At 44.9% G+C, this 121896-nt stretch overlaps 1 protein-coding gene, 2 long non-coding RNA genes and 2 pseudogenes across 8 annotated transcripts; all 5 read right to left on the bottom strand.

Annotated features, from left to right (window-relative positions):
• Positions 1–4969: 4969 nt before the first annotated feature.
• On the bottom strand, positions 4970–24138 carry LOC309823617. Its single transcript, XR_014296844.1, has 5 exons — positions 23780–24138; positions 8988–9115; positions 7203–7309; positions 6100–6175; positions 4970–5115 (listed from the first exon to the last, which is right to left on the bottom strand). It is a non-coding gene; the product is annotated as an uncharacterized lncRNA (long non-coding RNA).
• Positions 24139–30849: 6711 nt separating this feature from the next.
• LOC309824187 (serine/arginine-rich splicing factor 3-like) lies at positions 30850–32240 on the bottom strand (annotated as a pseudogene). The gene is made up of 2 exons: positions 32192–32240; positions 30850–31666 (listed from the first exon to the last, which is right to left on the bottom strand). The product of its transcript is annotated as a serine/arginine-rich splicing factor 3-like (transcript).
• A 2028-nt stretch (positions 32241–34268) lies between these two features.
• Positions 34269–76662, bottom strand: LOC309823620. Of its 4 annotated transcripts, XR_014296845.1 has the most exons (13): positions 76307–76662; positions 61542–61669; positions 59757–59863; positions 58656–58731; positions 57540–57670; positions 54428–54551; positions 44769–45087; positions 41980–42070; positions 40744–41001; positions 37924–38123; positions 37428–37560; positions 36269–36999; positions 34269–35581 (listed from the first exon to the last, which is right to left on the bottom strand). It is a non-coding gene; the product is annotated as an uncharacterized lncRNA (long non-coding RNA). The 4 variants fall into 4 exon arrangements; XR_014296846.1 differs by lacking the exon at positions 40744–41001; XR_014296847.1 differs by lacking the exon at positions 44769–45087.
• Positions 76663–83470: 6808 nt separating this feature from the next.
• LOC309824186 (serine/arginine-rich splicing factor 3-like) lies at positions 83471–87758 on the bottom strand (annotated as a pseudogene). The gene is made up of 2 exons: positions 87686–87758; positions 83471–84287 (listed from the first exon to the last, which is right to left on the bottom strand). The product of its transcript is annotated as a serine/arginine-rich splicing factor 3-like (transcript).
• Positions 87759–88134: 376 nt separating this feature from the next.
• LOC309824185 (uncharacterized protein) lies at positions 88135–115104 on the bottom strand (the record flags this gene model as incomplete). Its single annotated transcript, XM_082656913.1, has 13 exons — positions 114992–115104; positions 113206–113312; positions 112104–112179; positions 110988–111118; positions 107875–107998; positions 97370–97688; positions 93345–94671; positions 91141–91869; positions 90525–90724; positions 90024–90156; positions 89043–89595; positions 88865–88948; positions 88135–88177 (listed from the first exon to the last, which is right to left on the bottom strand). The coding sequence occupies exons 11-13, from the start codon at positions 89405–89407 to the stop codon at positions 88135–88137; spliced, it is 492 nt and encodes a 163-aa protein (XP_082513039.1). The 5' UTR covers positions 89408–89595; positions 90024–90156; positions 90525–90724; positions 91141–91869; positions 93345–94671; positions 97370–97688; positions 107875–107998; positions 110988–111118; positions 112104–112179; positions 113206–113312; positions 114992–115104.
• Positions 115105–121896: the final 6792 nt, after the last annotated feature.

Genomic DNA, 121896 nt, shown 5'->3' with positions numbered 1-121896 from the left:
ACTTCTTTGCCCTTTCACACTACCCTCTAGTCACACCAGAGGCTGCCCCTCCAGAGCACAAGTTCAAGCCCTGTGCCTTCTGTACCTGTCCCCAATACCTGGGCTGTCCTTTCCTCATTCCGGCAAAATCCTCTTCCCCCAAGCCCAGCTCAAACGCTGTCTCCTCAGTCAGGCCTTCCTCACTTTCTCCTCTATGTTCCTGCTGCACTTGATTCTTTTATCATAATTAACCCACTTATACTCACTACATGTTTCTCTTCCTAGATAACTGTAAGTTGCTACTGAACAAAGACTTCTACTCACCTCTGTATCCCCGTGCCCTAACAACAAACCTATAAGGCTCTCGGTGTTTACCGAAACAATTTATTTTCTGAGTCTCTACCAATCCTAGGGAGTGCATAGTATAGTCTCCTCCTCATTATCAGTGAGTCTGGCACCTGTGGGAGGGCCTTACAGCAGAGGAGAGTCACCAATGGATCATAACTAAGGTCCTGAGACTGCAATGGCAGACAGCATGGTGAAGTTAGCCCACTGCATGCAGAAGACCCACAGAGGAGTCAGCATATGCAATGGACTACACTTGGTATAACATGCGAACAATCAAGGTTTACAAACGTGTTCTCATGCACTTGTAAGGATCTTCTAGCCCACGCGGAACAGACAGAACACACACAAAGGAGCCTGGAGGAAGTGAGTAGGCCGGCAGCTGCGCCCTAACATCTTAAGAGGGAACATTTCTGTGACTACAGTTTAAACAAATCAGATAATTTGCCTCCTTTCTAGACACCCTGGTTATCACAGGACAGGCCAAGCCTCTCAAGTTTTAAAGCTAAAGTACACGGAAGATCTGTGAAGAGGGCTTAAGATATTTAAGAGCTAGTACCTGCATTAAGCAACCAGGTTATAGAATGAAAATTTATCTTGAAATGCCCGTCTCTCCCTCTCTCTCTCGCCTCCTATCCCCTATCTTCCCACCTCCATCTCTATTCCTTCTCCCCTACTCCCTGTTTTATGTATATACGTGCATCATTTTATATATACACGGAATATTTACTGTCTGTTACGTTTATTTAATAAAGTGCACACTCCTCAGGCTAAATTTAGAAAGAGGACAAAATGAACACTTTCGCATGGGCGTCAGTGGTGTTCCAAAGACAAAAGATTCCTCAGCCTTAAAACATGGCAAACACCACGTTCCTTCTGATAGTTAGATGCTAGAAAAAGGCAAGTGGATCCTTAAAATTCACACGCTATTAAGACCTACTATCAACAGAGTAGATCTTAAAGCAGAAACAAGAAAACACCAGCCTTTTAAGTTCTTCCTGTCTGAAGATAAGAATAAGAGGTGGCAGTGTTCTTCCTCACTTGCACCGAAGTGTAAAAGCGGCAAAAATATCTTCAACACATATATGATGAGGAAGCCGCTCTTCTGGTCCACTCTGTTTTGTTTTGCTTCTAGGGATTTGTCTCACTCGAAACCTTTGCTTTTTGTTTTCTCTTTTATGTACACTAAGAACCCGAGAGTCTTAACCTTTTCTTCCACCTCTCAACCAATAAATAGGACACAAGAACATTTTTATGTTTTTATGTATTTTCCATTCAAATTTTTAAAAAAGAGATAAGTAAGCTAGCTCAGTTCATATTTCTCACAAAAATCACTTTCCAAACTAAACTAAATTGTTTGTGACCATAAACAGGAAAAAACACCGTACTCTATTAGCACCATCTGACATTTCCACCTTAATGTTACCAAACACAACTTGACACTAATGTCAGAACTATTAAAAATGTTAAAAACCCCCAAGCCCACTCAAAATGCATACCAAAGTTCAGGTAAAGGAAAAACAAAAACAAAAACAAAAGCAACTCACCGTTATCTTTATGTTCTTTCAGAAACCCATTAACAACACACTGGAATTTAAAACTAGCGTCGTCATCTGACACCTGATGCCCAATTGTACAACTTTTTCAATAAGGAATAGTTTCTGGTAAGTCCTATAAGGCAAAACCATGAAAATATGTATTATTTCCTTTGTAGGGAAAGAATAAAAAATTAATTAGAGAAGGCAGACTATAAACCAGGAGAGTACATTAAACTTTGTATGTCAGTCATTCTGATGAGAGCCATTTTTTCCAAAGCTGCTTTAACCAGTAATTATCACTTGATTTTCATTAAAACTGCAGAACGGACAGTTACCAGGCATGCAAAAAGGAAAAGCAAATCTATGTGAATGAATGCACATGTAACTCAAAATGATATAAAGAGTTCTACCTACACTTATGTTCTATCTTACATTTCAAGGGCCATAAAGCGGCTGTGATTTAAGGAGAGTAGTAGAACAGAGTCAGAAGAACTTGGATTCGAATTAGGAAATAGAGGCAATTTCAGGCATTGTTGAGAACTGGTATTCTTGAGGTGGGAGAAAGTAGACTATCAATAGAAGACAGAAAAGGATAAGTGAAAATTCTCTAGTTCTGAATTTAAATGGAAAGTAGCAGCAGGAACCTATGACATATTTTAAAAATATTAAAAACAAACATACATATTTCCTAGCTCTGACCACTGAAAAAGTCTAGAAACAACTGATGTCATGTCAAAAGGACTCAGGAGTCACCGAGAAGCTCCAAATGGCCAAAGACAGGGCCTCAGTTAGAATAATAACTGTAACGGAGTCCACGGTGATAGGAATAAATAAAATTTTACAAAACTGCTCACCACTGGAGGATATTTGTGAATCAACTCATTATTCTGAAAACTGTTAAATAAAAGAAGAGAATCATGCCTCTACAACTGGGCAACCAAACAGTTGATGAGGGGAATCTTCTCCTCGTACAAATATACCCAGCTAATAAGTGAAAAAAAGAACAACAGAATTCACCATTCTTTGAAGCCTCAACTGAATTAATGGATGTAGCTATGAATCATCAGTGACTGCTAATACCACAGAAAGACACAATTATATATGTCTCCATGGAAGAACACATCATCACCTATGAAACTGTCTCGCCAAAACAAAACATGCAAGCTTCATTCGGATCAACTACCAATTTACAGGAAATAAAAGGACTGAAGAATATGTTACCAACACATGGAATGTAATCATCGACATCTAGATGGGAAAGATTACCTGGTTTCTTTAAAAACAAAATTCAAGGAGGAAAAAAAAGTGAGAGAGACATGGAGGGAGAACCTATAGATTAAACAAGACTTCAGAGACCTAACAATCCACGGCAAAGTGTGGACCTTATTGGGATCTAATTCAAAATTCTTATAAACCATTTTTTATGACGTTTAGGAGACAACTGCAAATTTGAGCACTCCCTGGGTATTTAATATTAAAAAATGATATTAAGGAATAAAAGTCTTATATTTTAAATGCACGTACCAAAAACGTACAGGTGTAATTACATGCTGTCTCGGAGCTGCTTCAAGATAATATGGAATGGGGTGAAACAGGTGGGGGTACAGATAAAACATGACAGCCATCAGTTGGTAAATAAGAAAGCTGGATGAGTTCATGGGTATACAAGGAACACTCACAGTATTTTTATACTTTTGTATATGCTTAAAATTTGTGATAATTGTTTAAAAACAAGACGACCCTGTAGAAAACAGTTTGGCACTTTCTCAAAGGTTAAGTGTAGAGCTACCGTATGATCCAACAACTCTGCTACTACCTACGCTGCACATCTAACAGAACTGAAAGCAGGGATTTGAACAAATATCTGTACACCAATGATCATAGCAGCATGATTCACAATACCTACAAGGTGGAAAACAACCAAGTGTCAATCAACCGTTGAATAACAAACTATGGTCTATATACACACAATGCGATTTTCTAAGCCAAAAAAGAAACGGCATTTCGTTACGTGCTATAACATGGATAAACCTTGAAAACATGATGTTTAGTGCAATAAGCCAGACACAGAAGGACAAATACTGCAGATTCCACTTACACGAGGTACCTAGAATAGGCCAATTCACAGAGACAGAAAATAGAATAGAGGTTACCAAGGGTTGGTGGGAGGGAAAATGGGGTTGTTACTGTTTGATGGTTACAGAGTTTTTGTCGAGGATGATGAAAAAGTTTTGGTTATAGACAGCGGTGATGGTTACACAACACTGTAACTGTACTTAATGCCACTGAACTGCATATTTATAAATGGTTAAAATAAATATGATTTCTCTATATTTTACCACAATAAAAAAAAGGAATAACAGAGCTGAAATTTCAATTCTTCCTTTTCCGAGAGTCAGTTTCATCGTCTGTAAAATTAGTAATTGTAGTTGTCTATCCTCTGAGCTTAGTGCAGGGTAAGCACTCAGTAGGAGATAGCAGTACTACTTCCACTTCAAGAGCAAAGGATTGCTGTGAAGATTAACTAAGTCAATGGATATGAAAGAACTTTCTAAATGGCAAACTGCTCTACAAATATTAAAAGACATTAGGTGTTACTGTCTCCCAAGGCCATGGAACAGGTCAGAAGAAGGATAATTCTTTTGCACTGGAATGTCCTACATGGGCCAAGAGAATCTATGGGTTTCTGTACTATATCAGAAGGCATTAGGAAAAGGAAGCATAAAACTTAGAGAACAATTGTCTTTTACAGTGATGCTTAAACACGCTCAAGCAACTGCTTAAAGTAAGTGCTAAAGACATAATGGACATACCTTTCCTTTTAGGATACTGCTGTAACTACTAAAAGTTTACTTCATTTTCAAAATATAGAACATGGAAGCTTATAGAATTTCTTAAGCATATCTAGAGACTACTGCCAAATACTATAGTTCAATTCATATCTTTAATCTCATTTTGAAACAGCAATTACAAATGTGTATTTAAGGAAACCACTAGCTTCCCTTTTTGAACCCACGAGAGAAGGCCAGGATTCACCTTAGCATAAGATGATAATTACTGAACTACCATGAATTATTACAGTATCAGAAAGAAGGTCATTTTCAATTACGGCTTCCATTTACCTCTGGCTTGTAATAGCGGCGAGTATTTGTTAAGTCAATAATCAGCCCAAGTTCTTCATTCTGTCCTTGGATTTTGTTAAGAGATCCAAGGGGGAGAAACGTTCTTCTGGAGCAAGATTCTTTTCAAAACTCTGTCAGAAAGAATAAAATAAGGAAGAACATATGTTTAAAATCCTTTACTACATTATCCATTTATTCAAACCCTGTGATGCTAACGTATGAGATTCAAAGTAAAGTTTCCTCCTCTGGAGTTTACAAGCGATATTACAATCCTTTCTTCCAGAGAGATTAGACGGAAGAAAATAAGCTCACTTCTATAGAGTTATTTCTGTGTTTGTTTATTTCATGTTGGTCTCCTAACCTGACTCTAAACTCCCAGAAGGCAGGGACCACATCCATTTTGCCTACCACTGTATTGCCAGCTCCAAGCAGAGTGCCTGAAAATAAGACACAGAAATAAATACTTCTTGAATATCTACATATAGGAAGGATGGCTTTCACTGCTAAATATTCTTTCATGTATTTGGCTTATACATGTACCCTGTTCCATTGATCTCTTTGGTTATTCAAGTGTCAGCAACACACACTTTTTTTAAAATTAGTAGACTCGTTTTAGAGCAGTTTGAGATTCACAGCAAAACTGAGCAAAATGTACACAGTTCCCACTTACACCCTCTCTCCTTCACCCCACACAGCCTTCCCCATTATCAACATGCCATACCAGTGTGCTTCATTTGTTAGAATTCATGAACCAACACTGACACATCATTACCAATCAAAGTCCATAGTTTATTGCATTCATGGTACAAGTAACTGACTATTTCTTTATTTCTAGTATAGTCATCCCCAAACATTTACATACTGAGATACATATTACTTTCTTATAAATTACTTTATTCTTTATTTATAGTTAGGGCATTGCATTTTTTTTTTGTTTTTTAATTAAGTACAAAAGTTGGTTGTATTTGTCTATGAATCCCATTTCTGGATAGTAAAAGAGGTATTAAAAAGTATTTGCTATAAAAAGGGAAAATGGAGTACGACAGGGTTGAGAGCCAGGGCTCTATATGGTGAATTCAGATTTCTGGAAGAATACGGTATTAACTTTTGCTCACCTTTTTTAAAGGAACTTTGAAAGCAGTGAAACGAGTCCCAGGCATCCGCTGTTCAACTGGGAGATAGTCTTTCCACCTGTTAATATATTTTTTGTTAGGCAAATTGTATGTTAGGCTGTTTCCCTGCATAGGATGAATGCGCCTTGAAAATGGAAATCATATCCCTCTACATCGGCTCCCAGGTGGTCCCAGCGTCCCGACCCCGACCCCGGCCGCGACACACTTTCCACAAACTGACACACACGGAGCCCGCGCGAGGGCCGGGTCGCGCGGGCCTCCCCGCCGGGTCGCCTGGAGGCCGGTCCCCCGCAAGCCGAGCGCACGAAAGGGCGCCCCAAAGGCGCCGGCCCAAGGCGCCCGCTGCGCTTTCCCTTCGGAAGGTGGGCTGCGGGGCCCAAGCGTAAACCCTGACACAAGGAACACGCGCACCACACCGCCACGGGGGACGAGAGGCCGGGCGCCCACCTAGCCGGACACGCTGCATTTCTGGAATCACCGGACGCCTGTGTACATTTCCGTCTGGCCTGTCATTTTCCAAAGGCCACTCAAGATCAGGGGACAGAACGCCTCCTCTCCAAGTGTCCTGCCAGCCCACCCACTCAAGATCAGAGGGACAAAATGCCTAACTAAAACAAAACAAAACAGAAACACAATAAAACTGGAGAGAGGGAGGAAAGGGTGACCTGAAAAAAAACAACAACAAAAAAAAAACTAAGCACGTTGACAGCGCTAAGAATAAACTACCAGGAAAAAGAAACCCTACATGTCAGATCCTAAAGTACAGAAGGGCAAGCCCGCCGACATTCCAGGCCCGGGGGGACCGGGGTCCCCAGCCCTGCAGAGCCAACCGCAGACCGGCTCGGGCGCCCCGCAGAAGCGCGGGGTCCCCGCGGCCGAGTCTGTGCCCCCCGGCCGGCGCCGGCTCCCCTCTGCCCACCCTGCGCGCGGGGGCTGGAAACTGCCGCGGAGAACCACGGCGGGGCGGGAAGGGGGGCTCCAAAGAGGGTCTGGCGACTCGAGTCGCTCCGTTTCTCAGTGGGCTCAGCGCGCGCCGTTGGGGAAGAGGAGCTGGGTTCCGGGAGGAGGGGACGGGCGGCACTTACGTAGACCGGCAGCGGCCACGGGCAGACGGCGGGCTCGGTCCCCAAGAGCGACTCCAGCCTCAGCTCCAGCTTCTCCCCCATGTCTTCGCGCGCGGCCCATATAGCAACTTTGAATTTTAATAATAAATACATATATGTATCAAACATTAATAAAAGAATAAAATGATCCAATATGAGTACATTTGCTCTTGTTTTGCAATTAGTTCCAGGATTCTATTTTAGATTACTACTTCATATCTGCGAGAGTTGGGTGTGTGTTTGTGTGTTTGGTTTTGTGGAAGCTGCATTGTGCTAAATTTTACATTTCTTTCTTGAATTAAATGGCTTTTGTTATCCCTTGGGAATACAGCAACAGCAGATTACTGAAGACAGCGACAGCAAGATGACTACCTACCAGTGGAAAAGTGTAAGTAGCAATTGTAGCCGCTAGTGATTCTGAAATTGCCTTAACTTTGTCCTTATAAAAGTGCTCCAAGAATTACACAAATCCACAGATTTGCTATCCATATTCAAGTCATTTATGTAGACAAAGAATGTAGCCAGCCTTATCGGTAACACAGGATGTTATAGCCATCAAGCCATCAGCCACTGAAGCCACACCCAAAGCCGCACCCTGAGGGGATTCAGGATGGAGAAAACAGGATACTGGCCCTAGATAATTAAAGTGAACATCAAGGGACTGATTTCCAGGAGACCAGATTCTTGCATCTCACCATATATAGAAAAGTGCTACATTTATTAACTTAAGATGTCTAGTTTCTTTAATTAACAGTAATCTTTTGATGTTCCAACTACCTGGTTTTTTTTTTGGAAGAACCTCTAAATACCCTGCGCCCTCCCTTACCTCTTCACAGCTATCTGAGAGGCTGTCTCCTGATTTCAGTCCTCAGTATGTCCTCCACATAAAACATAATTCTCAATTTCTAGGTTGTGCATTGAAGTCAACACACGAAAATACAAGGATAAAACACATTTTCTACCATATTAAATTTTTTCGTTCATTAATTCATCCCTAAGTCATTCAACACGCATCTTCTTATTGAATACTGATGAGGGGTCAAATGCTATGCTAAACACTCAGTATATAACTGCAAACGAGATGGATAGGCCCTGATTTTGATGTCACTACTATCTTTTGTCCTGCCATATAATGGGACAGCTTCATTATTCCCTTTACCCTAAGTTTTTATCACAAATTGCTAATGAAAATAAAGCTGTTAGTGGAGTTTCAACATGCATAGGTCAATGAGAACACAGAACTCCCCTTTCGCATGCCCCATTCTCCTCCTTCTAACTCCCTATGTGAACTCACTTTGTGCCAAGACCAAGAAGCTGTGCCCCAATAAGAACCAAGCTGATTTCCTCACACTGACTGGGGCTATTGCTCACTTAGAAGACTTGATGCTTAATTTTGATAAGCAACTAGAAGACCATGGAGACAACCTATAAAAATGATTTGTCTTGGGAGAAAATACTAAAGTGGGTTAATGTGCTGTTCCACATGTCTAACCTCCTGGGATTCAACCACAGGCACCAAGATCACCAAGTGTACTTGGCAACAATGAGCTAAAAATTAAAAAAAAAAGCATCATACTGTTATTGTATTCATTTTCCCCCAAGGCACTCTCTGATAAGCACCACAACCTCTAAGGGAATTGAGAACAGCTTCCTTGTGGGGTAGGTTATATAATATATATGCATCTTTTTCCAAGCAGTTAAATCATATCCAGCTATCAGCACACCTTACTTAAGGTGGTCGTAATGTATGAGATTAAATGTTCCTACCTGATTGGAAACCTTCTTGTCCTCAATTCATTGGCTGTACTGGATTTGTTTTTCTTGGGTCAGACCTTCAGACTTCTACCAGAAATCGTTCCTTTGGGGAAACCAGGCCTTCCCAGAAACTCAGGAAACTGAAATGGAGACAGCAAGAGAGAAGGAAATTATTTGGACATATAGACCTCAATTGTTTGGTTTTAAGTAAACGTCCAAGCAAACATCTTCTAAATGGTATAATAACTTTAGGGAAATTCACGGTTTATAAGTTTGTGTACTCATGAACTGAACATATTACGATAAGAGTACAGGTTGCATTTTGTGTCTTCAACTCAAGCAAAGGCTTCAAAAAAGGCCCAGTTATCCTTTGTTCATTAAGACACAAAGAGAGGGCAAAAAGGGCAAGTTTCAAAGTCTTTTTCTTTACAATTTACTTCCTTTCTTCAGTCTTCAACAAGATCTTCAGGAAATTAACTTTACTAAAGTTAATTATTCATAAAATAAACATAGGAACCTGCAGAAGACTATTTCACACAGACGTGTAATGTACAATATCCATTGCATACATGCACCATGAGCTTGTCTTTTCTAGCACTGGCATACACAAAACTCTGTGTGTGTGTGTGTGTGTGTGTGTGTGTGTGTGTGTGTGTGTGTGCGCGCGCGCGCACATGTGTGTCTTTTTTTGTGATGGAGCCATAGGGAGAAAATAAATCTATTGGCTGCAATTCAGTGATGTAGAAAGATTTAAGGGTAAAGGAGAAGGTTACATCAAGTGAAACAATAAAGTCATGAGGTTGTGGTTCCATAATAATAACAACAGCAGTCTTCTGTAACCAAGGGAGCAGGCTCCTCAAATTATAGTCACACCTGTTAGACCATCTGCCCATACATTTCACACCATCATTAATGGAAAACAAATGGCACTGTCTCTCCTTCCCTTTATCCATTGGCCGTCCTCATATAAACTCTTTTTCTCTTCAAGGTCATGCTCTTTCCTATCTGTTTAAAAATATTAGGATTTAGGAGGAGTGATACATAATGTGCCGTGCCTTGGTACTTGTACCAGTGACGGCTGTGTAAGCAGCACTGGGTTGTTAGGAGGCTATCAATTGAATTCCCCTAGAAGCAGAACTTGAGGCAATAATTTGAGTGCAAACTGCTCATCTGGGAGGTGCTTTCAGAAAACTCAGAAGTGGAGTGGGAATTGAGAATGGAGGCATGGAAGGCAGCCAACAGAGGTGCATTACCGAATAAAAATTACTCCTGCAGGGAACTGCTGCCAGTACTTCAGGGGAGTTCTGTGAAACTCTACAGAACATGTCTCAGAGTTATCCCAAGAATCGGTGAGAAACTTGAAGTACCTATCTTCCAGTCCCCTCTGTCCTTGGTTGAAAGCTACACCCAGATACATTAACTCCTGTACACTTCTGGCCTGCCCTAAGGTGGATAATTGCAGGTGGCAGCATGATTCTATCAGCATATACTGGAAGGATGAGTGCTGGGGAGATATGAGTGGAGCATCAAAACCATCTAATACAGTCGGGGCAGGAGATATCAGTTATTGGCTAGAAAGTCCAAATGGATAACCTTAAATTCCTGGGTTTATGGTTTTACTTTGAGGTATTTAAGCATGATGTATGAGTAAAAATTTCCTCTGTTAAATCAAGTTTAAGGTCCTCAATCCCTAATCTTCTGGAAAACGGTGGTATCTTTTAACAGATTTTGGAAAGGTAACATGATTAAGATTTCAAATTGACCATTCATTCATTCACTCATTCAACAAACATTTATTGAACACCTAAAGTATGTCACGGGTTAAACTAGGCACCAGTGTTACTGTTACTAAAATCATTAGAGTGCCACCTAGAATTCAATGTACTGTGACACTCAAATAAGAAAATCCATAGTTACCGTACAAGATATTACAGAGTGCTACAGGAAGACACGGTAAGACCTTAATTCACGCTGTGGACAGTAGTATATGGGCGATATCAGTAGGGCTTCCTGTAGAAGGCAATTGAAATGGATATGTAACATGAAGGAAGGGTGAAGTTTTGAGGAAAAGAGAAGATAAATTCACGGTTGCCAGAAAATGAATGGTTAAGGATCAGTCCAGAAAGGAGTTCCATTCATAATCAGTATAAGAAATGCTCACTGGGGCTTCCCTGGTGGCGCAGTGGTTGAGAGTCCACCTGCCGATGCAGGGGACACGAGTTCGTGTCCCGGTCCGGGAAGATCCCACATGCTGCGCAGAGGCTAGGCCCCGTGACCCATGGACACTGAGCCTGCGTGTCCGGAGCCTGTGCTCCGCAACGGGAGAGGCCACAACAGTGAGAGGCCCGTGTACCGCAAAAAAAAAAAAAAAAAAAAAAAAGAGAGAAATGCTCACTGGAGTGCAGGAAAAGAAGACAATGGAGAGTGTGGTAGAAGCCAGATCATGCATGGTCCATGTATGTATAGTAAGTGCTATGGTCTAGTCTTTGTGTTCCCCTCCAAATTCATACATTGAAATCTTAATTTCCGTAGCTGATAGTATTAGTAGGTGGGGCCTTTGGGAAATGATTATGGTATTAGTGCTCTTATAAAAGAGACCCCACAGAGCTCCCTAAGCTCTTCTGCCATGTGAGGATACAATGAGAAGTCTGTGATTCAGAAGAGGGCCCTCATCTGACCATACTGGCACCCTATTCTTGAACTTGCAGCCTCCGGAACCGTGAGAAAAAAAAATTCCTGTTGTTTAGGAGCCACCCAAGCTGCAGGATAATCTTACAGCAGCCCAAAAGGACAAAGAGAGTTTGGATGGGAGCTTTTACTCCAAGAAAGATGGGAATCCGTTGAAGGGTTTTACCTGGTAACTTAGAAGAGAGAAAAGTTTCATAACACAGTCAGGTGTTTTTATAAGAAAAATTTGCTTCTTTTTCAGAAAGATCACTCTGGAAATACTGTGACTAGATTTTTGGAGAAGTGTGATGGCAGACCCGGATATAGAAAGATGAGTTAGTAGTCCATTAATATAAGTCAAACAAGAAAGTGGATATAAAAAGTGTGAATTTGTGGCTGAGAGTTCTTTTCTTTTACTACTTGAAAAATGTTATGTCAATGCTTCTGACTCCATAATTTTAGACACGAAATATGCTGTCATTGGAACTGGTTTCTCAATAAGTGATGCATCGTTTCTGCCTGTCCACTTTCGAGATTTGTTTTGTCTCTACTTTTCAGAAGTTTAATTACGACGCGTCTTGACAAGGATACCTTTGTGGTTTTCCTCTTTGGATTTGCTCAGATTCTTGAATGTGTGCTTATGTCTTCTAAAAAATTGGGAACGTTTTAGTCATTATTTCTTTGAATACTTTGTCAGTCCTACGTGCTCTCTTTTTTCATTCTGGAACTTTGATGATATGAATGTTAGTGCTTTTGTTACTGTTTACAGGTTCTTGAGATCCTGTTCTTTCTCCCATCTCTACCCCTCAGCCTATTTTTCTCTGTACATTTGGTACACTGTATTGATCTCTTCGAAGTTCATGATTCTATGCTTTGTAATCTCCAGTCTACTCTTGAGCAAAGTTTTTTGATTGTTGTATTTTTCAGTTCTACTGTTCTCATTTGTTTTTATTTTTATAACTTCTAGTTCTTTGTTTACATTTTCTATTTTTCCCATTTCCGTCAAGGAACACATAATTGCTAACTGAAGCATTTATGTGACAGCTTATTTAAAATCCCTGTCTGATAATTTCAATAGATGTTTTATCTCAGTGCTGGTGTAGGTTTATTGTCTTTTCTCATTTATTCTGTGATTTCCTGGCTCTTGGTGCCATGAGTATTTTTCAATTGGATTCTAAACATTGTGAGTTATTACATGACTCTGTATCCCACTTAATTTTATTATTACTTTTTAGAAGGAAGTCATCCTATTGGAGGTGTAGTATGAGGACTGGGGGGTTACGTACAGATTTCCATTGGGCCCTACTGTCAATACCCCAGCAAAAGTGGGCACTTACATTCTCTCACTGCAGACAGATCAAGTAGAAGTTCAGCTATCCTATTGGCCCTTCTGACACCTTCCCCCCAAAAGTGGGAACATTAATATCATTGTGTTGCCTTTTAGTAGGAGTGGAAGTTCATCTCCCCAGTAGATTTCTTGACACCAGTGGAGGGGAGAAGTGAAGTGTTTGCTGTCCTTCCTCCCACTTCATTCCTTCTTGTTGATGCCGGGTGTGGGTAGAGGGTCAGCTACCTGCTGGCCCCACTGACACCAGGGTAAGAGGAAGAGAACTGCCAACTAGCCCTGCTTGTGCCATCTCATTCTGTCTTACTGCCTCAGGACGGTTATGAGGATTCAGCACCCCATTGGGTCTCACTGGCACCATGTGTTGGGGGTTAGTGGGGTGCCTACTCCCTCCAACCTGTAACATCCTATTCTTATTGATGTCAGGGAGAGACGGAGGCTAGGTCCCACCATTGGACCCCACGACTGTGTGAGGGCAGCCCAGTGTTAACTAGCCTGTCAGGCACCACCTTTGAAAGTCTCTTTGCTAATGCAAAGGGGTGGAGGCTCAGCTCACCACTGCACCATACTGAAACAGCCCTGGTGGCGAATCAGAGCGCTGCCTCTTCTGGAGGGCAGGAGTGGGGTGGTGTGGAAGATCAAATCCTAGCTTGGCCCAACTGAAACCACAGGACATAGGGGACGGGTGCAATATTCCACTGGCACTTGGCTCGAGTAGTGTGTATATTATTGCCCAAATGCTTTTCTCTCTTTGGCAACCCCTTTCCTCACACCTTGGCTAGGGGGAACGGGGGTTTTGTGTTTTCTTTTTTGAAGCTTTTTCGTCTGTTGTTCTGTTGGTGGTTATTGATTGGGGGTTCCTGTATACCCTCTCCAGGATGTATGGGAAGCAACAGGAAACACAGGGGACTCATCACCATGTTATTCCTCAAGTCCCAAAGTCCTTAGTTAAGTCTGCCTTCTCATTTCCACCTTTCAGTGTCTTCCTATGTTTGTCTGTTGTTATGTTCAGGGTTTTAGTTTTAAGTGGAAGAACCTGGGAGAAATGGGCTACTTCATCTTCTTGGAAGCAGAGGTCTGGAGGCCTATGGATGTTACAAAGTGCTGCTGACTGTAAATTAAAATTTGATGATATACACCTTGCCCTTTCAGAATTATTCTGCTAGATGATGTGGCTTCCCAAAGTAGCTACAATTTGATTTCCATACTTCTAAAAGTCAAGTGTTTTGCTGGAGTTGAAATTTAAAGATAAGCAAGAGATGAGGCTAAGATGGTCTATGTGGTAACAGATTAAAGTTGGAAACATCAATATACATTCATGTTTAGCTTAATATTGCTTCATATTACCTTAATACACATGGTTATGTAGAGAGATACTTATAGATGTGTGCATATACATGGGTAATGTACACACATGTTATCTCTTTGCTCTGTCAGCTGAGAAGATCTAGAAGCAATGACATCCGGGCAGCAATCAGCACACCCCACACCCAGATCCTGCTGTCTAATACTGTGCTCCACTAAAAAGACCTGGTTATCCTTGAAGAAGTAGCTGATTCTAGGACTGAGGCAGTAAATATACAAGATTTATATACAAGACCATCTTATAGTGTCAGAAAGTAAGGAAGTTCCAAAAAAATATATAGGATGGGGATACCTCAGAGTGGCACACGAGCCACTGAACTGAAAAGAGTTCACAAGGGTCAGGACTAGAGCAATTTGAGGAACAAAGTAACTAACGTAGAATTAGATTATAACCCAAAGTATAAAATAAAAATCCATGAGTTCTTCTGATATAAATAAATGATTGGATATGTAAATAAATGCGGGAGAATAGATAAATCTCCAGTGCAAAAGAATTCCAAATAGTTTATGTAGTACTCCATCTTAAGCATAACTCTCCATTCCTTAGTTGTGGGCTGAGCATATTGACTTCCTTCCAAAAAGTACAATATGGAGAAGGGAAAACAGTAATTTTACAATGGAGAAACCTGAAAAACACTACCTCAGCCTGGTGATCAAGGTCGACCTCAGCATTCATAATGCATATTGATACTTTGTACACTTGATGTGATCTGACAAAATAACCCTTCTACTCTTGTGGTCTTCCTCCCCAAAACACATAATCCCAATATTATCATGAAAAATGCATCAAACAAATTCTAGTAGTGGGCATCCTACGCAAACCTAACTACTCAAAATTGCCAAGGTCATGCAAGGAAAATCTGAGAAGCTATCAAACCCAAGAGGAGCCTAAGGAAACATGGCAACTAAATATAATGTGATGTTTTGGATGAAATCCTGGAATAGAAAAAGGACATTAGGTAAAAACTAAGGAACTGGACTAATGTATGGACTATAGTAAACAATAATGTATCAATATTTGTTCATTGATTGTAACAATGGAACATACTAATATAAATTGATCATCAGAGAGGGAAATGGGTATAGTGTATATGGAAACACTTTATACTATCTTCTCAATTTTTCTGTAAAATTAAAACACTTCTAAAACATAAAGTCTATAAAAACGTTGTGTTTTCTTGTTTTATGATTATGTGCTTGTATTTCCTAATAAATATGCAAATTTGCTTTGCCTTCCTTGATACTGATATTAAAGAAAATACTAAGTAACTCTGAAAGAATTTCTAACTCCAATTTAACAAGCAATAATTCTTGGTATTAACTTTTTAGGAGAACCCACTGAATAAATCAAAGCAAATTGTCTTTAAAGGCTGAATTTCTTTTCAGTGTTTCATCTTTTATATGATTAATGCATACCACAAGCATGGTTCTGTTTCAAAGGGCAGAAAACATTGATTGTAGGCCATGTCTAAAATACAGTGAAATATTAATGGATGATGCTATAACAACTTTAATGTATTTTATGTTTTCAAAATGATGAATTGTTATTTCAGTCAATAAAGTATTCACTTGTATACATTTCTTACCCACCTTTCCCCAGAACACCCACAAGGAAATGATACTATCATCTGATATTAGGTTCATCAATTTAAATGGGAATTTTTGGTAGCTGTGGTTGCCAACGGTACTGGAACGTGTGATACTTTTACAAATCCTCTCCATGGCAAAATCTGATCTTCACAAGGTAAATCACAGTAGGTGCCTAAAGCCAAATGACAGAGAGTTTTGTAGCTAGATTACCAAGCATTTTACTTAGAGGCACAATAGAATGCAGAAAAGGCCATTTCTCCGTCTTTTTCTGCTCAAAGGTCACTCACCATCTCAGAAGTTTTCCATAAATTTAGACTATATAATGTCACTTAATGTGAATGTAGCTCAACATTCTGTTTTAGTACAGCTAATCTCACATTATTTTATTGGTCCTAAATATGTAAATCATCAGCAAATTTTTGTACTTAACTTTTTTTTTTTGATGTGGACCACTTTTTAAAGTCTTTATTGAATTTGTTACAATACTGCTTCTGTTTTATGTTCTGGTTTTTTGGCTGCGAGGCATGTGGGACCATAGCTCCCCGACTAGGGATTGAACCCACACCCCCTGCATTGGAAGGCGAAGTCTTAACCACTGGACCGCCAGGGAAGTCCCTGTACTTAACTTCTAAAAATAATTAAAATAAGCTATTCAACACATTTTTCCTAAAAAAAAAAAAAAAAAAGCAATTCTTCTTAGGCTGGCCCTGGGCACATACATGACTTTGCCATTTTTTCCATGGATTATTTTCTTATCTGTTCTACTGTGTCACATTTGTTCTACCTTCTCAAAAAGAAGCATTTAAAACTTCATCTACGCGTTCAAGCATTCATACATTTATTAAATAAATCTACTGAACACCTACATACGGCACAGAAAAAGAGGCAGAAAACTAATCTGGGTTGCACAGAAAGTAATGAACTCAGTTAAAATTTTTGGTGAAAACAGGTGTTACTCAATCTACTGGAAATTACATTTCATTATGGGGACTCACAGACTCAAGGAAAACCAAGACCGAAATAATAATAAAGTAATAAAAGCACTAGCCATTTACTGAGTGCCTGCTTTTACCTGACTCTGAAACTCTAAAATCATTACGGATGTTTTGAGGATTGTCTGATATAATTATAATTTCTATTTTACAGATGAAAACAACAAGGTTCAGAGACATTAGGTTACTTGCCTAAAGTGAAGTGGCCCAGAAACTACAGAACTGGAAATTGAACCTTAGATTTCATAATGCCAAAATCTGTGCTTTTAATCACCAAGTGTGTGTGTGTGTGTGTGTGTGTGTGTGTGTGTGTGTGTGTGTGTGTGTGTGTGTGTGTGTGTGTGTGTGTGAGAGAGAGAGAAAGAAAGAGAGAGAGAGAGACAGAGAGAGACAGAGAGAGACAGAGAGAGAATGTGTTTAATAGAGAACTTCCGAGAAATGGCAAGAAAACTGCCAGGTATCCATAAAAGAATAAATTAGGAGCTTCTTACTATACAAGTAATTGTTAATCTTATGGCTGAACTAAGGATCTCTCACTTTTGAACTAAGAAATCAAAAGCTTCCAGAAGTTGAGTCTAAATTTTACACTTACATAAGATACTTCATACAGAATGCTAAAGTATACTAACTAAAGAGCTCTGAAAATACTGGAAGCATTCATACTAGTATGATTTCATAATGTGGATAATAGAGGATTTAAGAAATTGGCAGATGCAACTGCAGACTCATTTGTTATCATTTCTGTGAAGGGCAAGATAAATCAATAAAATGAGAAAAATGAAAAAAGAATGGCTAGCAATTTTAGGTAGTTTGCTTCATCTCCATACTAGGAAAGACTAAGCAAAAAAAAAAAAAATTCTCGAAATTTTATTTTGAAAGCACCTACAAGTGTATATGGTCTTTTTATACCAAATAACTTGGAATTATGAACTGTCAAATAAGTCTAATCTTCTCTGATGATAAAATTGCTGACTTTATTTGAAACTATGAAATGAAAAATGAGGTAAGAGTCAGAAATTCTTAAGAAAAGGAGTAGACAAAACAAAATTATAAGAGTTATGTTAAAAAATATTTTGAAACAAACATAAAATCCCCATTACTGGTACAGAGCTTTTAAAACTTTATTTTGGTTTTAAGTTTTAATAAATATTGATATGTTTACATAATTACTGTCACAAGGAAGACACAATTTTAGGTCAGCTTTCTTCATTCTTTCTTTAGTAAGCATTATTTTATTTTGCTCCATCATCGTGTAATTATAATATAGTAACTGTGTCACTTTCTACTAAGTGGATATAATTTCCTAAACTGTTTTCCTATTGTTAACAATTAAAGGTGTTTCCAATTTTTTGTTATTACAAATGACATGACAATGAGCATCTTTATATAATAATTTTCTGGATTATAAATTATTTATCGGCATAAGCTTCCAGAATTAGAGTTAACGTGTAAAAAGCTATTAACATTTTTATCTTGCTAGACATTGCCAAATTACTTGTCAAAAGACGGAACCAAATTATATTGCAAAAATCTCTGCCAACAGAAAACATTATACACAATTTTTGATTTTGCTAAATTAATAAGTTGGAAACCTATGTTCCATTTCTTTGAATTCTTTGATAACAGAGTGCTGCTGGAGGCTGGGAGGGCAGCCATGTCCATGAAGGCTCCCCAGAGTTGGAGCGGGGAAGTGGAAAACGGTAAACAAAAATACTAATTGTATTTTCCCTCGATTGTTATCTCTCATTCTTTTCTGCCTCTGTGTAACTTATATCCAGGTAGCCGGAGAAAACTCATGTGGCAGGGCAAATTGGTATTCCAATAAATTAATAATCACCAACTCCAAATGGATTTTCGAGACTGGAAATATTGCTCTGACTTACAGTAAGTTCTTTCTAATTCTCCTTAAGGACTATTTTCTTAGAAGCTTTCCCTACCCTCCTCAAATTTTCCTCCATCCTCTCTACTTCCTTCACTCTGAGCTGGTGAGGCGCTTCCTAACTCATTAGGAACACAGAAGTCAGTAAATAGTCCACTGCCAAATCCGTTAATTCATTAGCATTTGCATTGATCTTTGTATTCCCTTTCACTACAGGAGTTCAAGTTCAAAGGCCACGTGCACTACAGATAGCATTTCATTTTCTCTCATCTTCTCAGGTACTTCACAGCACTGCATTTTCTACAACCCATTCTACTCCTTATGCATGATTCTTGCCAAAATTCAACCTCATTCTAGACTAGTAACTCCAACTTAAAATGTTGAAAACTACGTGTAACACGAAAGCCTCCCTCCTCCTCTAATCCCTGCATACCTTCTTTAGCCAATTCATGTCTGAACTTTTCAAAATTGTTATCATCATATATTGTTTCCATTTCCTCACGTCCCACTTACTCTATAATTTACATCCACCTGACTTCTCTCACCGTAATCTCTCTGCCCACTGTCCTGAAATTTTACTTATGAAGGTCACCAGCGATCTCCATGTCAGTATAGCCAATGAATAGTTTTTGTCCTATTTCTAGGCTCTTTCCTTCTTTAAAAAAGAAAAAGAAATACAAAAACTATTTTTCTCCTCCTCTATGTTTTCACAGTCTCATCATCTTCTCTCCTGGTATATTTTACTGGCTTTCTGTGTTTAATCTGATTTCTAATATTCTATGAGTTTCCTTTATCTTCAGTGGAATAAACCACTATATGAAGGATTATTCTCAACAGTTAGTTCTCATAATAACAGTACTAGTAGCAGCAGTCAATACTTCTATAATGCTTATCATGTGCCAGACACTATTCTAAGACACTGTTTAAATACATATAGACACACACACACACACACACATATGTAAAGTTCTCCTCCTCATAGGCGTATGAAATAAGCCGATTATTATACCCATGTTACAAATGAGAAAACTGAGGCAATGAGAGGCCAAGGTCACATGGTCAGTACTTGGTGAAGCCCCGCCTGAGTTAACGCTGGAACTTTAGAGTAGACAAGTTAAATAATGTCTCACAGATTGGCCTTAAAAGTGAGCAACATTTAATCAATGACTTGTGAAAGTATCAGAAAAAAAGGGAACATTTTAAATTGAATGGGATCTACTAAGTCACGTATCAGTAACTAAGAATGACTCTTATTGAATGAAATTATTTTTCATTATTCTTTTGAAAGAAGAATATTCTTGTGTTAGTGTTTCACAGTTTTTTTTTATTCACGTATTTATTCTTTATTAGACACACATTTCCTACACACCTATGTGCCAGTGTGTGCTGCAAGCCTTGGAAGATTCAGTGGTGAGCAAAAAATTACAAAGTCCCTGCTCTTAAGCAAATGTCCAGTGGTGGAGGAAGACAGAGTAAACATGTAAATAAATGTTGTACGGTGACAGAAATACGACTGGACAAAGGGATGGAGACGCACTGAGGAGGCAGGTCTCTTTGGTCAAGATAGCAGTGGTGGCGTTTGAACCGAGACCTTAACGATAAGAGGGAAATTGGTCTGGGTACATGGATTAGCCAATCTAAAGCTGGGAGAGCAAGAAGTAGAGCTTGTTGCATCTGAGGGACTGAAAAAGACAACTGTGCCTCGAACCCCATGAAGGTCAGGGAAAGATGTAGTAAGTGACCAGAGCACATGGTCTCTGTGAGCCTGGCTAAGTAGTTGAAAATTTAATCTCTTTACAATAGATAGCCTTTAGAGGTTAGAAGCAGTGCAATAATAGCGTCTGATTTGTGCTTTTTAAAAGACTACTTTGACTGTTGAGCGTCCTACAAAAGCAAAATACTTGTGTCTCTATGAAGCGCAGATAGTAAATTTTAAAAAGCCCAATGAGCTCATAAGCAGTTGGTTTACTAACTGTAATCATTTATCTTAACTAGACTTCATTAATATAAGCTTGGTGACCTTGGGGTCCTGGGACATATTAGATCTGGGCAACCCAACTATTTTCAAATAGTGTGATTTGAAAAATTCTTGAAATTGTTGGGGTTCAGGAAGATTATTTTATTGCTGGGGCTGGATGGGAAGTTTAGAATAAGAAAAGAAAGTATGATGGCTGGCTTCCATCTATTCTCCCTTTCTCTGGGAGAAATGATGGTGGGGTGACTACTTTGCTGTTGACCCAATGCTTAAATTTCAGAGCTGGTTCAATCCAGTAAATATGTGCTGAACAACTATTATATGTTAGGCACCTAGCTGGAACTGGGAATATAAAGAGAATAATTAATAATAAAAGCAGGTACTACTAACAAGAGACAGGCACTGTGCTAATGCTTAACATGCACCATCTCAAGTTACATTAATTTACACACTAACCATATGAGGTAGATGCATTTATTATACCATTTTCCGGGTGAGAAATCTAATCCCTTTAAGGGGCTTAAGTTACTTCTCCAAGGTTACACAGCTAGTTAGGGGCATAGGCAGTATTTGGACTCAGGTCTGGTATCAGCACCAATTCTCTTAGCCATTATGCTCTCTAAGGACCTTACTTGAGAAGTTCAGGATTATACATATAGGGGTACAACCAACCCTAAGACCATCTGGCAAAACTGGCTGCTTGAGAAGTCCTGGATTTATGTAAGATGCTCTTGGAATGCAGAAGATCGTGAAGGAGGGTCCCCAAAACACACTCTCTATACTAAGGGGCGACAGAAGAGAGAAAGAATTAGCCTACAGCAGCATGATATTGAGGACCAAGAAACAGTGTTTCTCTCTTTTGTGAACAGTTATTAAATTATTTCTACTTCAGAATATCAGAAAGGAATCACAGGACTATGGACAGTTTGCTGAGCCACCCTATCTATCTTAGCGTGAATCCTGGCAGGTGTAGAGCTCATAGTATGACCCTGGCACCTAAGTGTAGTTAAGTAAGCTTTCATTTTTCTTCAGCCTTAAAGCAAAGCAGCTTTCTGATAGGTATAATTTAGGAAAGTCTTCCAAGAAAATAGTTAAAGTCCACTTTAAATATCTCAAGAGAAAAGCAATTTTGCAAAAGATCAATCAACAAAAGCAAGGCCAAACACACCAATTATTTCGTGAGACTTGTATTGTTATGTCATTGCTCATGTTGTTTCTTTATGCATTTAACTGGAAGAAGGCTTTTAATGTTCAACAATTCTCAAAGAGATAAAGACCCACACTGATGTGTCAGAAAGAGCTTTGCCCTGGAATTAGATCAGTTTAGGTTTGGCTGCTTACTAGAATTAGGTAACATTCTTAATCTTTCTGAGCCTGTTTCCTATCTGCAAATAGGGATAACACTATCTATTACAGAGGGATGTGGTTAAATTAAATGACACATGTCAGTGAAATATATCCTTCCAGACTGAGAACATACCTAGTAAATGTTAAGTGATCTGCAAATATTCTGCTTTCTTGAAATGGATGAAACCTGTTATCATGATTTTAACCAATGGTCTAAATATCAAGACAATATTTAGTTAAAAGTTATATTTGTTCTTTCACTGTCCATCTGCATTTTAACATATTCTCCTTGATAAATTGTGTCAATATTAGTAACATTTGTCATTTCAGCTATTACTGTTCATATGTTTAAAATATTTCAATGTGATATAAGTCATTACGCAAAGGGATGCCTAGCTGGCTTTGTCAAAGATTTATTTTAAGTAAAAATGAAAGACTCATTTTCACCAAGTTTTATTGAACAGTGTATTCATTAACTGTATGAACTTTCTGGCCAACCCAATACAGGAGCCAAGACATGGAAACAACCTCAGTGTTCTTTTGTGGATGAATGGATGAAGAAAATGGGATGCATACAACCTACTATTATTCAGCCGTGATAAAGAAGGAAATCTGCCTATTTGTGACCACATGGGTGGATTTGGGGGGCATTATGCTAAATGAAATGTCAGACAGAGAAAGATAAATACTTTATGATCTCATATGTGAAATCTAAAATACTGAACTCATGATAGAATGGAATGACGGTTGCCAGAGCTGGGGGTTGGAGGTGAGGAAAATGAGGGAAGACGATCAAAAGGTAGAAACTTCTAGTTATAAGACAAGGGAGTAATGGTGATGTAATGTACAGCTCGGTCGCTACAGTTAACAATACCGTATTTTATGTTTGAAAGTTGCTAAGAGAGTACATCTTGAAAGTTCTCATCACAAAGATAACATTTGTAATTATGTGAATTAAGGTTAACTAAACTTATTGTGGTAATCATTTCACACACTATATATATATCAATCATCACATTGTACACCTTGGACAGATACAATATTATATATCAATTAAGTTAAATTTCCGTCTGGCCTGTCATTTTCCAAAGGCCACTCAAGATCAGGGGACAGAACGCCTCCTCTCCAAGTGTCCTGCCAGCCCACACACTCAAGATCAGAGGGACAAAATGCCTAACTAAAACAAAACAAAACAGAAACACAATAAAACTGGAGAGAGGGAGGAAAGGGTGCCCTGAAAAAAAAAAAAAAAACTAAGCACGTTGACAGCGCTACGAATAAACTACCAGGAAAAAGAAACCCTACATGTCAGATCCTAAAGTACAGAAGGGCAAGCCCGCCGGCAGTCCAGGCCCGGGGGGACCGGGGTCCCCAGCCCTGCAGAGCCAACCACAGACCGGCTCGGGCGCCCCGCAGAAGCGCGGGGTCCCCGCGGCCGAGTCGACGCCCCCGGCCGGCGCCGGCTCCCCTCTGCCCACTCTGCGCGCGGGGGCTGGAAACTGCCGCGGAGAACCACGGCGGGGCGGGAAGGGGGGCTCCAAAGAGGGTCTGGCGACTCGAGTCGCTCCGTTTCTCGGTGGGCTCAGCGCGCGCCGTGGGGGAAGAGGGGCGCGGGTCCGGGAGGAGGGGACGGGCGGCACTTACGTAGACCGGCAGCGGCCACGGGTAGACGGCGGGCTCGGTCCCCAAGAGCGACTCCAGCCTCAGCTCCAGCTTCTCCCCCATGTCTTCGCGCGCGGTCCCCGCACCGCGCTAGTCTGGCGCTTGGGGGAGGGGCGCGGCGCCGCCGGCGGGGGCGGGGCAGACGGGCAGGCGGGCGGCTGAAGGGACGGGGCCTGGCCTGGGCCTCAGCTGCCGCCGCCGCGCTCCCGTCCGGGCCCCGGCTCCCTCTTTGTGGTCACAGGCCCGGGGCCCCCAGCGCTGCTGCGAACTCGGGCCGGCGTGAGGCGAGCACAGTGAGCCGGGGGCCGGACTGAAACACTCACGGCCCGCGCGGCCCGCCTCCTGGACTCGCACGCTCCCACGCACGCACGCTCCCACGCACGCACGCTCCTACGCACGCACGCACGCACGCACGTCATCGGCTGCCCCTGGCCACACCCACCGGCCCGAAGTGGGGACCCGGCCAAACCTCTCAGGGCCAGTGGTGGCGGGTTCGACTCCTGACCTCGACATACCGTGACACACACACACACACACACACACACACACACACACACTGATAAGACTATAATTCCTATTAAATATGACAGCTGGAATCCCGGCTTCTGTTCACAAAAATGCCGTGTATTTAGCCTATGCTAGGCACCAGACCGCGGACGCTCAGTACTGGCAAAAAAGGAAATGCCCTGCCCTCATAGCACTGCCATTTTAATTGGAATAGTAGTGACAATGGTCAAGGGAGAAAATAAAGTGTCATCATCGCCACGGGGATGGTTAATCTCATGTGCGCACTGCGTGGGGCCCCGGCAACCACAAACATTATTCCAGATGTGGCCAGGAAGGTATTCTTCAGAAGAGATTAACACTGAAATTGGTCCACTTTGCGTAAAGGAGATTGTCAATGCCGCGGCGTGGGTGGGCCTCGTCCATCAGTTGAAGGACTGGAGAGAAAAATGAGGTGCCCTAGGAAGAGGGAAGTGTTCCTCCAATGGACTTGGCACATCAGCTCTTCCCTGTGTCTCCAGCCCAGAGTCCTGCCCTGACTTGCCTGCCTCACGGTCACAAGAGTCAACTCCTTAAAACGAAACTATATATGTAAAAATATTGAATATATACAAGCCTATTAATTTGTATATGTGTGTATAGATATGATATATATATGTATACACATATGTTTATATGTGCATGCGTTTGTAGTCTATGTGTAAGTACTATATACAGTATACATACAAGCCTATATATTTGTGTGTATATATTGTATACATGTATGTATGTGTATATATACAGTATACATATTATGAAGGTGAACATGCTGTATATATACACACACCCATGTATTGATATATGGGTGTGTATGTGTACAGTATATGTACACTGTATGTATGTATGTATACAGTGTATATTGATATATAGGTGTGTATGTATGTTGTATACCTGTATGTGTATAGGTATTATATGTATATATGTATGTACTCTATATACACACTTGCGTGTGTACTTATATGTGTATGTACATGCACATATTTACATATAGGTGTGTGTGTATACATTGTATATATGTATGTGTATGTATCCTATATATGATATGTGTATGTATATATACGACGAATTTATAGAAGCAGTACATATATTTTTATTCTACATGCTTTTATATGTAGGTGTATATGTGTGTCTATATGTATGTACGTGTATGTATTGCATATATTATATGTGTATGTATGTATACTGTATATATACACACCTAAATATCTTTGTATGTGTGTATATATGTATGATATAGACGAACCTAGGTGTGTATATTGCATATCTTATACGAATGTGTACATACTGTATATATATATACAAACTATGCATTTCATATGTGTGTATGTATAGTGTATATGTATGTGTCTATTGTATATATTATGTGTATATGTGTGTAGACATACTGTATATATACAAACTATGCATTATATATATGTGTGTATATATGTATTTGCGTATTGCATATACTATATGTGTATATGTCTGTATGCGTACTGCATATATACACAGCTGTATATTTTTGTATGCGTGTACATGTGTACGTGTGTGTGTATATACACACAGAGGCTATGGATTCTGTTTGTCTGGAGAACCCTCACCGATACGGACACTTATGACAATTGAGCACCTGCTCTTTGCCAGCCAGGGAGCCAAACGCTTGTCCTTTCTGTGTCTCCCTTAAGTGTCACAAGTCCCGGGAGGGAAGGTGATGCCGCTCCTACCAGTTGAGGTGCCTCAGGGTCAGAGAGGTGCACAGGGCGGGGGGCTGGAGCCTGGTGGAGCCCAGGTGGAGTTCTAGCAGCAGTACAGCCTAGCAGTCCCACTTCCCCGGGTGCCTCTCACAAAGACGCCGAGGGAGAGACGGGGTCTGAAGGAGGGGATGAGGAAGTTTCCGTGGGTCTGCAAGCCCAGACCAAGGCTGACTCGTCAAGGGTGTTAGAGGTCAGGACTCTGGTTACCTTGGAGATGGGGTTACACAGAGCCATTCCCATTCTGAAAAAGTATCCATTCTGCTCTTGTTTGTATGTTTACTCCCCTCCCCCAAATCTTTTAAAAACAGATTATCTTGGTTGCTGGGAGCACACAAGGGGAAGTTGTGTGTGAGGGGGTGTGATCCAGGGGACAGGGAGGATAAGCCCCCCACTCGTAGGGCCAGGAGTGGCTCAGCTTTGTGAGCTAAGGATGGCCCGCGAGGTCCCAGAGAGAAGGGTCCCTGCTCCGTCCCTGCTCCGTGCACCCCATTCCCAGCCTGAGAAGTCCGGAGCCCACCCCCCTCCCCCCACACACACACACCAGGGAGGAGAGCCAGTCACCCTGGCTCCCAGGCTCCGGCTCCAAGGCTCCCGGCACTAGGAGCTATTTTCAGCTTTCATGCCCTAGGACACGGCCAGAGCTAGTGTCTCCGGAAACTCTCTGTCTGTCTCTCGCCCGCCCGCCATCCCTCCCTCCCTCCTCCGCCTCTTCCCCTCCCGCTCCAGCTGTCCTGCCCTCCACCCTGCATTTCTACACAGGATGGCTCACAGACAGCTGCTCCCCGTGCCCACCCGCCACCATTCGATGGATGTCAAAGCAAGCCCTGGGGACTTCCCTGGAGGTCCAGCGATTAAGACTCTGAGCTTCCACTGCAAGGGGTGCGGGTTCGATCCCTGGTCAGGGAAATAAGATCCCACATGCCGCCCGGCACGGCCAAAGAAATAAATGAATAAAAAATAAAGTTATAGTGATGAAACAGCCCTAGTGGTGCAAGGATGGGACGTATAGCTCTATGGTAGAGAATAAAGGTCCAGAAACAGATAGATGAGAACTTGATATGACAGAAAGTGGGGAAATTAAGGAGTTTTCAATAAATGGCATTAGGAAAATTGCATATCCATGTGGGAAAAAGTAAATTAGAAAAAAAAGAAAAAAAGCAAGCCCTGGTCAGGTGTGACCTTGGGCCCAGGGCCATTGGCACACGTTGTCGTGTGGGATGTTCTTCCTTAGACTCCTCCCTCCCTCCTGTGTCACTGTCACTTCCTCCAGAACCTTCCTGGACTCCCCTACACAAGCCCGGGGTGTGCCCTCACCCGCCCACCCTGGATCACCGGAATTCCAATCCCGGCCCACCCTTCCCCGCCAGGTAAAGAACTGGGCCTGGTCAATAAGACCGTAGAGGTCCTCGGCCATTGCTATTGCAGTTGCAATTGTTACTGTGTTTACACAGGGTGACCAACACCCGCCCCCAGTTTGCCCAGGACCGCTCAGGTTTGAGCGCTGGAACTGTGGGGAAACCCTCATTTCCGGGGAACCCCAGAAGGCTGGTCAGCCTATTTAGGATGGATCTTTCACTTGATATCCCAACCCCCGAGAGCCAGAAAGGGAATCTCCCCCCTCCTTCCATGGTAACCTTCATTCATTCATCCACTCATCCCTTTATTCAACTCCTTTATTCAGCAAGTATTTAGGAAGCATCTACTACATAGCAGACACTCTTCTAGGTGCTGGGGACAGTAAACTGAGAAGGTGTGATTTTTTACACGGGGATGATGTCTCGGAGACCACTGCAGGGCATGGGAGGTGGGAGAGGGAAGGGGCAGTTCTAAATGCAGGCTCAGACGGGACCGGGGCAGACCTTGCCCTAAGCCAGGCTGGTTGCTTCAACACAGCTGCTTCAACACAGCTCCTCACCCAGGGCCATCCTGCTTCTGCCTCACCCAGTTCTTCGGTGATGTCTGGGGAAAATCTGTGGTTGTCACAACTGGGGGGGAAGGGGCCCCTGGAATCAAATGGGTGGGGACAGGGATGCTGCTGAACCCCACACAATGCCCAGGAGGGGCCCCCAGCAGAGAATGACCCGCCCCAAATAACCCCAGTGCCATGGGGGAGACCCTGCACTAATATTATTCAGACCCGCTGGTGCCCCTAGATTCCTGCACAGGCTGGGACTCTAACCGGGTCACCTCTGTATCCCGAGGTGACCTAGAGTGGGGCAGCCAGGAGGGCTGAGTATCAGGGATGAAATGACAAATCTCCGTGCCCACTCTCCCCGCCGCACCCCAGGGTCGATGGCCTCTATCTCCTCCCTGTGCAGGTAGCTTTTCCCTGAGCCATTTCTTCTTGTCAAGGTCCCTGTCGCAGGTTGTGTTCCCCGAAGATGACGTTGAGAGCAAGCAGTGGAGTGCAGGTGGTTGATGTGAGACGTGCAGAGAACAGATACAGCTGCCATAGGGTCCCGCAATTCCACTCCTGGGCATAGATCTGGAGAAAACTCTAATTCAAAAATATACATACACCCCTGGGATTTCCCTGGTGGTCTAGTGGTTAAGACTCTGTGCTTCCGGTGCAGGGAGCATGGGTTCCATCTCTGGCCAGGGAACTAAGATCCCACATACTGTGTGACAAAAAAAATAAAGAAAGAGAGAAAGAAAGAAAAAGAAAGAAAGAAAAGAAAGAAAGAAAAGATACATGCACCCCAATGTTCATTGCATCACTATTTATAATAGGCAAGATGTGGAAGCTACCTAAATGTCCACTGATGGATGAATGGATAAAGAAGATGTGGTACATATATACAATGGAATATATTCAGCCATAAAAAGAATGAAATAATGCTATTTGCAGCAACGTCGTGGATGGACCTAGAGATCATCATACTAAGTGAAGTAAGTCAGCAGGGAAAGACACATATATGATCTCTCTTATATGTGAAATCCAAAATACGACACAAATGAACTTGTCTACGAAACAAAAACAGACTCACAGACATAGAGAACAGACTTGTGGTTGCCAAGGGGGAGAAAGAGGGAGGGAGGGTTGGATTGGGAGTTTGGGGTTAGCAGAGGCAAACTATTAAATATAGGATGGATAAGCTACAAGGTCCTACTGTCTAGCACAGGGAACTATATTCAATATCCTGTGATAAGCCATAATGGAAAAGAAAAAGAGTTTTATTTATAGGTTTCATCCCTAACTGAGCTGGCCCATCCCCTCCCATGGTTCTAAGTGCAGCCCGAGGCTGCAGACTTCCCACCGTGGTCTTCAGCTCCAGAGCAAGCCACCTGCAAACCAGCCACATCTTCCCAGGGGCTGGCAACTCTCCTTTGCTACTGATTCCAAGACACATCCAGATAGCACAAATGTGACCATGAAAACAAACTCAGGCATGTTCAAATCAGGGAAATAACATTCTTATCTCTGTTTAGTAGTTGCTTAATTTTAGAATAGCTTAGAGTTACAAAAAAGTTGCAAACATCTGTACAGAGTGTACAGAGTGCTGTGGACCCCCGACCCAGTACCCCTATTTCCAACACGTTAGTACTTTAGTACGTTAGTACGACATGCTTATCCAACTAAGGAACCGAGATGGATACGTTATTATTAACTAAAGTCCACACTTTACTAGAATTTCCCTAGCTTTCCCCTAACATCCTTTTTCTGTCCCAGTCTCCTCTGGGCTGTGACATTTCTCAGACATCCCTGGGTTTTAATACCTTGAAAGTTTTGAGGAGGACTGGTCAGGTATTTTGTCCCTCAATTTGTTTGTCTGTTGGTTTTCTGATGTTTTTCTTATGGTTGGGCTGGAGTTACGGGGTTTGGGGCGGAAGATCCAGACACAGATAAAAATGTCATTCTCCTCAGGTCACATCATCAAGGATACACACCATCAAGGATACACACATCAAGGATACACCCCATCAACGGGACTTGTGACAAACAATTTTACCCTTGATCACCTGGCCGGTATCGTCTTTTTTTTTTTTTTTGCTGCGTTGGGTCTTCATTGCTGCACACGGGCTTTCTCTAGTTGCGGCGAGCAGGGGCTCCTCTTTGTTGCGGGCACGTGCTTCTCATTACAGTGGCTTCTTTTGTTTCGGAGCACGGGCTCTAGCTGTGCGGGCTTCTGTAGTTGTGGCATGGGGGCTCAGTAGTTGTGGCTCCCAGGATCTAGAGCACAGGCTCAATAGTTGTGGCCCATGAGCTTAGTTGATCTGCGGCACAGGGGATCTTCCCGGACCAGGGCTCGGACCCGTGTCCCCTGCATTGGCAGGTGGATCCTTTTTTTTTTCTTTGTTCCTTTTGGAACCAAAACTTTAATCCCAAGGAGTCTCACAAAACATATTACGAATGACAGCATGAAAAAAAATTGCACAGTAACTCAAAGTTCAGCTCTACAATATACTCTTCATCTGGCAAGACATTGGTATCTTGATCATCTCAACTTCCAAAAAACATTACAAAGAGCTATGTATTCATGTACGGCAATCACAGAGGGGACTTATGACCTAACTCAAAGGGAAACTAACTTCCTTGAAACTTCTTAGATTCTAAACTCACTGGACAACCTCTTGTCCAGTGTGAAGACTAGTGGAATTCTTAAACCTCTAATCTAGGGTAAGGGTGCGGCTTTCATTTCTACCTGCTGGCTTGCGTTCACAGCACCTTTTAAAGACTGCTTGCTTAACTACAGCTGCATACCATATCCCAGCTACAGAAAGTCTTTTCAATGTTTGCCAGTGTTGCTTCCATAATAATAAACATCACACTTTAGGTGGGCAGGAGTTAGAGTTTTATTCTCAGTCTAGGCAAGACCAAAAATTCAAAGCAAATTCAATTTTGCTTAAGAGAACATTGTAAAGAAACAATTCTGCATATTACATGCCTCATATGACCCATTTCAAACCATAGAGAATGACACCTTTATGTGTCACTGTCCCAAGAGACAAACAAATGTGAACAGCTAAAACATTTAAAAAGTGCATCAAGCTTCGGAAGTCTCAAACGAAACTTGAATTTTCTGTACATACTCCTGTCAAATGAAGTTATTTCCTGTGCACCACTCCTCTTGCAAAGTGGTCTGCTATTTCCTTTCATTTGACCTGGATCGGCTAGGAGACCTAGAGAAAGATCGGGACGGCTTGCGATTTCTCTCCTGGGACAGTGATCTCTCTCTTCTCCTATATCTACTAAAGGGACCTGCTCTGGCTGCGGGAGAAGCTTCTCCGTCTTGGACATCTGTGGTGAGGGGGAGGACTCCTCCTCCGATAATCATCTCGAGGGCGACAACCCCAAGAAGGAGGCGGCCACGATCTCGACTTCTCCTTTCCCCATTGGACAGGTCCACTCTTACTCGGCAGCCACAGAGTGTTCTCCCGTCTAGTTCTCAGACAGCATCCGCTGCATCTCGGGGATCTTCATTTTCAACAAGAGCGAAGCCGGGAGGGTTTTTAGCAACCCACACACTTTGGAGTGGTCCATAATATCCTAAAGCTCGTTCAAATTCACTCTTGTTACCACTGTTTCCAAGATTCCTTACATAAACGTTACAGTCCAATGGACAGGAATCCCGATGCAAGACCCTCCTGGCTCCTGGGTTTCATGGGCCACAGGGTGATCCCGGGCCTCTAGAATCTCGCAGCTGAATTGGCTCGCACAAGCTGTCCTGTGGGGATGCTTTTCCCCCTATGTGTCCAGCCCGGGGCCCTGCTGTCTAGGCCCGACCTCCAGGGTGACAGGGTGAACCCCAGGTCCCTGGAGCAAACACTCAGAGCCCTGGTGACCAGACTCAGGGGGCTGGGGCGGCAGCTGGACATGTGTGGCCACCCTGATGGTGTTTCGCCCCATCTGCAGTTCCAGTTCCAGCTGAGAAAGAGCCTCGCTGTGTTATTTTCTCCTGGTTGTGTAAGGATCCCCGGTGTCATTTGACAGAAATGTACATGGTGTGTTCTTTCTCTCTTTTCTGCCTGCTTCCTCTCGTCCCTCTCCCCCTCCCTCTCTCCCTCTCCCTCTGTCCCCCTCTCTCTCTCTCTTCCCTCTCCCTCTTTCCTCTGCGTCACTCTCTTTCCCTCTCTCCCTCCCCCCTCCCTCTCCCCCCTCCCCGTCCCTCTCCCCGACCCTCTCCCAACTCCCTCTCCACCTCCGTCTCCCCCTCGCTCTCCCACATCCCTCTCCCTCTCCCCTCCCCCTCCCTCTACCTCCTCTGTCTCCCCCGTCTCTCTCCCGCCTCCCCCCTCCCTCTTCCCGCCTCCCCCGTCCCTCTTCCCTGTCCCTCTCTCCCTTCCTCTCTCCCTGTCCCTGTTTCCCTGTTCCGCACGCCCTCCCTCTACCCCTTTCCCTCTCCCTGTCCCTCCACCTCCTTCCCTCTCTGGAGAGGGAAGGAGGTGGAGGGACAGGGAGAGAGAGCAGGAGGGGGGGAGAGAGAGAGAGAGGGAGGAGAGGGAGAGAGGGATAGAGGGAAGGAGCGAAAGACGTCTCTCCCTCCCTCTATCCCTCCCTCCCTTTATCCCTCTCTCCCTCCCTCCCTCTATCCCTCTCTCCCTCCCTCTCCCTCTCTCCCTCTCCCTCCCTCTATCCCTCTCCCTCCCTCCTTCTCCTCCCTCTCCCTCTCCCTCCAACTCTCCCGCTCCCTCCATCTCTCCATCTCCCTCACTCCCTCCCAGAGACGGAGAGATGGAAAGGCAGAGACAAGGGAGAGGGAGAGAGGGAGAGGGAGAGATGGAGGGAGAGGGAGGGAGAGGAAGAGAGGGAGAGAGATATGGAGAGGAGAGGGAGAGAGGGGGGGGAGAGGGAGAGGGAAAGAGGTCTCCTCCTCCCTCCCTCTCCCTCTGTCCTCTTTCTCTCCCTCTCCCTCCCTCTCTCCCTGTCCCTGTTTCCCTGTTCCGCTCTCCCTCTCCCTCTTTCCCTCTCCCTCTCCCTCCACCTCCTTCCCTCTCCATAGACGGAAGAAGGTGGAGGGAGAGGGAAAGGGAAAGAGGGAGAGGGAGAGCACAAGAGGGAGGGAGGAGAGGGAGGGAGAGGGGGGAAAGGGAGAGAGGGATAGAGGGAGGGAGCGAAGATGTCTCTCCCTCTCTCCCTCCCTCTCTCCTTCTCCTCCCTCTCCCTCTTCCACCAACTCTCCCTCTCCCTCCATGTCTCCATCTCCCTCACTCCTTCCCACATAGGGAGAGATGGAGGGAGAGGCAGAGATAAGGGAGAGGGAGAGAGGGAGAGGGAGAGATGGAGGGAGAGGGAGAGAGGATGAGAGAGAGAGGGACGGGCGGGGGAGAGAGAGAGAGAGAGAGAGAGAGAGAGAGAGAGAGAGAGAGAGAGAGAGAGAGAGAGAGAGAGAGGAGACCGGGAGAGGGAATATGGTCTCTTCTTCCCTCCCTCTCCCTCTCTCCTCCGACTCTCCCTCTCTCACCCTCCCTCCGTCTCCCCCTCTCCTTCCCTCGCCCTTTCCCTTCCTCTCTCCCTCTTCCTCCCTCTGTCACTCCCTCTCCCTCCATCTCTCCCTCACCCTCACTCCCTCTCAGGGAGGGAGAGATGGAGGGAGAGGCAGAGACAAGGGAGAGGGAGAGAGGGAGAGGGAGACCAGAACAGGGAAACAGGGACAGGGAGAGAGAGAGGGAGAGGGAGAGAGGGAGAGAAGGAGGAGAGAGGGAGAGGGAGGGAGGAAGAGACCTCTTTCTCTCTCCCTCTCTCCCTCTCCCTCTCCCTCCCTCTACCTCTTCCTCCCTCTCCCTCTCCCTCCATCTCTCCCTCTCCCTCTCTCCCTCTGCCTTATCTCTGCCTCTCTGGGAGGGAGTGAGGGAGATGGAGAGACGGAGGGAGAAGGAGAGTTGGAGCGAGAGGGAGAGGGAGGAGAAGGAGGGAGGGAGAGGGAGAGAGGTAGGGAGAGACATCTTTTGCTCCCTCCATCACTCTCTCCCACTCCCCCCTCTCCCTCTCCCCCCTCTCTCTCCCTCTCCCCCCTCCCTCTCCATCTCTCTCTCCCTCTCCCCCTCCCTCTCCATCTCTCTCCCTCTCCCCCCTCCCTCTCCATCTCTCTCTCCCTCTCCCCCCTCCCTCTCCATCTCTCTCTCCCTTTCCCCCCTCCCTCTCCATCTCTCTCTCCCTCTCCCTCCACCTCCTTCCCTCTCCAGAGACGGAAGGAGGTGGAGGGAGAGGGAGAGGGAAAGAGGTAGAGCCAGAGCGTGCGGAACAGGGAAGCAGGGACAGGAAGAGAGGAAGGGAGAGAGGGAGAAGGGGAGAGGGAGAGGGAAAGGGGGAGAGGGAGAGGGGGAGGGAAAGAGGGAGAGAGAGAGAGGGACAGGGAGAGAGGGAGGGAGAGAGGCAGGGGGAGAGATGGAGGGAGAGGGAGAGGCAGCGAGGTAGAGGGAGAGAGGGAGAAAGGGAGAGAGAGAGGGAGAGCGGTAGAAGTGCTGAGGAGGGGGGCTCCCTCCCCCTCCCACTCCCATCCTCTCCCTACTGCTTTCTCTTTTCTCTGCTTCAACAAACACCAGGCGCCTTTTAGATCAGCCCTGAAGTCAACGTTGATGCTTGGACAGCCTGACCTCCCCGCTGACTTCCAGCCCAGGACCACCGCTGGGAGATGAAGTCTGCGGGGCCCTGGGCGCAGGCTGCACAGACACCTCCCCTGATGCCCAATCTCTCCCCGTTTACGAGGCAGCCGACACTCCCCTCCCTGACTCCCCAAGATCTGGGGCCTTTTTAGTATGTGTCGATAATGCCATTGAGCTACTATCTAACTCTTCCACGAGGACCCATCTCCCAAAATGCAGTGGTTTTCAGCCTTGGCTGCACTAGAGAACCCCCAGGGAAGGGAGAGACGTCTCTCCCTCCCTCTCTCTTTCTCTCCCTCTGTACTTCTGTCTACCTCTCTCCCTCTCCCTCTCCCTCTGGGGTGATGCCCGATGAGCTCAGAATCGCAGATGGCCCCCCCATCCCCTCTCTGTGGCTTGCATGGGGGATGCACCTTCTCACCGTGGCCCGGGCATGGCCTTGACAGTCAGACATCGGGTCCTGCGTGGACACTTGTGTTTGTTCCATAGCGCAGGTGGCTGCAGTCTGTGCTTCTGTAGATGGGGGCTGTGCGTGAGCCCTTCATCTTCCCCGCAGACACCACTGGTGCTCGCTCGGCCTCGCGGGTGATGCGGGGGGCACGGGGGACAGTCTTGTGTCCCCACCTTCTTGGGCTACAGACAGGCCACGCTGGTCCCGTGGTGACTGGGGGCTCCCAGGAGAACCCCACTGCAGACCGGAGAGGTGGCCCCAGAGAAGGTGGCGTACGCCTGGGGCCGGGCCTCATCAGTGAGCCACGGGCCACCTGCAGCAACAGCTGTCTCACCGTCCAGGGGCTGGGTGTTCGGGCGCCGTGGGGTTGAGCCACTGTCTGCACGGCAGCCGTGTTTGTCTTGTTGAGCCCGGGGAGGCCCCTTGGTGGCTCCTGGAAAGACTGGCCACATTTCTTCCTGCCCTTGGCCTTAGAGCCCATCACGTTCATGCCGTTTCTGGTTCCAAAAGGACCTGTGTTAATAAAGACCATGTGTTAGGACAGCACCAAAGTGTCTAGAAATCCGGGCCAGGAGGAGGAGGGAGGGGGATTGGCTGTGCCCGCCAGTGGCCTGGGAGCCCTGCCCGCCTGCAGAGACCTGGCCCGGGGCCCGCGGGGAGGCCGTGGCCCTCGGTCCCCAGCGCCTTCCGTCTCTGGGTTCCAGGAGAACTGCGTGATCCTCAGGGAGCTGGTGAGGCTGCAGGCCCTGAAGTCCCGCCTGCTGGGGTTCCGCACGCATGCCGACTCCGTGCTGGAGATGAACATGGACAAGACCAGCCAGGTGGTGGCCACTGTCCTAGGTAACACCGCCTCCCCCTGAGTCCCAGTGGGGACGGGGTCAGGCGGACCTTGACCGGAGACCCCACTGTGTCAGCCCTTGGGGGTCACCTTCCCAGACCCTTCATTCTGCCTCGAGGGGCGCGGGGTCGGGGGTGGCTGGGGGGCCGCCCCAGGGACGTAGCCGCGCCTCTCCCCTCCGCCCGCAGGTGAGCTGGCCCAGAAGCTGAAGCCCCTCGGGGAGCAGGAGCGGCCGTGATCCTGGAGCTAAAGAAGGCTGAGTGCCAGAGGCGGGGCCTGCACTTTGAGGGCCCCATCAACGCCTGGGACCTGCGCTACTACATGAACCGGGGGAGGAGACGCGCTACCACGTGAACCAGTACCTGCTCAATGAGGCTTTCCCCATGCAGGCGCTCACACGCGGGCTGCTGGGCATCTCCCAGGAGCTGCTGGGGCTGACCTTCGACCTGGAGGAGGGCACCAGCATGTGTCATGAAGACGTGAGGCTCTAAACGGTCTGGGACGCGGCCTCGGGCAAGGTCATCCATCGGCAAGTTCTACCTGATCTCTATCCTCGGTGCGTGTGTGGGGGAACCTGTCGGCCGTGGGCCGGGGCTCCTCTGTGGAAGCGGGGCCCCATCCACGTCCCTCCGCAGGGTGGGGAAGTCCGGGCACGCGGCCTGCTTCGGCCTGCAGCCGGGCTGCCTACAGCACGATGGGAGCTGCCAGATCGCCATCGCGGCCATGGTGGCCAACTTCACCAAGCCTACGCCCAACCTGCCCTCCCTGCTGCAGCATGATGAGCGGGAGACCAACTTCCACGACGTCAGGCACGCGATGCACCAGCTCCGCTCCCAGGCGCAGGGCTGCAGGCAGGGGGCGGGGAGGGCCCGGGCGTGCGTGGTCCTCAGGCAGGCCCTCGCCATGGGATTCTTCCACTGACATCACCCCGCACGTGGTGACGCCCTCGGTGTCAGCTTCCATCATCAGACCCCAGGCACTGGGCGCATAAATAACGGAAATGGATGTCCTCGAGGCTCTAGAGGCTGGAAGACCCAGATCAAGGAGTCAGGGCTGGTTCCCTGCATGTTAAATACATGCACTCAAGAGTTGCCTTGGAAAAAGACAAAAGAAAAGAAAGGAATGTTGCCTGCAAGTCTGCTGACAGCCGGTGATGAGAACCAGAGGGAAGGCTCTGGGGCCGGGGGCGCAGTGCCCTGTGAGCTCGGGGGCTGCTGCCAGTCTCCGTGGAGGCTCAGCAAGTCCCCGTGACTTCCCCACGTGGGGGGCGCCAGCTGAGCGTCTGGGCCCAGGACCCACTGCTCGTTCAGTCTTCCTGTGGTCAGCCCTTCATCCTGAGCGCGATGCTCTCACAGGCTGCACCGGGGCATGTGGGGACAGTTTACTGAGCTGTACAGACGTCACTACTGCTTTGGACCATTTCCGTCACCCCGAAAATGTCCCTCACGCCCTTAGCTATCACTCCGTCCCCTCGCCAGCCCCTGACAACCAGGAACCCACTCGCTGACTCTGTGGATCTACCTGCTCTGGACGTTTCTCCTCAGTGGGGTCACGCCCTGTGTGTCCTTCTGTGTATGACTTCTCTCGCTGAGCATCGTGTTCTCGGGGTGTATCGACGCGGCAGCGAGCGTCAGGGCTTCACCGCGTTGCGTGGCTGAGGGACGTAAAGACGACAAGAGAAAAGAAAAGAACGTTGCATGCAAGTCTGGTGACAGCCGGTGACGAGAACCAGAGGGAAGGCTCTGGGGCCGGGGGCGCCGTGCCCTGGGAGGCCCTGGCGCTGCTGCCAGTCTTGGTGGGGCACGGGCAGCACCGTCCCTCAGGAGCTGCTGGACAAGCTCATCAAGTCCCGGGAGGCCAACCCAGATGCGGCCGGACCGAGGGAAGGGAAGGGGGCTTCCGGTCTGCCCGGCTGGAAAGCGCGGCCTGGACACGGTGCCAGCCCCCCGTCTCCTTCCTCCCGCCCCCCAGGCCTCTTCCCAGCCATGCCAGGTAGCCAAGCGCGCACCGGGCTCACCTCAGCGGTCGGTTGGCGGCTACTGCCCAGGTCAAGAGGATCGTCTGGTGGTGTGTGAATGGGGACCGACTGACGGGCTCCGGCCGAGGCCCGCTGACCTCTGGCCTCTTCCTGCCACGGTTCCTTGGCTGGTCCCTCCAGCTGTGGCCCGCGGAGTCCGAGGGTGGGGTGGGAGGCTCTGCACATGCTTTCTAGAGAGCCTGGAAGAGGCAGGAGAGGGCTTCATACCCCGAACAGAAGGCATCGACGAGGTCTGCCCGTGCGTGTCGGTGCGGACACGCGGTTCACTCCCTCGTGAGCGCTTTAACCAGCGATCTCCCCGTGGTGGAGCGCGAGCCCCGACTCATCTCTCGCAGCCTCGGCAGCTGACCTTGTAAGAGGCTTAGGAGTGAACCCTCGTGAGCTTCAGCAGAAAGTCGGCAAAGATTTATTTGTGTCCCTCCACTGAACTGCCAGCAAGGTCCCCGTTTTCTACAAGTGTTGGGCCAATACTCTCTCTAGTGGCAGGGGACTCAGACAAGGCTGCTTTGGGGCCCCCACCCCCGTTCTGGGGCAGGGGCACTGAGCGGCCAGGGAGCCGGGCAGGAGCCCCTCCGCGTGTGTCCCAGTGACCCACCTGCCTGCGACCTTCGGCCGCCTGGCAGGAAGCTACGACGCCCAGTCCTGTGGCCAGTCATTCCTGCAAGAAACACTGGAACCAGTTTCTGCCAACCCGCCAAAGAAAAACGACTTCAAAGGCAACGTGGTGTCACAGGAAGGGCTTGTTTCTGTGTTTCTTTGTTTTTAGTTCATTAGGCCTCACTTAAAATTCTGATTCCACAATGCACTTGCTTTGGGATCTTGAACAACACTCATAACCTCTGCAAGTTTCAGTAGAGTAAGTTTATGTGATTACCTTCATCTGTAATATCCCTGTGTTGCAATCTTAATTAATTCAGATTAATTCATCTTAATCTTAATCTCAAGTTCAGATCAAAGACTCGTTCCTCTGTGACTTCTCCTCTGAACTGATTCAAAAGCCTCCTCTCCCGTCCTCATTTGGCTTCGCTTCTCTTCTGGAATCTCATAAGAACTTCTATGACCTCTCTGGTTTTTTGTTGTTGCTGTTGTCTGTTGGTTTGGGTTTTAATTGAAATATAGTTGATTTTCAATGTCGTGTCCGTTTCAGGTGTACAGCACAGTGATTCCGTTTTCAGATTCTTTTCCCTTATAAGTTATTACAAAATATTGAGTACAGTTCCCTGTGCCATAGAGGAGATCCTTGTTGTATCAACTCTATGCCTTCTTTGAATGACCGTAGCACTTTGTTGTCTGTATCATTTTTATGTCTGTTGTGGCTTTGTGACTGAAAATGAAAATTTTCTATTTGTTCATGTCCTGGCCCTTCCTTAGAAATGTGTTCATTTACCTATTTCATATTTATTGACTACATCTTAGACACCGTGTTAGCTGCTTGTTCTAGATGTTAGTAAAACATAGACCTTCCTGCTCAAAGGGTCACAGTATTTGTGGGAAAACAAACAAACGAACAACTTACGTCTCAAATAGCTTTGTACTTCCCAAAGAGAGCACACCTCGTAGGTACAATAAATGTATGTATTATACATAAATGTATAAATAGTTAATGGCATTAAAAACTTGAGATAACTGCTTTTCTATTCTGAGGAAATGATGATAATATTTCACCAGGAGCTCAACACCACTCTGAGAATGAGGGCTTAATCCCCGACCTGGCTCACTGCATCGCTTTCTTATATGAAAATAGACAAGTCTGTACATGCTCTCTACAAAAAGGCTTATCTGGCATGAATTTCAGATAGCAAGAAGAAAAATTCAAGAGGTTCAGAGAAGCATCCAGAAGCTCAGGTGATTGTCTGGCACTAATACAACTTGCTTGACAGGAAAAGAGAGCTGTAAATCTCACAAAATTAGATGATCTTCTAAGAATTTCAAAACCGCCTGCTAGTAATTAGAAATCCTAGAAGAACCGCTTCTTTTAAAGCATACTGATAATATGCTTTACAGCTTAATATTCAGAAGCCTATGTTTTGGCTAAGTGAGCTTCAGGAATGAAGGAAACTTGTGGTTCAGTTCCATCTACTCTGGAACCTCTGGTCAAAACACCTACTTCTGTGCTCAGCCATCTTATCATCTGTAAAATGGAGGCAACTCTAAGAAAACATAGTTACAGAGATGTTGCACAGTTTCCTGTGTCACTGTCTTCATTTGTTTCAGAAAACCAATAACGTCTAAGCTACTACTGCAAAGAGTGCAGTGTTACTTGGGGTCATCTAGTGCAGCTCTGTCAAAGTAAAGAAAAGCAAAGGGGCCTAGAATAACTATAATTTTCCCAAGAGGACACTATTATTTTATGGCAAATCTGAGTCAGGAACCCTGATCTCTTTGATGCCATTCCATTGTTCTCTCGTTGGGTTCTCAGCAACCCAGAGAAAGAAAGAGAAATAAAACTCCTATGTGCTGTGTCACTGGTACAGGACGTGGCAAGATTGGAATTGGAGAACTACATATTAACAGGTATTTGGGGAATTCTTCAAACTAATTAAGATATATACCAGGTACATAAAAAACAGTTATGTTTTCCCAAGATGATTCTGTGGAATGAACAGAACTGGTAACTGAAGGTGCCTGTGTGCTGCAGTTCCAAACAGGACGGGTGAATGCTTGTTTTCTGGCACCTTTAAGACTCCACCCCAATATACACATTAAAATAAAATTAACATTTCAACTGGGTCATATTTAATTCTGCATGCTCTTGTAAGTCAGCAAAATAGTCCATATATCATTTAAGTTGTCACTCACTTTCTTTTCTTTTCTTTTCTTTTTTTTGCGGTACACGGGCCTCTCACTGCTGTGGCCTCTCCCGTTGCGGAGCACAGGCTCCGGACGCGCAGGCTCAGCGGCCATGGCTCACGGGCCTAGCCGCTCCGCGGCATGTGGGATCTTCCCGGACCGGGGCACGAACCCGTATCCCCTGCATCGGCAGGCGGACTCTCAACCACTGAGCCACCGGGGAAGCCCGTCACTCACTTTTTAACTTGAGTTTTAATTTCTGAAAGTCTTTCCAAACACAAAACAGAGGTGGGAAAATGGTATATGGGAAGCTGCAGAGATGAAATAAGCTTACTGCATTCGGCATAAAGATGAATACCCAAACAACTTCTGCATAGCTGGAAGTGTCCAAATCTACTATCTTCGTTTTGTAGTCAAGGCTTCCGGAAAAATATGCTAACCGATTCCTAATTACCCAAATGCCCCATATCTGTTTCAGTAAGTATCATTATATATTATGGAAATTTTTCTCAGTGACAGAGAAAGACATCCTGGCCGAGCATCCCCCTGCCCATGACACACAGATGATGGGTCTCAAGCTACCTTGAAGGCGTTGGAGCCCACTTTATCCATTACTAATATTAATGGAGGACAAAACTTCATATTCTGTTTGCTCTGTGTTTGTTAAATCACTTCTTCCCCTCATTAAGAGGGATGACACATAATTGAGTCTGTAGTGTGTGTATCACTGGAAACTGAACACATTTTTGTTGGTTTTATTAACGTCATAGGTTTCTAGGGGGGGTCTACTAAATAACTAAGGCTAGTTTCACAGTTACAAATAAATTACGATGTAATTTTGAATAACGTAAGCTCATCGTAAAGGAAGGATACTGAGAGTTGCTACTACCCCTTCCTTGAGGGGCTCTTGTAAAGCACTAAATCAAGTAACAGAGGTTTATATGCATGCATATATTTTCAATGATATTTGAACACACTTGAAAAGAACTCTACGGAATGCATTATAAAACCTCGATGCTGTGTGTCCCTAGTTCCCGGCTCTCTCGTTCAAACTATTTAAATGAACAAAATGTTATCTATTAGGATAGCTATCAGAGTACTCCAAATACTACTTCTTGCAGTACCCTGGCCCAACCATTTGCCTTCCTCTTCCCATTAGTCCTTAATTCAGAAACCCCAGAGATTTGTTCAGTAATTTATGAACATATTTCTTCATTCAGCCAAGAAAACTGATGGATCCCTTACCAAATTTCAGGCACCCTTCTTCAGGATGTTTTCTAGGCATGTTCAGGAAACACAGCAGTGATTAACACAGATGAATATAGCCTCTCTCGAGCTGAGGGGAGAGACAAAAGTAAAGAAGCAAATATAAAATCATAAGTGTAAATACGTAAATAAAAATTGAATAAATGGGTAGAATAACTAGTATATCAGGTAAGTGCTGGAGAAAAACAGCAAGCAGGGAAGGCGGATGGAGATTGTTAGCTGGTAGGAGGAGGCTGCGATCGGAAACTAAGTGATCACTGAGGGCTTTCTGGGGAAGATAAAATTTACGAGGGAACCTAAGGTTGTGAGAGGGAGCAAGGTGCATATCTGGGAAGTGAATAGTACAAGCAGAGGGAACAGTCAGATGGAAAGGCAATGAGGCAAGAGTGGGCTTGGAGTATCCAAGGAGCAGAAAGGATGTCAGTGTGTGGAAAACAGAGGGCGCAAAGTGGAGAGGAGAAGGAAACAGTCAGAGAGGAAACAGAGGCCCAGATTTCTAGGGCTGTGGAGGCACTTTGAGGACTTTGCTTTTCCTGTGAAGAAGCCATTGAAGAGACTTGAGTGACATGATCTGACTTATGTTTTAACAGGATCTCTCTGGATGCCATGTTGATTAGAGACTGCAGGAGAATAAGGACAAGCCCCAGAAGACCAATAGTTGATTCAAATGTCAAGAAACATGTATGCCTTCACCCTTCAACTTCACAAATGATGCCATTTCCATTGAGCTATTGAAAAATATCATCTGGCTTTCAAAACAATAAACCAGAAGGCATTTTCTCACATAAGCAAGGTCACAAACAACTGTCAGCTAAAGGTGAAATAGCAACAAATCAAATAATAACAAAAACATTTTTTATAGATTTTAAAACCTTACAAAGCATTTTCTTGTCCATTATCTAAGTTAATCCTCAAATCAACGCCATGAGATAGTTATTATTTTCCCATTAGAAGTGACCGCATATTAAATCCTTAGTGATTGCTCAAGAAAAGCTGAAATCTTGAGTGTACATCTATTAATGCCAAGGTTGGGTTTTTTACCCATGGGAACATTGGATGCTAAAATCCACAGGGATTTTCAGCTCAAGATGGCAGACTAGGAAATATATTTACTTTCTGGTCCTCCTGAAACCATGTTTAAATAAAACTGCAGAAATACCAAAATTAATCAACCAATAAAAGCCAAGACATTGTGGAAGTCATCAACCACAGAAAGATTTCAACACATTTCGAGAAGGCAAACAATGAAATGGAGGGGCCATGAATAAAATAAGGAAGAAAAGACTACCCTAAGTAGGGTCTGCACAAAGCCAGGCAGCTTTTGCTGAGCCCTGGTTATAGTAAAGGACAGAGGAAAGAAGAGGGGCTGAAAACAAGGAGACAAAAGTCATTTTAGGAAAAAACGTTCACTTAATGAGCTCCAGGGAACACTCAGCCTGCTGCCATACTCACTCATGGATTACAGTGGATTGTTGGTAAGCAAGACAAGAAAACAGGGAACCAACAAACAAAAATCAAGACACGGTTTCTTACTGAGCTCTTCTCAAATGAGATCAAGAAATTATGGTTCAATGCCATAGCTGTAAATCATTTCTGCTCCTGGAGAGGTTAGAAAGGGCTTATAATAGTTACCCTTTTTCTTCAGACAGGATTTAGGTCTGAGCAAAAGCTTTTGTGTCCTCCAACCTCAAAGTTTATTGGGGATGGAAGTCCAAATTTGCTTTGACATACCATAAAAAGAATCTCACGAGCAGAGGGTCAAACTACTTTTGGAATATATGAATTATGCCCAGTGTGATTTTAAATAGATTTTAAACAAAAATATATAAATTTTCACTGATCTATATGATTCTGGGTTCTGAAACTTCTACATGTTACATGCCTGATATATAACACACAATGTCAGTCCCAGGAGAGAGAAGACACTCCAATGAAGCAAGCCAAAGAAACAAGATTCGAACAAGGTAAAGTGATGTGTAGACCAAGACCAGGATTTTTCAGTTCTTTCCTGTCATGCTGTAGCTTCCAGCTCCTGAATGACAACACATGTTTCCCTTGTCCTAGACACACAAGAGTATGTCTCCTCTATGGGGCCTAAGAAGCTCTAGAGTTACATATGTGTAGTAAAGAGTGGACCCAGCCGGCATACTCACAATGACCAAATTGTGTTGATCGTACTTTATTTTAAACCAATACATCGCTCCATGCTGAAGTTGCAATCAATGATATATTTGCTTTCTAGACATGAATGAGATGCCTTACTGGATATACTCCAGGAAGGCCAGAGAAACTGGCTTCTAATCCATACAGAATAATTCATTGATGAATTCCTTTCAGGAGAGCCCCTGATTTATCTAGAATATAAGCCTTACATACCTGGATCCTTCAAACTAGACCAAAGGGACAAATCTAGGCTGCAAGCCTCAATCAGAAATGTGGGATGGTGCTATGCTGACAACTGGTGGTCCCTGACCTATCTTCTGAGATTAGAACCCAGTGTGGTGGATGACCAATTCACGCGTTGAACAAAAGAACACCTCCTACAGGGCAGTGTATGTGTTCATTACAGGTATGGCACTTAGGGCTAAAAGTAACACATGAAGCATATATGATAAGGAGGCACCAGAGTCCAGAGCACGAGCTCTGGAATCACACAGGCTTGCTTCGAATCCCGGCTAAGCCACTACCATCTGTATACCCTGAAGAACAGTCGAAGGTTTAAATGTTCTTTTACCAAATTTCGAAAAACAAGCGAAGAAAGAACCTACCTGCCAGGAAGGGACATCGTGGGGTGCAGCATCCAGTCGCATCAGGGCTCTGCATCCCCTGCTCAGAAACCTTCACCGCCTGGCTCATGGTGATGCTGGCAGCTCAGCAGCCCTGGAGAAGGCGCTCCTGTCTCCAGGGCTCGCGGACAAGCTGGGGAGGTCCACGGAGGTGGCGGGCCACAGCCTGGCAAACTCTGGGTGCCTCCTCCACTCAGCTCTGGGCAGGCTCTCGCCTCTGGGCCCCGTTGCGGGGAAGGGCTGGCCGATACATAGCCAGGGCTGAGGGGTCTGCAGAGCCGGTGCCCAGGCAGGGTGAGCCCTGGAGGAGAAGACTTCCACAGTCCCCAACAGTCTCCGCATGGTGGCCCATCCGGTGCCAAATACCTGCCACCCACAGCGACAAGTCCCAGCCGCTAGAAAGCCCACAAGGGGTCGGGCTCTTTGCCCTCGGGCCGGGTTTCTCCAGGGCCTGGGCTTGTGTGGGGCCCCCATACCACCCCCTGACCCGCCCTTGCTCTGTGACACGTACAGTGCAATGTCAACACCCAGGCTGAGCCGGCCAGTGTTCAGTGCGTGCTAGACCTTGAGAAGACTTAGCAGCTAGGGAGAAGCTCTCCCACTTTCACTCGCTTTTCTCAGATCAGGCAGGCAGCCCATCTCACCCCAAAGCTATGGACACCACACCTCCTTCCCAGGCTATCGTTTTCCGTTCTGCCCCTGTTGTCCCTTTCCATTCTGCCCCCCTTTTCCCCAGCACCCCATTTACGGCTTCGGGTGTCATCGGTGCTGCAGCAGGCAGCACCTCTGACCCCGAAGCTATGGACACCACACCTCCTCCCCAGGCTATCGTTTTCCGTTCTGCCCCTGTTGTCCCTTTCCATTCTGCCCCCCTTTTCCCCAGCACCCCATTTACGGCTTCGGGTGTCATCGGTGCTGCAGCAGGCAGCACCTCTGACCCCGAAGCTATGGACACCACACCTTCCCAGGCTATTGTTTTCCGTTCTGCCCCTGTTGTCCCTTTCCATTCTGCCCCCCTTTACCCCAGCACCCCATTTACGGCTTCGGGTGTCATCGGTGCTGCAGCAGGCAGCACCTCTGACCCCGAAGCTATGGACACCACACCTCCTTCCCAGGCTATCGTTTTCCGTTCTGCCCCTGTTGTCCCTTTCCATTCTGCCCCTCATTTCCCCAGCACCCTATTTACGGCTTCGGGTGTCATCGGTGCTGCAGCAGGCAGCACCTCTGACCCCGAAGCTATGGACACCACACCTCCTTCCCAGGCTATCGTTTTCCGTTCTGCGCCTGTTGTCCCTTTCCATTCTGCCCCCCTTTTCCCCAGCACCCCATTTACGGCTTCGGGTGTCATCGGTGCTGCACCAGGCAGCACCTCTGACCCCGAAGCTATGGACACCACACCTCCTTCCCAGGCTATCGTTTTCCGTTCTGCCCCTGTTGTCCCTTTCCATTCTGCCCCCCTTTTCCCCAGCACCCCATTTACGGCTTCGGGTGTCATCGGTGCTGCAGCAGGCAGCACCTCTGACCCCGAAGCTATGGACAGCACACCTCCTTCCCAGGCTATCGTTTTCCGTTCTGCCCCTGTTGTCCCTTTCCATTCTGCCCCCCATTTCCCCAGCACCCCATTTACGGCTTCGGGTGTCATCGGTGCTGCAGCAGGCAGCACCTCTGACCCCGAAGCTATGGACACCACACCTCCTTCCCAGGCTATCGTTTTCCGTTCTGCGCCTGTTGTCCCTTTCCATTCTGCCCCCCTTTTCCCCAGCACCCCATTTACGGCTTCGGGTGTCATCGGTGCTGCAGCAGGCAGCACCTCTGACCCCGAAGCTATGGACACCACACCTCCTCCCTAGGCTATCTTTCTCCGTTCTTCCCCTCTTTTCCCTTTCTATTCTGCCCCTGTTTTCCCCAGCCCCCCCCCATTTACGGCTTAGGCCGGCATCGGTGCTTCAGCAGGCAGCAGCTCTGACACCAAAGCTATGGACACCACACCTCCTTCCCAGCGCTGTCATTTTCCAGTCTGCCCTGTCTCCACGTAGAACCGCTACCTATTTCACACGGCTGTTCCTAGTTCTGGGAACACACCACTCACTGGTAGCAATGCCTCAGCCCATGCCTCGACTCATTTACCTGCAACGCTGGCCAACAGATAGACCAACACTTCAAAGTTATGACAGAAAGTTGAGTAAGTTATACGCTTGGAATTGCATTTATTATTATTAACAAGCACAACTGTAGTGCTTAGACTATAACAAGTAATCTTCTAAGTGCTTAGCAAATATTAACTCACTTAATCCTCATAATGGCAACCCTATAGGTAGGTAATGTTCATAATATTCACCTTTTTGGGGGGAAACTGAGGCCCAGAGGGGTTGAATAGCTTGTCTAATGCCACACAGTAAGTAGCGGGCAGAAACCCAGGATGAAAACCAGACCGTCGAGACTTTCATCACTTTGCTGTGTCACCTTAATAGATGTTGTGGTTAGGGAAGGGACTAAACTGACAAGACTCTGAACTTGAGAAGGGAGAAATTAGAAAGTGACTGATCCTAGAAACTAGAGAGGATTTCAGCTCAGAAATTTCTGGTGATGAGACCCGGAAGAACAAGAACATGGTTGGATTATTAACTTGGGGTAGTATCTGAATCCATTGAGAAATGGTTTTGTCTTGTTTTTTTTTTTTAACTTAGAAAGGCCAGTTGGATGAAGATTAATGAAAAAAAAAAGTAGAAAGGAAAAGAGGAAGGTGCCTGAAGTGAGACATAACCTCTTCCCTGTAAGTACTACGGGTGGGTGTCCTGTGGGAAAGGATGGAGCTCTCTCTACAGGTTTGTCACCAGGATGAACAAGGAGGAACATGGCAACCATTGTACTGGTTTTGATGATTCCTCAAAAACCAAGGCTTTAGTTTCCAAGAACTACCCACAGTAGCACACCTACCGTGTGTCAGACATGCCACCAAGTGTGTTTCCAGTCACACATTTTAATTGGAGAAATAGTTCCTATGAGGTACGCATTAGTTCCCTATGGCTGCTGTAACAAATTACTACCAATGAGCTTGCGTAAAACAAAACACACTCATTCTCTTATGGTTCTGGAAGACAGAGGTCCAAAACCAGTTTCCCTGGGCTGGAACCAGGAGTTGACAAGGCCGTCCATCCACCTTCTAGAGGCTCTAAGGGAGAATCTGTTTCCTTGACAGCATTCCTTGACTTCTGGCCACATCAATCCAACCCCAACTTCATCATCACATTCTCTTTGGAGTAAAAACTCCCTCTGCCTCTCTCTTACGAGAACACCAGTGGTTACATCTGGGTCCATCCAGGTAGGCCAGAAGAATCTCCCCATCTCAAAACCCTTACTTTCATCCCATTGGCAAAGTCCCTTCTGCCATTTAAGGTGACATTCACAGGTTCTGGGGATTAGAAGGTGGACATTTGGGGGCAATGGTACTATTCAGTCTACTACAAGGTAGATACTATTATCTTCCTCAGATGTAGGAAATGAAGTTTAGGGAAGTAATTTGTCTCAGGTCTACAATTTCCAGAGTAGAGATTTAAATTCTGCCAGTGAGACTTTAGGACACACTCTAAACAACTTTAACCTGTGTCCTTAATTACTGCATAATCCTTGGTTAAGAGTCACACTTAGGTATCAAGACCCAACTGAATATAACACAAGTACTGTCTCCTCTTTCACTATGTTTGCCTGGTGTATTTATGAATCTTGCCCAGAGCAGAAGAGTTCAGAAAATTGTTATGCACCTTTACTAGGAGAAAGCATTTACTGTTTGATGTGCACGGAGTAATGGAAGGCTATTTAAAGTAAAATAAAATAAAATAAAATAAAATAAAATATGCCACCAAATCGTCAAGTGTCACAACAGAGGTAACCCCGTGGGAGTCTTGAGGAGACTAAAATTATCTCCAATTGTGCAGGTGAGAAAAGTGTCACTAAAGGCAGTTGTAGTTCAGCCAAGCCCTACGGCACAGAAGTAGGAATTTGGATAGGTACGAATGGGAAAAAAGACATTTTAGGCATGGGAAACAGTTTAATGCTGAATGGATGAGAAATATACGTTAGACCTTTCTAAATCAACTGGCTTATTATTAACTCAGTAAATCAGATTTGGTCAGTCAAACTAGCTTTAGCTGATTACTTATCCAGGGCATAGCTGTTGAGAGTAATTTTTGTCATAGAACAGTAAATAAAATTGTTGAACTATAACTTTAGGCTTGCTAAGTGAAATAGATTGCTCTAGCTGATGTTCAAGTGACTTACTTGGGACTATTCACGAAATTGGGGGTTAACAACTGCTTAAGACAACATAGAGAATTGATCTTAAATAGTACTTGAAGTAGTTACTGTGTAAAGTATCTGTTCAGTAGCTCATGGTAAATGGATGTTTATAATCCCCACTGGACAACCAACTGCTTTTTTGCAAATGGTAATGTGAATTGCTGTCGCATAAACTATAGTAATGACCACCTATCTAATTTGTTGTCCAAACCAGAAATCTTCTAACAATACTGGTCTCCTAATAAAAGTAAGCATGAAGCTAACACACACTGGGTGTCTCCCGTGTGCCTGTGCATGCATCTATATCTCACTGAACCCCCATAACAGCCCCCAAGAGAGGGACTCTGAGTGTCCCCATGCTGCTGGTGGAGAAACAGGCACAGGAAGGTTCAATAGTCTATCTACCTAAGATAACACAGAGGGTGGGAGAGCCTGTTTTTAAACCATCTGCCTCCAATTCCAGGTGCCAGGAGCCAGATTCAGCCTACAGGCCTCTTCTGCTCATCTGGAGGCGAACCCATGTGTAAGGATTAGTCAAATCCTGTCTTCAATCCTCAAGGTAGCTTGAACACTTGCACGTCCTCCAAATAACATGTAGCATAAGCAATAAGATGTTTGCCCCGGGTATTGGCCAGGAACTTGGAATCAGCTGTGTCTAGTTAGGCTGAGCTGGTTGAGACTGGAGAGGACCACCGATCTTCCACCTGGGCCAGTGCCTTTTGACCTCCTGCCATCAGAGGGCCGAAAACTACAGCCTGAGAATGTGCTGAGCCCCGTAGCCTAGTTACGCCAGCTCAGAACAATGACGAGCACACCTTTTTCCAATCACCTTTCCTCATGCTCCCTATGCCTCATACTGCCCTGCTTCTTTATTCTTTATCCCATAGATACCCCAAGCCCCTTGCCTTTGGGGAGGCGGATTTGAGACCTATTGTCACGTCACTTCCTCGCTTGGCTGCCTTGTGAATAAACCTCCTCTTTGCTGCAAACCTCAGCGTGTCAGTGTTTTGGCTTGCTGCGCCTCAGACAAAATGGTAGGGAGCTGTGGTAAAGGTCCCTTGCCTGTGAGGGAAGCTGGTTACTAGTAGTCACGTTGCGGATGTTTTCTCCTCCCGGGGTGGGGGGGCAGACGTCCTGCTCTTCCAGAAAGAAGGGAGAAAGGCAGGAGCTGGACCCTTGCTCTCAGGGTCACCGTCACCTAGGAGCTCGTTAGAAGCACAGAATCCAGGCCCCACCCAGAACTACTGAATTACAGCCTGCATTTAACAAGATCCACAAGAGAGGCATACCCATAGTAAAGTTGGAGAGGCACCAAGCTGGAGTCCACGTAGCAGAGAAGCAGACAGGATTCTAGACCACGCAGAGTGTTAAAGGCCAACAGTTTGTTTTCTATTCTCAAAACAATGTTTTTGAGCCATGTTTATGAGCAATGTCCCAACTTGCTTTTAAGGTTTCTTGTGTGAAGAATGGATTGGAAGGAAACAAGATATATGGACACTGGTTAGGACCTCATTGCAACAGACAGGCAAGTTCGGTATTAGGATGTTGAGGAAGAGTTGACAGATTCAGAAGAAATTCAGGAGATAAACTGAAGCGGGCTTAATGGGGTATGAGATGGAGGAAAGGAAGGTCTTAGGGAATTAAAGGGTTTACTACACGTATGAGCAAAGCCTCAAAATTAATCCTTTGAACGTACAGAGGTAGAGCTCTCAAAGGACACCGGTTAGGAAGCAACTGTACGCCCTTTATAATTCCAAGAGACGACACAGATCAACTGTTGCGATGGAAAATTCGGCGGTACCGGTGCCTTTTTTCACTCAAACTTAGTTCCAGTGACTATTACTCACATTTTCTGTGCCTAAACAACACAGCTTGAGGAACTGAAGGGGATTCCATCCTGGTAATTAAGGAGGGTCCCCAACACTGACAGTCCCATCTTAAAAAGCAGTCCCCCTGCATTTTACCCGAGGAGCAATGGCCAGAGCCTCCCTTTTAAAACGATGGGGAGAAACCAGAACATCACACACTGTCCCTTTCAGCTACTGTGAACTGAGCCGCGAGACGACCAGTACCCCCTAGCACAGCGCGGACGGGCCAGCGCGCGGGGGCCACTGTGACAGGCGACAGCACAAGAGACGAAGCCCAGGCCCAGGGGCTCTGAGCTCCACCGGCAACGCCCAGGGGCCAAGGCGTATTACCTTTCCGGGATGTGCTTCCCGCCCTTCCTCGTGGCCGACGAACTGGCTCATGTCACCCCCAAGATACCGCCCACCCAACGCCAGGACTGCCAAAGGCGCCAACCCGGCCTCCCCGGTGCCAGCACAAGGCCACGAACCACAGGCGCCTAGGCACAAGCCCACGCAGCTCGCGGACCTCCTCCTACCGCGCATGCGCCACCGCGGGGCGTCTCGAGATGACTCTCAGCACGCAGGCGGATTAACGCGCTTGATTGGTAAAGAGGATTCTGATGCCTGCAATTTCCCTCCTTAGCCGGAGGCTGGGAGCACACGTCCATTAGTTCGTGTGTGTACCCTTCAGAATTCCAATCATACGGGACATGGAAAGTTGTCCGACTCTCCCAGTTCCTTGTGTGGTTCTTCCAGATATTTCCCAAGTGCTTACATTCACACTTGTATCTTGTATGTAAGTATTGGTACGTAACAGGTATCCTGTAGTTTACAGAAGAGCAGCACACTAGACACATACTATATACATAGTCTACAATGTGTCTTGGATAGTGACGCTGTTATCTTTCTAAAATATAAACTTGGCTGGATTGCTCTGTTGCTTGAACATCTTCACTTAGCACAGAATACAGCCCAGGTTGTTAGCATAGCATTGAGAACTCTTTATAAACAAGTATCAGTCTGTCTCTCCAACTGAATTAGAAGTTCAAACTATGACTTCCAAGGACCTACATCATCCACCTCCCTCCTTTGCCCTGCCAGCCTCCCCTGATCTCATTCTCTACTGCCCTGCCCTCACTCACTTTCCCCTGTCCAGCCACACTGGCTTCCTTACTATTCCTCAAACATGCCAAGCACAGTCGTGCCTCAGGGACTTTGCACCTACTATTCCTTCTGCTTCAGAACACACCCTCCCACCCCATCTCCACTCTCCCAGAACACACCCTCCCACCCCATCTCCACTCTCCCAGAACACACCCTCCCACCCCATCTCCACTCTCCCAGATAGCCAATGGCTTCTCACTTCAAGGCTCTGCTCAATCGACATCTTAATAGAGGGGACTTCCCTGATCACCTACCACATTCCCTCACCTCTTCATCTTCTTTTGTTATTCTCCAAAGCACTTACCACCGCTTGACACTCCATATATTGACTTATTTATTCATCTCTCTCCCCCACTAGAATGGAAAGTACATAAGGGCAAGAACTTTGTTCTCTTCCTACTTCCTAGAACAGTGCCTTCAATTTAGAAGGTGTTATACAACTATTTGCTGAAAATCAATGTATGACTTCTTTGCCCTTTCACACTACCCTCTAGTCACACCAGAGGCTGCCCCTCCAGAGCACAAGTTCAAGCCCTGTGCCTTCTGTACCTGTCCCCAATACCTGGGCTGTCCTTTCCTCATTCCGGCAAAATCCTCTTCCCCCAAGCCCAGCTCAAACGCTGTCTCCTCAGTCAGGCCTTCCTCACTTTCTCCTCTATATTCCTGCTGCACTTGATTCTTTTATCATAATTAACCCACTTATACTCACTACATGTTTCTCTTCCTAGATAACTGTAAGTTGCTACTGAACAAAGACTTCTACTCACCTCTGTATCCCCGTGCCCTAACAACAAACCTATAAGGCTCTCGGTGTTTACTGAAACAATTTATTTTCTGAGTCTCTACCAATCCTAGGGAGTGCATAGTATAGTCTCCTCCTCATTACCAGTGAGCCTGGCACCTGTGGGAGGGCCTTACAGCAGAGGAGAGTCACCAATGGATCATAACTAAGGTCCTGAGACTGCAATGGCAGACAGCATGGTGAAGTTAGCCCACTGCATGCAGAAGACCCACAGAGGAGTCAGCATATGCAATGGACTACACTTGGTATAACATGTGAACAATCAAGGTTTACAAACGTGTTCTCATGCACTTGTAAGGATCTTCTAGCCCACGCGGAACAGACAGAACACACACAAAGGAGCCTGGAGGAAGTGAGTAGGCCGGCAGCTGCGCCCTAACATCTTAAGAGGGAACATTTCTGTGACTACAGTTTAAACAAATCAGATAATTTGCCTCCTTTCTAGACACCCTGGTTATCACAGGACAGGCCAAGCCTCTCAAGTTTTAAAGCTAAAGTACACGGAAGATCTGTGAAGAGGGCTTAAGATATTTAAGAGCTAGTACCTGCATTAAGCAACCAGGTTATAGAATGAAAATTTATCTTGAAATGCCTGTCTCTCCCTCTCTCTCTCGCCTCCTATCCCCTATCTTCCCACCTCCATCTCTATTCCTTCTCCCCTACTCCCTGTTTTATGTATATACGTGCATCATTTTATATATACATGGAATATTTACTGTCTGTTACGTTTATTTAATAAAGTGCACACTCCTCAGGCTAAATTTAGAAAGAGGACAAAATGAACACTTTCGCATGGGCGTCAGTGGTGTTCCAAAGACAAAAGATTCCTCAGCCTTAAAACATGGCAAACACCACGTTCCTTCTGATAGTTAGATGCTAGAAAAAGGCAAGTGGATCCTTAAAATTCACACGCTATTAAGACCTACTATCAACAGAGTAGATCTTAAAGCGGAAACAAGAAAACACCAGCCTTTTAAGTTCTTCCTGTCTGAAGATAAGAATAAGAGGTGGTAGTGTTCTTCCTCACTTGCACCGAAGTGTAAAAGCGGCAAAAATATCTTCAACACATATATGATGAGGAAGCCGCTCTTCTGGTCCACTCTGTTTTGTTTTGCTTCTAGGGATCTGTCTCACTCGGAACCTTTGCTTTTTGTTTTCTCTTTTATGTACGCTAAGAACCCGAGAGTCTTAACCTTTTCTTCCACCTCTCAACCAATAAATAGGACACAAGAACATTTTTATGTTTTCATGTATTTTCCATTCAAATTTTTAAAAAAGAGATAAGTAAGCTAGCTCAGTTCATATTTCTCACAAAAATCACTTTCCAAACTAAACTAAATTGTTTGTGACCATAAACAGGAAAAACACCGTACTCTATTAGCACCATCTGACATTTCCACCTTAATGTTACCAAACACAACTTGACACTAATGTCAGAACTATTAAAAATGTTAAAAACCCCCAAGCCCACTCAAAATGCATACCAAAGTTCAGGTAAAGGAAAAACAAAAACAAAAACAAAAGCAACTCACCGTTATCTTTATGTTCTTTCAGAAACCCATTAACAGCACACTGGAATTTAAAACTAGCGTCGTCATCTGACACCTGATGCCCAATTGTACAACTTTTTAAATAAGGAATAGTTTCTGGTAAGTCCTATAAGGCAAAACCATGAAAATATGTATTATTTCCTTTGTAGGGAAAGAATAAAAAATTAATTAGAGAAGGCAGACTATAAACCAGGAGAGTACATTAAACTTTGTATGTCAGTCATTCTGATGAGAGCCATTTTTTCCAAAGCTGCTTTAACCAGTAATTATCACTTGATTTTCATTAAAACTGCAGAACGGACAGTTACCAGGCATGCAAAAGGAAAAGCAAATCTATGTGAATGAATGCACATGTAACTCAAAATGATATAAAGAGGTCTACCTACACTTATGTTCTATCTTACATTTCAAGGGCCATAAAGCGGCTGTGATTTAAGGAGAGTAGTAGAACAGAGTCGGAAGAACTTGGATTCGAATTAGGAAATAGAGGCAATTTCAGGCATTGTTGAGAACTGGTATTCTTGAGGTGGGAGAAAGTAGACTATCAATAGAAGACAGAAAAGGATAAGTGAAAATTCTCTAGTTCTGAATTTAAATGGAAAGTAGCAGCAGGAACCTATGACGTATTTTAAAAATATTAAAAACAAACATACATATTTCCTAGCTCTGACCACTGAAAAAGTCTAGAAACAACTGATGTCATGTCAAAAGGACTCAGGAGTCACCGAGAAGCTCCAACTGGCCAAAGACAGGGCCTCAGTTAGAATAATAACTGTAACGGAGTCCACGGTGATAGGAATAAATAAAATTTTACAAAACTGCTCACCACTGGAGGATATTTGTGAATCAACTCATTATTCTGAAAACTGTTAAATAAAAGAAGAGAATCATGCCTCTACAACTGGGCAACCAAACAGCTGATGAGGGGAATCTTCTCCTCGTACAAATATACCCAGCTAATAAGTGAAAAAAAGAACAACAGAATTCACCATTCTTTGAAGCCTCAACTGAATTAATGGATGTAGCTATGAATCATCAGTGACTGCTAACACCACAGAAAGACACAATTATATATGTCTCCATGGAAGAACACATCATCACCTATGAAACTGTCTCGCCAAAACAAAACATGCAAGCTTCATTCGGATCAACTACCAATTTACAGGAAATAAAAGGACTGAAGAATATGTTACCAACACATGGAATGTAATCATCGACATCTAGATGGGAAAGATTACCTGGTTTCTTTAAAAACAAAATTCAAGGAGGAAAAAAAAGTGAGAGAGACATGGAGGGAGAACCTATAGATTAAACAAGACTTCAGAGACCTAACAATCCACGGCAAAGTGTGGACCTTATTGGGATCTAATTCAAAATTCTTATAAACCATTTTTTATGACGTTTAGGAGACAACTGCAAATTTGAGCACTCCCTGGGTATTTAATATTAAAAATGATATTAAGGAATAAAAGTCCTATATTTTAAATGCACGTACCAAAAACGTACAGGTGTAATTACATGCTGTCTCGGAGCTGCTTCAAGATAATATGGAATGGGGTGAAACAGGTGGGGGTACAGATAAAACATGACAGCCATCAGTTGGTAAATAAGAAAGCTGGATGAGTTCATGGGTATACAAGGAACACTCACAGTACTTTTATACTTTTGTATATGCTTAAAATTTGTGATAATTGTTTAAAAACAAGACGACCCTGTAGAAAACAGTTTGGCACTTTCTCAAAGGTTAAGTGTAGAGCTACCGTATGATCCAACAACTCTGCTACTACCTACGCTGCACATCTAACAGAACTGAAAGCAGGGATTTGAACAAATATCTGTACACCAATGATCATAGCAGCATGATTCACAATACCTACAAGGTGGAAAACAACCAAGTGTCAATCAACCGTTGAATAACAAACTATGGTCTATATACACACAATGCGATTTTCTAAGCCAAAAAAGAAACGGCATTTCGTTACGTGCTATAACATGGATAAACCTTGAAAACATGATGTTTAGTGCAATAAGCCAGACACAGAAGGACAAATACTGCAGATTCCACTTACACGAGGTACCTAGAATAGGCCAATTCACAGAGACAGAAAATAGAATAGAGGTTACCAAGGGTTGGTGGGAGGGAAAATGGGGTTGTTACTGTTTGATGGTTACAGAGTTTTTGTCGAGGATGATGAAAAAGTTTTGGTTGTAGACAGCGGTGATGGTTACACAACACTGTAACTGTACTTAATGCCACTGAACTGCATATTTATAAATGGTTAAAATAAATATGATTTCTCTATATTTTACCACAATAAAAAAAAAGGAATAACAGAGCTGAAATTTCAATTCTTCCTTTTCCGAGAGTCAGTTTCATTGTCTGTAAAATTAGTAATTGTAGTTGTCTATCCTCTGAGCTTAGTGCAGGGTAAGCACTCAGTAGGAGATAGCAGTACTACTTCCACTTCAAGAACAAAGGATTGCTGTGAAGATTAACTAAGTCAATGGATATGAAAGAACTTTCTAAATGGCAAACTGCTCTACAAATATTAAAAGACATTAGGTGTTACTGTCTCCCAAGGCCATGGAACAGGTCAGAAGAAGGATAATTCTTTTGCACTGGAATGTCCTACATGGGCCAAGAGAATCTATGGGTTTCTGTAGTATATCAGAAGGCATTAGGAAAAGGAAGCATAAAACTTAGAGAACAATTGTCTTTTACAGTGATGCTTAAACACGCTCAAGCAACTGCTTAAAGTAAGTGCTAAAGACATAATGGACATACCTTTCCTTTTAGGATACTACTGTAACTACTAAAAGTTTACTTCATTTTCAAAATATAGAACATGGAAGCTTATAGAATTTCTTAAGCATATCTAGAGCCTACTGCCAAATACTATAGTTCAATTCATATCTTTAATCTCATTTTGAAACAGCAATTACAAATGTGTATTTAAGGAAACCACTAGCTTCCCTTTTTGAACCCACGAGAGAAGGCCAGGATTCACCTTAGCATAAGATGATAATTACTGAACTACCATGAATTATTACAGTATCAGAAAGAAGGTCATTTTCAATTACGGCTTCCATTTACCTCTGGCTTGTAATAGCGGCGAGTATTTGTTAAGTCAATAATCAGCCCAAGTTCTTCATTCTGTCCTTGGATTTTGTTAAGAGATCCAAGGGGGAGAAACGTTCTTCTGGAGCAAGATTCTTTTCAAAACTCTGTCAGAAAGAATAAAATAAGGAAGAACATATGTTTAAAATCCTTTACTACATTATCCATTTATTCAAACCCTGTGATGCTAACATATGAGATTCAAAGTAAAGTTTCCTCCTCTGGAGTTTACAAGCGATATTACAATCCTTTCTTCCAGAGAGATTAGACGGAAGAAAATAAGCTCACTTCTATATAGTTATTTCTGTGTTTGTTTATTTCATGTTGGTCTCCTAACCTGACTCTAAACTCCCAGAAGGCAGGGACCACATCCATTTTGCCTACCACTGTATTGCCAGCTCCAAGCAGAGTGCCTGAAAATAAGACACAGAAATAAATACTTCTTGAATATCTACATATAGGAAGGATGGCTTTCACTGCTAAATATTCTTTCATGTATTTGGCTTATACATGTACCCTGTTCCATTGATCTCTTTGGTTATTCAAGTGTCAGCAACACACACTTTTTTTAAAATTAGTAGACTCGTTTTAGAGCAGTTTGAGATTCACAGCAAAACTGAGCAAAATGTACACAGTTCCCACTTACACCCTCTCTCCTTCACCCCACACAGCCTTCCCCATTATCAACATGCCATACCAGTGTGCTTCATTTGTTAGAATTCATGAACCAACACTGACACATCATTACCAATCAAAGTCCATAGTTTATTGCATTCATGGTACAAGTAACTGACTATTTCTTTATTTCTAGTATAGTCATCCCCAAACATTTACATACTGAGATACATATTACTTTCTTATAAATTACTTTATTCTTTATTTATAGTTAGGGCATTGCATTGTTTTTTTTGTTTTTTAATTAAGTACAAAAGTTGGTTGTATTTGTCTATGAATCCCATTTCTGGATAGTAAAAGAGGTATTAAAAAGTATTTGCTATAAAAAGGGAAAATGGAGTACGACAGGGTTGAGAGCCAGGGCTCTATATGGTGAATTCAGATTTCTGGAAGAATACGGTATTAACTTTTGCTCACCTTTTTTAAAGGAACTTTGAAAGCAGTGAAACGAGTCCCAGGCATCCGCTGTTCAACTGGGAGATAGTCTTTCCACCTGTTAATATATTTTTTGTTAGGCAAATTGTATGTTAGGCTGTTTCCCTGCATAGGATGAATGCGCCTTGAAAATGGAAATCATATCCCTCTACATCGGCTCCCAGGTGGTCCCAGCGTCCCGACCCCGACCCCGGCCGCGACACACTTTCCACAAACTGACACACACGGAGCCCGCGCGAGGGCCGGGTCGCGCGGGCCTCCCCGCCGGGTCGCCTGGAGGCCGGTCCCCCGCAAGCCGAGCGCACGAAAGGGCGCCCCAAAGGCGCCGGCCCAAGGCGCCCGCTGCGCTTTCCCTTCGGAAGGTGGGCTGCGGGGCCCAAGCGTAAACCCTGACACAAGGAACACGCGCACCACACCGCCACGGGGGACGAGAGGCCGGGCGCCCACCTAGCCGGACACGCTGCATTTCTGGAATCACCGGACGCCTGTGTACATTTCCGTCTGGCCTGTCATTTTCCAAAGGCCACTCAAGATCAGGGGACAGAACGCCTCCTCTCCAAGTGTCCTGCCAGCCCACCCACTCAAGATCAGAGGGACAAAATGCCTAACTAAAACAAAACAAAACAGAAACACAATAAAACTGGAGAGAGGGAGGAAAGGGTGACCTGAAAAAAAAAACAACAAAAAAAAACTAAGCACGTTGACAGCGCTAAGAATAAACTACCAGGAAAAAGAAACCCTACATGTCAGATCCTAAAGTACAGAAGGGCAAGCCCGCCGACATTCCAGGCCTGGGGGGACCGGGGTCCCCAGCCCTGCAGAGCCAACCGCAGACCGGCTCGGGCGCCCCGCAGAAGCGCGGAGTCCCCGCGGCCGAGTCTGTGCCCCCCGGCCGGCGCCGGCTCCCCTCTGCCCACCCTGCGCGCGGGGGCTGGAAACTGCCGCGGAGAACCACGGCGGGGCGGGAAGGGGGGCTCCAAAGAGGGTCTGGCGACTCGAGTCGCTCCGTTTCTCAGTGGGCTCAGCGCGCGCCGTTGGGGAAGAGGAGCTGGGTTCCGGGAGGAGGGGACGGGCGGCACTTACGTAGACCGGCAGCGGCCACGGGCAGACGGCGGGCTCGGTCCCCAAGAGCGACTCCAGCCTCAGCTCCAGCTTCTCCCCCATGTCTTCGCGCGCGGCCCATATAGCAACTTTGAATTTTAATAATAAATACATATATGTATCAAACATTAATAAAAGAATAAAATGATCCAATATGAGTACATTTGCTCTTGTTTTGCAATTAGTTCCAGGATTCTATTTTAGATTACTACTTCATATCTGCGAGAGTTGGGTGTGTGTTTGTGTGTTTGGTTTTGTGGAAGCTGCATTGTGCTAAATTTTACATTTCTTTCTTGAATTAAATGGCTTTTGTTATCCCTTGGGAATACAGCAACAGCAGATTACTGAAGACAGCGACAGCAGATGACTACCTACCAGTGGAAAAGTGTAAGTAGCAATTGTAGCCGCTAGTGATTCTGAAATTGCCTTAACTTTGTCCTTATAAAAGTGCTCCAAGAATTACACAAATCCACAGATTTGCTATCCATATTCAAGTCATTTATGTAGACAAAGAATGTAGCCAGCCTTATCGGTAACACAGGATGTTATAGCCATCAAGCCATCAGCCACTGAAGCCACACCCAAAGCCGCACCCTGAGGGGATTCAGGATGGAGAAAACAGGATACTGGCCCTAGATAATTAAAGTGAACATCAAGGGACTGATTTCCAGGAGACCAGATTCTTGCATCTCACCATATATAGAAAAGTGCTACATTTATTAACTTAAGATGTCTAGTTTCTTTAATTAACAGTAATCTTTTGATGTTCCAACTACCTGGTTTTTTTTTTGGAAGAACCTCTAAATACCCTGCGCCCTCCCTTACCTCTTCACAGCTATCTGAGAGGCTGTCTCCTGATTTCAGTCCTCAGTATGTCCTCCACATAAAACGTAATTCTCAATTTCTAGGTTGTGCACTGAAGTCAACACACGAAAATACAAGGATAAAACACATTTTCTACCATATTAAATTTTTTCGTTCATTAATTCATCCCTAAGTCATTCAACACGCATCTTCTTATTGAATACTGATGAGGGGTCAAATGCTATGCTAAACACTCAGTATATAACTGCAAACGAGATGGATAGGCCCTGATTTTGATGTCACTACTATCTTTTGTCCTGCCATATAATGGGACAGCTTCATTATTCCCTTTACCCTAAGTTTTTATCACAAATTGCTAATGAAAATAAAGCTGTTAGTGGAGTTTCAACATGCATAGGTCAATGAGAACACAGAACTCCCCTTTCGCATGCCCCATTCTCCTCCTTCTAACTCCCTATGTGAACTCACTTTGTGCCAAGACCAAGAAGCTGTGCCCCAATAAGAACCAAGCTGATTTCCTCACACTGACTGGGGCTATTGCTCACTTAGAAGACTTGATGCTTAATTTTGATAAGCAACTAGAAGACCATGGAGACAACCTATAAAAATGACTTGTCTTGGGAGAAAATACTAAAGTGGGTTAATGTGCTGTTCCACATGTCTAACCTCCTGGGATTCAACCACAGGCACCAAGATCACCAAGTGTACTTGGCAACAATGAGCTAAAAATTAAAAAAAAAAAGCATCATACTGTTATTGTATTCATTTTCCCCCAAGGCACTCTCTGATAAGCACCACAACCTCTAAGGGAATTGAGAACAGCTTCCTTGTGGGGTAGGTTATATAATATATATGCATCTTTTTCCAAGCAGTTAAATCATATCCAGCTATCAGCACACCTTACTTAAGGTGATCGTAATGTATGAGATTAAATGTTCCTACCTGATTGGAAACCTTCTTGTCCTCAATTCATTGGCTGTACTGGATTTGTTTTTCTTGGGTCAGACCTTCAGACTTCTACCAGAAATCGTTCCTTTGGGGAAACCAGGCCTTCCCAGAAACTCAGGAAACTGAAATGGAGACAGCAAGAGAGAAGGAAATTATTTGGACATATAGACCTCAATTGTTTGGTTTTAAGTAAACGTCCAAGCAAACATCTTCTAAATGGTATAATAACTTTAGGGAAATTCACGGTTTATAAGTTTGTGTACTCATGAACTGAACATATTACGATAAGAGTACAGGTTGCATTTTGTGTCTTCAACTCAAGCAAAGGCTTCAAAAAAGGCCCAGTTATCCTTTGTTCATTAAGACACAAAGAGAGGGCAAAAAGGGCAAGTGTCAAAGTCTTTTTCTTTACAATTTACTTGCTTTCTTCAGTCTTCAACAAGATCTTCAGGAAATTAACTTTACTAAAGTTAATTATTCATAAAATAAACATAGGAACCTGCAGAAGACTATTTCACACAGACGTGTAATGTACAATATCCATTGCATACATGCACCATGAGCTTGTCTTTTCTAGCACTGGCATACACAAAACTCTGTGTGTGTGTGTGTGTGTGTGTGTGTGTGTGTGTGTGTGCGCGCGCACATGTGTGTCTTTTTTTGTGATGGAGCCATAGGGAGAAAATAAATCTATTGGCTGCAATTCAGTGATGTAGAAAGATTTAAGGGTAAAGGAGAAGGTTACATCAAGTGAAACAATAAAGTCATGAGGTTGTGGTTCCATAATAATAACAACAGCAGTCTTCTGTAACCAAGGGAGCAGGCTCCTCAAATTATAGTCACACCTGTTAGACCATCTGCCCATACATTTCACACCATCATTAATGGAAAACAAATGGCACTGTCTCTCCTTCCCTTTATCCATTGGCCGTCCTCATATAAACTCTTTTTCTCTTCAAGGTCATGCTCTTTCCTATCTGTTTAAAAATATTAGGATTTAGGAGGAGTGATACATAATGTGCCGTGCCTTGGTACTTGTACCAGTGACGGCTCTGTAAGCAGCACTGGGTTGTTAGGAGGCTATCAATTGAATTCCCCTAGAAGCAGAACTTGAGGCAATAATTTGAGTGCAAACTGCTTATCTGGGAGGTGCTTCCAGAAAACTCAGAAGTGGAGTGGGAATTGAGAATGGAGGCATGGAAGGCAGCCAACAGAGGTGCATTACCGAATAAAAATTACTCCTGCAGGGAACTGCTGCCAGTACTTCAGGGGAGTTCTGTGAAACTCTACAGAACATGTCTCAGAGTTATCCCAAGAATCGGTGAGAAACTTGAAGTACCTATCTTCCAGTCCCCTCTGTCCTTGGTTGAAAGCTACACCCAGATACATTAACTCCTGTACACTTCTGGCCTGCCCTAAGGTGGATAATTGCAGGTGGCAGCATGATTCTATCAGCATATACTGGAAGGATGAGTGCTGGGGAGATATGAGTGGAGCATCAAAACCATCTAATACAGTCGGGGCAGGAGATATCAGTTATTGGCTAGAAAGTCCAAATGGATAACCTTAAATTCCTGGGTTTATGGTTTTACTTTGAGGTATTTAAGCATGATGTATGAGTAAAAATTTCCTCTGTTAAATCAAGTTTAAGGTCCTCAATCCCTAATCTTCTGGAAAACGGTGGTATCTTTTAACAGATTTTGGAAAGGTAACATGATTAAGATTTCAAATTGACCATTCATTCATTCACTCATTCAACAAACATTTATTGAACACCTAAAGTATGTCACGGGTTAAACTAGGCACCAGTGTTACTGTTACTAAAATCATTAGAGTGCCACCTAGAATTCAATGTACTGTGACACTCAAATAAGAAAATCCATAGTTACCGTACAAGATATTACAGAGTGCTACAGGAAGACACGGTAAGACCTTAATTCACGCTGTGGACAGTAGTATATGGGCGATATCAGTAGGGCTTCCTGTAGAAGGCAATTGAAATGGATATGTAACATGAAGGAAGGGTGAAGTTTTGAGGAAAAGAGAAGATAAATTCACGGTTGCCAGAAAATGAATGGTTAAGGATCAGTCCAGAAAGGAGTTCCATTCATAATCAGTATAAGAAATGCTCACTGGGGCTTCCCTGGTGGCGCAGTGGTTGAGAGTCCACCTGCCGATGCAGGGGACACGAGTTCGTGTCCCGGTCCGGGAAGATCCCACATGCTGCGCAGAGGCTAGGCCCCGTGACCCATGGACACTGAGCCTGCGTGTCCGGAGCCTGTGCTCCGCAACGGGAGAGGCCACAACAGTGAGAGGCCCGTGTACCGCAAAAAAAAAAAAAAAACAAAAAAAAAACAGAGAAATGCTCACTGGAGTGTAGGAAAAGAAGACAATGGAGAGTGTGGTAGAAGCCAGATCATGCATGGTCCATGTATGTATAGTAAGTGCTATGGTCTAGTCTTTGTGTTCCCCTCCAAATTCATACATTGAAATCTTAATTTCCGTAGCTGATAGTATTAGTAGGTGGGGCCTTTGGGAAATGATTATGGTATTAGTGCTCTTATAAAAGAGACCCCACAGAGCTCCCTAAGCTCTTCTGCCATTTGAGGATACAATGAGAAGTCTGTGATTCAGAAGAGGGCCCTCATCTGACCATACTGGCACCCTATTCTTGAACTTGCAGCCTCCGGAACCGTGAGAAAAAAAAATTCCTGTTGTTTAGGAGCCACCCAAGCTGCAGGATAATCTTACAGCAGCCCAAAAGGACAAAGAGAGTTTGGATGGGAGCTTTTACTCCAAGAAAGATGGGAATCCGTTGAAGGGTTTTACCTGGTAACTTAGAAGAGAGAAAAGTTTCATAACACAGTCAGGTATTTTTATAAGAAAAATTTGCTTCTTTTTCAGAAAGATCACTCTGGAAATACTGTGACTAGATTTTTGGAGAAGTGTGATGGCAGACCCGGATATAGAAAGATGAGTTAGTAGTCCATTAATATAAGTCAAACAAGAAAGTGGATATAAAAAGTGTGAATTTGTGGCTGAGAGTTCTTTTCTTTTACTACTTGAAAAATGTTATGTCAATGCTTCTGACTCCATAATTTTAGACACGAAATATGCTGTCATTGGAACTGGTTTCTCAATAAGTGATGCATCGTTTCTGCCTGTCCACTTTCGAGATTTGTTTTGTCTCTACTTTTCAGAAGTTTAATTACGACGCGTCTTGACAAGGATACCTTTGTGGTTTTCCTCTTTGGATTTGCTCAGATTCTTGAATGTGTGCTTATGTCTTCTAAAAAATTGGGAACGTTTTAGTCATTATTTCTTTGAATACTTTGTCAGTCCTACGTGCTCTCTTTTTTCATTCTGGAACTTTGATGATATGAATGTTAGTGCTTTTGTTACTGTTTACAGGTTCTTGAGATCCTGTTCTTTCTCCCATCTCTACCCCTCAGCCTATTTTTCTCTGTACATTTGGTACACTGTATTGATCTCTTCGAAGTTCATGATCCTATGCTTTGTAATCTCCAGTCTACTCTTGAGCAAAGTTTTTTGATTGTTGTATTTTTCAGTTCTACTGTTCTCATTTGTTTTTATTTTTATAACTTCTAGTTCTTTGTTTACATTTTCTATTTTTCCCATTTCCGTCAAGGAACACATAATTGCTAACTGAAGCATTTATGTGACAGCTTATTTAAAATCCCTGTCTGATAATTTCAATAGATGTTTTATCTCAGTGCTGGTGTAGGTTTATTGTCTTTTCTCATTTATTCTGTGATTTCCTGGCTCTTGGTGCCATGAGTATTTTTCAATTGGATTCTAAACATTGTGAGTTATTACATGACTCTGTATCCCACTTAATTTTATTATTACTTTTTAGAAGGAAGTCATCCTATTGGAGGTGTAGTATGAGGACTGGGGGGTTACGTACAGATTTCCATTGGGCCCTACTGTCAATACCCCAGCAAAAGTGGGCACTTACATTCTCTCACTGCAGACAGATCAAGTAGAAGTTCAGCTATCCTATTGGCCCTTCTGACACCTTCCCCCCAAAAGTGGGAACATTAATATCATTGTGTTGCCTTTTAGTAGGAGTGGAAGTTCATCTCCCCAGTAGATTTCTTGACACCAGGGGAGGGGAGAAGTGAAGTGTTTGCTGTCCTTCCTCCCACTTCATTCCTTCTTGTTGATGCCGGGTGTGGGTAGAGGGTCAGCTACCTGCTGGCCCCACTGACACCAGGGTAAGAGGAAGAGAACTGCCAACTAGCCCTGCTTGTGCCATCTCATTCTGTCTTACTGCCTCAGGACGGTTATGAGGATTCAGCACCCCATTGGGTCTCACTGGCACCATGTGTTGGGGGTTAGTGGGGTGCCTACTCCCTCCAACCTGTAACATCCTATTCTTATTGATGTCAGGGAGAGACGGAGGCTAGGTCCCACCATTGGACCCCACGACTGTGTGAGGGCAGCCCAGTGTTAACTAGCCTGTCAGGCACCACCTTTGAAAGTCTCTTTGCTAATGCAAAGGGGTGGAGGCTCAGCTCACCACTGCACCATACTGAAACAGTCCTGGTGGCGAATCAGAGCGCTGCCTCTTCTGGAGGGCAGGAGTGGGGTGGTGTGGAAGATCAAATCCTAGCTTGGCCCAACTGAAACCACAGGACATAGGGGACGGGTGCAATATTCCACTGGCACTTGGCTCGAGTAGTGTGTATATTATTGCCCAAATGCTTTTCTCTCTTTGGCAACCCCTTTCCTCACACCTTGGCTAGGGGGAACGGGGGTTTTGTGTTTTCTTTTTTGAAGCTTTTTCGTCTGTTGTTCTGTTGGTGGTTATTGATTGGGGGTTCCTGTATACCCTCTCCAGGATGTATGGGAAGCAACAGGAAACACAGGGGACTCATCACCATGTTATTCCTCAAGTCCCAAAGTCCTTAGTTAAGTCTGCCTTCTCATTTCCACCTTTCAGTGTCTTCCTATGTTTGTCTGTTGTTATGTTCAGGGTTTTAGTTTTAAGTGGAAGAACCTGGGAGAAATGGGCTACTTCATCTTCTTGGAAGCAGAGGTCTGGAGGCCTATGGATGTTACAAAGTGCTGCTGACTGTAAATTAAAATTTGATGATATACACCTTGCCCTTTCAGAATTATTCTGCTAGATGATGTGGCTTCCCAAAGTAGCTACAATTTGATTTCCATACTTCTAAAAGTCAAGTGTTTTGCTGGAGTTGAAATTTAAAGATAAGCAAGAGATGAGGCTAAGATGGTCTATGTGGTAACAGATTAAAGTTGGAAACATCAATATACATTCATGTTTAGCTTAATATTGCTTCATATTACCTTAATACACATGGTTATGTAGAGAGATACTTATAGATGTGTGCATATACATGGGTAATGTACACACATGTTATCTCTTTGCTCTGTCAGCTGAGAAGATCTAGAAGCAATGACATCCGGGCAGCAATCAGCACACCCCACACCCAGATCCTGCTGTCTAATACTGTGCTCCACTAAAAAGACCTGGTTATCCTTGAAGAAGTAGCTGATTCTAGGACTGGGGCAGTAAATATACAAGATTTATATACAAGACCATCTTATAGTGTCAGAAAGTAAGGAAGTTCCAAAAAATTATATAGGATGGGGATACCTCAGAGTGGCACACGAGCCACTGAACTGAAAAGAGTTCACAAGGGTCAGGACTAGAGCAATTTGAGGAACAAAGTAACTAACGTAGAATTAGATTATAACCCAAAGTATAAAATAAAAATCCATGAGTTCTTCTGATATAAATAAATGATTGGATATGTAAATAAATGTGGGAGAATAGATAAATCTCCAGTGCAAAAGAATTCCAAATAGTTTATGTAGTACTCCATCTTAAGCATAACTCTCCATTCCTTAGTTGTGGGCTGAGCATATTGACTTCCTTCCAAAAAGTACAATATGGAGAAGGGAAAACAGTAATTTTACAATGGAGAAACCTGAAAAACACTACCTCAGCCTGGTGATCAAGGTTGACCTCAGCATTCATAATGCATATTGATACTTTGTACACTTGATGTGATCTGACAAAATAACCCTTCTACTCTTGTGGTCTTCCTCCCCAAAACACATAATCCCAATATTATCATGAAAAATGCATCAAACAAATTCTAGTAGTGGGCATCCTACGCAAACCTAACTACTCAAAATTGCCAAGGTCATGCAAGGAAAATCTGAGAAGCTATCAAACCCAAGAGGAGCCTAAGGAAACATGGCAACTAAATGTAATGTGATGTTTTGGATGAAATCCTGGAATAGAAAAAGGACATTAGGTAAAAACTAAGGAACTGGACTAATGTATGGACTATAGTAAACAATAATGTATCAATATTTGTTCATTGATTGTAACAATGGAACATACTAATATAAATTGATCATCAGAGAGGGAAATGGGTATAGTGTATATGGAAACACTTTATACTATCTTCTCAATTTTTCTGTAAAATTAAAACACTTCTAAAAAATAAAGTCTATAAAAACGTTGTGTTTTCTTGTTTTATGATTATGTGCCTGTATTTCCTAATAAATATGCAAATTTGCTTTGCCTTCCTTGATACTGATATTAAAGAAAATACTAAGTAACTCTGAAAGAATTTCTAACTCCAATTTAACAAGCAATAATTCTTGGTATTAACTTTTTAGGAGAACCCACTGAATAAATCAAAGCAAATTGTCTTTAAAGGCTGAATTTCTTTTCAGTGTTTCATCTTTTATATGATTAATGCATACCACAAGCATGGTTCTGTTTCAAAGGGCAGAAAACATTGATTGTAGGCCATGTCTAAACTACAGTGAAATATTAATGGATGATGCTATAACAACTTTAATGTATTTTATGTTTTCAAAATGATGAATTGTTATTTCAGTCAATAAAGTATTCACTTGTATACATTTCTTACCCACCTTTCCCCAGAACACCCACAAGGAAATGATACTATCATCTGATATTAGGTTCATCAATTTAAATGGGAGTTTTTGGTAGCTGTGGTTGCCAACGGTACTGGAACGTGTGATACTTTTACAAATCCTCTCCATGGCAAAATCTGATCTTCACAAGGTAAATCACAGTAGGTGCCTAAAGCCAAATGACAGAGAGTTTTGTAGCTAGATTACCAAGCATTTTACTTAGAGGCACAATAGAATGTAGAAAAGGCCATTTCCCCTTCTGTCTTTTTCTGCTCAAAGGTCACTCACCATCTCAGAAGTTTTCCATAAATTTAGACTATATAATGTCACTTAATGTGAATGTAGCTCAACATTCTGTTTTAGTACAGCTAATCTCACATTATTTTATTGGTCCTAAATATGTAAATCATCAGCAAATTTTTGTACTTAACTTTTTTTTTTTTTGATGTGGATCACTTTTTAAAGTCTTTATTGAATTTGTTACAATACTGCTTCTGTTTTATGTTCTGGTTTTTTAGCTGCGAGGCATGTGGGACCATAGCTCCCCGACTAGGGATTGAACCCACACCCCCCTGCATTGGAACGCGAAGTCTTAACCACTGGACCGCCAGGGAAGTCCCTGTACTTAACTTCTAAAAATAATTAAAATAAGCTATTCAACACATTTTTCCTAAAAAAAAAAAAAAACAAGCAATTCTTCTTAGTCTGGCCCTGGGCACATACATGACTTTGCCATTTTTTCCATGGATTATTTTCTTATGTGTTCTACTGTGTCACATTTGTTCTACCTTCTCAAAAAGAAGCATTTAAAAATTCATCTACGCGTTCAAGCATTCATACATTTATTAAATAAATCTACTGAACACCTACATACGGCACAGAAAAAGAGGCAGAAAACTAATCTGGGTTGCACAGAAAGTAATGAACTCAGTTAAAATTTTTGGTGAAAACAGGTGTTACTCAATCTACTGGAAATCACATTTCATCATGGGGACTCACAGACTCAAGGAAAACCAAGACCGAAATAATAATAAAGTAATAAAAGCACTAGCCATTTACTGAGTGCCTGCTTTTACCTGACTCTGAAACTCTAAAATCATTACGGATGTTTTGAGGATTGTCTGATATAATTGTAATTTCTATTTTACAGATGAAAACAACAAGGTTCAGAGACATTAGGTTACTTGACTGAAGTGAAGTGGCCCAGAAACTACAGAACTGGAAATTGAATCTTAGATTTCATAATGCCATATCTGTGCTTTTAATCACCAAGTGTGTGTGTGTGTGTGTGTGTGTGTGTGTGTGTGTGTGAGAGAGAGAGAGAGAGAGAGAGAGAGAGAGACAGAAAGACAGAGAGAGACAGAGAGAGACAGAGAGAGAATGTGTTTAATAGAGAACTTCCGAGAAATGGCAAGAAAACTGCCAGGTATCCATAAAACAATAAATTAGGAGCTTCTTACTATACAAGTAATTGTTAATCATATGGCTGAACTAAGGATCTCTCACTTTTGAACTAAGAAATCAAAGCTTCCAGAAGTTGAGTCTAAATTTTACACTTACATAAGATACTTCATACAGAATGCTAAAGTATACTAACTAAAGAGCTCTGAAAATACTGGAAGCATTCATACAAGTATGATTTCATAATGTGGATAATAGAGGATTTAAGAAATTGGCAGATGCAACTGCAGACTCATTTGTTATCATTTCTGTGAAGGGCAAGATAAATCAATAAAATGAGAAAAATGAAAAAAGAACGGCTAGCAATTTTAGGTAGTTTGCTTCATCTCCATACCAGGAAAGACTAAGCAAAAAAAAAAAAATTCTCGAAAATTTATTTTGAAAGCACCTACAATTGTATATGGTCTTTTTATACCAAATAACTTGGAATTATGAACTGTCAAATAAGTCTAATCTTCTCTGATGATAAAATTGCTGACTTTATTTGAAACTATGAAATGAAAAATGAGGTAAGAGTCAGAAATTCTTAAGAAAAGGAGTAGACAAAACAAAATTATAAGAGTTATGTTAAAAAATATTTTGAAACAAACATAAAATCCCCATTACTGGTACAGAGCTTTTAAAACTTTATTTTGGTTTTAAGTTTTAATAAATATTGATATGTTTACATAATTACTGTCACAAGGAAGACACAATTTTAGGTCAGCTTTCTTCATTCTTTCTTTAGTAAGCATTATTTTATTTTGCTCCATCATCGTGTAATTATAATATAGTAACTGTGTCACTTTCTACTAAGTGGATATAATTTCCTAAACTGTTTTCCTATTGTTAACAATTAAAGGTGTTTCCAATTTTTTGTTATTACAAATGACATGACAATGAGCATCTTTATATAATAATTTTCTGGATTATAAATTATTTATCGGCATAAGCTTCCAGAATTAGAGTTAACGTGTAAAAAGCTATTAACATTTTTATCTTGCTAGACATTGCCAAATTACTTGTCAAAAGACGGAACCAAATTATATTGCAAAAATCTCTGCCAACAGAAAACATTATACACAATTTTTGATTTTGCTAAATTAATAAGTTGGAAACCTATGTTCCATTTCTTTGAATTCTTTGATAACAGAGTGCTGCTGGAGGCTGGGAGGGCAGCCATGTCCATGAAGGCTCCCCAGAGTTGGAGCGGGGAAGTGGAAAACGGTAAACAAAAATACTAATTGTATTTCCCCTCGATTGTTATCTCTCATTCTTTTCTGCCTCTGTGTAACTTATATCCAGGTAGCCGGAGAAAACTCATGTGGCAGGGCAAATTGGTATTCCAATAAATTAATAATCACCAACTCCAAATGGATTTTCGAGACTGGAAATATTGCTCTGACTTACAGTAAGTTCTTTCTAATTCTCCTTAAGGACTATTTTCTTAGAAGCTTTCCCTATCCTCCTCAAATTTTCCTCCATCCTCTCTACTTCCTTCACTCTGAGCTGGTGAGGCGCTTCCTAACTCATTAGGAACACAGAAGTCAGTAAATAGTCCACTGCCAAATCCGTTAATTCATTAGCATTTGCATTGATCTTTGTATTCCCTTTCACTACAGGAGTTCAAGTTCAAAGGCCACGTGCACTACAGACAGCATTTCATTTTCTCTCATCTTCTCAAGTACTTCACAGCACTGCATTTTCTACAACCCATTCTACTCCTTATGCATGATTCTTGCCAAAATTCAACCTCACTCTAGACTAGTAACTCCAACTTAAAATGTTGAAAACTGTACGTGTAACACGAAAGCCTCCCTCCTCCTCTAATCCCTGCATATCTTCTTTAGCCAATTCATGTCTGAACTTTTCAAAATTGTTATCATCATGTATTGTTTCCATTTCCTCAAGTCCCACTTACTCTATAATTTACATCCACCTGACTTCTCTCACCGTAATCTCTCTGCCCACTGTCCTGAAATTTTACTTATGAAGGTCACCAGGGGTCTCCATGTCAGTATAGCCAATGAATAGTTTTTGTCCTATTTCTAGGCTCTTTCCTTCTTTAAAAAAGAAAAAGAAATACAAAAACCATGTTTTTTCCTCTATGCTTTCACACTCTCATCATCTTCTGTCCTGGTATATTTTACTGGCTTTCTGTGTTTAATCTGATTTCTAATATTCTATGAGTTTCCTTTATCTTCAGTGGAATAAACCACTATATGAAGGATTATTCTCAACAGTTAGTTCTCATAATAACAGTACTAGTAGCAGCAGTCAATACTTCTATAATGCTTATCATGTGCCAGACACTATTCTAAGACACTGTTTAAATACATATAGACACACACACACACACACACATATGTAAAGTTCTCCTCCTCATAGGCGTATGAAATAAGCCGATTATTATACCCATGTTACAAATGAGAAAACTGAGGCAATGAGAGGCCAAGGTCACATGGTCAGTACTTGGTGAAGCCCCGCCTGAGTTAACGCTGGAACTTTAGAGTAGACAAGTTAAATAATGTCTCACAGATTGGCCTTAAAAGTGAGCAACATTTAATCAATGACTTGTGAAAGTATCAGAAAAAAAGGGAACATTTTAAATTGAATGGGATCTACTAAGTCACGTATCAGTAACTAAGAATGACTCTTATTGAATGAAATTATTTTTCATTATTCTTTTGAAAGAAGAATATTCTTGTGTTAGTGTTTCACAGTTTTTTTTTATTCACGTATTTATTCTTTATTAGACACACATTTCCTACACACCTATGTGCCAGTGTGTGCTGCAAGCCTTGGAAGATTCAGTGGTGAGCAAAAAATTACAAAGTCCCTGCTCTTAAGCAAATGTCCAGTGGTGGAGGAAGACAGAGTAAACATGTAAATAAATGTTGTACGGTGACAGAAATACGACTGGACAAAGGGATGGAGACGCACTGAGGAGGCAGGTCTCTTTGGTCAAGATAGCAGTGGTGGCGTTTGAACCGAGACCTTAACGATAAGAGGGAAATTGGTCTGGGTACATGGATTAGCCAATCTAAAGCTGGGAGAGCAAGAAGTAGAGCTTGTTGCATCTGAGGGACTGAAAAAGACAACTGTGCCTCGAACCCCATGAAGGTCAGGGAAAGATGTAGTAAGTGACCAGAGCACATGGTCTCTGTGAGCCTGGCTAAGTAGTTGAAAATTTAATCTCTTTACAATAGATAGCCTTTAGAGGTTAGAAGCAGTGCAATAATAGCGTCTGATTTGTGCTTTTTAAAAGACTACTTTGACTGTTGAGCGTCCTACAAAAGCAAAATACTTGTGTCTCTATGAAGCGCAGATAGTAAATTTTAAAAAGCCCAATGAGCTCATAAGCAGTTGGTTTACTAACTGTAATCATTTATCTTAACTAGACTTCATTAATATAAGCTTGGTGACCTTGGGGTCCTGGGACATATTAGATCTGGGCAACCCAACTATTTTCAAATAGTGTGATTTGAAAAATTCTTGAAATTGTTGGGGTTCAGGAAGATTATTTTATTGCTGGGGCTGGATGGGAAGTTTAGAATAAGAAAAGAAAGTATGATGGCTGGCTTCCATCTATTCTCCCTTTCTCTGGGAGAAATGATGGTGGGGTGACTACTTTGCTGTTGACCCAATGCTTAAATTTCAGAGCTGGTTCAATCCAGTAAATATGTGCTGAACAACTATTATATGTTAGGCACCTAGCTGGAACTGGGAATATAAAGAGAATAATTAATAATAAAAGCAGGTACTACTAACAAGAGACAGGCACTGTGCTAATGCTTAACATGCACCATCTCAAGTTACATTAATTTACACACTAACCATATGAGGTAGATGCATTTATTATACCATTTTCCGGGTGAGAAATCTAATCCCTTTAAGGGGCTTAAGTTACTTCTCCAAGGTTACACAGCTAGTTAGGGGCATAGGCAGTATTTGGACTCAGGTCTGGTATCAGCACCAATTCTCTTAGCCATTATGCTCTCTAAGGACCTTACTTGAGAAGTTCAGGATTATACATATAGGGGTACAACCAACCCTAAGACCATCTGGCAAAACTGGCTGCTTGAGAAGTCCTGGATTTATGTAAGATGCTCTTGGAATGCAGAAGATCGTGAAGGAGGGTCCCCAAAACACACTCTCTATACTAAGGGGCGACAGAAGAGAGAAAGAATTAGCCTACAGCAGCATGATATTGAGGACCAAGAAACAGTGTTTCTCTCTTTTGTGAACAGTTATTAAATTATTTCTACTTCAGAATATCAGAAAGGAATCACAGGACTATGGACAGTTTGCTGAGCCACCCTATCTATCTTAGCGTGAATCCTGGCAGGTGTAGAGCTCATAGTATGACCCTGGCACCTAAGTGTAGTTAAGTAAGCTTTCATTTTTCTTCAGCCTTAAAGCAAAGCAGCTTTCTGATAGGTATAATTTAGGAAAGTCTTCCAAGAAAATAGTTAAAGTCCACTTTAAATATCTCAAGAGAAAAGCAATTTTGCAAAAGATCAATCAACAAAAGCAAGGCCAAACACACCAATTATTTCGTGAGACTTGTATTGTTATGTCATTGCTCATGTTGTTTCTTTATGCATTTAACTGGAAGAAGGCTTTTAATGTTCAACAATTCTCAAAGAGATAAAGACCCACACTGATGTGTCAGAAAGAGCTTTGCCCTGGAATTAGATCAGTTTAGGTTTGGCTGCTTACTAGAATTAGGTAACATTCTTAATCTTTCTGAGCCTGTTTCCTATCTGCAAATAGGGATAACACTATCTATTACAGAGGGATGTGGTTAAATTAAATGACACATGTCAGTGAAATATATCCTTCCAGACTGAGAACATACCTAGTAAATGTTAAGTGATCTGCAAATATTCTGCTTTCTTGAAATGGATGAAACCTGTTATCATGATTTTAACCAATGGTCTAAATATCAAGACAATATTTAGTTAAAAGTTATATTTGTTCTTTCACTGTCCATCTGCATTTTAACATATTCTCCTTGATAAATTGTGTCAATATTAGTAACATTTGTCATTTCAGCTATTACTGTTCATATGTTTAAAATATTTCAATGTGATATAAGTCATTACGCAAAGGGATGCCTAGCTGGCTTTGTCAAAGATTTATTTTAAGTAAAAATGAAAGACTCATTTTCACCAAGTTTTATTGAACAGTGTATTCATTAACTGTATGAACTTTCTGGCCAACCCAATACAGGAGCCAAGACATGGAAACAACCTCAGTGTTCTTTTGTGGATGAATGGATGAAGAAAATGGGATGCATACAACCTACTATTATTCAGCCGTGATAAAGAAGGAAATCTGCCTATTTGTGACCACATGGGTGGATTTGGGGGGCATTATGCTAAATGAAATGTCAGACAGAGAAAGATAAATACTTTATGATCTCATATGTGAAATCTAAAATACTGAACTCATGATAGAATGGAATGACGGTTGCCAGAGCTGGGGGTTGGAGGTGAGGAAAATGAGGGAAGACGATCAAAAGGTAGAAACTTCTAGTTATAAGACAAGGGAGTAATGGTGATGTAATGTACAGCTCGGTCGCTACAGTTAACAATACCGTATTTTATGTTTGAAAGTTGCTAAGAGAGTACATCTTGAAAGTTCTCATCACAAAGATAACATTTGTAATTATGTGAATTAAGGTTAACTAAACTTATTGTGGTAATCATTTCACACACTATATATATATCAATCATCACATTGTACACCTTGGACAGATACAATATTATATATCAATTAAGTTAAATTTCCGTCTGGCCTGTCATTTTCCAAAGGCCACTCAAGATCAGGGGACAGAACGCCTCCTCTCCAAGTGTCCTGCCAGCCCACACACTCAAGATCAGAGGGACAAAATGCCTAACTAAAACAAAACAAAACAGAAACACAAAAAAACTGGAGAGAGGGAGGAAAGGGTGCCCTGAAAAAAAAAAAAAAAAAACTAAGCACGTTGACAGCGCTACGAATAAACTACCAGGAAAAAGAAACCCTACATGTCAGATCCTAAAGTACAGAAGGGCAAGCCCGCCGGCAGTCCAGGCCCGGGGGGACCGGGGTCCCCAGCCCTGCAGAGCCAACCACAGACCGGCTCGGGCGCCCCGCAGAAGCGCGGGGTCCCCGCGGCCGAGTCGACGCCCCCGGCCGGCGCCGGCTCCCCTCTGCCCACTCTGCGCGCGGGGGCTGGAAACTGCCGCGGAGAACCACGGCGGGGCGGGAAGGGGGGCTCCAAAGAGGGTCTGGCGACTCGAGTCGCTCCGTTTCTCGGTGGGCTCAGCGCGCGCCGTGGGGGAAGAGGGGCGGGGGTCCGGGAGGAGGGGACGGGCGGCACTTACGTAGACCGGCAGCGGCCACGGGTAGACGGCGGGCTCGGTCCCCAAGAGCGACTCCAGCCTCAGCTCCAGCTTCTCCCCCATGTCTTCGCGCGCGGTCCCCGCACCGCGCTAGTCTGGCGCTTGGGGGAGGGGCGCGGCGCCGCCGGCGGGGGCGGGGCAGACGGGCAGGCGGGCGGCTGAAGGGACGGGGCCTGGCCTGGGCCTCAGCTGCCGCCGCCGCGCTCCCGTCCGGGCCCCGGCTCCCTCTTTGTGGTCACAGGCCCGGGGCCCCCAGCGCTGCTGCGAACTCGGGCCGGCGTGAGGCGAGCACAGTGAGCCGGGGGCCGGACTGAAACACTCACGGCCCGCGCGGCCCGCCTCCTGGACTCGCACGCTCCCACGCACGCACGCTCCCACGCACGCACGCTCCTACGCACGCACGCACGCACGCACGTCATCGGCTGCCCCTGGCCACACCCACCGGCCCGAAGTGGGGACCCGGCCAAACCTCTCAGGGCCAGTGGTGGCGGGTTCGACTCCTGACCTCGACATACCGTGACACACACACACACACACACACACACACACACACACACACACACACACACACACACACACACACACACACACACACACACACACACACACACACACACACACACACACACACACACACACACACACACACACACAAATAAGACTATAATTCCTATTAAATATGACAGCTGGAATCCCGGCTTCTGTTCACAAAAATGCCGTGTATTTAGCCTATGCTAGGCACCAGACCGCGGACGCTCAGTACTGGCAAAAAAGGAAATGCCCTGCCCTCATAGCACTGCCATTTTAATTGGAATAGTAGTGACAATGGTCAAGGGAGAAAATAAAGTGTCATCATCGCCACGGGGATGGTTAATCTCATGTGCGCACTGCGTGGGGCCCCGGCAACCACAAACATTATTCCAGATGTGGCCAGGAAGGTATTCTTCAGAAGAGATTAACACTGAAATTGGTCCACTTTGCGTAAAGGAGATTGTCAATGCCGCGGCGTGGGTGGGCCTCGTCCATCAGTTGAAGGACTGGAGAGAAAAATGAGGTGCCCTAGGAAGAGGGAAGTGTTCCTCCAATGGACTTGGCACATCAGCTCTTCCCTGTGTCTCCAGCCCAGAGTCCTGCCCTGACTTGCCTGCCTCACGGTCACAAGAGTCAACTCCTTAAAACGAAACTATATATGTAAAAATATTGAATATATACAAGCCTATTAATTTGTATATGTGTGTATAGATATGATATATATATTTATACACATGTTTATATGTGCATGCGTTTGTAGTCTATGTGTAAGTACTATATACAGTATACATACAAGCCTATATATTTGTGTGTATATATTGTATACATGTATGTATGTGTATATATACAGTATACATATTATGAAGGTGAACATGCTGTATATATACACACACCCATGTATTGATATATGGGTGTGTATGTGTACAGTATATGTACACTGTATGTATGTATGTATACAGTGTATATTGATATATAGGTGTGTATGTATGTTGTATACCTGTATGTGTATAGGTATTATATGTATATATGTATGTACTCTATATACACACTTGCGTGTGTACTTATATGTGTATGTACATGCACATATTTACATATAGGTGTGTGTGTATACATTGTATATATGTATGTGTATGTATCCTATATATGATATGTGTATGTATATGTACGACGAATTTATAGAAGCAGTACATATATTTTTATTCTACATGCTTTTATATGTAGGTGTATATGTGTGTCTATATGTATGTACGTGTATGTATTGCATATATTATATGTGTATGTATGTATACTGTATATAGACACACCTAAATATCTTTGTATGTGTGTATATATGTATGATATAGACGAACCTAGGTGTGTATATTGCATATCTTATACGAATGTGTACATACTGTATATATATATACAAACTATGCATTTCATATGTGTGTATGTATAGTGTATATGTATGTGTCTATTGTATATATTATGTGTATATGTGTGTAGACATACTGTATATATACAAACTATGCATTATATATATGTGTGTATATATGTATTTGCGTATTGCATATACTATATGTGTATATGTCTGTATGCGTACTGCATATATACACAGCTGTATATTTTTGTATGCGTGTACATGTGTACGTGTGTGTGTATATACACACAGAGGCTATGGATTCTGTTTGTCTGGAGAACCCTCACCGATACGGACACTTATGACAATTGAGCACCTGCTCTTTGCCAGCCAGGGAGCCAAACGCTTGTCCTTTCTGTGTCTCCCTTAAGTGTCACAAGTCCCGGGAGGGAAGGTGATGCCGCTCCTACCAGTTGAGGTGCCTCAGGGTCAGAGAGGTGCACAGGGCGGGGGGCTGGAGCCTGGTGGAGCCCAGGTGGAGTTCTAGCAGCAGTACAGCCTAGCAGTCCCACTTCCCCGGGTGCCTCTCACAAAGACGCCGAGGGAGAGACGGGGTCTGAAGGAGGGGATGAGGAAGTTTCCGTGGGTCTGCAAGCCCAGACCAAGGCTGACTCGTCAAGGGTGTTAGAGGTCAGGACTCTGGTTACCTTGGGGATGGGGTTACACAGAGCCATTCCCATTCTGAAAAAGTATCCATTCTGCTCTTGTTTGTATGTTTACTCCCCTCCCCCAAATCTTTTAAAAACAGATTATCTTGGTTGCTGGGAGCACACAAGGGGAAGTTGTGTGTGAGGGGGTGTGATCCAGGGGACAGGGAGGATAAGCCCCCCACTCGTAGGGCCAGGAGTGGCTCAGCTTTGTGAGCTAAGGATGGCCCGCGAGGTCCCAGAGAGAAGGGTCCCTGCTCCGTCCCTGCTCCGTGCACCCCATTCCCAGCCTGAGAAGTCCGGAGCCCACCCCCCTCCCCCCACACACACACACCAGGGAGGAGAGCCAGTCACCCTGGCTCCCAGGCTCCGGCTCCAAGGCTCCCGGCACTAGGAGCTATTTTCAGCTTTCATGCCCTAGGACACGGCCAGAGCTAGTGTCTCCGGAAACTCTCTGTCTGTCTCTCGCCCGCCCGCCATCCCTCCCTCCCTCCTCCGCCTCTTCCCCTCCCGCTCCAGCTGTCCTGCCCTCCACCCTGCATTTCTACACAGGATGGCTCACAGACAGCTGCTCCCCGTGCCCACCCGCCACCATTCGATGGATGTCAAAGCAAGCCCTGGGGACTTCCCTGGAGGTCCAGCGATTAAGACTCTGAGCTTCCACTGCAAGGGGTGCGGGTTCGATCCCTGGTCAGGGAAATAAGATCCCACATGCCGCCCGGCACGGCCAAAGAAATAAATGAATAAAAAATAAAGTTATAGTGATGAAACAGCCCTAGTGGTGCAAGGATGGGACGTATAGCTCTATGGTAGAGAATAAAGGTCCAGAAACAGATAGATGAGAACTTGATATGACAGAAAGTGGGGAAATTAAGGAGTTTTCAATAAATGGCATTAGGAAAATTGCATATCCATGTGGGAAAAAGTAAATTAGAAAAAAAAGAAAAAAAGCAAGCCCTGGTCAGGTGTGACCTTGGGCCCAGGGCCATTGGCACACGTTGTCGTGTGGGATGTTCTTCCTTAGACTCCTCCCTCCCTCCTGTGTCACTGTCACTTCCTCCAGAACCTTCCTGGACTCCCCTACACAAGCCCGGGGTGTGCCCTCACCCGCCCACCCTGGATCACCGGAATTCCAATCCCGGCCCACCCTTCCCCGCCAGGTAAAGAACTGGGCCTGGTCAATAAGACCGTAGAGGTCCTCGGCCATTGCTATTGCAGTTGCAATTGTTACTGTGTTTACACAGGGTGACCAACACCCGCCCCCAGTTTGCCCAGGACCGCTCAGGTTTGAGCGCTGGAACTGTGGGGAAACCCTCATTTCCGGGGAACCCCAGAAGGCTGGTCAGCCTATTTAGGATGGATCTTTCACTTGATATCCCAACCCCCGAGAGCCAGAAAGGGAATCTCCCCCCTCCTTCCATGGTAACCTTCATTCATTCATCCACTCATCCCTTTATTCAACTCCTTTATTCAGCAAGTATTTAGGAAGCATCTACTACATAGCAGACACTCTTCTAGGTGCTGGGGACAGTAAACTGAGAAGGTGTGATTTTTTACACGGGGATGATGTCTCGGAGACCACTGCAGGGCATGGGAGGTGGGAGAGGGAAGGGGCAGTTCTAAATGCAGGCTCAGACGGGACCGGGGCAGACCTTGCCCTAAGCCAGGCTGGTTGCTTCAACACAGCTGCTTCAACACAGCTCCTCACCCAGGGCCATCCTGCTTCTGCCTCACCCAGTTCTTCGGTGATGTCTGGGGAAAATCTGTGGTTGTCACAACTGGGGGGGAAGGGGCCCCTGGAATCAAATGGGTGGGGACAGGGATGCTGCTGAACCCCACACAATGCCCAGGAGGGGCCCCCAGCAGAGAATGACCCGCCCCAAATAACCCCAGTGCCATGGGGGAGACCCTGCACTAATATTATTCAGACCCGCTGGTGCCCCTAGATTCCTGCACAGGCTGGGACTCTAACCGGGTCACCTCTGTATCCCGAGGTGACCTAGAGTGGGGCAGCCAGGAGGGCTGAGTATCAGGGATGAAATGACAAATCTCCATGCCCACTCTCCCCGCCGCACCCCAGGGTCGATGGCCTCTATCTCCTCCCTGTGCAGGTAGCTTTTCCCTGAGCCATTTCTTCTTGTCAAGGTCCCTGTCGCAGGTTGTGTTCCCCGAAGATGACGTTGAGAGCAAGCAGTGGAGTGCAGGTGGTTGATGTGAGACGTGCAGAGAACAGATACAGCTGCCATAGGGTCCCGCAATTCCACTCCTGGGCATAGATCTGGAGAAAACTCTAATTCAAAAATATACATACACCCCTGGGATTTCCCTGGTGGTCTAGTGGTTAAGACTCTGTGCTTCCGGTGCAGGGAGCATGGGTTCCATCTCTGGCCAGGGAACTAAGATCCCACATACTGTGTGACAAAAAAAATAAAGAAAGAGAGAAAGAAAGAAAAAGAAAGAAAGAAAAGAAAGAAAGAAAAGATACATGCACCCCAATGTTCATTGCATCACTATTTATAATAGGCAAGATGTGGAAGCTACCTAAATGTCCACTGATGGATGAATGGATAAAGAAGATGTGGTACATATATACAATGGAATATATTCAGCCATAAAAAGAATGAAATAATGCTATTTGCAGCAACGTCGTGGATGGACCTAGAGATCATCATACTAAGTGAAGTAAGTCAGCAGGGAAAGACACATATATGATCTCTCTTATATGTGAAATCCAAAATACGACACAAATGAACTTGTCTACGAAACAAAAACAGACTCACAGACATAGAGAACAGACTTGTGGTTGCCAAGGGGGAGAAAGAGGGAGGGAGGGTTGGATTGGGAGTTTGGGGTTAGCAGAGGCAAACTATTAAATATAGGATGGATAAGCTACAAGGTCCTACTGTCTAGCACAGGGAACTATATTCAATATCCTGTGATAAGCCATAATGGAAAAGAAAAAGAGTTTTATTTATAGGTTTCATCCCTAACTGAGCTGGCCCATCCCCTCCCATGGTTCTAAGTGCAGCCCGAGGCTGCAGACTTCCCACCGTGGTCTTCAGCTCCAGAGCAAGCCACCTGCAAACCAGCCACATCTTCCCAGGGGCTGGCAACTCTCCTTTGCTACTGATTCCAAGACACATCCAGATAGCACAAATGTGACCATGAAAACAAACTCAGGCATGTTCAAATCAGGGAAATAACATTCTTATCTCTGTTTAGTAGTTGCTTAATTTTAGAATAGCTTAGAGTTACAAAAAAGTTGCAAACATCTGTACAGAGTGTACAGAGTGCTGTGGACCCCCGACCCAGTACCCCTATTTCCAACACGTTAGTACTTTAGTACGTTAGTACGACATGCTTATCCAACTAAGGAACCGAGATGGATACGTTATTATTAACTAAAGTCCACACTTTACTAGAATTTCCCTAGCTTTCCCCTAACATCCTTTTTCTGTCCCAGTCTCCTCTGGGCTGTGACATTTCTCAGACATCCCTGGGTTTTAATACCTTGAAAGTTTTGAGGAGGACTGGTCAGGTATTTTGTCCCTCAATTTGTTTGTCTGTTGGTTTTCTGATGTTTTTCTTATGGTTGGGCTGGAGTTACGGGGTTTGGGGCGGAAGATCCAGACACAGATAAAAATGTCATTCTCCTCAGGTCACATCATCAAGGATACACACCATCAAGGATACACACATCAAGGATACACCCCATCAACGGGACTTGTGACAAACAATTTTACCCTTGATCACCTGGCCGGTATCGTCTTTTTTTTTTTTTTTGCTGCGTTGGGTCTTCATTGCTGCACACGGGCTTTCTCTAGTTGCGGCGAGCAGGGGCTCCTCTTTGTTGCGGGCACGTGCTTCTCATTACAGTGGCTTCTTTTGTTTCGGAGCACGGGCTCTAGCTGTGCGGGCTTCTGTAGTTGTGGCATGGGGGCTCAGTAGTTGTGGCTCCCAGGATCTAGAGCACAGGCTCAATAGTTGTGGCCCATGAGCTTAGTTGATCTGCGGCACAGGGGATCTTCCCGGACCAGGGCTCGGACCCGTGTCCCCTGCATTGGCAGGTGGATCCTTTTTTTTTTCTTTGTTCCTTTTGGAACCAAAACTTTAATCCCAAGGAGTCTCACAAAACATATTACGAATGACAGCATGAAAAAAAATTGCACAGTAACTCAAAGTTCAGCTCTACAATATACTCTTCATCTGGCAAGACATTGGTATCTTGATCATCTCAACTTCCAAAAAACATTACAAAGAGCTATGTATTCATGTACGGCAATCACAGAGGGGACTTATGACCTAACTCAAAGGGAAACTAACTTCCTTGAAACTTCTTAGATTCTAAACTCACTGGACAACCTCTTGTCCAGTGTGAAGACTAGTGGAATTCTTAAACCTCTAATCTAGGGTAAGGGTGCGGCTTTCATTTCTACCTGCTGGCTTGCGTTCACAGCACCTTTTAAAGACTGCTTGCTTAACTACAGCTGCATACCATATCCCAGCTACAGAAAGTCTTTTCAATGTTTGCCAGTGTTGCTTCCATAATAATAAACATCACACTTTAGGTGGGCAGGAGTTAGAGTTTTATTCTCAGTCTAGGCAAGACCAAAAATTCAAAGCAAATTCAATTTTGCTTAAGAGAACATTGTAAAGAAACAATTCTGCATATTACATGCCTCATATGACCCATTTCAAACCATAGAGAATGACACCTTTATGTGTCACTGTCCCAAGAGACAAACAAATGTGAACAGCTAAAACATTTAAAAAGTGCATCAAGCTTCGGAAGTCTCAAACGAAACTTGAATTTTCTGTACATACTCCTGTCAAATGAAGTTATTTCCTGTGCACCACTCCTCTTGCAAAGTGGTCTGCTATTTCCTTTCATTTGACCTGGATCGGCTAGGAGACCTAGAGAAAGATCGGGACGGCTTGCGATTTCTCTCCTGGGACAGTGATCTCTCTCTTCTCCTATATCTACTAAAGGGACCTGCTCTGGCTGCGGGAGAAGCTTCTCCGTCTTGGACATCTGTGGTGAGGGGGAGGACTCCTCCTCCGATAATCATCTCGAGGGCGACGACCCCAAGAAGGAGGCGGCCACGATCTCGACTTCTCCTTTCCCCATTGGACAGGTCCACTCTTACTCGGCAGCCACAGAGTGTTCTCCCGTCTAGTTCTCAGACAGCATCCGCTGCATCTCGGGGATCTTCATTTTCAACAAGAGCGAAGCCGGGAGGGTTTTTAGCAACCCACACACTTTGGAGTGGTCCATAATATCCTAAAGCTCGTTCAAATTCACTCTTGTTACCACTGTTTCCAAGATTCCTTACATAAACGTTACAGTCCAATGGACAGGAATCCCGATGCAAGACCCTCCTGGCTCCTGGGTTTCATGGGCCACAGGGTGATCCCGGGCCTCTAGAATCTCGCAGCTGAATTGGCTCGCACAAGCTGTCCTGTGGGGATGCTTTTCCCCCTATGTGTCCAGCCCGGGGCCCTGCTGTCTAGGCCCGACCTCCAGGGTGACAGGGTGAACCCCAGGTCCCTGGAGCAAACACTCAGAGCCCTGGTGACCAGACTCAGGGGGCTGGGGCGGCAGCTGGACATGTGTGGCCACCCTGATGGTGTTTCGCCCCATCTGCAGTTCCAGTTCCAGCTGAGAAAGAGCCTCGCTGTGTTATTTTCTCCTGGTTGTGTAAGGATCCCCGGTGTCATTTGACAGAAATGTACATGGTGTGTTCTTTCTCTCTTTTCTGCCTGCTTCCTCTCGTCCCTCTCCCCCTCCCTCTCTCCCTCTCCCTCTGTCCCCCTCTCTCTCTCTCTTCCCTCTCCCTCTTTCCTCTGCGTCACTCTCTTTCCCTCTCTCCCTCCCCCCTCCCTCTCCCCCCTCCCCGTCCCTCTCCCCGACCCTCTCCCAACTCCCTCTCCACCTCCGTCTCCCCCTCGCTCTCCCACATCCCTCTCCCTCTCCCCTCCCCCTCCCTCTACCTCCTCTGTCTCCCCCGTCTCTCTCCCGCCTCCCCCCTCCCTCTTCCCGCCTCCCCCGTCCCTCTTCCCTGTCCCTCTCTCCCTTCCTCTCTCCCTGTCCCTGTTTCCCTGTTCCGCACGCCCTCCCTCTACCCCTTTCCCTCTCCCTGTCCCTCCACCTCCTTCCCTCTCTGGAGAGGGAAGGAGGTGGAGGGACAGGGAGAGAGAGCAGGAGGGGGGGAGAGAGAGAGAGAGGGAGGAGAGGGAGAGAGGGATAGAGGGAAGGAGCGAAAGACGTCTCTCCCTCCCTCTATCCCTCCCTCCCTTTATCCCTCTCTCCCTCCCTCCCTCTATCCCTCTCTCCCTCCCTCTCCCTCTCTCCCTCTCCCTCCCTCTATCCCTCTCCCTCCCTCCTTCTCCTCCCTCTCCCTCTCCCTCCAACTCTCCCGCTCCCTCCATCTCTCCATCTCCCTCACTCCCTCCCAGAGACGGAGAGATGGAAAGGCAGAGACAAGGGAGAGGGAGAGAGGGAGAGGGAGAGATGGAGGGAGAGGGAGGGAGAGGAAGAGAGGGAGAGAGATATGGAGAGGAGAGGGAGAGAGGGGGGGGAGAGGGAGAGGGAAAGAGGTCTCTTCCTCCCTCCCTCTCCCTCTGTCCTCTTTCTCTCCCTCTCCCTCCCTCTCTCCCTGTCCCTGTTTCCCTGTTCCGCTCTCCCTCTCCCTCTTTCCCTCTCCCTCTCCCTCCACCTCCTTCCCTCTCCATAGACGGAAGAAGGTGGAGGGAGAGGGAAAGGGAAAGAGGGAGAGGGAGAGCACAAGAGGGAGGGAGGAGAGGGAGGGAGAGGGGGGAAAGGGAGAGAGGGATAGAGGGAGGGAGCGAAGATGTCTCTCCCTCTCTCCCTCCCTCTCTCCTTCTCCTCCCTCTCCCTCTTCCACCAACTCTCCCTCTCCCTCCATGTCTCCATCTCCCTCACTCCTTCCCACATAGGGAGAGATGGAGGGAGAGGCAGAGATAAGGGAGAGGGAGAGAGGGAGAGGGAGAGATGGAGGGAGAGGGAGAGAGGATGAGAGAGAGAGGGACGGGCGGGGGAGAGAGAGAGAGAGAGAGAGAGAGAGAGAGAGAGAGAGAGGGAGACCGGGAGAGGGAATATGGTCTCTTCTTCCCTCCCTCTCCCTCTCTCCTCCGACTCTCCCTCTCTCACCCTCCCTCCGTCTCCCCCTCTCCTTCCCTCGCCCTTTCCCTTCCTCTCTCCCTCTTCCTCCCTCTGTCACTCCCTCTCCCTCCATCTCTCCCTCACCCTCACTCCCTCTCAGGGAGGGAGAGATGGAGGGAGAGGCAGAGACAAGGGAGAGGGAGAGAGGGAGAGGGAGACCAGAACAGGGAAACAGGGACAGGGAGAGAGAGAGGGAGAGGGAGAGAGGGAGAGAAGGAGGAGAGAGGGAGAGGGAGGGAGGAAGAGACCTCTTTCTCTCTCCCTCTCTCCCTCTCCCTCTCCCTCCCTCTACCTCTTCCTCCCTCTCCCTCTCCCTCCATCTCTCCCTCTCCCTCTCTCCCTCTGCCTTATCTCTGCCTCTCTGGGAGGGAGTGAGGGAGATGGAGAGACGGAGGGAGAAGGAGAGTTGGAGCGAGAGGGAGAGGGAGGAGAAGGAGGGAGGGAGAGGGAGAGAGGTAGGGAGAGACATCTTTTGCTCCCTCCATCACTCTCTCCCACTCCCCCCTCTCCCTCTCCCCCCTCTCTCTCCCTCTCCCCCCTCCCTCTCCATCTCTCTCTCCCTCTCCCCCTCCCTCTCCATCTCTCTCCCTCTCCCCCCTCCCTCTCCATCTCTCTCTCCCTCTCCCCCCTCCCTCTCCATCTCTCTCTCCCTTTCCCCCCTCCCTCTCCATCTCTCTCTCCCTCTCCCTCCACCTCCTTCCCTCTCCAGAGACGGAAGGAGGTGGAGGGAGAGGGAGAGGGAAAGAGGTAGAGCCAGAGCGTGCGGAACAGGGAAGCAGGGACAGGAAGAGAGGAAGGGAGAGAGGGAGAAGGGGAGAGGGAGAGGGAAAGGGGGAGAGGGAGAGGGGGAGGGAAAGAGGGAGAGAGAGAGAGGGACAGGGAGAGAGGGAGGGAGAGAGGCAGGGGGAGAGATGGAGGGAGAGGGAGAGGCAGCGAGGTAGAGGGAGAGAGGGAGAAAGGGAGAGAGAGAGGGAGAGCGGTAGAAGTGCTGAGGAGGGGGGCTCCCTCCCCCTCCCACTCCCATCCTCTCCCTACTGCTTTCTCTTTTCTCTGCTTCAACAAACACCAGGCGCCTTTTAGATCAGCCCTGAAGTCAACGTTGATGCTTGGACAGCCTGACCTCCCCGCTGACTTCCAGCCCAGGACCACCGCTGGGAGATGAAGTCTGCGGGGCCCTGGGCGCAGGCTGCACAGACACCTCCCCTGATGCCCAATCTCTCCCCGTTTACGAGGCAGCCGACACTCCCCTCCCTGACTCCCCAAGATCTGGGGCCTTTTTAGTATGTGTCGATAATGCCATTGAGCTACTATCTAACTCTTCCACGAGGACCCATCTCCCAAAATGCAGTGGTTTTCAGCCTTGGCTGCACTAGAGAACCCCCAGGGAAGGGAGAGACGTCTCTCCCTCCCTCTCTCTTTCTCTCCCTCTGTACTTCTGTCTACCTCTCTCCCTCTCCCTCTCCCTCTGGGGTGATGCCCGATGAGCTCAGAATCGCAGATGGCCCCCCCATCCCCTCTCTGTGGCTTGCATGGGGGATGCACCTTCTCACCGTGGCCCGGGCATGGCCTTGACAGTCAGACATCGGGTCCTGCGTGGACACTTGTGTTTGTTCCATAGCGCAGGTGGCTGCAGTCTGTGCTTCTGTAGATGGGGGCTGTGCGTGAGCCCTTCATCTTCCCCGCAGACACCACTGGTGCTCGCTCGGCCTCGCGGGTGATGCGGGGGGCACGGGGGACAGTCTTGTGTCCCCACCTTCTTGGGCTACAGACAGGCCACGCTGGTCCCGTGGTGACTGGGGGCTCCCAGGAGAACCCCACTGCAGACCGGAGAGGTGGCCCCAGAGAAGGTGGCGTACGCCTGGGGCCGGGCCTCATCAGTGAGCCACGGGCCACCTGCAGCAACAGCTGTCTCACCGTCCAGGGGCTGGGTGTTCGGGCGCCGTGGGGTTGAGCCACTGTCTGCACGGCAGCCGTGTTTGTCTTGTTGAGCCCGGGGAGGCCCCTTGGTGGCTCCTGGAAAGACTGGCCACATTTCTTCCTGCCCTTGGCCTTAGAGCCCATCACGTTCATGCCGTTTCTGGTTCCAAAAGGACCTGTGTTAATAAAGACCATGTGTTAGGACAGCACCAAAGTGTCTAGAAATCCGGGCCAGGAGGAGGAGGGAGGGGGATTGGCTGTGCCCGCCAGTGGCCTGGGAGCCCTGCCCGCCTGCAGAGACCTGGCCCGGGGCCCGCGGGGAGGCCGTGGCCCTCGGTCCCCAGCGCCTTCCGTCTCTGGGTTCCAGGAGAACTGCGTGATCCTCAGGGAGCTGGTGAGGCTGCAGGCCCTGAAGTCCCGCCTGCTGGGGTTCCGCACGCATGCCGACTCCGTGCTGGAGATGAACATGGACAAGACCAGCCAGGTGGTGGCCACTGTCCTAGGTAACACCGCCTCCCCCTGAGTCCCAGTGGGGACGGGGTCAGGCGGACCTTGACCGGAGACCCCACTGTGTCAGCCCTTGGGGGTCACCTTCCCAGACCCTTCATTCTGCCTCGAGGGGCGCGGGGTCGGGGGTGGCTGGGGGGCCGCCCCAGGGACGTAGCCGCGCCTCTCCCCTCCGCCCGCAGGTGAGCTGGCCCAGAAGCTGAAGCCCCTCGGGGAGCAGGAGCGGCCGTGATCCTGGAGCTAAAGAAGGCTGAGTGCCAGAGGCGGGGCCTGCACTTTGAGGGCCCCATCAACGCCTGGGACCTGCGCTACTACATGAACCGGGGGAGGAGACGCGCTACCACGTGAACCAGTACCTGCTCAATGAGGCTTTCCCCATGCAGGCGCTCACACGCGGGCTGCTGGGCATCTCCCAGGAGCTGCTGGGGCTGACCTTCGACCTGGAGGAGGGCACCAGCATGTGTCATGAAGACGTGAGGCTCTAAACGGTCTGGGACGCGGCCTCGGGCAAGGTCATCCATCGGCAAGTTCTACCTGATCTCTATCCTCGGTGCGTGTGTGGGGGAACCTGTCGGCCGTGGGCCGGGGCTCCTCTGTGGAAGCGGGGCCCCATCCACGTCCCTCCGCAGGGTGGGGAAGTCCGGGCACGCGGCCTGCTTCGGCCTGCAGCCGGGCTGCCTACAGCACGATGGGAGCTGCCAGATCGCCATCGCGGCCATGGTGGCCAACTTCACCAAGCCTACGCCCAACCTGCCCTCCCTGCTGCAGCATGATGAGCGGGAGACCAACTTCCACGACGTCAGGCACGCGATGCACCAGCTCCGCTCCCAGGCGCAGGGCTGCAGGCAGGGGGCGGGGAGGGCCCGGGCGTGCGTGGTCCTCAGGCAGGCCCTCGCCATGGGATTCTTCCACTGACATCACCCCGCACGTGGTGACGCCCTCGGTGTCAGCTTCCATCATCAGACCCCAGGCACTGGGCGCATAAATAACGGAAATGGATGTCCTCGAGGCTCTAGAGGCTGGAAGACCCAGATCAAGGAGTCAGGGCTGGTTCCCTGCATGTTAAATACATGCACTCAAGAGTTGCCTTGGAAAAAGACAAAAGAAAAGAAAGGAATGTTGCCTGCAAGTCTGCTGACAGCCGGTGATGAGAACCAGAGGGAAGGCTCTGGGGCCGGGGGCGCAGTGCCCTGTGAGCTCGGGGGCTGCTGCCAGTCTCCGTGGAGGCTCAGCAAGTCCCCGTGACTTCCCCACGTGGGGGGCGCCAGCTGAGCGTCTGGGCCCAGGACCCACTGCTCGTTCAGTCTTCCTGTGGTCAGCCCTTCATCCTGAGCGCGATGCTCTCACAGGCTGCACCGGGGCATGTGGGGACAGTTTACTGAGCTGTACAGACGTCACTACTGCTTTGGACCATTTCCGTCACCCCGAAAATGTCCCTCACGCCCTTAGCTATCACTCCGTCCCCTCGCCAGCCCCTGACAACCAGGAAGCCACTCGCTGACTCTGTGGATCTACCTGCTCTGGACGTTTCTCCTCAGTGGGGTCACGCCCTGTGTGTCCTTCTGTGTATGACTTCTCTCGCTGAGCATCGTGTTCTCGGGGTGTATCGACGCGGCAGCGAGCGTCAGGGCTTCACCGCGTTGCGTGGCTGAGGGACGTAAAGACGACAAGAGAAAAGAAAAGAACGTTGCATGCAAGTCTGGTGACAGCCGGTGACGAGAACCAGAGGGAAGGCTCTGGGGCCAGGGGCGCCGTGCCCTGGGAGGCCCTGGCGCTGCTGCCAGTCTTGGTGGGGCACGGGCAGCACCGTCCCTCAGGAGCTGCTGGACAAGCTCATCAAGTCCCGGGAGGCCAACCCAGATGCGGCCGGACCGAGGGAAGGGAAGGGAAGGGGGCTTCCGGTCTGCCCGGCTGGAAAGCGCGGCCTGGACACGGTGCCAGCCCCCCGTCTCCTTCCTCCCGCCCCCCAGGCCTCTTCCCAGCCATGCCAGGTAGCCAAGCGCGCACCGGGCTCACCTCAGCGGTCGGTTGGCGGCTACTGCCCAGGTCAAGAGGATCGTCTGGTGGTGTGTGAATGGGGACCGACTGACGGGCTCCGGCCGAGGCCCGCTGACCTCTGGCCTCTTCCTGCCACGGTTCCTTGGCTGGTCCCTCCAGCTGTGGCCCGCGGAGTCCGAGGGTGGGGTGGGAGGCTCTGCACATGCTTTCTAGAGAGCCTGGAAGAGGCAGGAGAGGGCTTCATACCCCGAACAGAAGGCATCGACGAGGTCTGCCCGTGCGTGTCGGTGCGGACACGCGGTTCACTCCCTCGTGAGCGCTTTAACCAGCGATCTCCCCGTGGTGGAGCGCGAGCCCCGACTCATCTCTCGCAGCCTCGGCAGCTGACCTTGTAAGAGGCTTAGGAGTGAACCCTCGTGAGCTTCAGCAGAAAGTCGGCAAAGATTTATTTGTGTCCCTCCACTGAACTGCCAGCAAGGTCCCCGTTTTCTACAAGTGTTGGGCCAATACTCTCTCTAGTGGCAGGGGACTCAGACAAGGCTGCTTTGGGGCCCCCACCCCCGTTCTGGGGCAGGGGCACTGAGCGGCCAGGGAGCCGGGCAGGAGCCCCTCCGCGTGTGTCCCAGTGACCCACCTGCCTGCGACCTTCGGCCGCCTGGCAGGAAGCTACGACGCCCAGTCCTGTGGCCAGTCATTCCTGCAAGAAACACTGGAACCAGTTTCTGCCAACCCGCCAAAGAAAAACGACTTCAAAGGCAACGTGGTGTCACAGGAAGGGCTTGTTTCTGTGTTTCTTTGTTTTTAGTTCATTAGGCCTCACTTAAAATTCTGATTCCACAATGCACTTGCTTTGGGATCTTGAACAACACTCATAACCTCTGCAAGTTTCAGTAGAGTAAGTTTATGTGATTACCTTCATCTGTAATATCCCTGTGTTGCAATCTTAATTAATTCAGATTAATTCATCTTAATCTTAATCTCAAGTTCAGATCAAAGACTCGTTCCTCTGTGACTTCTCCTCTGAACTGATTCAAAAGCCTCCTCTCCCGTCCTCATTTGGCTTCTCTTCTCTTCTGGAATCTCATAAGAACTTCTATGACCTCTCTGGTTTTTTGTTGTTGCTGTTGTCTGTTGGTTTGGGTTTTAATTGAAATATAGTTGATTTTCAATGTCGTGTCCGTTTCAGGTGTACAGCACAGTGATTCCGTTTTCAGATTCTTTTCCCTTATAAGTTATTACAAAATATTGAGTACAGTTCCCTGTGCCATAGAGGAGATCCTTGTTGTATCAACTCTATGCCTTCTTTGAATGACCGTAGCACTTTGTTGTCTGTATCATTTTTATGTCTGTTGTGGCTTTGTGACTGAAAATGAAAATTTTCTATTTGTTCATGTCCTGGCCCTTCCTTAGAAATGTGTTCATTTACCTATTTCATATTTATTGACTACATCTTAGACACCGTGTTAGCTGCTTGTTCTAGATGTTAGTAAAACATAGACCTTCCTGCTCAAAGGGTCACAGTATTTGTGGGAAAACAAACAAACGAACAACTTACGTCTCAAATAGCTTTGTACTTCCCAAAGAGAGCACACCTCGTAGGTACAATAAATGTATGTATTATACATAAATGTATAAATAGTTAATGGCATTAAAAACTTGAGATAACTGCTTTTCTATTCTGAGGAAATGATGATAATATTTCACCAGGAGCTCAACACCACTCTGAGAATGAGGGCTTAATCCCCGACCTGGCTCACTGCATCGCTTTCTTATATGAAAATAGACAAGTCTGTACATGCTCTCTACAAAAAGGCTTATCTGGCATGAATTTCAGATAGCAAGAAGAAAAATTCAAGAAGTTCAGAGAAGCATCCAGAAGCTCAGGTGATTGTCTGGCACTAATACAACTTGCTTGACAGGAAAAGAGAGCTGTAAATCTCACAAAATTAGATGATCTTCTAAGAATTTCAAAACCGCCTGCTAGTAATTAGAAATCCTAGAAGAACCGCTTCTTTTAAAGCATACTGATAATATGCTTTACAGCTTAATATTCAGAAACCTATGTTTTGGCTAAGTGAGCTTCAGGAATGAAGGAAACTTGTGGTTCAGTTCCATCTACTCTGGAACCTCTGGTCAAAACACCTACTTCTGTGCTCAGCCATCTTATCATCTGTAAAATGGAGGCAACTCTAAGAAAACATAGTTACAGAGATGTTGCACAGTTTCCTGTGTCACTGTCTTCATTTGTTTCAGAAAACCAATAACGTCTAAGCTACTACTGCAAAGAGTGCAGTGTCACTTGGGGTCATCTAGTGCAGCTCTGTCAAAGTAAAGAAAAGCAAAGGGGCCTAGAATAACTATAATTTTCCCAAGAGGACACTATTATTTTATGGCAAATCTGAGTCAGGAACCCTGATCTCTTTGATGCCATTCCATTGTTCTCTCGTTGGGTTCTCAGCAACCCAGAGAAAGAAAGAGAAATAAAACTCCTATGTGCTGTGTCACTGGTACAGGACGTGGCAAGATTGGAATTGGAGAACTACATATTAACAGGTATTTGGGGAATTCTTCAAACTAATTAAGATATATACCAGGTACATAAAAAACAGTTATGTTTTCCCAAGATGATTCTGTGGAATGAACAGAACTGGTAACTGAAGGTGCCTGTGTGCTGCAGTTCCAAACAGGACGGGTGAATGCTTGTTTTCTGGCACCTTTAAGACTCCACCCCAATATACACATTAAAATAAAATTAACATTTCAACTGGGTCATATTTAATTCTGCATGCTCTTGTAAGTCAGCAAAATAGTCCATATATCATTTAAGTTGTCACTCACTTTCTTTTCTTTTCTTTTCTTTTTTTTGCGGTACACGGGCCTCTCACTGCTGTGGCCTCTCCCGTTGCGGAGCACAGGCTCCGGACGCGCAGGCTCAGCGGCCATGGCTCACGGGCCTAGCCGCTCCGCGGCATGTGGGATCTTCCCGGACCGGGGCACGAACCCGTATCCCCTGCATCGGCAGGCGGACTCTCAACCACTGAGCCACCGGGGAAGCCCGTCACTCACTTTTTAACTTGAGTTTTAATTTCTGAAAGTCTTTCCAAACACAAAACAGAGGTGGGAAAATGGTATATGGGAAGCTGCAGAGATGAAATAAGCTTACTGCATTCGGCATAAAGATGAATACCCAAACAACTTCTGCATAGCTGGAAGTGTCCAAATCTACTATCTTCGTTTTGTAGTCAAGGCTTCCGGAAAAATATGCTAACCGATTCCTAATTACCCAAATGCCCCATATCTGTTTCAGTAAGTATCATTATATATTATGGAAATTTTTCTCAGTGACAGAGAAAGACATCCTGGCCGAGCATCCCCCTGCCCATGACACACAGATGATGGGTCTCAAGCTACCTTGAAGGCGTTGGAGCCCACTTTATCCATTACTAATATTAATGGAGGACAAAACTTCATATTCTGTTTGCTCTGTGTTTGTTAAATCACTTCTTCCCCTCATTAAGATGGATGACACATAATTGAGTCTGTAGTGTGTGTATCACTGGAAACTGAACACATTTTTGTTGGTTTTATTAACGTCATAGGTTTCTAGGGGGGGTCTACTAAATAACTAAGGCTAGTTTCACAGTTACAAATAAATTACGATGTAATTTTGAATAACGTAAGCTCATCGTAAAGGAAGGATACTGAGAGTTGCTACTACCCCTTCCTTGAGGGGCTCTTGTAAAGCACTAAATCAAGTAACAGAGGTTTATATGCATGCATATATTTTCAATGATATTTGAACACACTTGAAAAGAACTCTACGGAATGCATTATAAAACCTCGATGCTGTGTGTCCCTAGTTCCCGGCTCTCTCGTTCAAACTATTTAAATGAACAAAATGTTATCTATTAGGATAGCTATCAGAGTACTCCAAATACTACTTCTTGCAGTACCCTGGCCCAACCATTTGCCTTCCTCTTCCCATTAGTCCTTAATTCAGAAACCCCAGAGATTTGTTCAGTAATTTATGAACATATTTCTTCATTCAGCCAAGAAAACTGATGGATCCCTTACCAAATTTCAGGCACCCTTCTTCAGGATGTTTTCTAGGCATGTTCAGGAAACACAGCAGTGATTAACACAGATGAATATAGCCTCTCTCGAGCTGAGGGGAGAGACAAAAGTAAAGAAGCAAATATAAAATCATAAGTGTAAATACGTAAATAAAAATTGAATAAATGGGTAGAATAACTAGTATATCAGGTAAGTGCTGGAGAAAAACAGCAAGCAGGGAAGGCGGATGGAGATGGTTAGCTGGTAGGAGGAGGCTGCGATCGGAAACTAAGTGATCACTGAGGGCTTTCTGGGGAAGATAAAATTTACGAGGGAACCTAAGGTTGTGAGAGGGAGCAAGGTGCATATCTGGGAAGTGAATAGTACAAGCAGAGGGAACAGTCAGATGGAAAGGCAATGAGGCAAGAGTGGGCTTGGAGTATCCAAGGAGCAGAAAGGATGTCAGTGTGTGGAAAACAGAGGGCGCAAAGTGGAGAGGAGAAGGAAACAGTCAGAGAGGAAACAGAGGCCCAGATTTCTAGGGCTGTGGAGGCACTTTGAGGACTTTGCTTTTCCTGTGAAGAAGCCATTGAAGAGACTTGAGTGACATGATCTGACTTATGTTTTAACAGGATCTCTCTGGATGCCATGTTGATTAGAGACTGCAGGAGAATAAGGACAAGCCCCAGAAGACCAATAGTTGATTCAAATGTCAAGAAACATGTATGCCTTCACCCTTCAACTTCACAAATGATGCCATTTCCATTGAGCTATTGAAAAATATCATCTGGCTTTCAAAACAATAAACCAGAAGGCATTTTCTCACATAAGCAAGGTCACAAACAACTGTCAGCTAAAGGTGAAATAGCAACAAATCAAATAATAACAAAAACATTTTTTATAGATTTTAAAACCTTACAAAGCATTTTCTTGTCCATTATCTAAGTTAATCCTCAAATCAACGCCATGAGATAGTTATTATTTTCCCATTAGAAGTGACCGCATATTAAATCCTTAGTGATTGCTCAAGAAAAGCTGAAATCTTGAGTGTACATCTATTAATGCCAAGGTTGGGTTTTTTACCCATGGGAACATTGGATGCTAAAATCCACAGGGATTTTCAGCTCAAGATGGCAGACTAGGAAATATATTTACTTTCTGGTCCTCCTGAAACCATGTTTAAATAAAACTGCAGAAATACCAAAATTAATCAACCAATAAAAGCCAAGACATTGTGGAAGTCATCAACCACAGAAAGATTTCAACACATTTCGAGAAGGCAAACAATGAAATGGAGGGGCCATGAATAAAATAAGGAAGAAAAGACTACCCTAAGTAGGGTCTGCACAAAGCCAGGCAGCTTTTGCTGAGCCCTGGTTATAGTAAAGGACAGAGGAAAGAAGAGGGGCTGAAAACAAGGAGACAAAAGTCATTTTAGGAAAAAACGTTCACTTAATGAGCTCCAGGGAACACTCAGCCTGCTGCCATACTCACTCATGGATTACAGTGGATTGTTGGTAAGCAAGACAAGAAAACAGGGAACCAACAAACAAAAATCAAGACACGGTTTCTTACTGAGCTCTTCTCAAATGAGATCAAGAAATTATGGTTCAATGCCATAGCTGTAAATCATTTCTGCTCCTGGAGAGGTTAGAAAGGGCTTATAATAGTTACCCTTTTTCTTCAGACAGGATTTAGGTCTGAGCAAAAGCTTTTGTGTCCTCCAACCTCAAAGTTTATTGGGGATGGAAGTCCAAATTTGCTTTGACATACCATAAAAAGAATCTCACGAGCAGAGGGTCAAACTACTTTTGGAATATATGAATTATGCCCAGTGTGATTTTAAATAGATTTTAAACAAAAATATATAAATTTTCACTGATCTATATGATTCTGGGTTCTGAAACTTCTACATGTTACATGCCTGATATATAACACACAATGTCAGTCCCAGGAGAGAGAAGACACTCCAATGAAGCAAGCCAAAGAAACAAGATTCGAACAAGGTAAAGTGATGTGTAGACCAAGACCAGGATTTTTCAGTTCTTTCCTGTCATGCTGTAGCTTCCAGCTCCTGAATGACAACACATGTTTCCCTTGTCCTAGACACACAAGAGTATGTCTCCTCTATGGGGCCTAAGAAGCTCTAGAGTTACATATGTGTAGTAAAGAGTGGACCCAGCCGGCATACTCACAATGACCAAATTGTGTTGATCGTACTTTATTTTAAACCAATACATCGCTCCATGCTGAAGTTGCAATCAATGATATATTTGCTTTCTAGACATGAATGAGATGCCTTACTGGATATACTCCAGGAAGGCCAGAGAAACTGGCTTCTAATCCATACAGAATAATTCATTGATGAATTCCTTTCAGGAGAGCCCCTGATTTATCTAGAATATAAGCCTTACATACCTGGATCCATCAAACTAGACCAAAGGGACAAATCTAGGCTGCAAGCCTCAATCAGAGATGTGGGATGGTGCTATGCTGACAACTGGTGGTCCCTGACCTATCTTCTGAGATTAGAACCCAGTGTGGTGGATGACCAATTCACGCGTTGAACAAAAGAACACCTCCTACAGGGCAGTGTATGTGTTCATTACAGGTATGGCACTTAGGGCTAAAAGTAACACATGAAGCATATATGATAAGGAGGCACCAGAGTCCAGAGCACGAGCTCTGGAATCACACAGGCTTGCTTCGAATCCCGGCTAAGCCACTACCATCTGTATACCCTGAAGAACAGTCGAAGGTTTAAATGTTCTTTTACCAAATTTCGAAAAACAAGTGAAGAAAGAACCTACCTGCCAGGAAGGGACATCGTGGGGTGCAGCATCCAGTCGCGTCAGGGCTCTGCATCCCCTGCTCAGAAACCTTCACCGCCTGGCTCATGGTGATGCTGGCAGCTCAGCAGCCCTGGAGAAGGCGCTCCTGTCTCCAGGGCTCGCGGACAAGCTGGGGAGGTCCACGGAGGTGGCGGGCCACAGCCTGGCAAACTCTGGGTGCCTCCTCCACTCAGCTCTGGGCAGGCTCTCGCCTCTGGGCCCCGTTGCGGGGAAGGGCTGGCCGATACATAGCCAGGGCTGAGGGGTCTGCAGAGCCGGTGCCCAGGCAGGGTGAGCCCTGGAGGAGAAGACTTCCACAGTCCCCAACAGTCTCCGCATGGTGGCCCATCCGGTGCCAAACACCTGCCACCCACAGCGACAAGTCCCAGCCGCTAGAAAGCCCACAAGGGGTCGGGCTCTTTGCCCTCGGGCCGGGTTTCTCCAGGGGCTGGGCTTGTGTGGGGCCCCCATACCACCCCCTGACCCGCGCTTGCTCTGTGACACGTACAGTGCAATGTCAACACCCAGGCTGAGCCGGCCAGTGTTCAGTGCGTGCTAGACCTTGAGAAGACTTAGCAGCTAGGGAGAAGCTCTCCCACTTTCACTCGCTTTTTTCAGATCAGGCAGGCAGCCCATCTCACCCCAAAGCTATGGACACCACACCTCCTTCCCAGGCTATCGTTTTCCGTTCTGCCCCTGTTGTCCCTTTCCATTCTGCCCCTCTTTTCCCCAGCACCCCATTTACGGCTTCGGGTGTCATCGGTGCTGCAGCAGGCAGCACCTCTGACCCCGAAGCTATGGACACCACACCTCCTTCCCAGGCTATCGTTTTCCATTCTGCCCCTGTTGTCCCTTTCCATTCTGCCCCCCTTTTCCCCAGCACCCCATTTACGGCTTCGGGTGTCATTGGTGCTGCAGCAGGCAGCACCTCTGACCCCGAAGCTATGGACACCACACCTCCTTCCCAGGCTATCGTTTTCCGTTCTGCCCCTGTTGTCCCTTTCCATTCTGCCCCCCTTTTCCCCAGCACCCCATTTACGGCTTCGGGTGTCATCGGTGCTGCACCAGGCAGCACCTCTGACCCCGAAGCTATGGACACCACACCTCCTCCCCAGGCTATCGTTTTCCGTTCTGCCCCTGTTGTCCCTTTCCATTCTGCCCCCCTTTTCCCCAGCACCCCATTTACGGCTTCGGGTGTCATCGGTGCTGCAGCAGGCAGCACCTCTGACCCCGAAGCTATGGACACCACACCTTCCCAGGCTATCATTTTCCGTTCTGCCCCTGTTGTCCCTTTCCATTCTGCCCCCCTTTACCCCAGCACCCCATTTACGGCTTCGGGTGTCATCGGTGCTGCAGCAGGCAGCACCTCTGACCCCGAAGCTATGGACACCACACCTCCTTCCCAGGCTATCGTTTTCCGTTCTGCCCCTGTTGTCCCTTTCCATTCTGCCCCTCATTTCCCCAGCACCCTATTTACGGCTTCGGGTGTCATCGGTGCTGCAGCAGGCAGCACCTCTGACCCCGAAGCTATGGACACCACACCTCCTTCCCAGGCTATCGTTTTCCGTTCTGCGCCTGTTGTCCCTTTCCATTCTGCCCCCCTTTTCCCCAGCACCCCATTTACGGCTTCGGGTGTCATCGGTGCTGCACCAGGCAGCACCTCTGACCCCGAAGCTATGGACACCACACCTCCTTCCCAGGCTATCGTTTTCCGTTCTGCCCCTGTTGTCCCTTTCCATTCTGCCCCCCTTTTCCCCAGCACCCCATTTACGGCTTCGGGTGTCATCGGTGCTGCAGCAGGCAGCACCTCTGACCCCGAAGCTATGGACAGCAGACCTCCTTCCCAGGCTATCGTTTTCCGTTCTGCCCCTGTTGTCCCTTTCCATTCTGCCCCTCATTTCCCCAGCCCCCTATTTACGGCTTCGGGTGTCATCGGTGCTGCAGCAGGCAGCACCTCTGACCCCGAAGCTATGGACACCACACCTCCTCCCCAGGCTATCGTTTTCCGTTCTGCCCCTGTTGTCCCTTTCCATTCTGCCCCACTTTTCCCCAGCACCCCATTTACGGCTTCGGGTGTCATCGGTGCTGCACCAGGCAGCACCTCTGACCCCGAAGCTATGGACACCACACCTTCCCAGGCTATCGTTTTCCGTTCTGCCCCTGTTGTCCCTTTCCATTCTGCCCCCCTTTACCCCAGCACCCCACTTACGGCTTCGGGTGTCATCGGTGCTGCAGCAGGCAGCACCTCTGACCCCGAAGCTATGGACACCACACCTCCTTCCCAGGCTATCGTTTTCCGTTCTGCCCCTGTTGTCCCTTTCCATTCTGCCCCTCATTTCCCCAGCACCCTATTTACGGCTTCGGGTGTCATCGGTGCTGCAGCAGGCAGCACCTCTGACCCCGAAGCTATGGACAGCACACCTCCTTCCCAGGCTATCGTTTTCCGTTCTGCCCCTGTTGTTCCTTTCCATTCTGCCCCCCATTTCCCCAGCACCCCATTTACGGCTTCGGGTGTCATCGGTGCTGCAGCAGGCAGCACCTCTGACCCCGAAGCTATGGACACCACACCTCCTTCCCAGGCTATCGTTTTCCGTTCTGCGCCTGTTGTCCCTTTCCATTCTGCCCCCCTTTTCCCCAGCACCCCATTTACGGCTTCGGGTGTCATCGGTGCTGCAGCAGGCAGCACCTCTGACCCCGAAGCTATGGACAGCACACCTCCTCCCTAGGCTATCTTTCTCCGTTCTTCCCCTCTTTTCCCTTTCTATTCTGCCCCTGTTTTCCCCAGCCCCCCCCCCCCCCATTTACGGCTTAGGCCGGCATCGGTGCTTCAGCAGGCAGCAGCTCTGACACCAAACCTATGGACACCACACCTCCTTCCCAGCGCTGTCATTTTCCAGTCTGCCCTGTCTCCACGTAGAACCGCTACCTATTTCACACGGCTGTTCCTAGTTCTGGGAACACACCACTCACTGGTAGCAATGCCTCAGCCCATGCCTCGACTCATTTACCTGCAACGCTGGCCAACAGATAGACCAACACTTCAAAGTTATGACAGAAAGTTGAGTAAGTTATACGCTTGGAATTGCATTTATTATTATTAACAAGCACAACTGTAGTGCTTAGACTATAACAAGTAATCTTCTAAGTGCTTAGCAAATATTAACTCACTTAATCCTCATAATGGCAACCCTATAGGTAGGTAATGTTCATAATATTCACCTTTTTGGGGGGAAACTGAGGCCCAGAGGGGTTGAATAGCTTGTCTAATGCCACACAGTAAGTAGCGGGCAGAAACCCAGGATGAAAACCAGACCGTCGAGACTTTCATCACTTTGCTGTGTCACCTTAATAGATGTTGTGGTTAGGGAAGGGACTAAACTGACAAGACTCTGAACTTGAGAAGGGAGAAATTAGAAAGTGACTGATCCTAGAAACTAGAGAGGATTTCAGCTCAGAAATTTCTGGTGATGAGACCCGGAAGAACAAGAACATGGTTGGATTATTAACTTGGGGTAGTATCTGAATCCATTGAGAAATGGTTTTGTCTTGTTTTTTTTTTTTAACTTAGAAAGGCCAGTTGGATGAAGATTAATGAAAAAAAAAAGTAGAAAGGAAAAGAGGAAGGTGCCTGAAGTGAGACATAACCTCTTCCCTGTAAGTACTACGGGTGGGTGTCCTGTGGGAAAGGATGGAGCTCTCTCTACAGGTTTGTCACCAGGATGAACAAGGAGGAACATGGCAACCATTGTACTGGTTTTGATGATTCCTCAAAAACCAAGGCTTTAGTTTCCAAGAACTACCCACAGTAGCACACCTACCGTGTGTCAGACATGCCACCAAGTGTGTTTCCAGTCACACATTTTAATTGGAGAAATAGTTCCTATGAGGTACGCATTAGTTCCCTATGGCTGCTGTAACAAATTACTACCAATGAGCTTGCGTAAAACAAAACACACTCATTCTCTTATGGTTCTGGAAGACAGAGGTCCAAAACCAGTTTCCCTGGGCTGGAACCAGGAGTTGACAAGGCCGTCCATCCACCTTCTAGAGGCTCTAAGGGAGAATCTGTTTCCTTGACAGCATTCCTTGACTTCTGGCCACATCAATCCAACCCCAACTTCATCATCACATTCTCTTTGGAGTAAAAACTCCCTCTGCCTCTCTCTTACGAGAACACCAGTGGTTACATCTGGGTCCATCCAGGTAGGCCAGAAGAATCTCCCCATCTCAAAACCCTTACTTTCATCCCATTGGCAAAGTCCCTTCTGCCATTTAAGGTGACATTCACAGGTTCTGGGGATTAGAAGGTGGACATTTGGGGGCAATGGTACTATTCAGTCTACTACAAGGTAGATACTATTATCTTCCTCAGATGTAGGAAATGAAGTTTAGGGAAGTAATTTGTCTCAGGTCTACAATTTCCAGAGTAGAGATTTAAATTCTGCCAGTGAGACTTTAGGACACACTCTAAACAACTTTAACCTGTGTCCTTAATTACTGCATAATCCTTGGTTAAGAGTCACACTTAGGTATCAAGACCCAACTGAATATAACACAAGTACTGTCTCCTCTTTCACTATGTTTGCCTGGTGTATTTATGAATCTTGCCCAGAGCAGAAGAGTTCAGAAAATTGTTATGCACCTTTACTAGGAGAAAGCATTTACTGTTTGATGTGCACGGAGTAATGGAAGGCTATTTAAAGTAAAATAAAATAAAATAAAATATGCCACCAAATCGTCAAGTGTCACAACAGAGGTAACCCCGTGGGAGTCTTGAGGAGACTAAAATTATCTCCAATTGTGCAGGTGAGAAAAGTGTCACTAAAGGCAGTTGTAGTTCAGCCAAGCCCTACGGCACAGAAGTAGGAATTTGGATAGGTACGAATGGGAAAAAAGACATTTTAGGCATGGGAAACAGTTTAATGCTGAATGGATGAGAAATATACGTTAGACCTTTCTAAATCAACTGGCTTATTATTAACTCAGTAAATCAGATTTGGTCAGTCAAACTAGCTTTAGCTGATTACTTATCCAGGGCATAGCTGTTGAGAGTAATTTTTGTCATAGAACAGTAAATAAAATTGTTGAACTATAACTTTAGGCTTGCTAAGTGAAATAGATTGCTCTAGCTGATGTTCAAGTGACTTACTTGGGACTATTCACGAAATTGGGGGTTAACAACTGCTTAAGACAACATAGAGAATTGATCTTAAATAGTACTTGAAGTAGTTACTGTGTAAAGTATCTGTTCAGTAGCTCATGGTAAATGGATGTTTATAATCCCCACTGGACAACCAACTGCTTTTTTGCAAATGGTAATGTGAATTGCTGTCGCATAAACTATAGTAATGACCACCTATCTAATTTGTTGTCCAAACCAGAAATCTTCTAACAATACTGGTCTCCTAATAAAAGTAAGCATGAAGCTAACACACACTGGGTGTCTCCCGTGTGCCTGTGCATGCATCTATATCTCACTGAACCCCCATAACAGCCCCCAAGAGAGGGACTCTGAGTGTCCCCATGCTGCTGGTGGAGAAACAGGCACAGGAAGGTTCAATAGTCTATCTACCTAAGATAACACAGAGGGTGGGAGAGCCTGTTTTTAAACCATCTGCCTCCAATTCCAGGTGCCAGGAGCCAGATTCAGCCTACAGGCCTCTTCTGCTCATCTGGAGGCGAACCCATGTGTAAGGATTAGTCAAATCCTGTCTTCAATCCTCAAGGTAGCTTGAACACTTGCACGTCCTCCAAATAACATGTAGCATAAGCAATAAGATGTTTGCCCCGGGTATTGGCCAGGAACTTGGAATCAGCTGTGTCTAGTTAGGCTGAGCTGGTTGAGACTGGAGAGGACCACCGATCTTCCACCTGGGCCAGTGCCTTTTGACCTCCTGCCATCAGAGGGCCGAAAACTACAGCCTGAGAATGTGCTGAGCCCCGTAGCCTAGTTACGCCAGCTCAGAACAATGACGAGCACACCTTTTTCCAATCACCTTTCCTCATGCTCCCTATGCCTCATACTGCCCTGCTTCTTTATTCTTTATCCCATAGATACCCCAAGCCCCTTGCCTTTGGGGAGGCGGATTTGAGACCTATTGTCACGTCACTTCCTCGCTTGGCTGCCTTGTGAATAAACCTCCTCTTTGCTGCAAACCTCAGCGTGTCAGTGTTTTGGCTTGCTGCGCCTCAGACAAAATGGTAGGGAGCTGTGGTAAAGGTCCCTTGCCTGTGAGGGAAGCTGGTTACTAGTAGTCACGTTGCGGATGTTTTCTCCTCCCGGGGTGGGGGGGGCAGACGTCCTGCTCTTCCAGAAAGAAGGGAGAAAGGCAGGAGCTGGACCCTTGCTCTCAGGGTCACCGTCACCTAGGAGCTCGTTAGAAGCACAGAATCCAGGCCCCACCCAGAACTACTGAATTACAGCCTGCATTTAACAAGATCCACAAGAGAGGCATACCCATAGTAAAGTTGGAGAGGCACCAAGCTGGAGTCCACGTAGCAGAGAAGCAGACAGGATTCTAGACCACGCAGAGTGTTAAAGGCCAACAGTTTGTTTTCTATTCTCAAAACAATGTTTTTGAGCCATGTTTATGAGCAATGTCCCAACTTGCTTTTAAGGTTTCTTGTGTGAAGAATGGATTGGAAGGAAACAAGATATATGGACACTGGTTAGGACCTCATTGCAACAGACAGGCAAGTTCGGTATTAGGATGTTGAGGAAGAGTTGACAGATTCAGAAGAAATTCAGGAGATAAACTGAAGCGGGCTTAATGGGGTATGAGATGGAGGAAAGGAAGGTCTTAGGGAATTAAAGGGTTTACTACACGTATGAGCAAAGCCTCAAAATTAATCCTTTGAACGTACAGAGGTAGAGCTCTCAAAGGACACCGGTTAGGAAGCAACTGTACGCCCTTTATAATTCCAAGAGACGACACAGATCAACTGTTGCGATGGAAAATTCGGCGGTACCGGTGCCTTTTTTCACTCAAACTTAGTTCCAGTGACTATTACTCACATTTTCTGTGCCTAAACAACACAACTTGAGGAACTGAAGGGGATTCCATCCTGGTAATTAAGGAGGGTCCCCAACACTGACAGTCCCATCTTAAAAAGCAGTCCCCCTGCATTTTACCCGAGGAGCAATGGCCAGAGCCTCCCTTTTAAAACGATGGGGAGAAACCAGAACATCACACACTGTCCCTTTCAGCTACTGTGAACTGAGCCGCGAGACGACCAGTACCCCCTAGCACAGCGCGGACGGGCCAGCGCGCGGGGGCCACTGTGACAGGCGACAGCACAAGAGACGAAGCCCAGGCCCAGGGGCTCTGAGCTCCACCGGCAACGCCCAGGGGCCAAGGCGTATTACCTTTCCGGGATGTGCTTCCCGCCCTTCCTCGTGGCCGACGAACTGGCTCATGTCACCCCCAAGATACCGCCCACCCAACGCCAGGACTGCCAAAGGCGCCAACCCGGCCTCCCCGGTGCCAGCACAAGGCCACGAACCACAGGCGCCTAGGCACAAGCCCACGCAGCTCGCGGACCTCCTCCTACCGCGCATGCGCCACCGCGGGGCGTCTCGAGATGACTCTCAGCACGCAGGCGGATTAACGCGCTTGATTGGTAAAGAGGATTCTGATGCCTGCGATTTCCCTCCTTAGCCGGAGGCTGGGAGCACACGTCCATTAGTTCGTGTGTGTACCCTTCAGAATTCCAATCATACGGGACATGGAAAGTTGTCCGACTCTCCCAGTTCCTTGTGTGGTTCTTCCAGATATTTCCCAAGTGCTTACATTCACACTTGTATCTTGTATGTAAGTATTGGTACGTAACAGGTATCCTGTAGTTTACAGAAGAGCAGCACACTAGACACATACTATATACATAGTCTACAATGTGTCTTGGATAGTGACGCTGTTATCTTTCTAAAATATAAACTTGGCTGGATTGCTCTGTTGCTTGAACATCTTCACTTAGCACAGAATACAGCCCAGGTTGTTAGCATAGCATTGAGAACTCTTTATAAACAAGTATCAGTCTGTCTCTCCAACTGAATTAGAAGTTCAAACTATGACTTCCAAGGACCTACATCATCCACCTCCCTCCTTTGCCCTGCCAGCCTCCCCTGATCTCATTCTCTACTGCCCTGCCCTCACTCACTTTCCCCTGTCCAGCCACACTGGCTTCCTTACTATTCCTCAAACATGCCAAGCACAGTCGTGCCTCAGGGACTTTGCACCTACTATTCCTTCTGCTTCAGAACACACCCTCCCACCCCATCTCCACTCTCCCAGAACACACCCTCCCACCCCATCTCCACTCTCCCAGATAGCCAATGGCTTGTTTCTCACTTCAAGGCTCTGCTCAATCGACATCTTAATAGAGGGGACTTCCCTGATCACCTACCACATTCCCTCACCTCTTCATCTTCTTTTGTTATTCTCCAAAGCACTTACCACCGCTTGACACTCCATATATTGACTTATTTATTCATCTCTCTCCCCCACTAGAATGGAAAGTACGTAAGGGCAAGAACTTTGTTCTCTTCCTACTTCCTAGAACAGTGCCTTCAATTTAGAAGGTGTTATACAAATATTTGCTGAAAATCAATGTATGACTTCTTTGCCCTTTCACACTACCCTCTAGTCACACCAGAGGCTGCCCCTCCAGAGCACAAGTTCAAGCCCTGTGCCTTCTGTACCTGTCCCCAATACCTGGGCTGTCCTTTCCTCATTCCGGCAAAATCCTCTTCCCCCAAGCCCAGCTCAAACGCTGTCTCCTCAGTCAGGCCTTCCTCACTTTCTCCTCTATGTTCCTGCTGCACTTGATTCTTTTATCATAATTAACCCACTTATACTCACTACATGTTTCTCTTCCTAGATAACTGTAAGTTGCTACTGAACAAAGACTTCTACTCACCTCTGTATCCCCGTGCCCTAACAACAAACCTATAAGGCTCTCGGTGTTTACTGAAACAATTTATTTTCTGAGTCTCTACCAATCCTAGGGAGTGCATAGTATAGTCTCCTCCTCATTATCAGTGAGCCTGGCACCTGTGGGAGGGCCTTACAGCAGAGGAGAGTCACCAATGGATCATAACTAAGGTCCTGAGACTGCAATGGCAGACAGCATGGTGAAGTTAGCCCACTGCATGCAGAAGACCCACAGAGGAGTCAGCATATGCAATGGACTACACTTGGTATAACATGTGAACAATCAAGGTTTACAAACGTGTTCTCATGCACTTGTAAGGATCTTCTAGCCCACGCGGAACAGACAGAACACACACAAAGGAGCCTGGAGGAAGTGAGTAGGCCGGCAGCTGCGCCCTAACATCTTAAGAGGGAACATTTCTGTGACTACAGTTTAAACAAATCAGATAATTCGCCTCCTTTCTAGACACCCTGGTTATCACAGGACAGGCCAAGCCTCTCAAGTTTTAAAGCTAAAGTACACGGAAGATCTGTGAAGAGGGCTTAAGATATTTAAGAGCTAGTACCTGCATTAAGCAACCAGGTTATAGAATGAAAATTTATCTTGAGATTCCCGTCTCTCCCTCTCTCTCTCGCCTCCTATCCCCTATCTTCCCACCTCCATCTCTATTCCTTCTCCCCTACTCCCTGTTTTATGTATATACGTGCATCATTTTATATATACACGGAATATTTACTGTCTGTTACGTTTATTTAATAAAGTGCACACTCCTCAGGCTAAATTTAGAAAGAGGACAAAATGAACACTTTCGCATGGGCGTCAGTGGTGTTCCAAAGACAAAAGATTCCTCAGCCTTAAAACATGGCAAACACCACGTTCCTTCTGATAGTTAGATGCTAGAAAAAGGCAAGTGGATCCTTAAAATTCACACGCTATTAAGACCTACTATCAACAGAGTAGATCTTAAAGCGGAAACAAGAAAACACCAGCCTTTTAAGTTCTTCCTGTCTGAAGATAAGAATAAGAGGTGGTAGTGTTCTTCCTCACTTGCACCGAAGTGTAAAAGCGGCAAAAATATCTTCAACACATATATGATGAGGAAGCCGCTCTTCTGGTCCACTCTGTTTTGTTTTGCTTCTAGGGATCTGTCTCACTCGGAACCTTTGCTTTTTGTTTTCTCTTTTATGTACGCTAAGAACCCGAGAGTCTTAACCTTTTCTTCCACCTCTCAACCAATAAATAGGACACAAGAACATTTTTATGTTTTTATGTATTTTCCATTCAAATTTTTAAAAAAGAGATAAGTAAGCTAGCTCCGTTCATATTTCTCACAAAAATCACTTTCCAAACTAAACTAAATTGTTTGTGACCATAAACAGGAAAAAACACCGTACTCTATTAGCACCATCTGACATTTCCACCTTAATGTTACCAAACACAACTTGACACTAATGTCAGAACTATTAAAAATGTTAAAAACCCCCAAGCCCACTCAAAATGCATACCAAAGTTCAGGTAAAGGAAAAACAAAAACAAAAACAAAAGCAACTCACCGTTATCTTTATGTTCTTTCAGAAACCCATTAACAACACACTGGAATTTAAAACTAGCGTCGTCATCTGACACCTGATGCCCAATTGTACAACTTTTTAAATAAGGAATAGTTTCTGGTAAGTCCTATAAGGCAAAACCATGAAAATATGTATTATTTCCTTTGTAGGGAAAGAATAAAAAATTAATTAGAGAAGGCAGACTATAAACCAGGAGAGTACATTAAACTTTGTATGTCAGTCATTCTGATGAGAGCCATTTTTTCCAAAGCTGCTTTAACCAGTAATTATCACTTGATTTTCATTAAAACTGCAGAACGGACAGTTACCAGGCATGCAAAAAGGAAAAGCAAATCTATGTGAATGAATGCACATGTAACTCAAAATGATATAAAGAGGTCTACCTACACTTATGTTCTATCTTACATTTCAAGGGCCATAAAGCGGCTGTGATTTAAGGAGAGTAGTAGAACAGAGTCAGAAGAACTTGGATTCGAATTAGGAAATAGAGGCAATTTCAGGCATTGTTGAGAACTGGTATTCTTGAGGTGGGAGAAAGTAGACTATCAATAGAAGACAGAAAAGGATAAGTGAAAATTCTCTAGTTCTGAATTTAAATGGAAAGTAGCAGCAGGAACCTATGACGTATTTTAAAAATATTAAAAACAAACATACATATTTCCTAGCTCTGACCACTGAAAAAGTCTAGAAACAACTGATGTCATGTCAAAAGGACTCAGGAGTCACCGAGAAGCTCCAACTGGCCAAAGACAGGGCCTCAGTTAGAATAATAACTGTAACGGAGTCCACGGTGATAGGAATAAATAAAATTTTACAAAACTGCTCACCACTGGAGGATATTTGTGAATCAACTCATTATTCTGAAAACTGTTAAATAAAAGAAGAGAATCATGCCTCTACAACTGGGCAACCAAACAGCTGATGAGGGGAATCTTCTCCTCGTACAAATATACCCAGCTAATAAGTGAAAAAAAGAACAACAGAATTCACCATTCTTTGAAGCCTCAACTGAATTAATGGATGTAGCTATGAATCATCAGTGACTGCTAACACCACAGAAAGACACAATTATATATGTCTCCATGGAAGAACACATCATCACCTATGAAACTGTCTCGCCAAAACAAAACATGCAAGCTTCATTCGGATCAACTACCAATTTACAGGAAATAAAAGGACTGAAGAATATGTTACCAACACATGGAATGTAATCATCGACATCTAGATGGGAAAGATTACCTGGTTTCTTTAAAAACAAAATTCAAGGAGGAAAAAAAAGTGAGAGAGACATGGAGGGAGAACCTATAGATTAAACAAGACTTCAGAGACCTAACAATCCACGGCAAAGTGTGGACCTTATTGGGATCTAATTCAAAATTCTTATCAACAATTTTTTATGACGTTTAGGAGACAACTGCAAATTTGAGCACTCCCTGGGTATTTAATATTAAAAAATGATATTAAGGAATAAAAGTCCTATATTTTAAATGCACGTACCAAAAACGTACAGGTGTAATTACATGCTGTCTCGGAGCTGCTTCAAGATAATATGGAATGGGGTGAAACAGGTGGGGGTACAGATAAAACATGACAGCCATCAGTTGGTAAATAAGAAAGCTGGATGAGTTCATGGGTATACAAGGAACACTCACAGTACTTTTATACTTTTGTATATGCTTAAAATTTGTGATAATTGTTTAAAAACAAGACGACCCTGTAGAAAACAGTTTGGCACTTTCTCAAAGGTTAAGTGTAGAGCTACCGTATGATCCAACAACTCTGCTACTACCTACGCTGCACATCTAACAGAACTGAAAGCAGGGATTTGAACAAATATCTGTACACCAATGATCATAGCAGCATGATTCACAATACCTACAAGGTGGAAAACAACCAAGTGTCAATCAACCGTTGAATAACAAACTATGGTCTATATACACACAATGCGATTTTCTAAGCCAAAAAAGAAACGGCATTTCGTTACGTGCTATAACATGGATAAACCTTGAAAACATGATGTTTAGTGCAATAAGCCAGACACAGAAGGACAAATACTGCAGATTCCACTTACACGAGGTACCTAGAATAGGCCAATTCACAGAGACAGAAAATAGAATAGAGGTTACCAAGGGTTGGTGGGAGGGAAAATGGGGTTGTTACTGTTTGATGGTTACAGAGTTTTTGTCGAGGATGATGAAAAAGTTTTGGTTATAGACAGCGGTGATGGTTACACAACACTGTAACTGTACTTAATGCCACTGAACTGCATATTTATAAATGGTTAAAATAAATATGATTTCTCTATATTTTACCACAATAAAAAAAAGGAATAACAGAGCTGAAATTTCAATTCTTCCTTTTCCGAGAGTCAGTTTCATCGTCTGTAAAATTAGTAATTGTAGTTGTCTATCCTCTGAGCTTAGTGCAGGGTAAGCACTCAGTAGGAGATAGCAGTACTACTTCCACTTCAAGACCAAAGGATTGCTGTGAAGATTAACTAAGTCAATGGATATGAAAGAACTTTCTAAATGGCAAACTGCTCTACAAATATTAAAAGACATTAGGTGTTACTGTCTCCCAAGGCCATGGAACAGGTCAGAAGAAGGATAATTCTTTTGCACTGGAATGTCCTACATGGGCCAAGAGAATCTATGGGTTTCTGTACTATATCAGAAGGCATTAGGAAAAGGAAGCATAAAACTTAGAGAACAATTGTCTTTTACAGTGATGCTTAAACACGCTCAAGCAACTGCTTAAAGTAAGTGCTAAAGACATAATGGACATACCTTTCCTTTTAGGATACTACTGTAACTACTAAAAGTTTACTTCATTTTCAAAATATAGAACATGGAAGCTTATAGAATTTCTTAAGCATATCTAGAGCCTACTGCCAAATACTATAGTTCAATTCATATCTTTAATCTCATTTTGAAACAGCAATTACAAATGTGTATTTAAGGAAACCACTAGCTTCCCTTTTTGAACCCACGAGAGAAGGCCAGGATTCACCTTAGCATAAGATGATAATTACTGAACTACCATGAATTATTACAGTATCAGAAAGAAGGTCATTTTCAATTACGGCTTCCATTTACCTCTGGCTTGTAATAGCGGCGAGTATTTGTTAAGTCAATAATCAGCCCAAGTTCTTCATTCTGTCCTTGGATTTTGTTAAGAGATCCAAGGGGGAGAAACGTTCTTCTGGAGCAAGATTCTTTTCAAAACTCTGTCAGAAAGAATAAAATAAGGAAGAACATATGTTTAAAATCCTTTACTACATTATCCATTTATTCAAACCCTGTGATGCTAACATATGAGATTCAAAGTAAAGTTTCCTCCTCTGGAGTTTACAAGCGATATTACAATCCTTTCTTCCAGAGAGATTAGACGGAAGAAAATAAGCTCACTTCTATAGAGTTATTTCTGTGTTTGTTTATTTCATGTTGGTCTCCTAACCTGACTCTAAACTCCCAGAAGGCAGGGACCACATCCATTTTGCCTACCACTGTATTGCCAGCTCCAAGCAGAGTGCCTGAAAATAAGACACAGAAATAAATACTTCTTGAATATCTACATATAGGAAGGATGGCTTTCACTGCTAAATATTCTTTCATGTATTTGGCTTATACATGTACCCTGTTCCATTGATCTCTTTGGTTATTCAAGTGTCAGCAACACACACTTTTTTTTAAAATTAGTAGACTCGTTTTAGAGCAGTTTGAGATTCACAGCAAAACTGAGCAAAATGTACACAGTTCCCACTTACACCCTCTCTCCTTCACCCCACACAGCCTTCCCCATTATCAACATGCCATACCAGTGTGCTTCATTTGTTAGAATTCATGAACCAACACTGACACATCATTACCAATCAAAGTCCATAGTTTATTGCATTCATGGTACAAGTAACTGACTATTTCTTTATTTCTAGTATAGTCATCCCCAAACATTTACATACTGAGATACATATTACTTTCTTATAAATTACTTTATTCTTTATTTATAGTTAGGGCATTGCATTTTTTTTTTGTTTTTTAATTAAGTACAAAAGTTGGTTGTATTTGTCTATGAATCCCATTTCTGGATAGTAAAAGAGGTATTAAAAAGTATTTGCTATAAAAAGGGAAAATGGAGTACGACAGGGTTGAGAGCCAGGGCTCTATATGGTGAATTCAGATTTCTGGAAGAATACGGTATTAACTTTTGCTCACCTTTTTTAAAGGAACTTTGAAAGCAGTGAAACGAGTCCCAGGCATCCGCTGTTCAACTGGGAGATAGTCTTTCCACCTGTTAATATATTTTTTGTTAGGCAAATTGTATGTTAGGCTGTTTCCCTGCATAGGATGAATGCGCCTTGAAAATGGAAATCATATCCCTCTACATCGGCTCCCAGGTGGTCCCAGCGTCCCGACCCCGACCCCGGCCGCGACACACTTTCCACAAACTGACACACACGGAGCCCGCGCGAGGGCCGGGTCGCGCGGGCCTCCCCGCCGGGTCGCCTGGAGGCCGGTCCCCCGCAAGCCGAGCGCACGAAAGGGCGCCCCAAAGGCGCCGGCCCAAGGCGCCCGCTGCGCTTTCCCTTCGGAAGGTGGGCTGCGGGGCCCAAGCGTAAACCCTGACACAAGGAACACGCGCACCACACCGCCACGGGGGACGAGAGGCCGGGCGCCCACCTAGCCGGACACGCTGCATTTCTGGAATCACCGGACGCCTGTGTACATTTCCGTCTGGCCTGTCATCTTCCAAAGGCCACTCAAGATCAGGGGACAGAACGCCTCCTCTCCAAGTGTCCTGCCAGCCCACCCACTCAAGATCAGAGGGACAAAATGCCTAACTAAAACAAAACAAAACAGAAACACAATAAAACTGGAGAGAGGGAGGAAAGGGTGACCTGAAAAAAAACAACAACAAAAAAAAACTAAGCACGTTGACAGCGCTAAGAATAAACTACCAGGAAAAAGAAACCCTACATGTCAGATCCTAAAGTACAGAAGGGCAAGCCCGCCGACATTCCAGGCCCGGGGGGACCGGGGTCCCCAGCCCTGCAGAGCCAACCGCAGACCGGCTCGGGCGCCCCGCAGAAGCGCGGGGTCCCCGCGGCCGAGTCTGTGCCCCCCGGCCGGCGCCGGCTCCCCTCTGCCCACTCTGCGCGCGGGGGCTGGAAACTGCCGCGGAGAACCACGGCGGGGCGGGAAGGGGGGCTCCAAAGAGGGTCTGGCGACTCGAGTCGCGCCGTTTCTCAGTGGGCTCAGCGCGCGCCGTTGGGGAAGAGGAGCTGGGTTCCGGGAGGAGGGGACGGGCGGCACTTACGTAGACCGGCAGCGGCCACGGGCAGACGGCGGGCTCGGTCCCCAAGAGCGACTCCAGCCTCAGCTCCAGCTTCTCCCCCATGTCTTCGCGCGCGGCCCATATAGCAACTTTGAATTTTAATAATAAATACATATATGTATCAAACATTAATAAAAGAATAAAATGATCCAATATGAGTACATTTGCTCTTGTTTTGCAATTAGTTCCAGGATTCTATTTTAGATTACTACTTCATATCTGCGAGAGTTGGGTGTGTGTTTGTGTGTTTGGTTTTGTGGAAGCTGCATTGTGCTAAATTTTACATTTCTTTCTTGAATTAAATGGCTTTTGTTATCCCTTGGGAATACAGCAACAGCAGATTACTGAAGACAGCGACAGCAGATGACTACCTACCAGTGGAAAAGTGTAAGTAGCAATTGTAGCCGCTAGTGATTCTGAAATTGCCTTAACTTTGTCCTTATAAAAGTGCTCCAAGAATTACACAAATCCACAGATTTGCTATCCATATTCAAGTCATTTATGTAGACAAAGAATGTAGCCAGCCTTATCGGTAACACAGGATGTTATAGCCATCAAGCCATCAGCCACTGAAGCCACACCCAAAGCCGCACCCTGAGGGGATTCAGGATGGAGAAAACAGGATACTGGCCCTAGATAATTTAAAGTGAACATCAAGGGACTGATTTCCAGGAGACCAGATTCTTGCATCTTACCATATATAGAAAAGTGCTACATTTATTAACTTAAGATGTCTAGTTTCTTTAATTAACAGTAATCTTTTGATGTTCCAACTACCTGGTTTGTTTTTTTGGAAGAACCTCTAAATACCCTGCGCCCTCCTTACCTCTTCACAGCTATCTGAGAGGCTGTCTCCTGATTTCAGTCCTCAGTATGTCCTCCACATAAAACATAATTCTCAATTTCTAGGTTGTGCATTGAAGTCAACACACGAAAATACAAGGATAAAACACATTTTCTACCATATTAAATTTTTTCGTTCATTAATTCATCCCTAAGTCATTCAACACGCATCTTCTTATTGAATTCTGATGAGGGGTCAAACGCTATGCTAAACACTCAGTATATAACTGCAAACGAGATGGATAGGCCCTGATTTTGATGTCACTACTATCTTTTGTCCTGCCATATAATGGGACAGCTTCATTATTCCCTTTACCCTAAGTTTTTATCACAAATTGCTAATGAAAATAAAGCTGTTAGTGGAGTTTCAACATGCATAGGTCAATGAGAACACAGAACTCCCCTTTCGCATGCCCCATTCTCCTCCTTCTAACTCCCTATGTGAACTCACTTTGTGCCAAGACCAAGAAGCTGTGCCCCAATAAGAACCAAGCTGATTTCCTCACACTGACTGGGGCTATTGCTCACTTAGAAGACTTGATGCTTAATTTTGATAAGCAACTAGAAGACCATGGAGACAACCTATAAAAATGACTTGTCTTGGGAGAAAATACTAAAGTGGGTTAATGTGCTGTTCCACATGTCTAACCTCCTGGGATTCAACCACAGGCACCAAGATCACCAAGTGTACTTGGCAACAATGAGCTAAAAATTAAAAAAAAAAAGCATCATACTGTTATTGTATTCATTTTCCCCCAAGGCACTCTCTGATAAGCACCACAACCTCTAAGGGAATTGAGAACAGCTTCCTTGTGGGGTAGGTTATATAATATATATGCATCTTTTTCCAAGCAGTTAAATCATATCCAGCTATCAGCACACCTTACTTAAGGTGATCGTAATGTATGAGATTAAATGTTCCTACCTGATTGGAAACCTTCTTGTCCTCAATTCATTGGCTGTACTGGATTTGTTTTTCTTGGGTCAGACCTTCAGACTTCTACCAGAAATCGTTCCTTTGGGGAAACCAGGCCTTCCCAGAAACTCAGGAAACTGAAATGGAGACAGCAAGAGAGAAGGAAATTATTTGGACATATAGACCTCAATTGTTTGGTTTTAAGTAAACGTCCAAGCAAACATCTTCTAAATGGTATAATAACTTTAGGGAAATTCACGGTTTATAAGTTTGTTTACTCATGAACTGAACATATTACGATAAGAGTACAGGTTGCATTTTGTGTCTTCAACTCAAGCAAAGGCTTCAAAAAAGGCCCAGTTATCCTTTGTTCATTAAGACACAAAGAGAGGGCAAAAAGGGCAAGTTTCAAAGTCTTTTTCTTTACAATTTACTTCCTTTCTTCAGTCTTCAACAAGATCTTCAGGAAATTAACTTTACTAAAGTTAATTATTCATAAAATAAACATAGGAACCTGCAGAAGACTATTTCACACAGACGTGTAATGTACAATATCCATTGCATACATGCACCATGAGCTTGTCTTTTCTAGCACTGGCATACACAAAACTCTGTGTGTGTGTGTGTGTGTGTGTGTGTGTGTGTGTGTGTGTGCGCGCGCGCGCACATGTGTGTCTTTTTTTGTGATGGAGCCATAGGGAGAAAATAAATCTATTGGCTGCAATTCAGTGATGTAGAAAGATTTAAGGGTAAAGGAGAAGGTTACATCAAGTGAAACAATAAAGTCATGAGGTTGTGGTTCCATAATAATAACAACAGCAGTCTTCTGTAACCAAGGGAGCAGGCTCCTCAAATTATAGTCACACCTGTTAGACCATCTGCCCATACATTTCACACCATCATTAATGGAAAACAAATGGCACTGTCTCTCCTTCCCTTTATCCATTGGCCGTCCTCATATAAACTCTTTTTCTCTTCAAGGTCATGCTCTTTCCTATCTGTTTAAAAATATTAGGATTTAGGAGGAGTGATACATAATGTGCCGTGCCTTGGTACTTGTACCAGTGACGGCTCTGTAAGCAGCACTGGGTTGTTAGGAGGCTATCAATTGAATTCCCCTAGAAGCAGAACTTGAGGCAATAATTTGAGTGCAAACTGCTTATCTGGGAGGTGCTTTCAGAAAACTCAGAAGTGGAGTGGGAATTGAGAATGGAGGCATGGAAGGCAGCCAACAGAGGTGCATTACCGAATAAAAATTACTCCTGCAGGGAACTGCTGCCAGTACTTCAGGGGAGTTCTGTGAAACTCTACAGAACATGTCTCAGAGTTATCCCAAGAATCGGTGAGAAACTTGAAGTACCTATCTTCCAGTCCCCTCTGTCCTTGGTTGAAAGCTACACCCAGATACATTAACTCCTGTACACTTCTGGCCTGCCCTAAGGTGGATAATTGCAGGTGGCAGCATGATTCTATCAGCATATACTGGAAGGATGAGTGCTGGGGAGATATGAGTGGAGCATCAAAACCATCTAATACAGTCGGGGCAGGAGATATCAGTTATTGGCTAGAAAGTCCAAATGGATAAACTTAAATTCCTGGGTTTATGGTTTTACTTTGAGGTATTTAAGCATGATGTATGAGTAAAAATTTCCTCTGTTAAATCAAGTTTAAGGTCCTCAATCCCTAATCTTCTGGAAAACGGTGGTATCTTTTAACAGATTTTGGAAAGGTAACATGATTAAGATTTCAAATTGACCATTCATTCATTCACTCATTCAACAAACATTTATTGAACACCTAAAGTATGTCACGGGTTAAACTAGGCACCAGTGTTACTGTTACTAAAATCATTAGAGTGCCACCTAGAATTCAATGTACTGTGACACTCAAATAAGAAAATCCATAGTTACCATACAAGATATTACAGAGTGCTATAGGAAGACACGGTAAGACCTTAATTCACGCTGTGGACAGTAGTATATGGGCGATATCAGTAGGGCTTCCTGTAGAAGGCAATTGAAATGGATATGTAACATGAAGGAAGGGTGAAGTTTTGAGGAAAAGAGAAGATAAATTCACGGTTGCCAGAAAATGAATGGTTAAGGATCAGTCCAGAAAGGAGTTCCATTCATAATCAGTATAAGAAATGCTCACTGGGGCTTCCCTGGTGGCGCAGTGGTTGAGAGTCCGCCTGCCGATGCAGGGGACACGGGTTCGTGTCCCGGTCCGGGAAGATCCCACATGCTGCGCAGAGGCTAGGCCCCGTGACCCATGGACACTGAGCCTGCGTGTGCGGAGCCTGTGCTCCGCAACGGGAGAGGCCACAACAGTGAGAGGCCCGTGTACCGCAAAAAAAAAAAAAAAAAAAAAAAAAAAAAGAGAGAAATGCTCACTGGAGTGTAGGAAAAGAAGACAATGGAGAGTGTGGTAGAAGCCAGATCATGCATGGTCCATGTATGTATAGTAAGTGCTATGGTCTAGTCTTTGTGTTCCCCTCCAAATTCATACATTGAAATCTTAATTTCCGTAGCTGATAGTATTAGTAGGTGGGGCCTTTGGGAAATGATTATGGTATTAGTGCTCTTATAAAAGAGACCCCACAGAGCTCCCTAAGCTCTTCTGCCATGTGAGGATACAATGAGAAGTCTGTGATTCAGAAGAGGGCCCTCATCTGACCATACTGGCACCCTATTCTTGAACTTGCAGCCTCCGGAACCGTGAGAAAAAAAAATTCCTGTTGTTTAGGAGCCACCCAAGCTGCAGGATAATCTTACAGCAGCCCAAAAGGACAAAGAGAGTTTGGATGGGAGCTTTTACTCCAAGAAAGATGGGAATCCGTTGAAGGGTTTTACCTGGTAACTTAGAAGAGAGAAAAGTTTCATAACACAGTCAGGTATTTTTATAAGAAAAATTTGCTTCTTTTTCAGAAAGATCACTCTGGAAATACTGTGACTAGATTTTTGGAGAAGTGTGATGGCAGACCCGGATATAGAAAGATGAGTTAGTAGTCCATTAATATAAGTCAAACAAGAAAGTGGATATAAAAAGTGTGAATTTGTGGCTGAGAGTTCTTTTCTTTTACTACTTGAAAAATGTTATGTCAACGCTTCTGACTCCATAATTTTAGACACGAAATATGCTGTCATTGGAACTGGTTTCTCAATAAGTGATGCATCGTTTCTGCCTGTCCACTTTCGAGATTTGTTTTGTCTCTACTTTTCAGAAGTTTAATTACGACGCGTCTTGACAAGGATACCTTTGTGGTTTTCCTCTTTGGATTTGCTCAGATTCTTGAATGTGTGCTTATGTCTTCTAAAAAATTGGGAACGTTTTAGTCATTATTTCTTTGAATACTTTGTCAGTCCTACGTGCTCTCTTTTTTCATTCTGGAACTTTGATGATATGAATGTTAGTGCTTTTGTTACTGTTTACAGGTTCTTGAGATCCTGTTCTTTCTCCCATCTCTACCCCTCAGCCTATTTTTCTCTGTACATTTGGTACACTGTATTGATCTCTTCGAAGTTCATGATTCTATGCTTTGTAATCTCCAGTCTACTCTTGAGCAAAGTTTTTTGATTGTTGTATTTTTCAGTTCTACTGTTCTCATTTGTTTTTATTTTTATAACTTCTAGTTCTTTGTTTACATTTTCTATTTTTCCCATTTCCGTCAAGGAACACATAATTGCTAACTGAAGCATTTATGTGACAGCTTATTTAAAATCCCTGTCTGATAATTTCAATAGATGTTTTATCTCAGTGCTGGTGTAGGTTTATTGTCTTTTCTCATTTATTCTGTGATTTCCTGGCTCTTGGTGCCATGAGTATTTTTCAATTGGATTCTAAACATTGTGAGTTATTACATGACTCTGTATCCCACTTAATTTTATTATTACTTTTTAGAAGGAAGTCATCCTATTGGAGGTGTAGTATGAGGACTGGGGGGTTACGTACAGATTTCCATTGGGCCCTACTGTCAATACCCCAGCAAAAGTGGGCACTTACATTCTCTCACTGCAGACAGATCAAGTAGAAGTTCAGCTATCCTATTGGCCCTTCTGACACCTTCCCCCCAAAAGTGGGAACATTAATATCATTGTGTTGCCTTTTAGTAGGAGTGGAAGTTCATCTCCCCAGTAGATTTCTTGACACCAGTGGAGGGGAGAAGTGAAGTGTTTGCTGTCCTTCCTCCCACTTCATTCCTTCTTGTTGATGCCGGGTGTGGGTAGAGGGTCAGCTACCTGCTGGCCCCACTGACACCAGGGTAAGAGGAAGAGAACTGCCAACTAGCCCTGCTTGTGCCATCTCATTCTGTCTTACTGCCTCAGGACGGTTATGAGGATTCAGCACCCCATTGGGTCTCACTGGCACCATGTGTTGGGGGTTAGTGGGGTGCCTACTCCCTCCAACCTGTAACATCCTATTCTTATTGATGTCAGGGAGAGACGGAGGCTAGGTCCCACCATTGGACCCCACGACTGTGTGAGGGCAGCCCAGTGTTAACTAGCCTGTCAGGCACCACCTTTGAAAGTCTCTTTGCTAATGCAAAGGGGTGGAGGCTCAGCTCACCACTGCACCATACTGAAACAGCCCTGGTGGCGAATCAGAGCGCTGCCTCTTCTGGAGGGCAGGAGTGGGGTGGTGTGGAAGATCAAATCCTAGCTTGGCCCAACTGAAACCACAGGACATAGGGGACGGGTGCAATATTCCACTGGCACTTGGCTCGAGTAGTGTGTATATTATTGCCCAAATGCTTTTCTCTCTTTGGCAACCCCTTTCCTCACACCTTGGCTAGGGGGAACGGGGGTTTTGTGTTTTCTTTTTTGAAGCTTTTTCGTCTGTTGTTCTGTTGGTGGTTATTGATTGGGGGTTCCTGTATACCCTCTCCAGCATGTATGGGAAGCAACAGGAAACACAGGGGACTCATCACCATGTTATTCCTCAAGTCCCAAAGTCCCTAGTTAAGTCTGCCTTCTCATTTCCACCTTTCAGTGTCTTCCTATGTTTGTCTGTTGTTATGTTCAGGGTTTTAGTTTTAAGTGGAAGAACCTGGGAGAAATGGGCTACTTCATCTTCTTGGAAGCAGAGGTCTGGAGGCCTATGGATGTTACAAAGTACTGCTGACTGTAAATTAAAATTTGATGATATACACCTTGCCCTTTCAGAATTATTCTGCTAGATGATGTGGCTTCCCAAAGTAGCTACAATTTGATTTCCATACTTCTAAAAGTCAAGTGTTTTGCTGGAGTTGAAATTTAAAGATAAGCAAGAGATGAGGCTAAGATGGTCTATGTGGTAACAGATTAAAGTTGGAAACATCAATATACATTCATGTTTAGCTTAATATTGCTTCATATTACCTTAATACACATGGTTATGTAGAGAGATACTTATAGATGTGTGCATATACATGGGTAATGTACACACATGTTATCTCTTTGCTCTGTCAGCTGAGAAGATCTAGAAACAATGACATCCGGGCAGCAATCAGCACACCCCACACCCAGATCCTGCTGTCTAATACTGTGCTCCACTAAAAAGACCTGGTTATCCTTGAAGAAGTAGCTGATTCTAGGACTGGGGCAGTAAATATACAAGATTTATATACAAGACCATCTTATAGTGTCAGAAAGTAAGGAAGTTCCAAAAAAATATATAGGATGGGGATACCTCAGAGTGGCACACGAGCCACTGAACTGAAAAGAGTTCACAAGGGTCAGGACTAGAGCAATTTGAGGAACAAAGTAACTAACGTAGAATTAGATTATAACCCAAAGTATAAAATAAAAATCCATGAGTTCTTCTGATATAAATAAATGATTGGATACGTAAATAAATGCGGGAGAATAGATAAATCTCCAGTGCAAAAGAATTCCAAATAGTTTATGTAGTACTCCATCTTAAGCATAACTCTCCATTCCTTAGTTGTGGGCTGAGCATATTGACTTCCTTCCAAAAAGTACAATATGGAGAAGGGAAAACAGTAATTTTACAATGGAGAAACCTGAAAAACACTACCTCAGCCTGGTGATCAAGGTCGACCTCAGCATTCATAATGCATATTGATACTTTGTACACTTGATGTGATCTGACAAAATAACCCTTCTACTCTTGTGGTCTTCCTCCCCAAAACACATAATCCCAATATTATCATGAAAAATGCATCAAACAAATTCTAGTAGTGGGCATCCTACGCAAACCTAACTACTCAAAATTGCCAAGGTCATGCAAGGAAAATCTGAGAAGCTATCAAACCCAAGAGGAGCCTAAGGAAACATGGCAACTAAATATAATGTGATGTTTTGGATGAAATCCTGGAATAGAAAAAGGACATTAGGTAAAAACTAAGGAACTGGACTAATGTATGGACTATAGTAAACAATAATGTATCAATATTTGTTCATTGATTGTAACAATGGAACATACTAATATAAATTGATCATCAGAGAGGGAAATGGGTATAGTGTATATGGAAACACTTTATACTATCTTCTCAATTTTTCTGTAAAATTAAAACACTTCTAAAAAATAAAGTCTATAAAAACGTTGTGTTTTCTTGTTTTATGATTATGTGCCTGTATTTCCTAATAAATATGCAAATTTGCTTTGCCTTCCTTGATACTGATATTAAAGAAAATACTAAGTAACTCTGAAAGAATTTCTAACTCCAATTTAACAAGCAATAATTCTTGGTATTAACTTTTTAGGAGAACCCACTGAATAAATCAAAGCAAATTGTCTTTAAAGGCTGAATTTCTTTTCAGTGTTTCATCTTTTATATGATTAATGCATACCACAAGCATGGTTCTGTTTCAAAGGGCAGAAAACATTGATTGTAGGCCATGTCTAAACTACAGTGAAATATTAATGGATGATGCTATAACAACTTTAATGTATTTTATGTTTTCAAAATGATG

This window comes from Grampus griseus, assembly GCF_964374135.1.
Source record: "Grampus griseus genome assembly, chromosome: 6".
Lineage (NCBI taxonomy): Eukaryota > Metazoa > Chordata > Mammalia > Artiodactyla > Delphinidae > Grampus > Grampus griseus.
This window is presented reverse-complemented; position numbering and strand designations above follow the sequence as displayed.